General features: G+C 43.0%; 2 protein-coding genes across 15 annotated transcripts in view; one reads left to right on the top strand and one right to left on the bottom strand.

The window, feature by feature from the left end:
* The window catches only part of KANSL1 (KAT8 regulatory NSL complex subunit 1), a 67275-nt gene extending 8956 nt beyond the window's left edge, over positions 1-58319 (top strand). For 2 of the 4 annotated variants that reach the window (XM_075277097.1, XM_075277096.1), the window contains 14 exons: positions 8334-9312; positions 42799-42940; positions 43104-43226; positions 44317-44378; positions 44464-44626; positions 48030-48189; positions 48985-49146; positions 49255-49422; positions 49524-49675; positions 51896-52014; positions 52621-52675; positions 54448-54557; positions 54647-54866; positions 55037-58319. In XM_075277097.1, coding sequence (XP_075133198.1) covers positions 8429-9312; positions 42799-42940; positions 43104-43226; positions 44317-44378; positions 44464-44626; positions 48030-48189; positions 48985-49146; positions 49255-49422; positions 49524-49675; positions 51896-52014; positions 52621-52675; positions 54448-54557; positions 54647-54866; positions 55037-55240 — 2724 coding nt within the window. In that variant the 5' untranslated portion in view covers positions 8334-8428 and the 3' untranslated portion in view covers positions 55241-58319. Of the gene's footprint in view, positions 1-3315; positions 3675-8333; positions 9313-42798; positions 42941-43103; positions 43227-44316; positions 44379-44463; positions 44627-48029; positions 48190-48984; positions 49147-49254; positions 49423-49523; positions 49676-51895; positions 52015-52620; positions 52676-54447; positions 54558-54646; positions 54867-55036 lie in introns of those variants that run through there. The other 2 variants (XR_012716893.1, XM_075277095.1) reach the window with 2 other exon arrangements.
* A 4134-nt stretch (positions 58320-62453) lies between these two features.
* On the bottom strand, positions 62454-139714 carry LOC142208529 (microtubule-associated protein tau-like). Of its 11 annotated transcripts, XM_075277107.1 has the most exons (16): positions 139579-139680; positions 136379-136597; positions 102156-102326; positions 95907-95993; positions 92218-92283; positions 88775-89497; positions 82408-82457; positions 80963-81148; positions 77626-77737; positions 77313-77366; positions 75498-75769; positions 75086-75178; positions 68871-68952; positions 68003-68115; positions 65547-65679; positions 63848-63982 (listed from the first exon to the last, which is right to left on the bottom strand). In XM_075277107.1, the coding sequence occupies exons 3-16, from the start codon at positions 102307-102309 to the stop codon at positions 63978-63980; spliced, it is 2130 nt and encodes a 709-aa protein (XP_075133208.1). In that variant the 5' UTR covers positions 102310-102326; positions 136379-136597; positions 139579-139680; the 3' UTR covers positions 63848-63977. The 11 variants fall into 11 exon arrangements, with proteins under 11 accessions (XP_075133207.1, XP_075133206.1, XP_075133202.1 ...); XM_075277106.1 differs by lacking the exon at positions 65547-65679 and having other exon boundaries at positions 62454-63982; positions 77322-77366; positions 139579-139677; XM_075277105.1 differs by lacking the exon at positions 65547-65679 and having other exon boundaries at positions 62454-63982; positions 77626-77734; positions 139579-139675.
* Between the last annotated feature and the right edge of the window lie 4465 nt (positions 139715-144179).

Here is a 144179-nt window from a genome sequence, read left to right as displayed (position 1 = left end):
GAGCTCTGACACTGTCCATCCGGATCAAGTCTATTTAGCACGTCAGGTGCCGAAAAGAACGACGCTGATTCCAGAAAAATCTCCCAACTGTGCTGGAATGAGTAGAGGGGCACCTGTTAAAAGAGAAAAGGGGCTCAAGCTGGTGAAAGGCCCACTTTAATCGGGTACAAGTAGGAGATGGGATTTAATGACTTATTACAGCAGCATACTGTAACTTTTCCTTCTTAATCCTAAGGGTAACACAGAGTTTTTTTTGGACCAGAACCTGAGGCTGCCTCCGCTTCAGGATCAGGTCCAAAAAAACGGGTAGCCGCAACTGAATGCCAGTGCACTGCACTGGCATCCAGTCGCACACTCCGCTCCGTATTAGGCCCAATGAATGGGCCTAGTTGGGAGGAGGGAGCGTCTTCAGGCTGAATCACGAGGTGAAATGGCCATCTCACCACTTGACCGGCTCCCATTGATTTCAATGGGAGCCGTCTTTTTGGTCAGGATTTTGAAGTGAATACAGCCTCAAAATCCTGACCAAAAAACCCTGTGTAAACTTACCTTAAACTCAGTTTTTTATTTTATTATGACCATCACAGTATGGGTATGTTTGAAGGGAGGAATTTAGAGTGGTTTAGAGAGATTTTGAGCAGGCCTTTTGTTCTACAAAATGGCCACAAAAAGAGGCCACATGCCAGGGTTTCAGTGGTGATTCTCATGTAGAAACTGCAGATGATCCCTTCTGCGCACTGAAAAAAAAAGTCTCCATCTCTGCCGCCCGTTAAAAACCAACGATAATCTGCCTCATATATTTTTGAGGTGTAAAAAGCTCTCCAAATTCCTCTGTGAACATAAACTGTCGATTATCATCTAGCATGTGGCTTCTCCTTTGTACATAGTCATATATACAGTTAGGATGGTGACTGGAGAGAGCCCGTCCCTTGAGTGACATGAACTTTGTCCCATCCATAAAATCCAATCACTATTCCTCATGATGGTAAACACAGTAACTTAATGATAGATTACTATCGGGAGTGTCATGGGGTTATTCACACGCTGCAGATTCTCTTCATCTAAATGGGGTTGACATGTCGGAAATACAATTGCTTTCAATTGAACGGATTACAGTGGCAGAAATCTACCATGTGGAAAGGCATTCTAACCTTAGATTCACGTGACCGAAATTCACCTGTGAAACGAGGTCTATGTTAGCTGGATTTACCGGCCTAAATGTCTTGCCAGGAGCAGGACCCGGAGCAATACAGAGCTCTGATGCTAGAAGACCCTCCCGCACCTTAATTGGTACAAGACAGCATGTCTCTGGCATGAAGGTCAGGCTGGTAAATCCCTCGAAAACATGGAATGAGTTTCACAGGTGATCTAGGGTAAGACTGGATTCACATACAGGTAGTGGTCCCGTATAAGACTGTCAAACGGTCAGTATTATATTTCACTATCCAGTCATCTGTTTGAAGGGTCTGCCATATGCGAATTTCGTGACCTGTTCTTTAGATCTGTGACATCACGTGGCGTTTCTGTGTATAAGTCCTATTCAGATGAATGGGACTTGGGTGTAATACTAGACAGAGCCACTATACAATGGCTATGGCTATGAATAAGTGGCGTTTGTGGGTCGTCTGATGTTATTGACGTATCCTAAGGCTATGGCTCCACATTGTGGAAACGGTGATTTTTCTAGTTAACATGTCGGAATAGCCTTTAGAAAGGCTATTCGTCTCCTACCTTTTGAAGTGCTCTCCGCCGCGCCGTTCGTTCACAATACCGGTTTGTACCGGTATGCTAATTCGTTCTCTCGCAGCGATGGGGGCGTCCCCCATCGCAGGAGCAGCGATGGGGGCGTCCCCATTGCAGCTCGAAAACTGTCCGCAGCGCCGCCTCTATGGTCTTCGGTGTCCTCCCCTTCCTTCTTCAACGTCATGTCGGACGCCTGCGCAGTACACTCTGTTCGGCGAAGACTTCAAAGAACGTACTGCGCATGCCCGCAACCATAGTGTGGGCGCCGCAATTTTGCGCATGCGCAGTACGTTCTTTGAAGTCTTCGCCGAACAGAGCGTACTGCGCAGGCGTCCAACATGACATTGAAGAAGGAAGGGGAGGACACCGAAGACCATAGAGGCGGCGCTGCGGACGGTTTTCGAGCTGCAATGGGGACGCCCCCATCGCTGCGAGAGAACGAATTAGCATACCGGTACAAACCGGTATTGTGAACGAACGGCGCGGTGGAGAGCACTTCAAAAGGTAGGAGACGAATAGCCTTTCTAAAGGCTATTCCGACATGTTAACTAGAAAAAATTGTGTTTTAGTGGTAGAATCCCTTTAAGATCTTCCTTTTATATTTTCCATTCTGTTTCAAGCCACTCCTGACTTTGGCTCAAAAATGCAGCAAAATCTGCAACAAAAAAACACTGCATTTCTGGAATCTGGGGCCTTCACTTAAGGATGCCAAGTTTATTGTCAAGTTATGTGCTCCCCTCCAGAGCACTGACCTATATCCTCTGCTCCTCTGAAGTACTTTGGGGCCAATTCGTATTATATTATGCTTGTTATAATGATGCCCGCTAAAGTGGATGATTCACAAGATTCATGGCAAGGGCCCAGTGTAATGACGGAAATGTAGATTTGTCATTTATGCCATAAGTGTCATGTATTCAGTTTTGACTTATTTTTGCAAAACGGTGGCCTCATTGTAGCCCCATAGGGCTTCAGTAGTTTTGAAAGTCTTCCAATGAGTCTGTGATGCACATGTGAACCTGGACCAGTTTATACATGAGGCGCAGACAGGAGGCCGGTGCTCTGAAGGGGAGCACATAACCTCACAATGAAGCTGTAACATTACTGTACACTCCAGCTATTGTCAGGGAGTTGTAGTTTACTGTGGTGAGGTGGTCTCTTTATCAGATGAGCCCCCCATATGACCCCTGTGCCTTCCGGCTTTCCACCCCCATAGATACCTCACTGCATTACATACTAGAAGTGAATGCTGCTTTTCCCGCTAGACTACAAGCCGTTAGCGCCAGAAGTTTTTTAGCTTCTGGCTAATTTCTTGCTGTAAAACTTTTCCCGGGAAAAGCGGTGACAATAAATGGCGAGTCCATCCCCCATTGTGCGACAAATAGGCTGCGTTTTCCTGTGTACTCCGTGGGCTCATGTTAGCTTGTAGTGCGCGGCACGCGGTCATACCTGAGGCTGTCCACACGGGGGAGCCTGGGAGCAGCCGCCTTTAGTGTCAGTCCCCTCCTCTCCACGCTTCCTCCCCCCGATCTATCAGAGTCTCCACCTCCCCCTCCCTCGCAGTCTTCCTCTCCGTCCGTCTCTCTGACGGCGCCATTTTGCCCCTCTCCTCCCCAGGATCCGGCGATAGATCGGGGGGGTCACTGCAGCACCCCCGTACCCCGGTTTGGCGCTCGGGGAGCCTGTCGGACTGTTTTCTTCCCCCTGGGGCTCGGTGCATTCTCTTCTTGGAACTCTTGACTAGGAGCACATTACATTTTTTATTATTCACCCCCCGACCTTTCCTATTGCCCCCCTGTGGGGGGGGGGGAGAGAGAGAGAAGAATTTGTTGGCTAGCGAGGCTGCTGAGTAGAGGAGGGGCCCCTGAAGGCTGCTGAGGGCCCCTGACTGGACTGCTGGACACTCACACTTCCTTCTAGGAGCTGCATCCTGTGTAAGTCTCCTTTTTATTCTGCTCTCCCCACCTTTAACCCTTTTGTGTCCCGTGCAGACTTTCAATGCCCTTATTAAATAGCTCTTAAAGGGCCCCTGCACTCTGTAGTTCCCTCCAGTAACCCTTTGCATGCCACCGCCCTGACCCTGCCTGGAGGGGGGAGGCGCTGCTGCTGCTGCTTCTTCTTGGGTAATTTGTGTTTTGTTTGCCTGTAGTGATAGTATTGGATCACAGCTGCTGGTGTAGGGCGCCTAGTCAGGTAGCGTGGTACATATAGATCACAGCTGTGTTAGTATTTAGAATCTGTAGGGGCTGTCATGTGACAGATGGAAGTGTGGCTAGTATTGCCGCCTCCATAGTGAGGCCAGTATCCCCCCTTCTTGCTCCATCTTGCTGATTAATAAGGCTTTGCAGTCCTTGGCAGCCTTGCCCGCTCTCCTTATTATAATCTGGATCCCTGTATGTTGCTCTGTCATGCCCCCCAGTTTTATTTCCCATCTTCTGTCCAAGCTGCTCCCTTCTCAGACCCCCACCCTCCTTTGATTTTCTGTAACCCGCACCCCTGTAGTAGTTGGGAGTCCTCCTTCCATCCAGTGGCCACACGTTCCTTGTGTTGCTATCTCATCCGCATATCACTCAATGCAGCTTCCCACCCACCTCTTTCTCCTTTTGGGTCCTTTGTGTTCTGCATTGATCCTTCCTTGCCCTGTCTTCTTGCTGCTCTTCTTAAATCCTTCTTTCTTTCATTTTCTAGTCTGAGAGTCCCACCTTTTCTGACCCTCTGCGACTGTCACCTGCTCTCCTGCCCTCACTTCCACCTAGGTGTTTAGAAGTCTTGGCCATATGTTGTTTGCCTTCTGGTTTACTCGCATTAGTGAGCCCTCCTATGCTACTTCTCTCGTGTCCCCAGTTACCTGTATTTTCTGTGCTCGCTCCATGGTAGTTTCCAGCTATAATCTCTGTCTCAATAACCTCTATAACTGTCCTTTAATATCACTGATGCTTGACATTATCTGTCTTCTGCAGTATACTCCAACTTGTCTTTTCATTTCACAGCCCCCTGGCTTTGTGCACCCCCCATCCCTCATACATCTACCTCCAGGACTCTGCACACACGTCATGCTTAGATTGCAAGCCTTCGAGTCCTCTCACTTAGCCTTTGTCTCCGACTTAGTTCCTGCAGTGCTAGGAATTTCTTATTCCGCCCTAGAGTGCTGATGAACATGTTGGTATTTCTTTTAACCGTCTGGTATTGCTGACATTAGTTTCTTTACACCGGCTGACATCGACATTGTTCTGTAATGAGCAGACATCACTTTGTGGAGCAGTACAGATGAATCCCCTATTTTATCTAACATGAGTATAGTAGGCAATGGATTTTCACTTTCTCCGTTTGTATAGTAATATTGACTTAATCCAGATTTAAAGGGGTTGACAAGAATTACAAAAACAAGTCTGCTATCTTCTACACAAGATAGACCACAGCACCACTCCTGTCTGCAGGAGGTGTGTGGTATTGTAGCTCAACCCTATTCGACTCAATGGTCTGAGGGACTAGACAAAACCAATGGACAGTAGTAGTGCTGTTTTAAGATCTAAGTGGTTATATTTTCTAATCCTGGACAACACTTTAAGGCCCAGTTCACATCTGCTTTCGGGCCATTCCGTTCCCCTCTGTGCAGAGAGAAAAGTCCTGCAAGCAACACTTATCTTTCTGCATTTTCCGTGCGGAAACCACACAGACCCCATTATAGTCTATAGGGTCCATGAGTTTCCTTAGGTAATCCCTTTTTTATGCAGCTTAGGTTTCCATTCGGGGGGTCCCTAAGAACGGAAACCCATGCGCAGATATGAATCGGGCCTAACACTATTAATGTCAATATGTTTTGTTTCTCGTCTGTGGAGAACATTTTACAGATCAGGATAATAACCCCAAAATAATGCCTTATGTTTGGCCTTCAAGATCACCATGTATTTCCAAGGTGGCCGTTATGTGCAAAAATTTGCTACTGTTCTTTGAGGGTTTTTTTTGGAGGGGTGGGTCTGTTGATCGCTATGAAAATTCTTCTTGGGATTCTGGGAAACTTTAATTGGTTTAAAAAAATGTAAAAGTCTTCTATGTGGATGGCCAGCTTTAGGAAACCCAATAAGATGTATCTTGGCCAAACCAGGAGGATTCAATGGGAGCGGCCAGCCAACCATCTAATGGGCAAGAAGAGGGTCATGGAAGTTGGAAATCAACATGGCATTGGCTTTCTCCACTCTCTCTGTGTAGAACACATGCTTGTTGGGAAACGGCTTTAAGTTGTGCCACCAAAACAAGTTATGGGTCATTCACAGGTGGTAAAGCTCTTTTAATATAGGGGTTCTCTGGTTTCATTAAAAAGCAAATGGGGTACTTGCCTCCTGAATCCCCCATCACTCCAACATCTCTGCTGCTCCCCATTGGTGTTTGTGCTGAATCCAATAATTGGCCTTTACGTAGCTGTGCGGATGCAGCCACATCGGCAGGGAGTGAGTGGTGGGTGGTCCGGAGGTATCATTGCTGGATTTCACCAATCATGTCTTGCTTTCAGAAACTGATTTTGTAAATTTGAGGTCAGAAAAAGGATTAGAGCAGAAATTTTGGACCAGGCAGTTTATGGTTCAGGGGTAGGCATTGGCGAATGGCCGTCAATAGAAAACCGCTTAAGAGTTTAGTGCCTGTTGCAAATTTTGGGCATGTTGGCTACCAGGCTCAAGGGGATTGCCCAGTCCTCTGATAGTGTGGTCAGTTGCAGATGGTGGGCAATTATGATCAAAACCAATATCTCCATTAATTAACCATTTGATTAGAATTATTGAACAATTGTTTTAGAACATTTCCCTTTTTATATGCCACAGAATTTTGATGTTGTGTATTCATGTATCAGCAATGTTGGTTATAGTGTATAGTTATCAACATATCCTTTATCCAATGGCCTGGATGGATGTCTTGCCCAATCCAGAAGTATGCCGTGTGCTCTCCACGACCATGTGCTGTTGTAAAGTAAACTATTATGGCAAGAGTTTGTTTAAAGTATGGGCTGTCTAGATAAGACGCCAGCCAGACTTATGACGTCTAGGCTATGACTTCAAGATTACTGTGTTTTGGATACACTAGAAAATCTGCACACACTTGCATTTGTTATTGGGCAGGAATTCAGTATAACTTATTGATTGAAATCCCTGCTTTTTCTATGTTATGGAGTCCAGTAGGCGGTCCTAATAGACAGCCCTCCCTGTATGAATGCACATATAGAAGTGACGGATTAGTATATACTCTCATATATCATTCTGTGCTGTAACATGCTTAAACAACATAAGATGACAGGTTCTGTGTAGTAGCCCTATTATCGGGAACAACCTTCCCAAGGAGCCAGTGTTGCAGATACTTGGTCTATGTAAATCTGCAACCGACAAACAAGCAAAAACCTTTTTTTTTTTTTTTTTTGTGATATGAAAGCTGTTGTATTTTACATCGCCCTGTGTAAACTTCAAACTGTATGGGGACAATGTTGATTGTTGATCAATATAATGGCCTTGAGGAATAAAATTCTTGAGTGGCCAGACCACTTCTCTGTTTCTGCATCAGCCATGTTACAGAAGGGCTTCCTTCAAGCACATCTCTGACCCATAGAGTAGTGTATGGGGGCCATGACTGCTCAGCTTTCCGCCTCAGATTCCTCTTCAAATTCTGACCTCTGACAAGTCATCACAGAAAGCCAAAGGAGGTTTTTCGGGTTTTCCACCGTGTATTTGCTTGCTTATTAGCCTCAGACATAATGGGACTAATGAGGGAGAGCCTTGGCCCCCGGATCTGCAGCTGAATCAGCCACAGAATCCACAGGAAGGCAAGCAGGATCCTTTTTGTTTTGTTTTTTCAGCATCCTGAAAAAAAGAAGCGTCCCTCATTGAAAACAATGGAAGCAAATTCCAGCTGGAAAATGGAGCTGCTGATGATGAGTGGAATTTCTCTCAAAATCAGCTCCAAATTAGTCCATGAGAAGAGCCCTACCCACACCCCAATAGACAACTGTTTGTGACCATTTTATATTTCTACAATGTCAAAATATTGAGCGCTTTCTACTTTGTGTATATTTTGTTGTAGTTTCTACATTATATGATTTACCAAATTTTCATGGTTATGGCCATGCCATATGGTGCTAGGGTCTACACAAAAAAAAAGCGATTAAAGGGAGTAGTTTATAGGAGTGGTAATTTTGTCTGCTCACCCAGAGGTAAAGGAATATGGTGCACTCCTACCTCTGGTGCATTTGCCAAGTTTCGGCTGGGGTCACACATACGCTGAAGACTCCGTCCCAGAAGGCTTTTCTCTCCGCTGGCTTCAGTTTTGAAACATACACCTGACATGTTCATGTGTAACCAAAACTGAAACGGCGGTCCGGCTGTGTCATTCCCTTGCGGACCTGAACGTTATAGAGCACAACGCTAGTGTGTAGAAGCTAGCGTCAGAGATGTTTGAATGTGCGCCCCCCCTTTTATTTTTTTAGTTTTTTTTACATTATAATGTGTAATTACAAACTTGGAGTAAATTTGTGGTCATTTTCCTGTTAATAGATTTAAATTATGTATGTGCAGGTATTTATGTGTAACTTTTTTTTTTTCCCCCCTTTATAGGTACCCCTCATTGGAGTTGCCTGGGGGCAGTGTGGCCAACGTCAGCCCCCCCATTGGGGAAACATCCCCCTCCCCTGCCCTATTCCTTGTGCTGAATGGCTGCGATGGCACCTGCTCTCACTGACCCTGCCCCTGACGCCCACAACCTGCACTTCAAGCTGGCGCCCCCATCTTCCTCCCTCCCCCTTGGTGAGACCAACGGTGGCTGTCTTCCTCCACCTGCCCCACCAGACCTGGTAACAAATTACGGTGGAACATCTGGAAAATTGGCTGGAGTTTTTACTCCACGGTCTATCTTGTCTCAGTCACTGTGTCGGGGGCGTTCCTCCATTTTGGAACTCAACCTGGAGGAGCTGAGAGGAATTGCCAATTCTGGAAGAGGGGGCCAAGGAGGACCTCTAAACGGACTGGCCAAAAGACCTGCAAAGCCAGCCGTGGACAAGCCCCCAAGCCTTGCCATTCCTGCATTGGATCCTTGGGTCAAAGCCCCAGTTGTTCCTCCAGGATCCCCTGCTGAGGAACATGAACAGAAGGGATCTCGTGCCGAGCATGGTTCTGATACACGCTTGAAAGCTTTGTTACGTCGCCATGGGGAGATGGAAAAGAGGGCACGATCAATTCAGAAGAGGCTTCAGCTAGTCCAAGCAAAGCAGGTTGAACGTCATCTCCATCAACAGCTAGGCGGTCTGGTAGGGGCAGCCTTCGGTCGTGGTCCAGACACTCCTCGTAATCGTTTGACTGTCGTGACTCGTAAAGCTGATGCCCAACGTAGAGGAGAAGCTGGAAGTGGCAGTGTGGATGCTTTTTTGAAGGGAACAGCTACTGAACTAGAGAGGCTGAGCTGCTCAGGGGCTGCAACGCTACGAGCATGTGAGCAAGGATTTGACTCTGATGCCACAGAAAGTAGTTCAGGAGGGGACTCTGATGTGGAGGAGGATGAACTAAGACAAGTAGACATCCGGCAGAGCCACATCCCTCTGTGAGTAGTGACTTATTATAGTAGTAGTACTTAAGATGACCACAATTATCTGCATTTATAAATGGTAGAAACCTTTTCCTCCTTTCTGTTATCTTTCCTTATGCTGTTTAGGGATTTTACTAGATCCATGTAAAATATTATTTATATGTCTATTTATTACTGTTTTGATTTTCTTATAAATAAATAAATAAATAAAAAACTTTAATGGGGTTATCCACACCCAGGACCCCTGCAGATCAGCTAATCGATTGACTTCATTGAGGCAGTTCTGCAGTACCTAAAGCTCCTTCTACACTTTGTGTAGCGAGTTAGCAGCGCTGTCCTGGCTTCAATTGGCTGATCTGCAGGGGTCCCCAGTGTTGGACCGTTGCCTAAGGATAGGCCATTAAAATTGATAAAGTGGATAACCCCCTTTTAATTTATGACTTTTTATTGGATTATGTTGGTGCTAATCTGGGTCTCATCCACATATAATCACTTCTTGTTCCAAGGTTACAACTTGTAATGTGTTGTATTAAAAATATGATTTTCCTATGGTCTCAGTGAACTTGTGAGTCTCCGAAAGTGGCCAAAGTAGTGACAGACTTGCTGACTTCAATGGCCCTTCAAGTCTTTCTAAATCGATTGTAGATTAGTTAGTACAGGTAAATAAAGAACTATATCCATTAGGTTCAAAGAAGGAGTAAGGGAAGAGCGAAGGAAATAAGGATTCTATAAACTCGTATAGTGTTATTTTGCTGTTACATGGCATCTAAGCCTTTTTTGGAGCTGTTGAGGTTGACCCCATAAACCCTATTAAGCTTTTCTCTCCACCAATTTTAGGCAGAATCTGCAGTGGAGACTCCAACACAAATGTGAACCTATCCTAACTGTGTGATGCTAGATTTGGGAGAAAGGAGACAGGCTTTCCTTGCCTACCTATTGCTGAGTGACAACTTTTCTTTTGTGCACAGTAATAGTGAAAACGCGGCTGGCCAGCTTTTGGGGGAGCCTGGTTCTCATGATTATATTGTCTCTTGCTTTATAGTCCTGGCATCGCACTGCAACAAACAACCTGTAGGTTGTGTAAGTCAAACACAGTTACACGTCAGGCACATATGTCACTACATTTATTTTAAAAAAATATTATTATTATTATTATTATTATTATTATTATTATTATTATTATTATTATATTTATTTTTATCTGTTATTAAAATTTTATAATTTGTTAGAATTTTGGAGTACATAGCTTGATAAATGTAACCCTATTGTGTACAGACTTTTAACCATAAGTTCATGGTTCCTCTGTAACCCCATAGTATAAAGCAGCGAAAGCCCGGTTCACATCTGCGTTTGGGTTTCTGTTTGAGGAGTCCACATGGGGATCTCCCGAATGGAAATCTATATGCATAAAAAAGCGGTTACCTAAGGAAACCACATGGACCCATAGACTGTAATGGGTTCCATGTGGTTTCGGGTTGGTTTCCACACGAGTCATGTGGAAAGAAAAGTGCTGCTAGCAGGAAACAAAGCGGACTCCGTTATAGTCTATGGGGTCCATGGGTTTCCCAGGTAACTGCTTTTTAATCTGTATAGGTTTCCATTTGGGCAGTCCCCAAGCGGACAACCCGAACGCAGATGTGAATAGCGCCTCAGCTGAGAAGCTTTGGATTGAGTGTTGGATTCCTGAGGGGCTGTGGTTGAAGAGAATGTGGATTCCAAGTTGTCACATCTTATGTGAATTTGCTCTGGAATTTCATGAAGTTGTTGTAGAAGTCTCTTGCATTGACGCTTTTTGGAGCAGGACATGATGTGAGCATCCTTCTCTGTAAACCACTGAATTTCTATGGCTATGCAGGTTACAGATGTGAAATGTTATCTAAATGTCACATGGCCTCGGGGCCCAAAGTACATTTTGTCAAGCTTGCCTTATGAGCTCATTCTGGGGGCACGCCTTCCCATGTTGTAGTTGATACTGGACAATAAAAAAAATTACCTTTCCATGTGTGTGTCTAAATAATAATCCAGTGTCTTAGAAGAGTCCATTAACATTGAACATCTTATTAAAGAGAGCTTCCCATCAGGTACCAAATGCATGAAGTTAAAAACTTCTCAACCCCCACCAAAGACTTTGTTCATTTCAATATTGTATCCTGAGCATTAGGTTTCTATATAATGCTAACTGGCTGCTACTGTGTGGGAAATGGATAATTGTGTAAGAATTATGGGGACAGGGAGTGGCCTAAAAGATCTCTCGGTGACTACTACAGATGCCACACAATGTAGACACTGTTGTGTAACAGCAGATATAGAAAGCCACAACCTTGGAGAGCAGCAGCTATCTTGTCCTCTCCCAGATGCTAGATCAGCAGTCACATGTTACACCCCCCCCCTCCAATTGTGATAATATCAAGAATAGGTCCCTTTCTTATATTTCCCTTCAAAGATGGACTTCTGCTTGCCAGAAGCTACATCACTGTGACCACTTTTGCCTGGAGACATAGTCCCAGTACTCCTGTCCATGCCTGGTCGCACCTGGCCACCAAATACTAGAAGGGCTAGGAGCAAAGACTACACTGAGGAACACTTCCTACATCTAACAGTTATAGCAGGTAAGAAATGGATGCAACATGAATTTAACCCAAGCACACTATAGTAAGAAATTGCTGACCTTACCTAATTTTGGAGCAAGTCACTTTCAGCAAATATTTCCTAAGAGGGTAGAAATTGCTATTATACTCTGGGGTCATAAGAAATGACCAGTTTCAGTTCAGTCTGAACAAAACCGGCACGTGAACCTCGCGAGACAAATCTCACAAGGTTCACTGAACACGCGCTTGTACTGTAAAAGCCATTTTGATTTAGGCCGTAGGTCCTGGACTTTTAGGCTTTTGTTGTTTAATTCCCGTTGATTTCCCGTTTTTCACATTTATGGCACATCCCATGGACTTTTAGAGATGTCCAGGTTATACAGTAGGTGTATTTGTTGATGCCAGGCTCTTGGTATTGCATAAGGACACTTGGCATCCTGTTGGCATGTTTGCTTAGTGATGTATATGTAGACGTGTGGTAGTCGCCACACTAGGAAGTGGCTTTTCTCCGTATACTGTATGAGCGAATAAAAATGTATTCCTATGAAAACCCTTCTTAGATTTTCTCCTTGTTGACTCTTGAAAAGCTTGTGTGTCCTTCTTAGTTAATGTATATTTCATGTCTGGCTCTCCCTTTAATTGTGTATTCTCTGCGGGAGTGTAGGCCGCATGCATAAGTATTTCTTCAATGCAGTCTTTGGCACGGCTGTTGCCAGCTGAATTGGATTCTGGTCCTAGTGTATGGCACAAGGCACTGTGAGGCTCTTTGTATTCTGCTAGGTGGGGACTGACTGAGCTCTGTTCTTTTCTACAATACTCAGTAAGCGAGCGGAGCCTGCCCTTGCTGGAAACTCTTCCCTATGGTCAATAATTCTCTTGTATCAGTTACGAATAGAGAATGTCCGCCTGTGTCGTGGGCTTGTCTCCTGCATATAACTGGGTTTTGTGCTTCGACTACTAGATTTACTGCATTAGTGAAATTGATTTTCCTGTATTCTTCCTTTCAGTACGCTCTTTGCCCTTGCCATCTTAAATGGCAGGAGATGTGCCCATCTTTATTACATAGATCATGTTTGTGCTTTTTTTTTTTTTTCTTCTGCAGGGTTCTCTTGGATTCACGTACTTCTCAATGTAATATTCATGCCGCTGCCAGTCCTAGGGGTAGCAGTTCGTCCATTAAGCTATATTTCCATTCTTTGCATTGCTCCCCGTGCCCACTGTGTCTCCAGGAGGCGGGTGTTACTACCATGGTAACCTGCATCTTCCTTCCAGCCAGTAATATCCCTGAATTTGTTGGCATTCCTAGGATTCCTGTCTGTGGGGGTGTTAACTCTGCCAGTGCTGTGGTGGCGGACCAGAGCCCCCATGCAGGTGGCCTAAATGAATATGTTCTCCCTGCATTCAGCCCAGTGGCTTTTATTGTTCTGCAGTGCTATAACTTTCTACTATTGATGCACTAAGGAAAGAATTCCTTATTATCTATAGTCTGGATACGATTTCCTGCACCCTGTAGTGTCTTCTATAGCTTGCTGCCCCAGTCTAAATTTGTTCTTATACATCTCGAGATTTATGGGCTATCTTGTCACGGTTTCACGTAGCATCTTCAAACGCTCATTGGGTCAGATTTATCAAGTGTTGTGTTTTAGAAGTCCATAGCAGATTCGTGCAAAAATTTAAATGGTGTGTGTTTGTTAGTTGCTAAAACTTGGCACTTCTTTAGGCTTTCCTAAAGACAGAAAATAGAATCTGCATCCAATGATAGTAGATATGCACCTAAATTTACGCCATTTTCTTTTAGAATTGCTAAATTTGCTGAAATGTTACTGGACACCCCTCTGGTGCCGATATGGTGTGTGTCCAGCCCTGCCCCATTGTGTTTTAGGACAAAGGTTGCAGTAAAAGGACAGTAACTAGTTTTCATATGACAATTCTGAACCCTTATGCTATTCTGATCGCTGTAAAATTGTTCACACATATGAGATGGCTGCAGTTGGAATACCTTTTCGGCTGCCAAGTCTCTCTCACAGTTTTCCTGTATACATGCGCTGAATGTATACTGGCAGTGCACATTTAGTGTGGGAGAGGGTAAATAACCACTGCCAGTTAGGTTTCTTCCCCATGAAGAAGACATCTGTGTCAACATCTGTCATCAGGGAAGAGTTGGCAGGACCCCATACATATTAGATTGCTGGGCAAAACCCCCAAAATTCAAGGGTTTGATGAACAGACATCTAACTTTTAAAGGCTGCTTAAAGGGGTTGTCCAGTCAAAATTGAACAAGCCCCTTTAACTTTTAAATCAACCAGGGGCAGTAGAGAAAACATAAATGCATACGGTACTCTCCTGTCCCCCGATGCTCTGGTGTCCTCCCGATGCCTCGTGGGTTCTTTTGCTCCGGCGGCTTCTCCCAGGTCTTTTCCGGAGCTCCACTGATTGGCCTCAGCGGTCACCCGGCGTCAGGAAGAGTACCTGTGATATCAGGTAGTGACATTGCATGCCATTTGCTGATTCACCAATCAGCGGCTTCAGCAGAAGGACCAGAACGTGTTGGGAGGACACCTGGGACAGGTGAATGTTTTTTGTTTTTTTTCCCCAATGCCCTGACTGATTTAAAAGTTAAAAGGGTTGTCCATTTTTGACTGAACAACTTTGAGACTGGCTGGGTCTTCTACCTGCACTATAAGAGTGCGTTCACATGGAGTTCTTTTGCAGTTGGATTTTTGAGGTGGAATCTGCTTTAAAAAAAAAAAAAAAACTCCCAATGCTCCCATTCATTTCAGTGGGAGTCAGGTAGAAAACGTTAGGGCCCATCTTCAGGCAAATTCTGCCTTGTAAAACCCATTGAAATGAATGGGACGCAAAAACAAAAAACTATTGCCTGAAAAAAGAAGTGTGAACATCCTAATTTCTCAAGTCCATATCTATGATGGAGAGTGTTAAGCTATAAGGACGCCATCGTAGACTGTATGGAGCTGTTGGGTTATTTAACGTCTGCCTTATACCCATCTGCTTTCCAGTCTGTCAGCGACCTACTTCTTTCTTTCTCTGCTTTCTTTTCCTCACTGCCCACCCTCCCTTCTCACAAGACATTCCCACAACCTTGGATCATATCAGCTGGGGTTTGAAGACAAGGTTGGCAAGGGACAATCTGTTTCGTGATATGTGTTTCTCTTCTATTCTGCTGTGGTGGTTTTGCCTTATAACTCCTACAACTATAGTTTGTGGCTATAGAGCAACTTTTATGACGTTGCTGTTGCAGTGTTTCTCTTGGTCTCACAGGCGCCATTGTGTGACATAAGTATATGATGTGTATAAGTCACAGTACGTTTTATGAGTGTTGTATGGTGTGTCGTTGTAACCTTATTACAGTATCGCTTATGTGCGGCCTACTGTTTAATGTGTAGGTGTCAGATCTAATGGCAGACTGCATAGCGGGCACAAGGCCATTCATATTTTGGAAACCTTGTGCAGAAGGTTTTGAATAAGTTGCATGCTACCACATGGAAAAGCCAAGGCTTTACCACTTTGAATGGCAATTGGGCCAATCCTTATTTAATCTTCTACGCACACTTGGCACATCCTCAGCTAATACTTGTCTGTATCAGACTTGTATTTTGAAGAAATGTATTTTAATGCTAGTGTGTGAACATAGTCTAAGAATTACCAGGAGCATTCACACACAAGTATTTCCAAACGTTCTTTCTTATGGAGATATGGGTGATTATCCTGGTGGTAGGATGTTTTTTACATTTTTTAGAATGTACTCTTTAGCCAGGGTCAGGTTGTGGCTGTGCGTAACACTACTGGTTGGTTTACCTATTGATTTATAGCGGCGGACTGCAAAATCTCCTTTCACACAATAAGGTTATTATCAAAATTGTGTCCGGATTCTGGTATCATTAGTACCAAAAACTGTAAAACATGCAGTACCCCACATTTATCAAGTGGTTTAGACCCTTTTCCAGCATGTGTGAAATGAGACAGAACCTATTGGAAAAAGGGAGTGGGCTCACTGGAAAGGGGTGTGGCCTAAATTGCGACTCCATGCAGAAAAAACTTTTAAGCTGACTAATAAGTGGTGTAAGTTTTTTAATGTAATGGTCCTGTGTTAGGACAAAGCGACTCGGTACCGTAGAGTTTAGGCTCTCTACTGTGACTCTCCTTGAAGCCAATGGGATTTTACTAGTAGCCTGATAATAAGCAGATTCTTAGATATCCGTAGAAAGCAACCAAATAGTTTGTTGCCCCCAGCAAATTCCTAGATGTGTTACTGACCTGGCTCCTGGAATCTGATCAACTTTGTAGGAGATCCCAAGAATGAAAAAGTTTCCATCTTTTTTGCTGTTGGTAGACAATGTAAAGATTTTCCATTCTTTCGCCCATCACCACCCTCCAATACTTTGTGAGACTTTTTGCCACAACCACATCTTACTGGAGAATTGAAAAATCTTAAAGGGGTTATCCAGGATCTACAGTTTTCTGCAAGGAGGTCAGGAAGGTGAAAAACAAAAAGATGCATGTTGCTGGTGTTTCACGGCGCCCCAGTTCTTTGGTAGAAGACCTTGTCTCACATGACCGCTGAGGTCCATTAGCAGCCTAAGGAAAGGACACGGGATATCACTCACATATGTCAGCCATGCAGATTGCCCTCAGCAGTCATGTGTGGCGAAGATTTCCGTCTGAATAAACCCTTCAGAGAAGCAGGACTGGACCACAGTGGGAGACATCGGAGGGCAGGGACAGGTCAGTATAGTGTGTTGTGGTTTTTTGTTTTGGGTTTTTATTGTAATCTTCCCTGGCCTCCTTGTGGAAAACTGTATATTCTGGACAACTCCTTTAAGCACAGGTCACTAATAAATAATCTGTGGGTTTCTGCCACACCCATCGCTTAGCTGTTCTTAGCAGCAGGAAGCAGACAGTAATGTTCTGTATACAGTGGCCGATGAGTCAGATGACTGGCCACTACACAGAAAACAGCTGTCTGCTTCCTACTCCGTTCTCTATGTATTAGCCAATGGATGGGGGGGGGTCAGACATCTACGGATTGGATTTTAGTCACTTTTATATTAAAGATAGTTTGTCAATATAGTTAGCCCAAAAACCCCTTCAGGCCAATAGCTTCTTCTATTACATATATAAACCATTTTTATTCCATTTCTGATTGTTGGCTTGTTTACAGTGAGGTGATAAAAGGACCTAGCAGTTGTCTTCAGAGACCAGTGGCATAAAGCCCATGTAATATTGTTGGGTGCTGAGTGCTGTTCTTCACTCCTTTTGATCCTTTTCCTTTCACTCAGCGCTTTGAAAGCTTTTGTCCTAATGAAACATGAACTGCAGGATACGTAGATACGTACAGCAGTGTTCACACTTCATGTTGGTGACCCAGCCTAGCTTGGGTGTGATAGTAAATAAGTAAAGTACCATGGTAAATAGGTCAAGAACCGCCATCTGTGGTCAGGTATTGTATAGGCCCAAAATTGTGCATCACTATAAATGATTTACTTGTTCTCCATTTTTGTATAGGATGCATTGAACGAACATGTTATAACTTTTCGCCACCTCCCATCTACTGACGTATGTGACACTAGAATGAATATTTTGCCTTGATAAATTATGGTTAGTAAATACAAATATTATGTTTTATGAATGAGTTTGTATACCCAGAAAGTAACTACTTATGAGAGCGCCTCCTTGTGGATGGCAGATTAGGCAGGAGTGGGTACGAAGGGATCCTCCCGTGGATAAAAGCTGCAGATTTGGCCTTGTCTGAGCAGAGACTGGATTCACAGACAGACTGCTCTCCTCTCGCCGTGCATTCATGCATTGTACTCTGGGAAATCACTCACTGCGGTTTTGTAATTCCAAAGAAAATAATTGTCCTTTGTGAAGTCTAGGAGTGTTCGTAGCTCAAGAGAGCAGGCGACAGAGTTACTATCAGAAAGCTTTTATATTGTGGCTTTTACAGCGCATGTCTGAGGACTGGATGTGTGTGAATGTGAGGAGGGGTTAAACCCGTCCAACATCTGTGCAGATTAAGGGTGGAACAAGGCTCCTTGGCATTTTTCTTCTTGAGTATGAACTGAAGCTAGAGCAGAGGTGGTCAGTCGGTGGCCCATGATGTCATTCTATATGGCCCATACCATCTAAGTAAAAATGCCTCTGTGTACTTTTCATGTTGGCGAGAAGAGAACTGAGGCACCGCTCTAATGGGTCCACATGAGTCAGGATAATGAGGTCTCAGCAAAAACGTCCCAAGTTTTTTTTTCCATTCATTGCATCCCTCTGCAGTCTGTTGGTTTGTATATGTCTTCAGTTGTATCCAAGTCCATCTCTTTTTCAGAATGTAGTGACATGCAGCATTCAGTTCCTTTGCACCTCAGTGACCTAAGCTTTAATGGAGAGAGCTACATGCATGCTTGGCCTGCTCTTATATGGAGTGCTGATAGTAGTAGAAGGTCTCCTCATATTAGTCAGGACTAGAGATGAGCAAGTAATTTTCGATCGAAAACCTTGCTCCCATAGAAATGCTTGTAAGCGGCCGAACACCAAGGGGTTAAGCACATCAAATAGTCACTGCACTTAACCCCTTGGTGTTCGACCGATTACACGCATTCCTATGGGAGAGAGGTATTTGATCGAATACTACTCGCTTGTCTCCAGTCAGGACCTCTACCAACTCCAGCTCTTTCCATCCTTTCCTAGGCGCTGCTCCACGGAGTCTATCGCAGTTGGAGTTTCTCTTTATCCTCTACAATTGCTGTATCGCTGGTGCAGAGCCTGTCGGAGGTGGTGAAAGTTCCTCTTTAACAACAATGTGGATGGTGATTTGGATCCATACAGTATCTCTGATCCTCAGAGGACAGAATAGGCTGCAGCCATCTGGGCCAGTACTTTTTCGCTCTGTTCTGTTTGCCTTCTTAGATTATAAGGCAGTGTGTGGGATGATAATCACTAATGATAGAAGTGAATCCCCCTCCACCCCTCCTTCCCCTTTCTTTTCCTTCCTTCATTAAACAATCTCTAATAATGACTTCCTGCTTTGGCCTCACCTTATCTTAGACATCCACATACAATTAGACGTTTCTAGAGCGTAAAACAGATGACGGCTTTCTGAGGAAGTTAAACAACTCCTTCTGAGGTGGTCAAAAGCTGAAATACAATTTAATAATGGAAGACAAATGTGCCCACCGTGTAGTCAGCATGCAGGATTCTCTGCAGAAACCTTGCACTGAACGAAGATGTCGATTTCCTCTTGATTACTTCCATTTTAGTTGAGGATGTGTGGGTGGAGCCTGATTAAGGAGGCGTGTCCTATTTTTCTATTTGTTTCCTCTTTGTAGAGCAGTGGGGGGGAGCTCCTGATGCCCTAAAGTAAGACGAGGTGGTGTGAGGAAAGAGGCTGACCAAGCCCTTGCCACCAGGGTCAGTAAAAACGTAAGTTGGGCTCGATTAACTCTTTTTAATCCTATATTTTACGAAGGCAACAGACATCTAGTAGCCACATATGTCATCCTTAAGCTGAGCTGTGCTGTATATACTTGAGTATAAGCTGAATTTTTCAGCCCAGTTCTTGTGCTGAAAAAGCCCCCCTCGGCTTATACTCGAGTGAGTTTTTTTTTTTGTAGGAGGGAGGGGGGGGGGTCTATGACCAGCCACAATATTAATGTATAGAATCTCCCATAAAATAGTGCAAAGAAAAAAAAAAACTTTAAAAAATAAAAGTTCTAAATCACTCCTTACCCTAGAATACATATAAAAGCAGAAAATTACTATGAAACACATACACATTAGGTATCCCTGTGTCTGAAAATGCCTGGTCTACTGAATATAGGGTATCTGCAGTGCTCCTGTTCCATTGGGAAGGGGTTAATAGGAGAACTGCAGATACCCTATATTCAGCCAGGCTGAATTCCAAGTGGGGGAAGAAAAAACACAGTCCTCAAGCTCAGGGAAGGGGCAGACAGACAACCAAAACACCCCCTCCCCTTTCCCAGCACCCAGTAACTACTGCACCCAAAAACTCCGACCATTTTAATTTTTGAAATTTTTGCAGTAGCTGCTGCATTTCCCCCCTAGACTTATACTCCAGTCAAAAAGTTTTCCCAGTTTTTTTGTGGTAAAATTAGGGGCCTCGGCTTATATTCGGGTTGGCTTATACTCGAGTATATACAGTATTTATTGATGTCGAGGGACTGATGTCTAATACAGCTCCGTTTCTTACTGTACTAGATAACTCTACATCTCCTCATTGTAACGATTTATCAGGTCACTCTTTCATGTGATGAGCCATTGATGGTTGCTCTGGCTTTGAGTTATGGATATATTATACAGGGATCTCTTACAGCCGAAGTGCCGGTCAACATCTAGTATCCTGCAAAAAAAACCTGATCTAAACATTTTACCTTGGTAACTATTAATTTAAGGATATGCCACTTTTTACATACCATGCCCCTTCTATATATGCCACTGAATTTTGGTTTCAGTTATTAGTACATATCAGTACTCATGTTTGGATAGCGTGCAGTTAGTGACATATCCTATAGCCAATGGATAGCATGGATGAAAAATAATAGAAATAATAGATACAAGCAAGTTCAAGTTTAATAGTGTACACTTCTGGTTTCAGTTATTTTGCAGTGAATTGCCCGCTCTGCTAGGTGCCATAGTACAAGAACCTAGCCCTGCACACTGTAGCCAGCCTTAATTTTCTCGCTGCTTGGTGGAGCCTGCCCGTTCCCTGTAAGCCTGCCTCTGCTCACTTCTTCCCACCATTTCTGAATCTGGTTGCCTTCTGCTTTGCTGACCGCTACAAAGTGAGAATGGAGGTAGCTGGGGTTGTTGAAGATTACTGGGGCGGATCAGAGGCTGAGGCGCATATTAGACATGTGGCTTAGGGGCACCAGAAAGCAGCACAATTTAAGTTACTGATGCTCAGGTGGGGTGCTTATGAGGTACAGGACAGGTTTTGAAGTATTGAAGATTTTGGGGGAGGAGGTGTTGAGAGGTCAGAAGTATGTTATTAAAGATGGAGAGGCCCATAACTGGACAATGTAAGTTTTATTACCAATACTCGGGACTGATCAGGCGGTCAGACATTTTTGAGATGTGATGAGGGTTGTAGGGTATTAGAGAGGAGAGCAGATGGGAGGTGAGGAGGCCATAAGTGTGGGTGCAGTTATAAGTATTAAGGGCTTGGGGGCCACAGTGGCAACATAAACTTTATTAAAATGCTTTTTAATTTAATTGAATATACCATATGTCCCAGCAATGCAAAATGTGAAAGAATAACACAAAGGATGCGCAGCAGTTTCTCTTTGCAACTTTTGGTACAGTATGGCCCACGTGCTTGCTTTTGGGGGTATAGAATGACATCCCATATTCATAACGTCACTCTTGCAGGCAAGAAGATGGTTACATTGCTGCAGGTCCAAATCCAGAGCATTTAAGAATGCTTTACACTTATTCGGTTAAGTGGAGATTATTGAATATGTGGGGGAGGGGTTCACAAGCAGCAAGCACTATTCTACCTATTGATAATAGGGGTATAGTAGGACATTAGATGCTGGTTACATGAAGAGGAGCTTTATACTGTGGAGGAGGCTGGAGTGCTGACAGTCACAATTATAATGATTTGTATGCTGGCATTCTCCTACTACAAGTAGGTCACATTTAGACATGGCTCTGGTCTTGGTGGGGGAAATAATATATAAGGGGAGCTATTATGGGTTCTGGTTTTGGGTCTGTACTATAAACAGGATTGTAGTATTTAGAAGAGATAATGTGTATTCTGTATCCAGTTGGGGGTCTGCTGATGGGGGCCATATCTGCAATTTGTTTTTATGATTGAACGCCATAGCCAGTGTTTGATCCACACATTAGAAACCAAAGAATCCCAGCACAGACCCCATTAACCTTTAGACTGACCTAGACTACCATTCTCTAGTTTGCGCTTCCAGTTTGGTCTCTCTCACACATTCAGCTTTGTACTCATATAGTTAACAGCGCTGCCTGATCTAACCCTGAAGTAAGAGGAATGGCGGCCCATATTGAGTAAGGACGTTTGTTTTCTCCATGCCTTAGTTGCTTGTCTCAGTATGTTCCAAGATGTCTTTAAGTCCTTCTTGATATGGAATTACTGTTTTTGTTGGTCAGGTTGATCCCATTTTGCTCCGACTGCACACACTGTAGACAACGCATTTGCGTAGTTAGGAATAACGGAGATGAGACTTGGTGATGGCTGCTGCTTTATTTCAGTGGACAGAACTATTATACCAGGCAATTTAGTGCAAACAAAAATCTATAGGAGGTAACACAAGTGACCTACATAGCAGTTGCAGCAACAAAAGATTGCAGCCAGTTATGGTTACCAAGACATGACCGAGCAGGTAAAATCCTAAACTGCTGTCTTTTGTCATGGTTACAATTGATAGTTGTGATTTTAATATGTGGACATTGTGACCTTAGTGACACTGCCACCCATTGCCTATTAGCTGTGCTCATTGGGCTCACAATCCTTGGTTCCAAATTGTTTCCTTGTAGTCTGGAAGTCCTCCGATACAGCTGAGGGTTACATCTGAGAGTTTGTCTTTGTTCTATTGAGGCTGGACCCTTCCCAAAGCTGGAAGGCCTGGAGCGTTTCCTGAATAAGTATGGTTTAACTATATTATTCCCCTCTGTTATTATGCATCTGCCACAGACTACAGAAGAAAGATTACAAATGGCGGCGGCCATGGCACTTTTCTTAAAGAAGGTTTCCCATGAATATATCTATACTTAAGTTTTGTAGGCAATTTAAAAATGAAACATTTTTGTGAATATTATTAAAAATCTTGCTGCGCTATAAACCATTTGGCTAACCGTATTTGTGGTAACAGTCAATTGTCTTGTTGGGTTGGCAGTGGATACCACCATGAATGTGGGAACTTGTCAGACTCCCAGCCATGGTTTTCTTATTGTAGCTCAGTTATTTTCTCCTGCAGTTGGTGTCCCTGCCAATAACCTTTCCACAATCAGGAAATCATGGCATGGAAATTGTCATTTTATCCAGACATCCACCCATCTCCTCAAAGTAACACTGGTTATCCCCCAACCCCTCCACATGCCTCAAACAGACCCCAAGACTCCTCTGTAAGAACACCTTCTCCAACCACAGATTTACACTACCAATTGAGTGGTTGGAGAAGGAGTTCTTACTGAGGAGTATTGTGGCCTGCTTGGTGAATTTGGAGGGGTTGGGCAGGTCCGTTTTACCTCCCCTTTCCCGAGAGGAGTACAACCTCTGGATAACGTGACTGAATTAGTCCTTATGTATGAAGTGAAATCTCGCTGACTTTACTTTTACTTTTTCTGGAAGAAAGTAGTCATAAGACAAAATGTCATGCCATTAAGCAGCTGGGTTTTAGGGACCCAAACCTCTGTACCCTACCACCACTTGCTTTCGGTATCCATAAGAATCAAAGCTTGCAGATGCCCAGTGTCTACTGAGATGACTTTTCCATGACTCTGTTGCATTGCACACATTGCAGCTGAGGTCAATACACCATGCTTCATTGTGCAGACTATAGGCACATGCACCATGAAGCATCGCTCTGTGCAGTACACATGCGTCCAGGTTCCCTCTGTCAACACTGGAAACTATCAGCAAGCGATGGTATGATACGGAGGCTTGGGATCCTAAACCCCAATTGCCGAACAGCATGCTGGTGCTTTAGTGATGCTTGACAGGTTCACATTTAAGTGTCTTTGGTGCATATGCTTTGGCTTCTTCCGGGTTACCATTTTCTTCCTTACATTCACTAGTAGGTCAAATGATTTGTGCTAAATACAAAACAAAGGTAACAAAGAAATGCTGTGTGAACACCACCCATTCATGCCGAATGTATTATCGATACTCTGTGGCATTCTAATCTCATATTCCCCTTTATTTTCCTGGATTCCTCAATGACTAAAGTGTAACTCACAGTTTTTTATTTTATTTTTTGCCATCATGCTGGGAGGTGTTTGCTGACCTATCTAACTTCCTTTTGTAACAGAAAACAGGCTGTAACATTCTCCTTAGTAATGAGTCCATACATGTTTGTATTGTGCACAAGAGCAGATCTGAAGCATTTACCAAAGGGGGATGGTCACTTCAAATGGCTTTATCTCCGGTTTTATACCACCTAGAAAAATGGATCTGGTATCACAAGAAAGCTGAGAATTGCTGCTAAGAATGACATACTAGCTGTAATAGAACATGAGATCTCACTAGTTAAAACATATTCTCACAGTCTCAGCTTTTTTTCTAGGTGGTATAAAACTGGCGATAAAGCCATTTGAAGTGACCCTTTGGTAAATGCTTCCGTTCCATATGCTGCATGGAGTACGGACTTACAGACAACCGTCCTGGCAATGCTTAGAACATTGCTAATCAGAACTTTCCAACCTTTTTTTCTATTAAAAAGAAGTTTCATATGTTAATAAAATATATTACAAAAATGTTCAAGCCACAATAGCTAAAAATAAAATGGAGGTTGCTCTTTAAGTTCCTTGTAAATGCCATATCCTTCAGTGTCAGAGGCCTTTAGACCCGTTTTTAGGCCTCTCAATTCACTTGTGGCGAGTCCAACCATCCTGTTGCAGGATAATGCAGTCAGTATCTCCCCGCCAGGATTACAATGATGATATTAATGGTTTATTCAGTTCTGAAAATTACTCTGTGACCTCTTACATTAGTGCTTTCAGAACATGATTTTTATGTTTCTGCCACTTTTTGATCACACTTTTAATTGTGGTCCTTGACAGTAACGAAGAGCTGAGTGTTATGTGGAGGCAACCCAAATTGGGCCTTGTACACACAGGCAGGGTTTACTCTCACTGGTGGCTGCCGGGAACACCCTAGATGCCTGTGATGTCATCCTAGTTGTTTCCCTGCACAAAGGAGGACATTGTATATCTTCATTGCACAGTCTAGTACATGCGGCTGTAAGGAGTAAACATAGGTAGTTAGCCTCCGGGGATAGAAGGTAAACAGCTAAAAATAAATGCAATATACAGATATAGCAGAGTTATTCCAAACTTAAATGTGATATCTTATCATGAAAGACAACAATACCCAATAAAATTGGGATTTGTAGTCTTCTATGACCACAAAGCCAAGTGCAGAGATTTAGGGTAACTCTACTACATCTGTATGTCTAAAACCATAGACTTATACAGTCCAATTCATGCTACTCTGCTACATGCCGTGTTCAGATATTCTGCATTATTGGTTGACGCTGACTGTTTGGTAATTCAAGATTCTCATGTGTTTTTGGGATGTATTGGGATTTGTGGATGATCAGATGCTAGATTACAGGAATTGGTGTTACAGATGGAGGAGGGAGGTTATTGCTGGGACAACTGACTCAGCAGTAAATAATTGAAACCATGAGCATGCTGAGGGTTAAAGGTTCAGTAAGGCCGTGGGGGTGCTGCCGGAACGGACAAGGATGTTTAGAAGTTTTGTAAAAACAAACCGTTTTAACGTAATATTTGCTTTCACTGCATTGCATCTATGTCCTCTTTATGTTATTTTAAAGGGCATCGGGTGACCCTGAAGATCTGAAGCTGGCTGCAAAGTGTCCAATCCCTTATTATTAAGGGATGTTATCCAATTTTCCCCCATTGAATACACATGCAGGAATTAATAACCATGGAGCATCTTTTCTTTGAGTGTCAACTGGGCGTTACCATTCCTATAATAAGTTGGTTGTGTCCTTTAAATGATGTCAATTATTTTGCCATTTTTGGGACTGTAGCCAATGCTAGCTTCTTCCTATGAAATCTTCTATGCAGGCTTTCTATTCATGCCATAAGTGAAGATCCATCAGCGGCCTCTTCACTATAGTCGGGTGTAGGACCAGAACACCCGCACCAAGTCTGACTCCTGCTCACTAAACTTGTTTTAGTTTCTTTAAGCAAAGATAAGAATGTCAAGATTAAAATCAAGAATCGCCCAGAAGCATGAATTATATAATGATGATTTGAAGCCGTAGAGACCTTGCCTATTCACAAGCAGAATGGTGACATCCAGTAATTGTCTAGTCACCAGATAATAACTACTTTTTAAACAAAGTTATTTTTAATATATTCTTAAAGAATTTGTGAATTTTTTTTTTACCGTATATACTCGAGTATAAGCCGACCCCCCTAATTTTACCAAAAAAAACTGGGAAAACTTATTGACTCGAGTATAAGCCTAGGGGGGAAATGCAGCAGCTACTGGAAAATTTCAAAAATTAAAATGGTCGGAGTTTTTGGGTGCAGTAAGTGCTGGGAAAGGGGAGGGGGTGTTTTAGTTGTCTGTCTGCCCCTTCCCTGAGCTTGAGGACTGGGGTTTTTTCTTCCCCCACTTGGAATTCAGTCTGGCTGAATATAGGGTATCTGCAGTGCTCCTATTAACCCCTTCCCGATGGAACAGGAGCACTGCAGATCCCCTATATTCAGTAGACCGGGCACTTTCAGACACAGGGATACCTAATGTGTGTATGTGTCACAGTAATTTTCTACTTTTGTATGTACTCTAGGGAAAGGAGGGATTTACAACTTTTATGTTTTAAATTTTTTTTAAATCTTTTTTTTTTTCTTTTGCACTATTTTATGGGAGATTCTGTACATTAATATTGTGGCTGGTCATAGACCCCCCCCCCCCCCCCTCCTAAAAAAAAAAAAAAATTTTTTTTTTTTTTTTTTTTTTTTTTAACTGACTCGAGTATAAGCCGAGGGGGGCTTTTTCAGCACAAAAACTGGGCTGAAAAATTCGGCTTATACTCGAGTATATATGGTAATTTTTTTTTCCAGTTTCCCGTGCCTTTTGTTTTGAAAAAGAGCTATATCCTACAATTTTCGCTCTGGCCACAAAGCCTAATAAAAGACACTTAGCAATTTTGTAGGGCTTTTCTTGGCAGCAGCTCTATAGAGGACATCACGTAGCATCAGACTTTGTATCCAATACCGACAAAACATGGTGTCAGATTATCTTCTTACTGTCCCTGTACAAAGTATGCTAAACTCTCCTATAGATCTGAATGTGCTGGCCAGACCCTAAATGACAGCCCTGGCCATGCCATAGGTTTCATCATGACTCCAGTATGTCCAAGGATTTCTGAGCAGGCTCACACGTTCCCCACCATATTGCCCTTGTGTATTCGGTGTTCTCCATACATGCTGCCATGTTTGGCCTGTGTTGTGCTGTCATTCTGTTCTGCTTTAGGCAGTCATTAGAGATTATGGGGTGTGTGTGGTTTTTGGAAGCCTACGTTCTGCATTTGGAGAGTGAGATAGCACCTACCATATAGGGCTGTCTTCTGTGTTCAGATTACCTTTGAAGGATTATTCTAGTTTTACAATACACCATAACGTTATGATCGGTGGGGAGTTTTAAAGTACTGTAGTTGGTTGTATTAGAAAATGATCCCTTTTTAATGAAGTGTACACCGTATACCTGCATTCTGGGACGAGGAAAACATGTAAATGGTGTATGAGTATCCCAGCATAATCCAGGATATGACTTGGCAAGCACAATAAATCTCATGTACAATCGGCAGCTGAAAAAATGTCTGACTGTGGTGTAAGCATTTCAAGCCCAGGGTTTTGTCTTTTGATACCTAAAGAAGTGTTTAGGAGGTTGTTTCCCCACATCTAATATGACGGCTATGACTATAGCTATTATATCTGTATTATGCCGCTGAGATGTCTTCATTTGTCAGATATTGGCTGCTCTGTTTTACTGGACGCTGTTAGCAACACATAAGCCGACACTGTCAGCTGCTCTGATGTTGCTCAATGAAGCCTCCAACTTGGTATTGATGGTCTTTGTGTACAGATTAGTCACATGGCCAGCGGCCTCCTAATGTCTTTTACAGGGGCCATGCAATCCTCCACTATGAATTAATACAGCACCCTGTAGGCCTCAGATATCATGTTTGGTTGGTTGACGGGTGACTTACAAATCTAGTAGTGTCTTATTATTATAATGGCAGATCGCACTGTATCCACCGGAGTGACCTTAACCACTTGAAGAGTCTGTTCACACGGAGTTTTCTGCAGGCGGGTTTTGACATGGAATCCGCCTGGAAGAAAAAAAAAAAGCATCCTATTCATTTTAGTGGGAGTCACTAGTAGTTTTTGTTTTTCCTCTAGTGGTTTTTTGTTTTTGTTTTTTCAGCTAGCTGGGGAATAAAAATCAACATGACCCATCTTCAGGCAGATTCCGCTTGAAGTTAATGGGAGGCAGAAAAATGCAACATGGTTTTTGCAAAAAAAAAAAAAAGCTAGCATGGTCTTTTTTCTTTTAAAGAGACGTTTCCAGGTCCATATAGTATGCTGGAGCGATAAAAACAACAAAAAACGCCTCATGTAAAAAAGTTTCCTAATTCCTGAAGCAGATTTTCAGCTTGCAAAAATCTGCTTGTGAACATACCCGAAGGCTGCTGGAACATCTTATCTGTGCACAGTCTGTGTACGAATACAATATCGGTATGAAACCTACATTAGGGGGCTAGGAACCCCCATTAATAAGACAGAATGGAAATGTATGAGAGTCTAGAACTGGTGTAGATATCTGTGATATATAATAAGTATGTGGTGAGTACTTCACATTATCACTTATTTATCAACCTATGTGTCAGAAAATATGATGGAAATATGGTTGTGTACATGGGCGTATAGTGAATGCCTGAAACTACAATTCTACAGCACAATCACTGTTTTTTTCCTGGAATTGTATGAAAAAAATATTTGTTGTCCATGGTTGACTGTGCAGGGACACAACTGGTTAGATCTTTACCGCTTGTGGCCCAGGATTTGATCTTTTTGCGATCATGTCATAGCAATAGATGCCCCAGTTTTGTGTTTTTTCACCTACAGTTACCCATAAAGTTTTGTTTTTTACTCTTCTTCTGAATCCATTGGTCTGTGACCAGAAAGTGATCTCTTGTAGACCTTGGATACGGCACAGGCCCTGATCTACAGAGCTTATGAGCTGCATCCATAGGAAATATATATTGACAGCGTGCAGTTGAGGTAATGGCCAAATCCCACGGGTCGTGTGCCGACACTATTCTTGCTGGAGACTGGCTTTTCTCTGACAGCGTTTATATATACCAGATGCATGTTTCCCTTGGCTCTATAAAAGATGCTGACCGGCCCTGCATTTTCCTACCGTATTTTTTTGCTTTCCAGCTGCAGCATGTGTGACATGAATGCTTGATGGAGCAATATTGTAGTAAGGAGGCTTCAGTATGCCAGCAGTCACAAGGTGGATCATCTGGCTGAGGGTGGGGGAGGGGTTGGGGAGTTTGCTATTAATTACATATGGTCACATATATTTAGACGTACCATACACACACAGTTGTTGTTTTTTAATATATATTCTTTTTTTTTTTCTATACTGATGTCACCTATAGGTGACCATGAGATATTTTCATATATATTCATTGTAAGCCTGACAAAAATGGTGATGTCTCAGCAACAGAGAAAAACAGTTTGATTCATGTTGGTGATATGCAGGGTTGTGGTGGCGGACTTCCTTTAAGTGAACTTGATGTCTTGGTTATGATGCAATGGTTTTTAATGCGGCTTTGTTTAAAAAAAAAAAAACAAAGCAAAAAAACCTGTGTAAACTCATTAAAAACCACTGCAAAAAAAAAAAGTGTTGCATTTTTTCCGCCTCCCATTGATTTCAATGGGTTCTTCAAGGCAGAATCTACCTCATGATCGGTCATGTTGTCCGTCCGTCCGTCCGTCCCCCACCTGAAAAAAAAAAATCTGCTAGAGGGTTTAAAAAAACTGCTACTACTCCCATTGAAATGAGTGGGGGATGTCTTTTTAGGCAGATTCTGCCTCAGTCAGCCTGCAAAAAACTTCTGTGTGAGCATACTCCTAGACTAAGGCTGCATGTAGCAAAAAACACTTAGATTTTTCATTGCTTCTCCACAGTTTTTTCAATTTTTGCCCACCGCAAAAAAAACACAATTCTAAGATTAAATAAAATCTCATTCACTTTGCTGCATTGTGTATTTTTGACTATCATGTTTCCATAATGTGTGCCCTCATATCTATATTCAATAGGACGTGTGAGATCACCATACAACCCGGCAAGTTTTCAAGTTTTTGTCTTTTGGAAGTGAACCATAAAGGTTTTGTCTGAGTGACTCTTAAGCTGTGATCCAATACACAAACTATGTTGGCAATTTGTATAACATTATATGATATTATCCAATAATCTGTTACAGTAGTAAATCTCTTTGTCCTGTATATTGCAGGGTTAAGGTGTGTTGGGATCTGTGCGCACATAGCTGTTTATATGATGTATGTAGGATTGAGTGTAGGCGCACCACATGGATGGCACACGTACTCCCCTGTGAGCTCCAGACTGAGGTCATTCATTTCTTTTGCTTATTTCCTGCTCTCAGTGAGGCTCGGCCTTTTTTTCCCCCCTTCACTTTCATGTGTGCACTCGAGCGTTTTGTCTTGAAATTGGGTAAAATGTGGCATTCCTGGGCATCCTTAGATGTCTTCTTATTGTCATGGCTGGGTGACAAGTAGCTGCAGAACCTGCTGTTCCAAGAATAAAATTAATTTTACTGTAAGGCTTGCGATTCTGGTAGAAAAGAAATCGAGCAGGTGTGAGTCACAGTTATATCCTCCGCCTGCAACTTGGGCCTCCTGCTGTGGCAAAACGAAATCTCTCCCCATCATGGGAGTTGTAGTTTTGCAGTAGCTAGAGATTCTCCGAGTCTGGAATCATTCCTGTAATGTAGGACACAACTTCTCCCATCAGGCCTGGCTAGATTGTTGCATTTGACATTTCTCCTATATCATGATTTTTTGTTGCGTGTTGGTTGACATCTATGGTATGTTTATTGGCAGTGAAATTGTAGAAGTGATGTGGCGAGGCCTCTCATATTGCATCATTTTGTATGAAATCTTGTCACCTCTCCTGTCCCTTCTATGCCATGAGTTAATTGAGCTCCAGAAGATATGGCGGTGTTACTGTCCTATGACAATAGTGTGATTCTTCAGCCACCACCCCTGGCACATGTGAACCCAGCCTAATAAATGCCTACGGTACATGCCTATGGCAGTAGAGGTAGATACACGTCTTTTAACTTGTTTTAACCCCTTAAGGACCAGGCCATTTTTTGGTTTCGCATTTTCGTTTTTCCCTCCTCACATTTCAAGAGCCATAACTTTTTCATTTTTCAGTTCACAGAGTCACATGATAGCTTATTGTTTGCGGGACAAATTGTACTTTGTAATGGCACCATTCAATATGCTGTGCAATGTACTGGGAAGCTGGAAAAAAATTCAGAATGAGGTGCAATTGGAGAAAAAATGCATTTGCGCCATTTTCTTATGGGTTTAATTTTTACAGCATTCACTGTTTGGTACAAATGACATGTTACCTGTGTTCTACGTGTCAGTACAAACGCGGTGATACCAAATTTATATAGTATTTGAAATTTTTTGATACTTTTAAAAAAATGATAAACTTTGCAAAATAGAAAAAAAAATGTGTCATCATGTTCTAACACCTGTAACTTTTTCATATTTCCATGTATGGAGCTGGTTGTGGTGTCTTTTTATGCGGGACAAGATGACGTTTCTATTGATACCATTTGGGGAAAGATCTGATGGTTTGATCACTTTTTATTCAATTTTTTATAGGAGGCAAAGTGTTGAAAAAAACGCTTTTTGGCTGTTTTTATTTTTTTTGCCGCTACGCCGTTCGTAGTACGGGATAAATGTTTTAATATTCTAATAGTTCGGGCATTTTGGAGCGCAGGGATACCTAATATGTTTATGTTTAATGTTCTTTAATTACTTTTATAGCTAATCTAGGGAAAGGGGGGTGATTTGAACTTTTATATTTTTTTTATTTTTTTAATACTTTTAAAAACTTTTTTTTTTCTTCTGTTACATTTATGATCAGACCCCTTTGAAACCTAGGGAGTCTGATCGCTCATACTATTCACTGCAATACTACAGTATTGCAGTGAATAGGAAAATCGCAGCACTTGTATTAGACGATGCCTCTGGCATCGTCTAATAGATCTCGGGCAGAGACAAGCCTGGAAGCCTTCAATAGGCTTCCGGCTGTCATAGCAACCGATCACCGCCCTCTTGTGACGTTCAGGAGGGCGGCGATCAGCAAAACATGGCACCCATGCCGCCGGCGCTGTTTACACACTGCGGTCACGTTTGACCGCAGTGTGTAAAGGGTTAACAGCAGCGATCGGCTCGGGCACCGACCGCTGCTGTTAGTGGCAGGTCCTGGCTGTATTATACAGCCGGCATCTGCCGTGTATGGAGCGAGCTCAGCGTGTGAGCTCGCTCCATACATCCCCATGCGACCCATGACGTACAGTTACGTCAAGGGTCGCTAAGGGGTTAACAAAACGGTAATGGAGATTTTGTATTAACTTCACCACATTCCTCTGGATATTACAGATGACGTCTTGGAAAATGTGGTTGGAAGATGACCATCCTGCTAAGAAATCTAGGAGGAGGCTTCAGAATCCCTTCACTTAGCGTTTGCTCTTACACATCACAGCCTCACGCGGTGTTATTACAGCCCATACGGAAATAGAATTAACAGGAAATACATAAAAATAAATTGACTTAATGTAATAGCTCTTATGACTAGGCCAGATGTTGATGCTCATTTAAGGGAGAACTCTTTAATAATAATCTAAGCTAAAGCTGCCCATACACTTAAGATAGCTGTCAGACATCCCCAGACACATGCATGCTCTTGCACTGACGCCTGACGTCTCCCACACCTATCAGTCAGAATTTTTTTGCAGTGGATACCCAGAATTCAAGACCTCATCCATTTCTTCTTGGTATACTTGCAGGCAGTTTTTGAAGGAGTTTAGCAGGGAGGTTGTTCCAGACATCTTGGAGAACCAACACCGATCTTCTGTATATATAAGCTTGCTCCAATCCTTCTGTCTCTTTGTGTAATCCCAGACAGACTGGATGCTGATGAGATCAGGGCCCTGTGGGGTTCATATCGTCACTCCCAGGACTCAAATATTTCCATGATTTACATTTCTGGTTTGTTCATTTATTTAATCTTGTTTGACAAAAATAAACTAACATTTTTTATGTTTTTGAAGGCTTTCTTTCTTTTTCCCCTACCAGTCTAAACACTTGCACAGTATTGTGTATGGTGGTGTTTACATGGCGTTTTTTTTTGCGGAAGAATTGCTTGCATTTTATAATTGTGGTAATGCCTAGTACATGTTACTATAGATGCCACTTGTATGGTAATGGGCATAACTTGAAAATATAAGCATGTACATGGAATGCATAGTAGCACGTGCCTCTTATTACTGCCATTAAAAATGACATGCAGTTTTTAAGCCACAAAAAAGTGCCATGTAAACACGGCCTAAAAATCCATTCTTAGCTGTATAACAAATTTCCATGTACTAGAACGGATCAGTTTTTCCTTTTATTGCATTGCTATATTTTATTTAGGAATCCCTCTTTTAGGTGCGTTTGTATACAGAAATGAAAACTGCAATGGTGTAGATTTATTATATACCAGTCTTAATAAAGGCCTGAGTGCCAAGCAAGGCGCAGAACAGGCGGGTTTTTCCACAGTATCATCCTTCTATGCCAGGTGTAGAAGGATTGATAAATATCCCATTCATATAAATATATATATTTTTAAATACGTTTGCCATTTTTAATTGGTATGTTGTTTTTTTTTGTTTTTAAATCAGTTCTCATTGACTGAAAAGGCAAAGCCCATGTGCCTTTCACCACCTCCAGCAGTTCCTCTTCTTAGCATCTGTTAATAGGCGCCGCTCCACTGTTTCCAGCACATTTGGAATTCTTTTTCTAGCTCCCGCTGATCCCGAGCAATAAGTGCTGTTAGTTTTGGTGTCTGATGTGCTATTTAGTAGGGCTGGGCAATTAATTGATGAATACTGAAAACCGAACATCAAACTGGGTAACCGCCATAATTTTGTATGCAGTATAATAAGCAGAGGCCCAGGGGAGGTGACAAAAAAAAGTGTTCCTCACCTATCCTGGGATCCTGCGCTGTTCCCGGTTCTTACAGTCTTCGGCCTGTAAGTAAGTGAAGCACTGATTAACTCTAGGCTATTTCTCATTATGTTGTGTTCACCTGGTGCGGTTTACTTATTGTAAAGTGAATGAACAGCTAACCCAGGTGCTGTAACTATAGATTTATTCAGGTATCTACCCTAAAAACATGCATTTTTCAGATGTACTTTTTAGATGTGTTTTCAAACATGCCTGAAAAACCATATTGTGTAAGGGCAGTCTTACGTACACGTAAACTTTTATATAAATCTGTGCCTGCAGGTGATACTACATTAATGGAAGTGATTTACTTGATTCTTTACTTATTTCTCTCCTTCTGCCCCAGAATATACCTGTCCAGGTTTGAGCTGCAGGCAGTAGTATTGGGGGGATGGTGAAGAGGAGGACAGCTGCTGATGGCAGTGCCGCACCTCCCATGAGGCGACCTGAAGCGAGCGCTTCAGGCGGCACTATGCCAGGGCCTCAGGGAGGGCGGCATTTTTGCTAACCTAAGCCAGTCCAGGACAAGCTGTCCTGGACTGGCTTAGCACGGAGCGGTGGTTTGGGAAGGCCACTGGAGCAGCGCTGCTCCGGCAGCCTCCCCTCACGCTCAGGCAGAGCGCAGGCAGTCTCCAGGCCTACTCTCTGCCGGCAAACGGTGCTAAGCCCCACCCCCTTTCGAGGCGCCACGCCCCCGCTCCGCCCCCTCCTCCCGGCAAGGGGGGGGGGGCGGCTTTCTGTACTTCGCTCGGGCGGCGAAAGCAGCAGGTTCACCCCTGGCTGATGGTGTAGAGACAAGGGACCTCTCTGCACTATATAGTGACTGTGTAGGGAGAAATGACCTATTGTGTCTCCCTCCTCCTCCTCCTCGTCTCCCCTCTCCATAGACTTCTAGAGTATTAGTTTATGTTCTCTTTGTAACTTTTGAAATAACTTTTAAAATGTCATCTTTATTGTCATATTTGTTTTCTCTCTGCCTGAGTTACCCTTCAGCTTCTAGTATATTAAAGTGGCATATATATATATATATATATATATATATATATATATATATATATATATAGTACCTTTTATTGTGTGCGGTCTCTTGTCTGCACTGCGTCAAGAGACAGCACACAACTGTCAACAATGAGTAGTTCTCTCCTTTCTCCTATCCAATGATGTGCTACACCCTTCACACGTGTCTATCTGCGAGATCATAGATTTGTTGGACAGAGGAGTTATACTTGTTCCCTTTTGTTAGTATAACAACAACATATTCCATAGCGCTGTACACACAGTACATTCTCTTAGTCTTGTCTCTGTTGAGACTCATGATCTTGCCATATCATGCAAACCCTCTCCCTGGGATCCACCTCATAACAAGCCTAGTAACCTGAGGATGTGTTTAGAGTTGGCTGTGAGCCAGTCATTCTAGCACTCACTCCGGCCATGGTGCTCAGCCATGATCCCAGTTTTATGGTTGGACTGTAGAAGCGTTATTCACCTGGTCTGGTTTCTTCTTGTGTTTACCCAGTAAGCAGCCTTATATACATTCATATTGGTGAACTGTCAGAAGTCCGTAAGCGGAAGGAATGGAGTCCTACTAATTTAGGCTGGCCCCTTATGTAGTGCTCACAGGTTTCCTGGAAACTATAGGTAAAGGACATAAAATCTTTGTATTTCACTGTCTAGCATAAAAGGGATTTGGATCCTCTCTATAGAGGCCCAGGTTTATGAATCCACTGAGAGATGGGTCCATGACATGTCACATGATCACTTTTTACGTGAATTTACTGTTCGCCTAAATAGTGATCTCATATCAATTGCATGTGATCTTCGCACATTTCGGTGACAATAGTTTTATGCTTTCATACGTAGCTGCAGTAAATCTTCAGAAGACATCTAGTCAGGGGCCATGTTCTCCCTGCTGGAAGATGCCCCACCTAGAGGTTCCTCAAAGACATGCACCTAAATCTTCTACAAGAAGATGACATGCCTGAAGCCGAGGCATGAGATTTATTTACTACTGTGATGTGAACGGTTACAGTCCATGATGGATTTTCCATGACTTTGAAAGTTACCTTGTTATCTTCCGGCAAATGATTGTCCTCTGTTATCAGCTGCTTTATTTCTAGAAGGTTCCCTGCAGTGTTTTGATGTCTGCGGGCCTTTTTCACCAGACTTCTTATCAGTAGGCCTATTTAAAGCCTGCTCTCCAATAGCTTTCTAGTTTTTATTACACAGCTTATTAATATTCATCTAGGTATTACAGCTTTTACCCAAATTAATGAGTTTTTACTTGCACCAGTTTTTGGGGGAGTTTTTTTGCCAGGATTAATAAACTTGCCCTCTCTGTTAACTGGTTTTTGGGGCGTCATAAATACAGATTGCAATAGTAACTGCTGTAGCAGAGCAAAACTCATTATTTTAGCAAACTATGATGTGCTGACCACACCGCTTTACAGAGTTATATAATATCTGAGCTGCATTGTATCCTCTGCATATGTGCTGCAGCCTGAGCCTCAGCAGTGGTCACCTCTCAGCGTCACTACAAATGCAGGCTAAGTATTGCAAAAACTTTAAAAAAAAAACAACAAAAAAAACAGCATTTTGCCCTGACACACTCCCAAAGGGTCTTACTACATTATGCAAAGACATGGCCACTGGGTTGCCTTAAGAACGATTCTGTAGTCTTGAAAGAATACAGTATGGAAATCAAATATAACAATTTAAGGTTTATTATACAATTGTAACCCTCTCTGTTCATCCTGATCTTTCCGGTTCATGATTGGGGAGCCACTGTAAAGACTGACATGCAGAGTAATGATTCTACATGTACTAGGTGGCTTTGATATCCCTCTTCTCATTAGGAGTTCAGGAGGAAGCATTACTGAATGGTAGCTCACCTAGGTTATTGCATTGCTCTATTTCTCAATATGCCAAATCCAGGCGTAGTTGTTGTACTTGTAAAACATAATTTGCATGTAATCTGTGCCCTAAGGGACTTTTGTGGAACAGGAAGTTAAGACACAGCAATGTTCCTGATATACGTACTATTCCTATTTCCTGTATGGACTCTGCATAGTGTTCCTGTGGTACTATATCAGGAGTATTGCTGTGTACTATTCCTATTTCCTGTATGGACTCTGCATAGTGTTCCTGTGGTACTATATCAGGAGTATTGCTGTGTATTATTCCTATTTCCTCTATGGCCTCTGCATAGTATTCCTGTGGTACTATATCAGGAGCATTGCTGTGTATTATTCCTATTTCCTGTATGGACTCTGCATAGTGTTCCTGTGGTACTATATCAGGAGCATTGCTGTGTATTATTCCTATTTCCTGTATGAACTCTGCATAGTGGTCCTGTGGTACTATATCAGGAGCATTGCTGTGTATTATTCCTATTTCTCTATGGCCTCCTCTGCATAGTATTCCTGTGGTACTATATCAGGAGCATTGCTGTGTATTATTCCCATTTCCTCTATGGCCTCCTCTGCATAGTATTCCTGTGGTACTATATCAGGAGCATTGCTGTGTATTATTCCTATTTCCTGTATGGACTCTGCATAGTATTCCTGTGGTACTATATCAGGAGCATTGCTGTGTATTATTCCCATTTCCTCTCTGGCCTCTGCATAGTATTCCTGTGGTACTATATCAGGAGCATTGCTGTGTATTATTCCTATTTCCTGTATGGCCTCTGCATAGTATTCCTGTGGTACTATATCAGGAGCATTGCTGTGTATTATTCCTATTTCCTCTATGGCCTCTGCATAGTGTTCCTGTGGTAATATATCAGGAGCATTGCTGTGTATTATTCCCATTTCCTCTATGGCCTCCTCTGCATAGTATCCCTGTGGTACTATATCAGGAGCATTGCTGTGTATTATTCCTATTTCCTGTATGGACTCTGCATAGTATTCCTGTGGTACTATATCAGGAGCATTGCTGTGTATTATTCCTGTTTCCTGTATGGCCTCTGCATAGTATTCCTGTGGTACTATATCAGGAGCATTGCTGTGTATTATTCCTATTTCCTCTATGGCCTCTGCATAGTATTCCTGTGGTACTATATCAGGAGCATTGCTGTGTATTATTCCTATTTCCTGTATGGCCTCTGCATAGTATTCCTGTGGTACTATATCAGGAGCATTGCTGTGTATTATTCCTATTTCCTGTATGAACTCTGCATAGTGTTGCTGTGGTACTATATCAGGAGCATTGCTGTGTATTATTCCTACTTCCTCTATGGCCTCTGCATAGTATTCCTGTGGTACTATATCAGGAGCATTGCTGTGTATTATTCCTATTTCCTCTATGGCCTCTGCATAGTGTTCCTGTGGTACTATATCAGGAGCATTGCTGTGTATTATTCCTATTTCCTGTATGAACTCTGCATAGTGGTCCTGTGGTACTATATCAGGAGCATTGCTGTGTATTATTCCTATTTCCTGTATGGACTCTGCATAGTGTTCCTGTGGTACTATATCAGGAGCATTGCTGTGTATTATTTCTACTTCCTCTATGGCCTCTGCATAGTATTCCTGTGGTACTATATCAGGAGCATTGCTGTGTATTATTCCTATTTCCTCTATGGCCTCTGCATAGTGTTGCTGTGGTACTATATCAGGAGCATTGCTGTGTATTATTCCTATTTCCTCTATGGCCTCTGCATAGTGTTGCTGTGGTACTATATCAGGAGCATTGCTGTGTATTATTCCTATTTCCTGTATGAACTCTGCATAGTGGTCCTGTGGTACTATATCAGGAGCATTGCTGTGTATTATTCCTATTTCCTGTATGAACTCTGCATAGTGGTCCTGTGGTACTATATCAGGAGCATTGCTGTGTATTATTCCCATTTCCTCTCTGGCCTCTGCATAGTATTCCTGTGGTACTATATCAGGAGCATTGCTGTGTATTATTCCTATTTCCTCTATGGCCTCTGCATAGTGTTGCTGTGGTACTATATCAGGAGCATTGCTGTGTATTATTCCTATTTCCTCTATGGCCTCTGCATAGTGTTGCTGTGGTACTATATCAGGAGCATTGCTGTGTATTATTCCTATTTCCTGTATGAACTCTGCATAGTGGTCCTGTGGTACTATATCAGGAGCATTGCTGTATATTATTCCTATTTCCTGTATGAACTCTGCATAGTGGTCCTGTGGTACTATATCAGGAGCATTGCTGTGTATTATTCCCATTTCCTCTCTGGCCTCTGCATAGTATTCCTGTGGTACTATATCAGGAGCATTGCTGTGTATTATTCCTATTTCCTCTATGGCCTCTGCATAGTATTCCTGTGGTACTATATCAGGAGCATTGCTGTGTACTATTCCTATTTCCTCTATGGCCTCCTCTGCATAGTATTCCTGTGGTACTATATCAGGAGCATTGCTGTGTATTATTCCCATTTCCTCTCTGGCCTCTGCATAGTATTCCTGTGGTACTATATCAGGAGCATTGCTGTGTATTATTCCTATTTCTCTATGGCCTCCTCTGCATAGTATTCCTGTGGTACTATATCAGGAGCATTGCTGTATATTATTCCTATTTCCTGTATGAACTCTGCATAGTGGTCCTGTGGTACTATATCAGGAGCATTGCTGTGTATTATTCCCATTTCCTCTCTGGCCTCTGCATAGTATTCCTGTGGTACTATATCAGGAGCATTGCTGTGTATTATTCCTATTTCCTCTATGGCCTCTGCATAGTATTCCTGCGGTACTATATCAGGAGCATTGCTGTGTATTATTCCTATTTCCTCTATGGCCTCTGCATAGTATTCCTGTGGTACTATATCAGGAGCATTGCTGTGTACTATTCCTATTTCCTCTATGGCCTCCTCTGCATAGTATTCCTGTGGTACTATATCAGGAGCATTGCTGTGTATTATTCCCATTTCCTCTCTGGCCTCTGCATAGTATTCCTGTGGTACTATATCAGGAGCATTGCTGTGTATTATTCCTATTTCTCTATGGCCTCCTCTGCATAGTATTCCTGTGGTACTATATCAGGAGCATTGCTGTGTATTATTCCTATTTCCTGTATGGACTCTGCATAGTATTCCTGTGGTACTATATCAGGAGCATTGCTGTGTATTATTCCTATTTCCTCTATGGCCTCTGCATAGTGTTGCTGTGGTACTATATCAGGAGCATTGCTGTGTATTATTCCTATTTCCTCTATGGCCTCTGCATAGTGTTCCTGTGGTACTATATCAGGAGCATTGCTGTGTATTATTCCTATTTCTCTATGGCCTCCTCTGCATAGTATTCCTGTGGTACTATATCAGGAGCATTGCTGTGTATTATTCCTATTTCCTGTATGGCCTCTGCATAGTATTCCTGTGGTACTATATCAGGAGCATTGCTGTGTATTATTCCTATTTCTCTATGGCCTCCTCTGCATAGTATTCCTGTGGTACTATATCAGGAGCATTGCTGTGTATTATTCCTATTTCCTCTATGGCCTCTGCATAGTATTCCTGTGGTACTATATCAGGAGCATTGCTGTGTATTATTCCTATTTCCTCTATGGCCTCTGCATAGTATTCCTGTGGTACTATATCAGGAGCATTGCTGTGTACTATTCCTATTTCCTCTATGGCCTCCTCTGCATAGTATTCCTGTGGTACTATATCAGGAACATTGCTGTGTATTATTCCCATTTCCTCTGTGGCCTCCTCTGCATAGTGTTGCTGTGGTACTAGATCAGGAGCATTGCTGTGTATTATTCCCATTTCCTCTCTGGTCTCTGCATAGTATTCCTGTGGTACTATATCAGGAGCATTGCTGTGTATTATTCCTATTTCCTGTATGGACTCTGCATAGTATTCCTGTGGTACTATATCAGGAGCATTGCTGTGTATTATTCCTATTTCCTCTATGGCCTCCTCTGCATAGTGTTGCTGTGGTACTATATCAGGAGCGTTGCTGTGTATTATTCCCATTTCCTCTCTGGCCTCTGCATAGTATTCCTGTGGTACTATATCAGGAACATTGCTGTGTATTATTCCTATTTCTCTATGGCCTCCTCTGCATAGTATTCCTGTGGTACTATATCAGGAGCATTGCTGTGTATTATTCCTGTTTCCTGTATGGCCTCTGCATAGTATTCCTGTGGTACTATATCAGGAGCATTGCTGTGTATTATTCCTATTTCCTCTATGGCCTCTGCATAGTATTCCTGTGGTACTATATCAGGAGCATTGCTGTGTATTATTCCTATTTCTCTATGGCCTCCTCTGCATAGTATTCCTGTGGTACTATATCAGGAGCATTGCTGTGTATTATTCCTATTTCTCTATGGCCTCCTCTGCATAGTATTCCTGTGGTACTATATCAGGAGCATTGCTGTGTATTATTCCTATTTCCTGTATGGACTCTGCATAGTATTCCTGTGGTACTATATCAGGAGCATTGCTGTGTATTATTCCTATTTCCTGTATGGACTCTGCATAGTATTCCTGTGGTACTATATCAGGAGCATTGCTGTGTATTATTCCTATTTCCTGTATGGACTCTGCATAGTATTCCTGTGGTACTATATCAGGAGCATTGCTGTGTATTATTCCTATTTCCTCTATGGCCTCCTCTGCATAGTGTTCCTGTGGTACTATATCAGGAGCATTGCTGTGTATTATTCCTATTTCCTCTATGGCCTCCTCTGCATAGTATTCCTGTGGTACTATATCAGGAGCATTGCTGTGTATTATTCCTATTTCCTGTATGGGCTCTACATAGTGTGTTATAATGCTAATCGTATGGTAGTCTGATATTAAAAAAGTGTATCATTTGGATATAAAGTATGCATTAAATCTGCCATTGGCCCAGCTGTCCTCGCTCTGTGGCCACGTGACCTAATCACATGATGTCATGGTCCCTTGCTCAGTTGTCACTGCAGGTGTAGGATTCGTTTTATTGGCAGCCTTAACGTGTTAGTGATTTAGAGGATTTGCCCACCTACTTATGGAGTGAAGCACCTAGAATATGAAATAAAGTACCGTAGCTATGTGAATTATCCTCATTACAAACTTCCTAGTGTTTTATGTATACAGTGCATATGCAGCTCTATGTGTTTCTGAGGTAACAGGCAACAAACCTTGGAGAAAAACCACGAATTGTTGCTCTGACCTCTTTGTGTTCTTTCTGCTTCCTCCCTCTCTCCCTTCTTCCTCCCTCACTCCCTTCTTCCTCCCTCTCTCCCTTCTTCCTCCAGTCCGCCTCTGGACTAAACAAATGGCTGACAGTACAGTAAATCACATCTCTGGGATGGGGGTGGAATGATCTTATCTACAGAGAACCATCATCCAGCTTTTGTTGGTCTCAGCTCTCCCTGCAGACCTATGCACAAAGGCCTTTCTGGACAAAATTTCCAGTTAGTGCTGTTTCTGGGTGACAATTTAGTATCGCTCACCCGCTTTCCTGAATGGAATATCTACCTGTTTGTACAGATATGTATAAGAGGGGGGTTTGATAGAACTAGGCAGGTTCACCCTTTCAGTGCTGTCTGCATCCAGCCATAAATCAGCTATGGCATAGAGTTGCCCTTTACATTTCTTGGAGACTGAAGTGCTATATGGAAGAATTGCAGCCGGGTAGAGCTAATGAAATAGTCTCTTGTCACATATAAACTTCTCCATGCAGATAATTGTTGGTTTTCAACCCAAGAAGCCGATTCTGCAAAGCAGCATTTTCAGCGCTGTGATGGTGCTGCAGGATAAGCAGGTGCTATATGAATTAGTAATGGCTTGTAATCCCCTGTTCTTTTTATTTTTGGTTAAATATCCCATCTGTACATTGTGTTCAGTGCTAATAATGTTTTACTTCTTGTCTTGTTCCAGGAAGAGGCGCTGCGAGTGGGTTTGGGCTCAGGAGCGAGCTGATGTGGTGAGTCGGTGGAACTGGCTGCAGGCCCACGTGTCTGACCTGGAGTACCGGATCCGGCAGCATACTGACTTCTACAGACAGCTACGAGCAGGGAAGGTAAGCATGGATAGTCACCCGGGACAGCACTTCTCTCTTGTCTGGTGACAGCCAGCGCCACAGAGTGTCATGGGACTGTCTTGTGTACTGACTTTACTTACAGTGAACCTTTCTACTCTGCAGAAATATTAAACATTATGTACGTCTTGTTTTCTGTCCCCAGGGTCAGGTTGTCCTTGGTGATGCCAGTCCTGCAGAAAATAATGCAGGGGATACCCTACAACCACCTTCTACAGATGCCAGAACAGCAGCCACTGCGTCCTCTTCACCAGACTCTGAAAAAAAGGTTAAGATCCTGCCATACAACCATGTTTGCGTTTTCTATGTAAAGAGGAACAGCTGGCCTTACAATAGCTTAAAGCCCATGCTTTGCATCCCTAGCCCTCTCACTGCTGCACTAGTGCATTTAGGTTGTCCTACAGTTCATATTGGTAACCCAATGGTAGGATTACATTGTCTCCACAATGGCAGCTTGCGTCATGATAACCTTAATCCCACAAATGTTGTATCCGTGAATAACCTGCGACTGGCTGAACAAGGGCTCCAGATGTAGTGTTTGTTTCTCGCTAGGGGTTGGTAGAGTTTGTGCACATGATCCTGGGAAATAACTCCTTTATATAATATTATTATCAGTATCCTTCCTTTAGGCATGTACGGGCTAATATTATTCATCATGGGTTCCCTGCTATTTTGAGCGGTGTCATTACCATTAGTTACTGGGGACACCTACCCGTTTCCTTCCAATTCCTGCATAACTATAACTCCCAGCATGGCTTGCCCCGCAGAGAGCCACAGGTTGGACATTCGTAGTCCAGCTTTCTGGAGCACTAGATAATTTCACATTATCATTGCACTTCTGCTTTATATTTGCCATTAACTTGCATTAAGATAACCCCTTCCCTTCCAATAACACACACAGTATCTGGGGGTGGGTATACCTGCCTGGCTGTACTTCATCCTCGAACCTCTTCTGCATCTTGATGAATCCTAAGGCACTTTACAAGCTGCTGTCTTAACTTAAGTACTGAATGTTTTCTACCTGCGAGCGAGCATATGTTCCATCCCCATATAATGAGGGAAGCTTTTATTTTAGCTATTGTCATGCATCCTATAATCTGCTTTCTCACACCCCTCCCATCTGGTGTAATTACTGCAGCATATTTCCAGCAATCTTCTGGCAGTACAGTGGTCAATGTAAAGTCACTGCTGCCTGTGCTCTGGCTCCCTCTGTTGGGCATTTATGAAAGTGCAGCCACATGTTACTAATGCATGATTCAATTCCATGCAGCTGTGCTTGATTGTCCGGAGATTTCCTCATCCCTGTCTACTTTCGAGTGCATATCCTTAATGTTTTTTTTCTGATTTGCTTTCTCTAGGCTGATCCAGCAGCTACAGAGGCTAAAATCCTGCAGAAACCCCTAAATGGAGTTGTTGCTTTGTGAGTATTAGATTTGTCTTCCCTAACTACAGTTTGTACATGTGCCGATCACACAAACCTCCTATATATCACTTTCTTCAAACAGACTCCCATCTCGCTCTAGCTCCGAGCTGGAGGAGCAGACACCCAGTAAGCCCACAGCCTCCTTGGTGGATAACAGCTGCGTTTGTGCAAGAACAAGACCAGTCCTCCATTGTAAGCGAAGGAGGGTTGTGAGACCAGACAGACTTCTGCCCCTCCACAGGAAGGTAGGCATCTATGGAAATTCATGTGGTAAGCGTATCCCAGGGTCTAAAGGCCCTTTTAGGCTGGATTCACACATCACTTTTTTTGCTACAGAACTGTGCTTTTAATTGCAGTAATTCATAGCAATTTGCATTTCACCTGTATACTAACAACCATAAAATGGAAAACCTCTAATGCACTGGCTGTTAGCCTGCAGGTGAAATTTAGCATATTGTACTCATTACTTCAATTAAAAACCATGCACATTTCTTTAATAAAAATAAATAAATATATAAAAAACGCCTTCTGATCCCAGCCTTAGACTGGCTGATAGGACTGTCACCAGCAACTAGCACTCCTATTAATGCCAGTAATAGCCCATTCTAACAGGGCTTTCTTATCGCTGTCTGGTCGGCTGATCACATCTATATGCAGGATAAAGATATAGATTATCTGCTGTAAATCTACCTGTGTAACCAGTGCAAAGGTGAAGGAAACCTTGCAGTAGAGATCATTCCTGCCCCTTTCAGTTTGCATCAGCCTACCTAAGTACGCCAAAGCAAACCAGTGCCGATCAAAATATTTCTCATTGATCTGCCATTTTACATGCCGACATCTGGCGGTATAATACAGTCTTAAACTAGCTATGAAGTGATATGCAGGCACATGTCCTCTGATCATGAAGAGATTGTGATGAAGTGTTCTCTAATAACGAAAGGAAAGTTCATAGATGCAACACTGGGATTTCGTATTGACAGCTCCCCCTAGTGGTAGACTATATAGTCTACCAATAGACTTGAAAATCTCTATTGAGATCCGGGTTTATGATATAACATGCGATATGCCATTAAAAGGATTGTTGGATTCTGGTTTTTTCTCCCTCCCTTTCCCCAGTCTTGTCTGGTTTGTGTTTGTCTTCCCTGTCTCCCCTTTTCTTTTTGTTTCTACCTAGTTTACCATTTGTAATTTTGTCATTTTCTATTGTACTGTTCTTTGTGATCTCCTCTGGCTTGGTGGACATGTTGTGTTTCTTTATTGTTACAAATTTTCATAAATAAACAATTTAAAAAAAAAAAAAAAGGATTGTTGGAATGAAACTGTAAGACATGGTTTCTTTCTAGAAAAAACTTTCAAAAATTATATAGATTATATAGGAAATCTTAAAGACTTCTTTGAGGCACTTCCTCCAGGATCTTGCAGCCTGTTGTTTAGTTGTTGCAGACCAGTCAGTGCTATAACGGCAGCCTTGTGCTTATTTCTAAACTTCTGATGTTATGGGAACCTTTTTGACTGACATTAGTATTAAAATTGTTGTCCATTTGTTGTATAGGAATGATTTTCTGTTGCATTCTGTTAGTCAGAGTAGAGATAACTGGTAAGAGGGAAAGAGTCGATTATGCTCAGGGTCACCCATTCATTTCTATGGCAGCTCTGCTATACAACGTATAATATTGCAGCAGCTTTCCCTGGTGTTCAGGTCATCACATTTGGAAAGGTAGTACTCTTATTACACTACTTTGTAGATGTTAAAGAGGACCTTTCATGGGTTTGGGCACAGGCAGTTCTATATATTGCTGGAAAGCCGACCGTGTGCTGAATTCCCGATCTGTTTTCCTGACAGTCTGTCAGGAACGTCCTTCTCCACAGCAGCGCCTATAGCGCTGTACTGTGCGGGGGGGGGGGGGGGGGCGCCTCCTCCCTCTGCTCACAGTGCTCATCCATAGACGAGTATTATCAGGAGGGGAGGGGGCGTTCCTCCCCGCTTACACAGCACAGCGCCATAGGTGCTGCTGTGGAGAAGGACGTTCCAGGAACGCACTTCTGACTGTGAAGAGCTACGGTACCAGCACCGATAGCTCTTTACCCAGGGCACAGATCGGGAAAGCTGACAGTACGCTGAATTCAATGCACTGTCTGCTTTCTAGCGGTATATAGAACTGCCTGTGCCCAAACCCATGAAAGGTCCTCTTTAAATAAATGGGTTATAGAATTATCTAATAGACAGACAATCTAGTTTAACCTGTCTGATCATATAGTTTCCATATTGATGATTGTTCTAGGAGGTTTTCCTAGTACCCCCTTTGACTCTTTAGGGTCTGCTCAAGCTTCATTGTATGCACACTACATACTAAGCTGCTATTACAGAGGAGCAGAGAGGAAGGTTACCCTTGGCTGTTCCCCACCCGTCCTCATTGTGGAAATGTTGACTGTTTAAAAATGTGAAGGGAGTTCAGGGCCAAGGCTATCTGTAGCGTTACTTAATCTTAAATTCACTTGTGTTTTCTACACTGAGTTTGAAATCTGGGCTTACTCTATTATAATTGGACCTTTTATTGTTCTGTACAAGATTTGCCCCTGCGCGTGTGTGGTTTTTTTTTTTTTTAAAGGGAGTCTGTCAGCAGGGAAATAGTCCCTTGTACCTTGTATTTCTGCTTTTGCACTTCAAAGATGCCCTTCTTATTCTGCACTGTGGCTTCATTTTAATGAAAATCGGGAAGGGTTCAGCAAATTAGCAGAAAAGGGGTTTAGGGGTGCCTCTTAATGCAAACAAAGTGGGTGCTGTCACTCAAATAACGAAGGGTGGATCTGGGCAGCAGTTATAGGCGATTTTCTACAGCAGAGTGAAGCCCCGGCTGGAGAAGAAACTCCCTCGGAGCCCTTTTCAGCTAATTTGCATAGGTTGTAAAACGCCAATCTTCATAAAAATGGAGCTGCAATGTGGAATCAGGAAAGCATCTTCGGAAAGTGTAGAAGCTGCCCTACAAGATACTGTCATTACTTTGATACAGATTCCCTTAAGGCCCTGATCACACGGGGCGCGGATGGCGGATTTTGGTCCTGATTCTGAAGCAGGAAGCCGTGTCAGAATAGGGCCAAAATCCATCTGCCGTGATTTCCGACAGTCGCGGCACTCCGATCCGGCATAGGTCCAAATGAATGGGCCTAGTCCAGAGTGTGCTGCCGTGAGCCGGACGCCGCGGCTGAATCAGCTGCGGAATCCACCTGAAGAAAGGGCAGCTCGCTTTTTTTTTTTTTTCCATGTGCATGTTGCCGCTCACGGAAAAAAGACTGCTAGCGGTCTCCATAGACCACCATTGTGAAGGGGCGGATTATGACGTGGATTCCGCGCCAAAATCCGCCCCCTCATGTGAACAGGGCCTTAAGCATACTACGTTTTTGTTTCCAAATTTGACATTTCACACACTTGTATGTTAAATTTGAAGCCTGGAATTTCTGAAATCCATGAAACAAATGTGTAATTCTTGAGCAACTTCTCTTCCCAGTGACTCAATAGTATAAAGTAAGGGAAATGAATCATTGTTTTGTTGTGTAAAGAGAAAACTGATTCTTGATCGCCCTCTGCTGTTTCTCAAGTGTTAATGCTTTGTTGTTTGTTTTTTACACTTCTTCCTGCCATCTGCACAGGTTCAGCGTAGTGTTCCACGACCCTGTGAGATCTCCTCATCGTGTGTCATGTGTGCCACTTACCCAGGGGTTTCCAGCCAGTTTCCATACAGTGATCCACTATCCGAACGTCTGACCCTTATGGACCCAGCTATTCATCCTGTACTCTCCTTTCCAGCTGGTGTGTGAAAATACTTTTTTTTTTCTTAGTCTTCTTCTCTCTCTTCCATGAGCTAAACAAATTGAGTAAAGATAGTGAGGACAGAGAATGTGTATATGACTTTCTGTAGGAATTACTTATAGATTTGGCTAAAAACTGGATGACCAGGCAGAAATTACAATAATGCCTTTTGGTTGCTGCTTGAAGTTTATCAAGTCTGTGCTGACAAACCAAGTAGCCAAAAATGTATAACATGTAACTCTCTTACTACTGGGGTCTAACCTGCTAGAACATAGCGGAGACTCAGCATTGGTTGGATACCATTTTACAGATTTGTAAAAAGTCCTTGAATTTATCTATCTTGTCTCCTAAATGCAGTAGTTAGTAAAATGAGTAAGGGATGTTGCTACAGCAGAGACAAGCCTGTGCAGCATTGTAAGTAAGTGCGCCATCCTGGCTGTGCCTCACCATCTCTACTGTAAATACTTAAACCTACTGGAAACCCAGCATGGCATACGTCATTCAAGACAAAACCAGCCAAGAGCTGCTGGAGACAGAGAAAGTCCTAAATGCATCATGTGAATACACTTCAGGTACTTTCGAGATGCAGGTCATAAATTATGGGAAGAAGGCAAGCAACCATACAGGTGACAACTGGTGTCACTGTTCGGGTGTATAAGAGGTAAAAGGCTTAGGTTTAGGTGGACATGCTGGTATTCTTAGTTCCCTAAAAGCAGTAACATCACAGTACATAACTGTTCCATAGCTTTATATGACTGGCACAGAATTTGGCAACTATATGTTTTACTCCTGCAGATGTTCCAGTTGGTTTGCGACTTCACTCTTTACTTCGTTCACACAACAAGATGGAGAGGCTAAAATCAAGCAAAAAGTTAAAACAGCGCTCCCAAAATCAAAACCTCTCCACTCCTGAAGGTCCTCGTGCAGACAGAATGCCTGGTATTTTCCATCCTCATAGTAAGTGTGATGTGATCCTCCCCTGACAGCAGCTATAAAATCGCTATATCTATTCTTCCTGCCCCTTATGGCATGTAACTGTATCGTTCCTTTTCCTTCTTATTTCAGGGCTAACTGTCCATAGGCCATCTCCAGAGTCTCTCTTGAAACAGCACTTGGAACCCTTACCACGCACCTTAAAGTGTGAGCGCATGTCAACCCTAAAGCCTGAGCGCTCACTCTCCCTTTCCATACCCCACAACAAGAAGAGGCATTATAGTCCCCTGGAACGAGATGGTAAGATTGCGGGGCAAGTTCACAGCCTCTTTTTTTTTTTCTGTACTTTCACAGCCTCTGGTCACTGACTCCAGGGATTCTGTCTCTTTGGGGTTTTTTAGCAGGAAGACATGAGTTGGAGAGCGGTAGGTCCAGTCCTGCGTCTGAAAATCTTCCCGGCCTGTCTCATACTCCTTTGTCTCGGCAACAGTCAACTACATCTGAAGGGACAAGTTCTGCATCACTCAGCGCTGCTGCTGCCGCCGCCGCTGCGGTATGACGGAGCTTTTTATTTCTTCCTGTAACTACAATTGATTGATGATTAGTTACTGTCGAGGCCCCATTATTTGCGCATTCTTTTTAACATGAATCAGTTCCTTGCAGGCAATGTCCATGTTTTTGTGATGCTACTTTGCACAGGCTTCAAGAGGACCTTTCACTATTTCTAACAATTCCAGATGTATACATCATTCAGTTGGTGCTGCTGCACTGATTCTGGCACAGTTAGAATTTTTTCTCTAGCCCCCACTCTTCCCGGGCAGTCAATGCTGTTAGTTGTGGTGCCTGATGTACTATTTAGGCTCTGTACTGTCAAGAGGGCAGTGTCAGGCAGGAGCAGACAAGGGGTGTGATCCTGAGCTCTGACTGTCTCTGATTGGAGCTCTGACTCACGCCCCCTACCTTAAATAGCACTTCAGGCACCAAAACTACCTGCACTTGTTGCTCTAGAATGGTGGGGGCTAGAGAGGAAATTTTAACCTACTGGAATACAGTAGATGCTAAGCACTTAAAAGTGGTGAAAGGTCCTCTTTAAGATAAATCTTTTTACCCTATTAATGGGGTAATTTATTATCAAGTTGTTTGTACATTGAAGTGTGGCCCTTGTTTTGCAGGACCCCATGTATTAAATTCTTACCTTTTGACGTTATTGGGCAGTACTGTGTACTACTACATATTAGGATTATGGCTGTGCTGGCTTTTACTCCGCAGGCATTTACAACAGTTGACTCCTTAGCTCATTGCTGAAAGACATGTTAAAAAGGAAGGATTATTCTAATAAGTGAACACCCAATAAATGGGTCAGATGAGCGTATTTATGTACCTGGTGTCTCTTATAACACAGACACATTATCATTAAAGGAGCTCTATCAGCAAAATCATGCTGATTGATAGATCCCCACATATGCGTGAATAGCCTTTAAAAAGGCTATTCAGGCACCGCTAAAGTTATATTAAACTACCCCCCAGTTTTAAAATAATACCCTAAAAAAGAATGTGAGCTACTTACGCATCGTGCACGGTGGGCGGGCATTCAGGGTGCGCCGTCTTCTTCATCCACGCCACGCGGAGGGGGGGGGGGTAACTTTTTAAAGGCTATTCACGCATATGTGGGGCTCTATCAGCATGATTTTGCTGATAGAGTCTCTTTAAATCTCCCCTCCAAACTGCAGCATTGAACATATAAGAAGGGTTTCCCTACCCTGTTTCTCCTCCCTCCAGCACGGAGGACCATGTCTTGTGAAATACAGGATGCGGCCCCTCTGCCTTTCACTGGGAGCTTGTGCTGGCTCGCCAGAGAGAGGGGTTGTCAGATACTTCTAATGCTTTCCATTCATGTAAATCACATGTTCCCGTGTGTCCGAGATGTAAACACTATAGTAAATTACTGGAGTACCGCATGCTATTTATGTAGCAGACATTGCCCTCTGCTGGCAGAGCTGCACAACGGTGTTTCCTTTGCAGACATTGTTTTGTTATGTTTAGCTCTTACTGCTGGTGTCACCCATAGTTATGGCAGCCATTTTACAAGTTCCTTGATGGGATATTTCAGATTTGTGTGCCTGATTGAGTTGTCAAATTCAGTAGACACAAAGGTGAGGCAGCAGCCTAACATACATTCATACATACACACACATATATATATTGTACGCTCAGTACCAGTTTGGTTTTGTGATAGATTGGTTAGCAGAGACTCTCTCTCTGGCAGCAAGCTATAAAATGCTGTTCTTGCTGTGCAGCTGTATCCCTAGGAACCATTCCATGTCTCTAGAGCTTCTTTACCATATGTGGGTAGCACATGTAACAAAAATCTGTGCGCCTCCTATAGCTGCAGATGTTAGCTCTGTACCATCATTTATGTCGGCTGACGGCAATCTGCAGTATGTGGTCTTGGTGGGGGCTGTGCCAGGGACTGATGACCTTGCAAGCTTGCTCTATAAAACCCATTAATTTTGCCAAGATATAGCTGGACTTGAATTTCTGCCCTCATTTCAACAGCCTGAATTATTTGTGGATATAAAGAGTTTGTCACCAGAGTGGTCACTAGATGGGCTAATAGTAGTAAGCTAGTAGGTTCTTATCTGCAAATCACCACCATCATAATCCCCCCTCTCCCACTCCATTGCAGAAACAGCCTTTAATTTAAGATGTCACCTTTGATGCTTCTTTTTACTATCTCTGTACTTGTATTGAATCATCTCCTAATACCACACAGGCTGCCCGAAGGCGAAGGGTGGAGACTTCTTATGACATTGACAACATTGTAATACCCATGTCCGTGGCGGCCACCACCAGAGTAGAAAGACTTCAATACAAAGAGATCCTCACACCCAGGTATGTGATTATATATATATATATGAATAAACTATAGAACACAGACATTCACCCTAGGTACTATGTAAAGGGATTTCTCACGAAAAATGTCTGTCACCTTAATAAAAACAATATCAACTCCGTTTACGGGTTATGTGCAGTATTGTAGTCTGAACCCTAATTCATTTCAGTGGACCTGAACTGCAATACCAAATACAATCCATGGACATCTGTGGTGCAGCCAATGTTTTTCTAATCCTGTGACCCCCTTTAAGTATCAATATATGTAGCTGTATCAAATATATTTTTGACTATTAAGTAATGTATTAGATGTCCTTCTAACACTATATTACTATCACCGAGTCGCCCCTAGGAGACCTCCTCAGATGTGTCCCCGAAAACTGCTTTTACAAAAGCGAGCATGCCCCTTGTGGGGTTATCTAGGGTTACATTGTAAATTGATACTAAGGAATCTTGGAGATGTCCTGTTAGAGTTCTCTGTATCTCACAACATACTCTCCAAGCATTTTTCTAACTTAGGAATGTGGATTTTGTTTTACTTCTTCACTGTACTGGAAGCCATGATGCGTAAAGTGAGTCTAAACTGTTTTCACTTTGATCCCACAGCTGGCGAGTAGTGAAAATCACCCCGCTGACAAATGTAGATGATGATGTAGAAGGGGTAAGTTGACTCTGTAGAGGCCTGTACATGGAAGCTATATATAAGGCTTCAAATATACCAAGATTATCTTTTCAACAAATCCTTCCTTGTCCAGCTCACCTGAATTACAGGGCGAGTAAATGGTGTATCCTACTGTGCCTGATCCTTGGATGCCAATCTCAGGCTTGTATTTTTGATGCATCAGAAGATAAATGGAATCAAGTATCGGTGCCCTTTATCCAAAATCAGTGGAAACAATGGGGAGAATTCATTATTCTTACACCACTTTACTGGCGCAAAGTGGGGATTTGTTCCATGTCACTTGAGAATTAAATAGACTGAAGTGGTGGTTTTCTTCCAGTGTTGCCATTTTTGTTACATGAACTGAGTTACCATTTCACGGGTTATCGTAAAGCAAAGTTATGTTGCAAAATAATTCCTACCCGATTTGAATAAGTTGACAGACTTTACCCAACTTCACCTTACTGATCTTCTCATAAGAAACAGATAAGCGTATTACATTTATTGCTGCATTCAGATATCAGCCTTTGTAATTTCGCCTGACAGTTGGTATTGGTGCATGGACTGAGCAGTGCTTTTATATATGACTCCTATCAAGCACAGAGATGAATAAATCTGTCATTCTATGTAATGTACAGTATACCTTCTGGTCAATATACTACACTCACTGCATTGGTACACTTGTACATTGGGCTACACAGGTACTGTATGTCCACCTCTTTTACAATTAAATATGATCGATTTGGCAACAGTAGTTTGCTTTATGATTGCCCCTGGGGAACTCCGTCAATTTCCAGAGCTGAACGGGTTAAGTTTCGTATGTGGTTATATTTTGTCTTATTGCCCTCTTTGGTCTATGGGAAGAGACTGTGGGGCATATTTGATTAGGACTGTACCATGACTGTGTAGTCAGTAGGGAGCAATTTTCTGTGGGATCGGACAAAGACTCTGAATCCAGATTCAAAATAAAATGATTATTATATTCTGCAATTATCAATCTAAGTAATGAATTGGATGCTTAGTTTCTTGCATATTTACTTCCTTTAGGAATTCATTCACATATGTTTGTGACTGACCTAAAATAGAGTTGTGGTCTGGTGTGCTGATTCCAGAGCCCTTCATTCTATGGCACTTTGTTGTTTTTCTGTTCTACTTGTGACTTAAATCCTCATATGTGGCCTTTTTACGTTGCCTTCACCACTTTTCTCAAAGGCGATGGGTCCAGATTCATAAGTGCTGATGGACATCTACACCAGCATGGAGCAAGCCTAGGCTTTATAGCTACACGGACGCCCAGGGGATGTGCAGTTTCCTAAACCGAGCCCATCCTCCACCATCACAGGGATAGACCAGCAGATAATACACCCGTCTAGATGAATCCCCACCAGTGTCTCTCTCTTTACCGCTTGTTATCTTTCAAAGCAGACCATTATTTTAGCCTGTTCCTTTTAGATACAGGATGGCTATAATACCTCAAAAATCTTAGAGACAATGATGTGGCATCTTTATGTTTAGTTACAGTGGAATACACAATTTACCTCCCTTACATCCATGAAGTGGCCTGTATGTACTTGTATTTGGGAGGTTATTAAAGGGTTTGGAGTTTTTCCACATATGGGGTGGTCTACTAGTTTGTTGTGATATGTATTTTGATACATCAATGTGAACTGTCGTAGTGTTATCACGAAATTTCTCAGGGTGTCCTGGTGACAAGGCCTATTGTAATGTCAGAGGTTACCGGAGCTCTACAATATTTGCTTCTTTCCTTACAGTTGGAAGATCTCTCAGATGCTGCGTATGCCGCACAGCATGCAAAGTGTGAAGAAATGGAAAGGGCACGCTGGGTCAGCAGCAGTATCCCTCAGCAACGTCGAGGAAGCAGGTACGTCTTTATTCCACCGATTCCTTATTAGTGATGTCCTCCTGTAATCCTTCTGTCTCAATGGGGTAACACTTACTATTTTATCCCAGGACTCATAGAACATCTGAAAGCTCCATGACCCAATCATCCCAACCTCTCACACCACAGCCTCCCTCCCCCGATGCAAGCAGCTGGCAGGCCTTGCCAGACTTTTCACCTCTCAGCCCCGATGTCCTGTCAGCTCCTCCAACACCAACTTCAAGAGACACACCACGTCTTATCTCCGAGGAGACACAGAGTTCAGTGTCAGACTCTGGGTTTGAAGAGACGGTGAGTATATTGAGAGCTGCAGTATTTGGGTGAGGTTGGAATTTGTGGATTGTAGTGGTACGCAATATGGGGTGCTGTTTGTCAGTGGTGCAAGCATTATTGTGAAACTACTAGACTTGGCATTCCCTGAAAGCATTACACGTTCCTTACTCTTTCCTTCTTGGTTTCAGACTGTACAGCCGTGGGAGAGACGACATTTTCCCCTTCCTTATCAACCCAAACAGGATCTTGCGGGAACCAGTGAGCCAACAGACTGGGGAGGGCCTCGCCCTCCGCGGAGATCTTCCTGCAGCTCCAGAACTGCCAAAGATACAGAGGGACCCCCATCCTCCCCGCCCTGCCCTTCAACCAGACCCCGACCCCTCCACAGATAAAGAGGAGGTGGGGGCTGTAAGGAAAGCGTTAAATGGGTGGGAGGAAAAAAAAAAAAAAAAGAAGAAAATTATATATAAATATATGAACCCAACAAGACAATTTGGTTTAAGAGGAATCTGTTGTTTGATATTCAAACTTTATCCCAGGAGCAGAACGCCAATTTCACAGTTTTTAGTGAATTTAAGAACTTTAGATACCTGTTCATTCTCGTTTTCCATTGTGTTTTCTTTATTTTCCCCTCCCCCCATTTCTTTTAATCAAGCAATGTTCTAAGTGTGACACTGTGTATGTAACCTGCTGCTGTAACACTCTGTGCACAAGGCAAGTAACAGAGGTGTAGTCACTTCTCATCTCCCACTGCTCGGATAAAGGAAGCTTTTCAATTAGGGCGGTCCTGCTGATTTACTAAAGAGATCAGAGTTAGGGGGGTCGGGGACAGATGCAGGTTAAATGGGAAGATTTACTTACTAAAGATAATGATGGTATTCCATAATGTCTGATCGGTGGGGGTCCAACCACTAGAACAAAGTGGCTGCGCCATGCTGACGCCTTGCTGTGGCTTTCAGTCAGGCATTTCAGAGCCATTTTGTTTTAGCTACGAGCAGGGTCACAGCTCTCAATACCCAACCTATTAGACATTGCTTGTATATCCTAGTAACACGCCATAGGTGACTTGGAACATGACAGGTTAAAGGGGTTGTCTCCTATAAGATATTTCAATATGTTCCTGCTGTTGAAGGATGATCTGCTAGCCAGACATTTCAGATCTGTAATCCTCGGATCTCCTGGCCTCATTTCCGCATAGTTTTACTGGAAGAACACACAGATTTTTGTGACCTTTTTTTTTTTTATTATTATTTATTTTTCACATCAACCTGATTTGCTAATGTCTGATCCATGGAGGGCGCATTCTCAAAAGAAATGTCATCTTCACAAAAACCTAAATAAAGTAGACCTTTACCTGTGTATAGTACAACTGCCCCTTGTCCATAACATCACAGTCTCATCGTTCATGGAGGGGTCTTGAGGCTGTCACAAGAATGACATGTCATGTTGTGGTGAGCGTTTACACTAGACATCTTACTTGGACATTAACAAGCATAGGTAACATTGCTAATAGGCAATCTATAGGTGAATATATTCTATTCTTTTTATTTTTTTTTTATATGTTTTTATAAAGAGAGAATTCCTTGTCCAGAACTGTATCTTTCAATAGGATTAAAAAATTGTATGAGATTAAAAAGGGATCTGCTTCTTTTTTCGCAGCAGTGCCACTCTTGTCTTTAAGCTGTGACTGACATTGCATCTTTGTGTGTTACGCTGGGTTCACACCTGCGCCTCGGTCTCCGTTCTTAGGGTTCCGTCTTCTGCAGACAGAAGACGGAAACCTGTCAGACCGTGTCCGGCCGTGAGCGTTTTATCCTCTCCACGGCAAAACAGTTTTTTTGTTTTTTAAAAAAATCCAGGCACAAAGTCCTGCATGTCCGACTTTGTGTCCGGTTAAACAAAAACAAAAAAAAACTGTGTCGTCGCGGAGAGCACAAAACGCTCACCGGCGCTCACGGCTGGACACTTTCCAAACCCATTCATTTGAATGGGTTTGAAAAATGCCTGCAGGTTTCTGTTTCCTGCCCAGTTTTGGGCAGGAAATGGAAACCTGCATAACGGAGACCCTGGGCGCAGATGTGAACGAGCCCTTAGACTGAGTTGCAGTACCAGGCACAGCCTATGCTCTAGAGTGGAGCTCTCTGCAGAAAGGTAGCAGATTCATTTTCTGATCTCCTACATCTTATTTAAACCAGTCATGCTTTGTGTGAACCTTGTAGTATCTCGTTTTAAAGGATGAGTCCCTTATTCCTGGGCATCCTAAGACTATTTCATGTGATGATAAAGTTAATAAACCTACCTATTCACCAAGTCCACACGCACACAAGAACCCAAATTGAGGCATTACTAGAATCCATACCGTTGCGTTTCTTCTGGGACACTCCTTTGTTAGCGGTGTGTTTATTGGTGGTGTGATGCAGGAACCCTGTGTAACGCTAGAACGGGCTGTTGTATAAGTTATGTTACTTGTAGCAGACACATGAAGGGACTTTCAGGCTAGTAGGGGTTAATGGATAGTGGAGTTCTGTACATGCCATGATAGCTTTTTTCCCAGTCTACCATCTTTCCTCCAGAACATATCAGATACATACATGTAACCAGAACATGTTTTTGTTTTGTTTTTTGCATGTTTCTCTCTGTTCCTCCAAGTTTCATTGTTTTCCTGTGATTATTGGTTAAAAAAAATGTAAGAAAGAAAAAAAAAAAAAAAAAGTCTGATGTCTGTACTTGCTGGGCAAAATCCGCAGTAGACGTAACGTTTGTTCAGAGATCGCCATGGTTACAGAATGTCACCCCCCACCACCACCACAGTGTGGTCTCCCCCACTTCCCTTCACAACTGTTGCCTGATCCTTTTTGTACACAGTGGGTTATATCAGATCCTGTATCTCTCACCTGCTTCTTGTTCAGTTGTATATATAATTTCCTCTCCTTTCCTTTTTTTCTGTATTTTCTTTCTTTTTTATCTCTGTGCAGTCATGGGCAGTCCTTGGCACTGAATGGGTGATTGTTATCGATGTTGTTTTAAGCTGTTTGTCCACTTCTAAGCATTAATGGCTTTAGTTCTCCAGCAAGTTAAACTGTTTTGAGAAGTTTGAGAACTTTTAGCATTGTATAAAGAGAAATAATAATGAAACACAAGACTTGTAATTTGTAAATAACTTTTTATTAGCTTTTTTTTTTTTTTTTTTTTTTTTTTTTTTTTTTTTTCTTCTTCATCCATGTTCCCCGAGAACATAACGACGGGAGGATTTGCACCATCTTCTGGGGTGTATAGAGTGGTTTATTATTTTTTGGTTTAACATCTTATTCTGTTGGGGTAAAAGTTCAAAAAAAGAAGAAAAAAAAAGTGCTTGAAAAAAAAAATAAATAAAAATAAACCCATAAAATATGGCGTTGTATCACATGTAATTTCCAGTTAAAGGATGTCAGGGCTGAATCCACTGCCTGATAAGGTAATTATTGAAGCAGTCTGGATATATTCAATGCATAAGATTATATACAGTCATGGGCAAAAGTTTTGAGAATGATACAAATATTTTTACAAAGTCTACTGCTTCAGTTTTCCTCATGGCAATTTGCATATACTCCAGAATGTTATAAAGAGTGATCAGCTTAACAGCAATTACTTGCAAAGTCAATATTTGCCTAGAAAATGAACTTTATCCCCCAAAACACATTTCAACATCATTGCAGCCCTGCCTTAAAAGGACCAGCTAACATCGTTTCAGTGATTGCTCCATTAACACAGGTGTGGGTGTTGATGAGGACAGGGCTGGAGATCAATCTGTCATGATTAAGTAAGAATGACACCACTGGACACTTTAAAAGGAGGCTGGTGCTTGGCATCATTGTTTCTCTTCTGTTAACCATGGTTATCTCTAAAGAAACATGTGCAGTCATCATTGCACTGCACAAAAATGGCCTAACAGGGAAGAGTATTGCAGCTACAAAGATTGCACCTCAGTCAACAATCTATCGCATCATCAAGAACTTCAAGGAGAGAGGTTCCATTGTTGGCAAAAAAGGCTCCAGGGCACCCAAGAAAGACCAGCAAGCGCCAGGACCGTCTCTTAAAAGTGTTTCAGCTGCGGGATCGGGCTACCAGCAGTGCAGAGCTTGCTCAGGAATGGCAGCAGGCAGGTGTGAGTGCATCTGCACGCACTGTGAGGCGGAGACTCTTGGAGCAAGGCCTGGTCTCAAGGAGGGCAGCAAAGAAGCCACTTCTCTCCAGAAAAAACATCAGGGACAGACTGATATTCTGCAAAAGGTACAGGGAGTGGACTGCTGAGGACTGGGGTAAAGTCATTTTCTCTGATGAATTTTCGATTGTTTGGGACATCTGGAAAACAGCTTATTCGGAGAAGACGAGGTGAGCGCTACCACCAGTCTTGTCTCATGCCAACTGTAAAACATCCTGAAACCATTCATGTGTGGGGTTGCTTCTCAGCCAAGGGAATCGGCTCTCTCACAGTCTTGCCTAAAAACACAGCCATGAATAAAGAATGGTACCAGAATATCCTCCAAGATCAACTTCTCCCAACCGTCCAAGAGCAGTTTGGCAATCAACAATGCCTTTTCCAGCATGATGGAGCACCTTGCCATAAAGCAAAGGTGATAACTAAATGGCTCAGGGAAAAAAACATAGAGATTTTGGGTCCATGGCCTGGAAACTCCCCAGATCTTAATCCCTTTGAGAACTTGTGGTCAATCATCAAGAGACGGGTGGACAAACAAAAACCTACAAATTCTGACAAAATGCAAGCGTTGATTGTGCAAGAATGGACTGCTATCAGTCAGGATTTGGTCCAGAAGTTGATTGCGAGCATGCCAGGGAGAATTGCAGAGGTCCTGAAGAAGAAGGGTCAACACTGCAAATATTGACTTGCTGCATTAATTCATTCTGTCAATATAAGCTTTTGTTACTCATAATAAGATCGCAACTATATTTCTGTATGTGATAAAAACATCTGACAAACACACATAAAAACCAGAGGGCAGCAGATCATGTGAAAATATAAGATTTGTGTCATTCTCAAAACTTTTGGCCATGACTGTACTCTTAGCACTGTTATACAGTCCAGTCACATTAATGTGACCACTGCCTACTATTCGTCATTAAAGTTTTTACTGAAATTTTTCATTAACACATATATGGGGAAATGCCAATAAAGGAAAGGGGGGAGGAGGGATGGAGAAACCTGGAACAAGAAATAAGGTAGGGGCATCGGCATAAGGATATCGGGAACAAGGAGGGGGACGTTGGGAAGGGGGATAAAGTATTCTGACGCAGCAGAGTCGAGTCACAATCATATACAAAACAGGTGAGTATAAACCATATCCAATCAGGTAAATAGAACCACAGAAAGAGAAGACAACAAGAGGAGTAACAAGATTAGGGGGACACAGAAGGGAAGAAGGAGCGGAAATCGGCAGAATAATAGAAATGACCACCACTTACTTTTGACATCAACGTTAAATAACCAATTGCAGAAGGCACGTGTCATCAGCCATCTGGGTGCACTCCTCATTGTGGAAGGCATGATGGATTAACACAAGTATGCATCTATCCTTGCGGACCATGTTCACCGCTACATGTGAATTGTTTTTCCTCAGGATGATGGCATCTACCAGCAGGACAAAGTGACGTGTCATAAAGCTCGCAGTGTACATGCGTAGTTCGAGAAGCACCAGAATGAGTTTATCGTACTCTCTTGGCCAGCAAATTCCCTGGACTTGAACCCAATCGAGAATCTGTGGGACCACCTCGATCGGCTTGTTCGCGCCATGGATGCACAACCGCGTAACCTAGTGCAGCTACCCACGGCACTGGAGTCTGCATGGCTCAACATCCCAGTGAACACCATCACAACATCCCCTCTCTTCCTCCACGTCTCGCAGCGGTTCGCTCCGTGAAAGGTGGTCACATTAATGTGACCGGACTGAGTATTTTTCTATCAATGAGAATGTGTCACTGGTTTACCCCACAGATTGGTTATGACTCGATAGGTGGAAAGACGTCGATCCTGAATATATAATTTTTATTCTACAACGCCCTGGCATTCACTCAGTATAGTGTCTGTGCTCTGACGCACATAGATCCTAGAAAGTGGTTTTGATGGCAGCTTCACCGTTAAAGAAATGCTCAACGATAAATGTATATGGAGTCCTAGCGCAGAGCCTGAGCGTGACACAGGGAGCCTTTCCTACCTCTCACATGTTAGGGGGATTTACAACAATCACTAATTCACATACATCTGTAGTGCTTTTCACCCAATCATTTGCTCGTATTAAAGGACCTATACATTATGATCGCACCCAACAGATTTGTTGCAGAAACTTTTGTGACCCACTAATCTGAGCAAGTCTTGCAGAAATCCATGAATCTGCTGTAGAAACCACCTTATTCACATGTATGTCACAGAGGGATATGTATGTAATAGGATTATTACATTCCGAGCCCTGTTGGGTTGATAATGTAAGTGATTCATGACAATCTGTGTAGTGTGGTGACTGCTGGCACTGTACAAATTACAGGACCTAAATAAACCTACAGCAGGGATTGCTCAGACTGTCACAAGACGCTGACAAGTTTCCACTAATTCTAATGAGGGAAAGCAGCCACTGTTATCAGTATTTTATATTCTCTATATATCTTCTATCTATCTCCTATATATCTATCTATCGGGAACATGACCAGCTATGGATATGCCATAAATGTCTAAGATGAGAAGAAACCACCCTCTGCACAAACTGATCCACGGATTTAGGACTGCTTTACACTTGAGATTTTTCTTATGGCAGTGACATAATTTGGTCACTTTTCCATAAACTGATGAATGTGTTTTACTTAGTGCTGAATATAAATGGTAAGGGGTTTGTCAACCTCTAGTTGGTAATAAGTTACTGTTGCAGTCAGGGGCCTAGCGGGTTGTCCCTAGGTCTGCCCTCTTAGCCATCCCATTAGGCTCTGCCTTTGGCAAGACTCTTCTCACATGCAAAATACAGTGCAATGCATATGTATGATAGTGTAGTATACTAAAGATTGAGCCCCATAGTGGTTAGGAACCCTAAAGGGGAAAAAAAAATTACAAGAAAATAAAGTTTCATAAAAATGCTGCGTATATTTGCCCATTTTTCTTACATAATCTGTATTGTTTCATCTATGATGATGCAAACTATTAAATTATTACGTTATTTATCCCACACTGCGTAAGCCTAAGGAAACAAGCCAGATTTCTATTTTTTGCTGGTATCTCACACAACCCCCTCCCCCCCAAAAAAACCCACAAGTGTGTTTATAAGTGCAGTTCGATAGATAGAATCTCCATCTTAAAATAACTGCTCTGTTAGGAAAAATAATTGTCCTTAATTGTGGAATGAAGTTAATTTATCCCAAATATTTTATTTTTTTTAAATTCCCGTCTAAAAGAGGTAAAAGTATAACCAACAAGTTCTCTGGACCCCAAAGTGATGGAACTTCATAGTTTGTGGTGATGTGGCTGAAATACACCCTGAATGACGTGGCTCTGCATGTGGTCACAAGTCCCCAGTTGTGGGGGGAGAACATGATACCCCATATGAAATGATGCCGCTACGATCCATGTTGTATTAATAACTTTATTTCCAAATCCACTTATACAGCAACAGACCGTGTGAACCAGCTGGTCAGACACGACACAGAATATGGACAGCCACAGACACAACGCAGAGAAAAAGGGGTGTATACTGGAGGAGGGGGATCATTATCAATGATGTTAACAGAGGGGAGAAAAGCAATACTGAAATTAAGAGGAGGGGGATGATGGGGCTGCAGAGGAAGGACAGCATAGAAGAAAAGACAACTCAAAAACAGGATAGCAGCCACTGCAAATTCTTTAGTTCCATTATAAATCACACACCGAGTCATAGGTAACAAGCAGACTTCAGGTTAATGGAAATGTATTGAATATCTGAATAAAGGACACCCAAGGATCACCGGTTATAAAAGAGTGGGTTAACCTGTTGACGGCTGGTGGTGCCAAACACCTTCTTGTTCCGGTAGCATGCATGCTAGTGCTGGGGAGATATATCGTCATCAAGACATGAAACATGGGGACAGGGAATGGGCACCTTGAGATCATACTACAGATTTGGCAGTGCAGACTATAAAAAAAAAGCTTTTCATACAAGATTTTACTTGACCCTATATTGTAAATTCAGTAGGGCCAAGATTATAGGAAGGCAAATGCTTTTTATAGACAAAACAAAGGGACAGAATTTGTCTTGTTTGCAAACATGCTACAAAGTTCCCCATATAAGAAACATGATGAAATCGGAACTGCATTTCTTGTCCACAGGCTGTGTGGCATCTCAGTCTTAATTCTATGAATGGGCTGAGGTGCAATGCCAGTCACACATCATGGGTAAGGTTGGTGCTGTCTGAAGGTTAGGGGTCTGTTTTCCTAATCCTGCACCTCCTCTGATGTTTCTATGCAGTATTCTGATGAAGCACCTATTACAATTCTAGTGATGGATAAAAAAAAACTGATGCCCTTCTGAGCCTCTTTCTTGTTTGGTAAAACATGGTGGCTGCTGTGCCCCCGCCCATGCTTAAGACTCTGCTCTGTTCCAGTTACCCAATGTAAATGGGCCCTTCTATATGGCACTCGCCTTTATCACCCCATTGTGTCTTAGAATAAAAGCAAAATATACATAACATCAATGAATACACCTGCGATTTTCTCCCCTCTGCTACTAGTGGGTAGGTGGAGATGTTCTTCCAAGAATGGGACGTGTAATAAATAAGTATACAAGAGGCAGTTTAATTATTCAATTGGGTGTGGTCAATTTTATGTAACTTTCCCTTTTTTTTTTCTTTTTATTTGAAATCTTGGATACGTCTCTGAAACCTCCAGCTCCCGTACAGAGATCACCTCATCACAAGCCTTGCTTAGCAAGGGAAGCAGAGACTTGGTCGGCCAGTGTAGAGAGTTGCGGGGAGTCAGACATGTTAATGCTGCCGGAGGAGGAGACATTGCTGAGACGCCGGGGGGAAGTGTCTCCAGAAGGGTTGGGAGACTTGTAGACAATCTCTGCTCCATGGTCCGTCTTGGCTTTGGCATTCTCTCTGAAAGTCAGTTTATGGCTCTCAATCTGTATAGGAAATAAACAAGAGAGGTTAATATACATAACCCTAAATCTAAGGGGTTCCAAAGTTCTTACAACGTAGCTGTGAAGCCTCTTCTAGCTCAAAGGGTTGGGAGCCCCACTCCTTGTCACTCGTGTAGATAACCTGCAGGGTTTATTCATTCCTAACAAAGATATCTGCTCTGAATACAACATGGAAAGCTGTGGTACATGGCGCATTCAGAATAGGACCAACCACTGCACCTTGTATAGAACATGAAGCAATTTAACTAAAGTAAGGGTAAGGGTATGGTTACACTGGTCATAGTATGGCCGACAAATTGGCTGCTGTGCCTATTGCCACAGTATTCCATTCATTTATTCCACTGAATTGTCTATTGATGGCCTTGTGGTAACCTGCACAACCATACCACTAGTACAATCTGTTAGTAGTGAATACTATGGTAACTGGCATCACAGATATGTCATATGCACACCATATTATCGTACCAATTCTTCAGCTACCATACTAGGAGATCAATCTACTAAACTCCTCCTGCTCTATTACAACCTGCTTTCAGAATCCGCCGCCATGTTGGAGTTGACCGGTATCCTATAATGCAGTAGACTAAATCTGGTTACACATAAGATATTTATCTGCAAATCCAGATATACTTGGTGAACTCGGTCAAGAATCTGATGTCTGTTCTGTTCATACATAAGAGTAAACCCTTCAGGTCTAGGCCAATTTTCATTTTTGTGTTAGTTTTTTCCTGCTTGAATTCCAAGAGGTTTTTTACTTTTCTGTCTTCATGACTACTTATTTTTTTTGCAGGACTAAAGTATTTCATAATGTACTGGGAAGCGGAAAATAAATCAGAATGGGGAATTGTGCTTTGTATTTTACACACTAGATAGCGTTTGGCTGATGGCTAGCTTTCCTGGCCTCCAAACCATACCTACGTGATTCTGATGCAGCTGATTTTTACCCTCCAGTTCCCAACATTCCTAAGAAATAAGTGCTGTTCGTTTTGGTTCCTGATATGCTATTTAGGCTCTTTACTGTCATGTGGATGCCCTCAGAGAGGAGTAGGCAAGGGGACATGATTCTGAGGTTTGACACTGTCTTAGTGGCCTGGTGTTGGCTCAGAATCACGGCCCCTTGCTTGCTTCTCCCTAGCACCGCCCACTTGACAGTAGAGAGCCTAATTGGCATATCAGGCATCAAAACCAACAGCACTCACTGCATGAGAATGGTAAGGATTAAAAGAAAATTTCCAACTGTGGCAGAATAGGTGAAGCAGCTCCTGTAAAAGTGGACGTAGTGAAAAGTCCTCTTTAATAAAAGTTGTAATTACTTGGTAATTCCACAAGGTGGTGCAGTTTTAATATAATGTTCAATGATTTTATTTTAAATTCATCCAACCTTCAAACCTTGGACATCTTACATATAAGAGATTTATTCACACAGAGTGTGAAGTCCACCAATGTTTCACTTCAATGTCATCGATGTCCTATATTTCAGGCATGTATTGTGCGAGCTATTTTTGTACGGTTTTGGGTAAACCACACTCTGCTACACAGTACTTACCGCTTTTCAGCTCTTCACACAGTAAGTCGGGCACCTCTAGTTCTTCTGGCAGTGGGGGTGGTGGAAGGCCCAGGTAGAGCCTGTTTGTAGGGGAATTACTTTCCCCTGACTTTTCATTGTTCCCTTTCTCTCTCTGAAGGTGATAAGATGATTTGGGGAAGGATGAGGTGAGGTCTGGTTACACATACATGAATAGAGGAGGAAGGACTAGTATGCCATGAAAAGTGCAGTGAAAGCAGAGGGTTAAGTAGAAACCAGCAGCCATAGGGACCTTGCAGATATGATGGAATGTTGTATGCATCAGTGATCGCCTTCCCTGTCACTAATCCACATCCTGTTTATAATCCCAGACTCCAAATCTCCAGGGATGTGAATAAACAGCGCAGTAAACACACATGGTGGATGGACCAGATACAGCCCTGCCACTCGCACGTAATGCCTAGATGAATGCACCTAGGGTAGTACACAGGCCAGATCTGGAGCTGTAGATCAGCTAAGGGTCTCCTGTTCTCTATATAAAGCTATGTCTCAATATAGTGAATGCAGGCGGGAATTCAGAGCACTTTGGAGTGGTTGATTATAGGGCTAGTTCACACAGAGTAAAATGGTCAGGATTCTGGAATCTGCATCAAAATCCGGCTCAAAAAAACGCCGATCATTTCCTTTTTCCACGGGCGGTTTGTTCCCGCTTGCGGAAAAAAGAAGCGAGCTGCCCTTTCTTCAGGCGGATTTCGCGGTTGATTCAGCAATGTACGTCCGCCTCGCGACACTTCCCTCCTGAATAGGCCCATTCATTTGGGCCTAATCCGAAGCGGAAAGTTGCGACTGTCAGAAGCACATTTTGGTCCGGATTCTGACATGGCTTCCCGCGTCAAAATCCGGGCCATTTTACTCCGTGTTAACTAGCCCTAAAATTGCTGGTCTTTTAATCCCTTATTGTTATCAGGTTCAACACTCTATGCTGACTAATTTCATATTATGTATTTATAGGAGGTCAGAGATCCAAATTCTCAACATCCAAATTCTCCCCTTAATGGAGGCTCCATGTCACTACCATCTGTGTAAGATTTGCCATCTATGAGGCAGTAAACATAAAGAAGCAAATCCCCAAAATGATCATAAACTGGAAATGACCCATATTAAGTTGCTGTCTCAGAGTCAGGCTACAAACCTGCTGACCGATCCGCACTTATCTGCTGAATCTTATGTGATGGGACAATAGTCCACGTCCAATGGCAATGGCAGATACTTATTTGCCTATTTGGGTTGATGAGAATGCTCTGCAATGGATAACTGAGCACATGAACTTTATATTCTACTATATATTATATTTATATTAGTATTGCAAGGTTTGGCTGTTTGGAGCTCCTATATAAGTAACTGGAGCAGGCTGGTAGTGGCAGTTTCACAACAGCGATAGAGATTGTTGACCCCTGTTATAGCTATTAACAGTTCTGCAGTCCAATACACTTCAGCAGTTTGCAGGATGGAAAGATGTTTATGAGAGAGAAAGGCAACAAGTCAGTAAAGGTGACAATTGAGAGATCCAAGAGAAGTGCCGCAGAGGTGATAAGTCAAGGCAGCAGAAAGACAGAACTGTCTTGTAGAGTGTGGAAACCAAAAAGCTCAGAATAGTGTAAAAAGTGAGCAAGTGAAGCAGAGACCCGGGAAAATAAGTTCTGCAAGATCAAGTGCACGGTGCACATCTGGCAAATCAATATTAAGAATAGGTGGTGCAGCCCCAAAGTCTGGATCTATAGGGAAAGCAGAGTGATAGAGGAGTGTGGAGCAGAGCTCTAGGCCTATACTTACAATGGCAGAGCCTACTCCACAAATCTAGAAGTAAACGCTTGTAGGAAGCATCAGCACCTGAAGATGGGTTAGTCATAAGAGTGAGAAACCTGGGAAGTAGCAAGAAGTGTCCATAACTATCCTCAGAATCGGTGTAATTCAGTGACAGAGTACATTTATAGTTCTATAGGTGACTAGGGAAGAGGAAAGTATACAATGTGAAGCTATACCTGCAGCACTGACACATCAGGACTGTGGTCTGCTAAGGTATCAGGTTCACATTGGATGTAACTCTGTATGTGTAAGGTTTGTCGTGGACAGTGTTCCCTCTAAGCTGTGCACTGTAGAAAAGTAAGAGTAAGGACACACATCCTGAAGAATGGATTATAAAAGGTGAGAGACTATAAAGGAAAGATGGTACTCTTCCTCTAAATCCACTCCTGGTCTGGGCTTCAAGACTGCATAAAATACTGAATTTGTGTCCATACACTCAAAACAATGAAATAAGGTGGATGAGCCCAATAGCAGCCATACTGGTCGGACATGTTTAACTCTGGGACTTCCACAGCAGATGACTTAGAGGGCCTGTAGTCATAGAGGTGGTCATGGACATTCTTTTACTAGCCAGGTTTCTTGCTGAGCAGTTTGCAGGTGACACGCTATACCTTCTTGTTTCCTCCACCAGGTGTGTGGGTGACATTGTCCAGTGAGCCAATCTTAGACGAACCCCTTTCTTTAAAGTCCAGTTTCTCAGATTTCACTTCTACGTTTCCTCCACCTGTTATACAAGAAGGGTGAGGGTCATATATTAGGTAGTACCACATGGGAGAACTGTAATCCCCCCGAAAATTGTCACACAGGTTTCCCAGAGTCATTATATCTGCAACCCCAAAGCAAAATCCCACTACTGCAGATTATTATTATTATATATAGCAGATAAATACACTTGCTGTAAATGAAATCATCTTAATATGTACTAACATCTTTCTGAGCTTGTGCTTATACATGGTAGCCAATCTAAACATACAAAGCTGCAGGGTAAAGTATGAGGGAGGCACAGACAGACTGAACTTCACCCTTAGTTCACATCAGCGTTTGGTAATCTGCATGGGGACCCCCTGAATAGAATACTGAACGCATTGGCAAGCGGTGTGCAGTGAATGCACACAGACCCCATAGACTATAATGGGGTCCGTGTGCTTGCCGCAAGATCTCCGCATGTGTCATGCGGATAGGAAAGTAGATTGTGAAGTACTTTTCTCTCCACATGTTCCCTTGCGGAGATCTCGAGGCAAGCACACGGACCCCATTATAGTCTATGGGGATCTGTGTGCATTCACAGCACACTGCTTGCAAATGCGTTTCTGGAGTCCATTTGCAGGTCCCCATGCGAACTCCCCCGAATGGATTACCGACACAGATGTGAATGAGGCCTCAGCCACTGCTAAGAAGCGGTGTGCTTGAGCTATCATACAGGTATCACAAACTATCCCGATACCTTATCTCCTTAAGCTCTATTACAGGAGGACTTACCTGGCCTGTGGTGGATGTTAGACATGGATCCACACTTGGAGGTCACATGTTTGAGATCAACTGGCTTGTGTGTTATCTGCACCTGTAGGGAAGAGAATATGTAAGAATTGGCCGCACCCAGACTACTAGCGGGAGGTGAGAAATCAGTGGCACATTGAAATGGTTAAAAAGCGCAAAAGGGGCTGGAGGAAACCATTTTGAGAGAGAGACAAACAGAACATGACCTATGATATAACTATGTCTCTCTCTTTCAAAATGGCTGCCTCGTGATTTCTGTAGACTAAAGATAGTTTACAAGCATCTCTAGTCGGATGTTCAAAGACGGCAGAATGTTAGTCTACTGTCACAGTGGTAAGAATTAGTCAAGCCACTGATAAAGATAAGATTCTCATAGAATTACTTTGACAATATACGGTTTTCATTTTTTTCTATTTGTTTAATTTTAGCTGCATCTATTTTGGGGAAAACTGAGTGACGTCCAGTACAGTCACCATTACAACAGCACCCAGCTTTACTAGAGTCTTTCATGTCAAATCTGTGACATTATACAGCTACTCAGGAGTCTGGAAAAGCTGGACAAAAACCAATTCGGAAGCCATTATAACATCTATAGTTTCAGCTAAGCTATAGTGGCAGTAACACAGAATGAACCTAGTGTTCAGTGTATTTACACCCTCAATCCACCGTTTATTGCCCCTTTGCAGCTTTAAAGGGAGTCTGTCATTACACCCGCTATATCATCCCAGTCCTGCAGATAGATAGGTTAGGGACACATAAATCAAACTGTGTTCCCTTGTGAATCTGGGCCTCCATTGCTCCAAAGAGATCATTTAGATGTTGAAAGATTGCAATATCTTGGCAACAGAGGCACCGATTAGATTAGGCCCATGTTAGATTCCGGTGACCCTAGCCTATTTATCTGCAGGGCTAGGTTAATATGCTGGGTTATGGGGACAGACTCCCTTTAAGGCTGGGGCCCCACGGGCCGGAAAGGCCGTGATTTGCCCACAGCGGAAACTCAGCAGGAAAAAATTGTGGCGTTTTACCGTACAGGCAAAGTGGATGGGATTCAGGCAAATTTCATGCCCACTTTGTGGTAAAAACTGCCGTGCGTATACGCCATGGTTTTGGAAATCGCAGCATGACAATTATACAGAAACACCGGCGGTTCCCCGGGATGTCGCATGGCGCCTTAGCCTAAAGGAGTTTTCCAAACCCTTTTAGTTGATGACCTATGCTTTTGTCCATTGACACCCAGAACCTCAGGAGATCAGCTGTTTGAAGCTTCACAGGCCATCTGACATCACATTCATTGGTCACATGGCTTGATCGTAGCCTACTCTGCTATAATTGGATTGGCTGAACTACGATACCAAACACAGCCACTGTCCCCATATATATACGCCACTGTGCTTGGTAAATACTGAAGAAGCTAAACTGAATAAGTATAACCTGAATACTGCAGCCTTTTAAAACAGCTGATCGTTGGGGGCTCACGTGTCAGACCCCTGCCCATCTTTATTTGATGACCTATCCTAAGGATAGGCCATCAATTATTTAGCCTGGAAAATCCCTTTATTACATTAATGTAGTTGGTAAAAGTAGACAGAAGGCTTTTACAAAGTTAAAGTTGTCTGAAGGAAATAAAATAAAATATATAGTGTGTATTTATGTATGCAGAACTGAAATAAATTCAAACTTTGCAAATGATGAGAAAATTGATTTGCAGAAAGCAGCAGCGTTGTGTAAGACCAGTGCGGGGGCGAGTACGTCAAACTGCTATAACCTGACGGAAAATTCAGATTATTAGTTTAACATTTATCATTATTATTTTCTATGATGTTTAGTATTAATAACTATAAATTATATGTTGTTATATATTATTTTACTGTTAAATATTATGTGAACAATATTCATGGCCAAATATTGTATAGTTTACATGTAAATTAAGAATTGCAAATTTCTCTTTAAAAAAAAAGGCATCTTAAAGTAAAATATTACCATAATAAAATCATTATTCTTTTCTTTAAGATGTTACTATGTACACTGAATAAATTTGTGTGGTATAATAATTTTTTGCTAGGTTCTAAGTATCTCATCTACAAAATTCTAATTAATTTCTATTATATATTTCAGAATGTAATATTTTATATATTTATATTTTAACATATATAGTTTGCAGTTGTTTCTTTTCATATGTTACAATGATATTGCACACTACGTAATATATTAATAACAATACATTATTTTTTATAATGGAATTATATTGGAATTTAAGCAATTCAGTACAATAATATGATACAATAAATGCATGATATTAATACAACTTTATAACATAGATCTTTACTGTTCTTCTTTACCTTTGATCTTGACTCAACATATCTCAAGGTGAGTTTTGGGGGAGAAAAAAACTTCATCTTACCCCACTCACCTTGGAAAATCAACTCAAAAGTAAGGAAAGACAAATCTATAATAATAAAAATTAGAGATGAGCGAACAGTGTTCTATCGAACACATGTTCGATCGGATATCAGGGTGTTCGCCATGTTCGAATCGAATCGAACACCACGTGGTAAAGTGCGCCAAAATTCGATTCCCCTCCCACCTTCCCTGGCGCCTTTTTTGCACCAATAACAGCGCAGGGGAGGTGGGACAGGAACTACGACACCGGGGGCATTGAAAAAAATTGGAAAAAGTCATTGGCTGCCGAAATCAGGTGACCTCCATTTTAGACGAATAGTGGATTTCAAATCCGGGTCATATGAGAATGTGAACTTTGTGACTATGAGACAGGGATAGCTGTACAGGCAGGGATAGCTAGGGATAACCTTTATTTAGGGGGGAATGTTATTAAAAATAACTTTTTGGGGCTCTATCGGGTGTGTAATTGTGATTTTTGTGAGATAAACTTTTTCCCATAGGGATGCATTGGCCAGCGCTGATTGGCCGAATTCCGTACTCTGGCCAATCAGCGCTGGCCAATGCATTCTATTAGCTTGATGAAGCAGAGTGTGCACAAGGGTTCAAGCGCACCCTCGGCTCTGATGTAGCAGAGCCGAGGCTGCACAAGGGTTCAAGCGCACCCTCGGCTCTGATGTAGGAGAGCCGAGGGTGCACTTGAACCCTTGTGCACCCTCAGCTCTGCTACATCAGAGCCGAGGGTGCGCTTGAACCCTTGTGCACACTCTGCTTCATCAAGCTAATAGAATGCATTGGCCAGCGCTGATTGGCCAATGTATTCTATTAGCCTGATGAAGTAGAGCTGAATGTGTGTGCTAAGCACACACATTCAGCTCTACTTCATCGGGCTAATAGAATGCATTGGCCAGCGCTGATTGGCCAGAGTACGGAACTCGACCAATCAGCGCTGGCTCTGCTGGAGGAGGCGGAGTCTAAGATCGCTCCACACCAGTCTCCATTCAGGTCCGACCTTAGACTCCGCCTCCTTCGGCAGAGCCAGCGCTGATTGGCCGAAGGCTGGCCAATGCATTCCTATGCGAATGCAGAGACTTAGCAGTGCTGAGTCAGTTTTGCTCAACTACACATCTGATGCACACTCGGCACTGCTACATCAGATGTAGCAATCTGATGTAGCAGAGCCGAGGGTGCACTAGAACCCCTGTGCAAACTCAGTTCACGCTAATAGAATGCATTGGCCAGCGCTGATTGGCCAATGCATTCTATTAGCCCGATGAAGTAGAGCTGAATGTGTGTGCTAAGCACACACATTCAGCACTGCTTCATCAAGCCAATACAATGCATTAGCCAGTGCTGATTGGCCAGAGTACGGAATTCGGCCAATCAGCGCTGGCCAATGCATTCTATTAGCCCGATGAAGTAGAGCTGAATGTGTGTGCTAAGCACACACATTCAGCACTGCTTCATCAAGCCAATACAATGCATTAGCCAGTGCTGATTGGCCAGAGTACGGAATTCGGCCAATCAGCGCTGGCCAATGCATTCTATTAGCCCGATGAAGTAGAGCTGAATGTGTGTGCTAAGCACACACATTCAGCACTGCTTCATCAAGCCAATACAATGCATTAGCCAGTGCTGATTGGCCAGAGTACGGAATTCGGCCAATCAGCGCTGGCTCTGCTGGAGGAGGCGGAGTCTAAGATCGCTCCACACCAGTCTCCATTCAGGTCCGACCTTAGACTCCGCCTCCTCCAGCAGAGCCAGCGCTGATTGGCCGAATTCCGTACTCTGGCCAATCAGCACTGGCTAATGCATTGTATTGGCTTGATGAAGCGGTGCTGAATGTGTGTGCTTAGCACACACATTCAGCTCTACTTCATCGGGCTAATAGAATGCATTGGCCAATCAGCGCTGGCCAATGCATTCTATTAGCGTGAACTGAGTTTGCACAGGGGTTCTAGTGCACCCTCGGCTCTGCTACATCAGATTGCTACATCTGATGTAGCAGTGCCGAGTGTGCATCAGATGTGTAGTTGAGCAAAACTGACTCAGCACTGCTAAGTCTGCATTCGCATAGGAATGCATTGGCCAGCCTTCGGCCAATCAGCGCTGGCTCTGCCGGAGGAGGCGGAGTCTAAGGTCGGACCTGAATGGAGACTGGTGTGGAGCTATCTTAGACTCCGCCTCCTCCAGCAGAGCCAGCGCTGATTGGCCGAATTCCGTACTCTGGCCAATCAGCACTGGCTAATGCATTGTATTGGCTTGATGAAGCAGTGCTGAATGTGTGTGCTTAGCACACACATTCAGCTCTACTTCATCGGGCTAATAGAATGCATTGGCCAATCAGCGCTGGCCAATGCATTCTATTAGCGTGAACTGAGTTTGCACAGGGGTTCTAGTGCACCCTCGGCTCTGCTACATCAGATTGCTACATCTGATGTAGCAGTGCCGAGTGTGCATCAGATGTGTAGTTGAGCAAAACTGACTCAGCACTGCTAAGTCTGCATTCGCATAGGAATGCATTGGCCAGCCTTCGGCCAATCAGCGCTGGCTCTGCCGGAGGAGGCGGAGTCTAAGGTCGGACCTGAATGGAGACTGGTGTGGAGCGATCTTAGACTCCGCCTCCTCCAGCAGAGCCAGCGCTGATTGGCCGAATTCCGTACTCTGGCCAATCAGCACTGGCTAATGCATTGTATTGGCTTGATGAAGCAGTGCTGAATGTGTGTGCTTAGCACACACATTCAGCTCTACTTCATCGGGCTAATAGAATGCATTGGCCAATCAGCGCTGGCCAATGCATTCTATTAGCGTGAACTGAGTTTGCACAGGGGTTCTAGTGCACCCTCGGCTCTGCTACATCAGATTGCTACATCTGATGTAGCAGTGCCGAGTGTGCATCAGATGTGTAGTTGAGCAAAACTGACTCAGCACTGCTAAGTCTGCATTCGCATAGGAATGCATTGGCCAGCCTTCGGCCAATCAGCGCTGGCTCTGCCGGAGGAGGCGGAGTCTAAGGTCGGACCTGAATGGAGACTGGTGTGGAGTTATCTTAGACTCCGCCTCCTCCAGCAGAGCCAGCGCTGATTGGTCGAGTTCCGTACTCTGGCCAATCAGCACTGGCCAATGCATTTCTATGGGGAAAAGTTAGCTTGCGAAAATCGCAAACTGACAGGGATTTCCATGAAATAAAGTGACTTTTATGCCCCCAGACATGCTTCCCCTGCTGTCCCAGTGTCATTCCAGGGTGTTGGTATCATTTCCTGGGGTGTCATAGTGGACTTGGTGACCCTCCAGACACGAATTTGGGTTTCCCCCTTAACGAGTTTATGTTCCCCATAGACTATAATGGGGTTCGAAACCCATTCGAACACTCGAACAGTGAGCGGCTGTTCGAATCGAATTTCGAACCTCGAACATTTTAGTGTTCGCTCATCTCTAATAAAAATGTATATAAATTATACTTTCCAGTTAGTAAAAGGTAAGTACAGTTTATTTTTAGTAATAATATTAATATTGTAGAGTTGAATCTCCTTGTAGTAAAATGTTATTAAGGCCCTGTTCATAGGACAATAGTAGAAGACACCAAGAAATTCTTGCTAGTGCTAGTTTCTGGTATTTTAACAGAGGAGATTAGTGTGAACATAGCCTGTGCCATGTGGAGCAAGCAGCTTCAATGAGTAAATTAAAGGTCAACATGCAAGCAGTGCAAAGACGCAAGGTGAGCATATAGGTGCTTGTATCTGGGTGTATTGGTTATTGGGTGTTTAGTGTCTCTGCACACAGAGGATTTCACTCACTGCTCCTCCCCCAGGGACATGCTTCAAGTTGTCCTTGGATCCACACTTAGACTGGACATTAGTCAGATCCACTTTCTTGTGTACGATCTGCACCTATGGGAGGAACGAGGTTGGTGCGGGTGGTAAAAAAGAAAAAATGGGGCAGCAAATGCAACCAAGCAGGTAAATGGATGAATGCAATGAAGTGTGGAGGTATATGGTAATGTGATGCAATTAGAATGTGGCACCAGGAGAGGTGGAGAGACATGGAGTCAGTGACAATTATTGATACTTACCCCCCATACCCTTTAAAGAATTCTCTCCTCCTTTCCCTTTCCTATTCTAACTCCACCTTCATGCCCTTCCATATCTCCTCCCAACTAACTTCTATCTAAAACACTTCTTTGATCAGCATCTGATAACGCCCAGATACCTTGCCACCTCCTGGCTGGTGCCGAATGTTGTCAATTGAGCCAATCTTAGATCTGACATTTTTCAGATCCGGAACTGCAACCGGGCTGGGAAGCGGATGAAGGCGACTCTTGACAGAAGCAGGGGATTTGGGAGGAGTACGCACAACAGCGACCTTCTTGGGTTCCCGGTTAGGCGGCATATTCGATGAGGGTGTGCGGGAACGGTTTGTTGGTGTACTAGGTGATCCAGGACTGCTGTAACCACTTCTTTCACCAGATTTCGGAGACTCAGCTAGAAGTAAATTGTACAATTTATTATATGTTATATCATATCATTACACATTACTAGTGAATAATTTATGGAATTGTTGGATTCTTTGATTCAGAGAGTTCATGAATGCTAAATACTACTCTAAATTAAGCTGGTTTCAACGTTTTTCAAGAGCGGCTGATAGATCAGCTTTGCAGGATAAAGTCAAGTGTAACCAACTGACACTATTTGTAAATTGAGGGTGGGGGTGACTTCATACAGTTATATTTCAGGAATTATAAAACGTAGAACACTGCTTCTGGTGTCACATGAAAGAATAGATTCCCATCTTTCCCATATTACACCTGTACTATTTCCTGAGATACCACTATAACACTAGTTAAAAACACAGTCGAGATTGGGAAATTTATATGTACATGCATTGAAATGTCCCAATCTGGACTGTGTTTTCAACCAGCAAGTATTTCTGGAAATAATACTGGTAAAGCTGCAACTTTAGTGTCATATGTAAGAGGAGAAGCTCTGCTTTCATACAACACCAGAAACAATTTTCTATGTTCTATAACGCCTGCAGTCAAAATTTGTGTATTATATATTTATGGTATTTATTAATCAAAAATGTGTCTAAAAGTTACTTATGCTTTCATGCCAAACATTTGTACTGTTCATTGAACAAATTGAGTAAAAAGTCACCATATAGGGAGAAAATAAGCAAGTTAACCTTTGTATTTAATAACCTGCACTTCTATCAAACATTTCCAGGAGCTGCAAATCAGATTTGTACAATGTTGAGGAGGGTGCATTGCGAGCTTAGCCTTCTTAGGGTAATGCCTAAGCATCTCAATAGAGTTAACATCAGGAATTTGACTTGGCATTTTTACTTATAATACCGATCTGAACCAAATTCTATTGCCATGGTTATGAAAAATTCTGGACCTAGCATATAGGTTTTGTTCCTTCATATCTATCTGGTATTTCTACCCAGTACTAAATACCGTACATGGATTTGTATTCAGCCACTCACTGGGAAAGTAGGGGAAGGGTGTCACTGTAATTGTTGGAGAAATGGAGGGGCAGTTGTGATGACTAGGAAAGTGGGCGGGGGCTGCTTTGTCTACTTGGTATGCATTTATAGTATTTATATACAGCCTTGTGTGATAATGGTGCAGGTCTCTATTGCACTACTACCAACCCATATGAATGGATGCTTAGCACTGCAGTATCATGCTAAATTTTACTATCAGAAGGAGACACTACTGTAACTACCAAGGAAGCTCTACTTTGACTACTGAGGAATTAGAAAGTTACAGGTTTGAACAACACCGGAGCTTGCCCAGCCAATTTGGAATAGCTCTTGGACCTGGCAAAGGTTTGGCTAGGTCTGATGTAACATAACATGTATATATACCTCTTCACTTGCTTGAGTATCACCTTATTTGTATATTTTCTCTATAAAGTCCTAATAAGTATGGCAGCACAATATCATACAGGATCAACATAAGCCATACAATCACACAATATGGTTTACAGCATTATATCCGATCAGTCAGTATTCCACTCCCACCTCTGTCACCTTTGCTCATGCTGGATGGCGGCTTCTTCTGATCTCTTCTCAGGGCTGTGAAAAAAACATTTCTGTTAAGCTACGATTGATATATGTTTTCCACAGCCTTGTAACTCTTGTTAAGTGAATATAGTCCTAGCTCAATTATCAGATTAATCCATCTCATTGTAAAGGCTAGACATAAATATGTGTAACACAGAATATGACAGTTATCTGTTTATTCCATGGAGTCTATTCAGTTAATGACTCCATTTGTGCAGAATAAGAAAATGTAACTGTACATTGTTTTTATACACATAACTTTTTGCCTTACCACTAGGGGGAGTCTTGGGGGTTGTGGGAGTCTTCGATGGGATTCTGGTAGCGTTGGCAGGGCTCCTGATAGGTGGCTGCTTCACCCCTATGCCATCATGAACTCCATCCTGCTGTTATAAATAACACATTATATAATGAATAATGACAACAGTCTATTGTATTAGACAGTGTTACTGGACATGGCCCTTCTCCATTTTTACTTTACTTTAATGGCTTCTTTTGTGTCTACTCTTCTCCACACTACTGGATTAACAATTCTGTCGTCTGAGTTACCAAACTGCACTGGTCCAATTGCTCGGCAAACAGAGATGGTGCTGTTTAATTCTTAAATATACTTGCCTGCATCCAAACATATGTAAAACCTATCGACCTGAATGACCTGTTCACAAGCAGAATCTATTATCATAGGAAGCGTTGTGTTGACACCCATACTGTGGTTGCCTTCACTGAAAATGTTGCCCATACCTTCTTTATTGCTATGATAAGAGTTTCTTTAGCTACGTGTTTGTATAATTTCCAAGTTCCATTATGCTGCGTGATTTCTATATTGCCCCATTTATTTTTAAGACTTGTTTTCTCTGATATGTCTGTTTGCACACTTGCCAGTTTAGAGCTTACCAAGCCCTTGTTTCCTGTGAAGCCTGCTCTCTCTCCATACCAAGCCCTTGTTTCCTGTGAAGCCTGCTCTCTCTCCATACCAAGCCCTTGTTTCCTGTGAAGCCTGCTCTCTCTCCATACCAAGCCTTTGTTTCCTGTGAAGCCTGCTCTCTCTCCATACCAAGCCTTTGTTTCATGTGAAGCCTGCTCTCTCTCCATACCAAGCCTTTGTTTCCTGTGAAGCCTGCTCTCTCTCTCCATACCAAGCCCTTGTTTCCTGTGAAGCCTGCTCTCTCTCCATACCAAGCCTTTGTTTCCTGTGAAGCCTGCTCTCTCTCCATACCAAGCCCTTGTTTCCTGTGAAGCCTGCTCTCTCTCCATACCAAGCCCTTGTCTCCTGTGAAGCCTGCTCTCTCTCCATACCAAGCCCTTGTTTCCTGTGAAGCCTGCTCTCTCTCTCCATACCAAGCCCTTGTTTCCTGTGAAGCCTGCTCTCTCTCCATACCAAGCCTTTGTTTCATGTGAAGCCTGCTCTCTCTCCATACCAAGCACTTGTTTCCTGTGAAGCCTGCTCTCTCTCCATACCAAGCCCTTGTTTCCTGTGAAGCCTACTCTCTCTCCATACCAAGCCTTTGTTTCCTGTGAAGCCTGCTCTCTCTCTATACCAAGCCCTTGTTTCCTGTGAAGCCTGCTCTCTCTCTATACCAAGCCCTTGTTTCCTGTGAAGCCTGCTCTCTCTCCATACCAAGCCTTTGTTTCCTGTGAAGCCTGCTCTCTCTCCATACATAGCCCTTGTTTCCTGTGAAGCCTACTCTCTCTCCATACCAAGCCTTTGTTTCCTGTGAAGCCTGCTCTCTCTCCATACCAAGCCTTTGTTTCCTGTGAAGCCTGCTCTCTCTCTATACCAAGCCGTTGTTTCCTGTGAAGCCTGCTCTCTCTCCATACCAAGCCTTTGTTTCCTGTGAAGCCTGCTCTCTCTCCATACATAGCCCTTGTTTCCTGTGAAGCCTACTCTCTCTCCATACCAAGCCTTTGTTTCCTGTGAAGCCTGCTCTCTCTCCATACCAAGCCTTTGTTTCCTGTGAAGCCTGCTCTCTCTCTATACCAAGCCCTTGTTTCCTGTGAAGCCTGCTCTCTCTCCATACCAAGCCCTTGTTTCCTGTGAAGCCTACTCTCTCTCCATACCAAGCCTTTGTTTCCTGTGAAGCCTGCTCTCTCTCCATACCAAGCCTTTGTTTCCTGTGAAGCCTGCTCTCTCTCCATACATAGCCCTTGTTTCCTGTGAAGCCTACTCTCTCTCCATACCAAGCCTTTGTTTCCTGTGAAGCCTGCTCTCTCTCCATACCAAGCCTTTGTTTCCTGTGAAGCCTGCTCTCTCTCCATACCAAGCCTTTGTTTCCTTTGAAGCCTGCTCTCTCTCCATACCAAGCCCTTGTTTCCTGTGAAGCCTGCTCTCTCTCCATACCAAGCCCTTGTTTCCTGTGAAGCCTGCTCTCTCTCCATACCAAGCCCTTGTTTCCTGTGAAGCCTGCTCTCTCTCCATACCAAGTCCTTGTTTCCTGTGAAGCCTGCTCTCTCTCCATACATAGCCCTTGTTTCCTGTGAAGCCTACTCTCTGTCCATACCAAGCCCTTGTTTCCTGTGAAGCCTGCTCTCTCTCCATACCAAGCCTTTGTTTCCTGTGAAGCCTGCTCTCTCTCTATACCAAGCCCTTGTTTCCTGTGAAGCCTACTCTCTCTCCATACCAAGCCTTTGTTTCCTGTGAAGCCTGCTCTCTCTCCATACCAAGCCTTTGTTTCCTGTGAAGCCTGCTCTCTCTCCATACCAAGCCTTTGTTTCCTGTGAAGCCTGCTCTCTCTCCATACCAAGCCCTTGTTTCCTGTGAAGCCTGCTCTCTCTCCATACCAAGCCCTTGTTTCCTGTGAAGCCTGCTCTCTCTCCATACCAAGCCCTTGTTTCCTGTGAAGCCTGCTCTCTCTCCATACCAAGCCTTTGTTTCCTGTGAAGCCTGCTCTCTCTCTATACCAAGCCCTTGTTTCCTGTGAAGCCTGCTCTCTCTCCATACCAAGCCCTTGTTTCCTGTGAAGCCTGCTCTCTCTCCATACCAAGCCCTTGTTTCCTGTGAAGCCTGCTCTCTCTCCATACCAAGCCCTTGTTTCCTGTGAAGCCTGCTCTCTCTCCATACACAGCCCTTGTTTCCTGTGAAGCCTGCTCTCTCTCCATACCAAGCCCTTGTTTCCTGTGAAGCCTGCTCTCTCTCCATACCAAGCCCTTGTTTCCTGTGAAGCCTGCTCTCTCTCCATACATAGCCCTTGTTTCCTGTGAAGCCTGCTCTCTCTCCATACCAAGCCCTTGTTTCCTGTGAAGCCTGCTCTCTCTCCATACCAAGCCCTTGTTTCCTGTGAAGCCTGCTCTCTCTCCATACCAAGCCCTGTTTCCGGTGAAGCCTGCTCTCTCTCCATCTACTCTAGCCTGTTTTGCCCTTATTTTTCTCAGGCACAGCAGGTCAAACTGTGAAGAAAAGCAGCTTGAATTTCATGGTTATGGTCATAAAACATGTAGGCCCAATATAATTCACTATGATCTATCATGTCTAATATCATTTACTTAATAAATTTAGATATAATATACTTAATGGAACAATATACAGACTTTAAACTGCTTATGATACGTTTCATTTACATGGTAATACAGATGTCGGCTGAAACCTAGACCGCTCTTTCTGGTTCTCCCCTTACCTTAACCCGCGGTGAAGTGCCTAGTGGGCGATACAGTGCAGGGGAGGTCCGCTGTGTAAGGCTCCGTGCTGGAGGTACTGTTGGAGTGTAGGTTTTTTTCTGGGTGATTGTGCTAGCAGAAGGGGATCTTTTGGGGATTGTGGAAGTTCTGCTTGTGAGTTTGGTAATGGGTGGAGTAGAGGATGTCTTCCAAATGTAAAACAAAACATTACATGAACAGAAAAATAAATTGTGAAAATAAAAATGAAAATGCAATGACGGATGACACTGCTAGATCAGCAATTAAAAGTGCAAAACTTGAGGTTCACTGGTCTTGCCAAAAAGACTGATTGCAGTCAATGGAAATCTGTTCCACTTATTAAACATGTATGCCCCATTTATTCTCAGATGATGGCGAAGCAGATGCAGCAATGCAAACAAATTAGGCTGTAGCATTTAGGCCCCTTCATAAGAGGTGCCTAGAATGGCTCGCTACAATTCTGCTTTATTGTTACAATGTAAGGTCACTGCCATATAGTAGTATTTTCCCATCCTCGTAGTCGTCTGGCATTCATATACTGCTATATACTATAGTATATTTTAGTTGAAGTCTTCAGCACATACAGCGTGAAGCAGACAAGAACATGGTATATTCTATACTGGAAGAGAAAAATAAAATGCTATGTATCGCTCCCATGCTAGAAGGGATGGGCAGTATCATTCCTGGGTTGGCTGCCGCTTTGTCTGCTCATATTGTTGCGACTGTGAAGGTGGAGGCACCTTTAATGGTGGAAGGAATAGATACAGTTTGGGATGTATATTACCTCTCAAAAGATCCCAAAGTTGCTGCAGAAGGCATTATATATGGCATATATATGCCTGGGCCCAGCTACTCACTCTTCCCCTGGTCTTATATACCGTACCTTATGTGATTTGCACTTTCAATGTAAGCTCTAGCACAAATAAAATAAAGCAATGAAGAAAAAAACATAAAAGATGAAAAGTGAGCACACAAATAAAAGTGATGGCCTATGTAATCCTGCCTGTGTGATAATAGGGATAGGATATTCTGAATATTCTATTTATGTTAGTAGACTCTACCCAGTGGCTCTGTAGCTATAGCAGAACTACAACTCCCAGCATACTGCCACAGCTGCAGCTTGTAGATCAGTGGTCTACATCAGAGACTAAGTCGTTCTTGGGCTCTAGCTGCTAAGTTAATGCTTGGTAGATGTATGAATGTAGATATACTGCTCCATTTTTGATACGCACATGAGAATGTACAGGTATAGGTACATTTTTTCCATTTGACACTCTTGGTTCTACCTGTTTGGTCACTGTGGAAGCCTTCCAAACGGTTAGTAAAAGACTTGTGGGTAGTGTTATGGTCCAAGATGCACAGAAATAAGGCTTTATCTTTAAGAGAGCTCTCTGCCAACGACTAGTCTCAGGAACAACACACTCACCTCTACTCCTTTCTCTTGGGCATCCCTTTCATGTTTTTCTTGATCATGAGCTGCAACAAAATAAATGTACATAAATATATTTTACTTCAGGATTTCATGCAGTACCAGTCCTCAACCTTGAATGCGCACCCATCAACTCCTACAGGCAGTGATAGTACGGGTTCATAGAAAATCAGTCCATACGTGGTCAGCTAGTCTTGGTGCTCAAATGACAGGCTGCATTTAGTGTGAGCCATAGCCTTACATACGATAGACGCCCCTATTCACGTTTCATTGAGCAAACAGTATGTATTCTTTGACAGTGGTCCTAACTGCACCTGTTTAGTGGCCCTTTCTTTGTGCAAGGCTAAAGTATTCCAAACACATCCAGGTAATGTTAGGTGAACCAACCAATTACATAGCTATGTCCATGTTCAACCAAGGGATGGACATAACTAAAGAGAAGGGGTGAGGAAAACAAGACTTCTATACATTTACACAAGCATCAATGCTATTTGACTGTATGAATACACCTAAGCCTTTTTGGAAGCTGTTGCTACTGTGATCAGCTCCTGGGGTAGGCTATTCGATAGATATACAGTCTGTACAGTGAAGAAGCCTTTGCGCCTATTGAAAATAAACCCGTTTTTCTCCAAACGGAAGGAGTACCCATTGTCTTGGAGAGGATTTTACACTAGAACAGCTTTTCAATGGTTAATCCAGTTACCCCTTAAATGTCTCTTCTCAAGATTAAATAAACATCATTCCTTTAATCTTTCCTTACAAATAACGTCCTCCTTGTTTCTTTATCAGTTTTGTGGCTCTCCTTTGTACCTTTCCAGGGTATCCTTTGTATGGCACCTTTCTAATGTGTATGGCTAATGTAAGTGCTGATGCTTTATGTTATCATACATATAACATATCTTAGGTAGTGTTTACACTACCGTTGGTGTCAGCTCAGAAGGTGTCCATTTATCAGTTACTGTCCGTTATATGTCCGTTGCCCATAGACCTCAATGTTAAAAAAAATAACAGACACTTGATGTCCGTTTTTTCAAATGGACAGAAGAGTCCTGCATGTAGGATTTTTTTGTCAGTTTGAAAAATGGACATGGTTGTGAAAGGACACAAAGGGACACTAAAAGACACAAGATAAAACCCCATTTGAAATGAATGGAAATTGCAAATGGACCAGCTAGTGTCCGTTGCTAAAATCTTGTACGGACAATAGCCACGGACACTGCTGAGCGGACACCAACAGTAGTGTGAACGCCCACTTAACCAAACCCACAGATGTATTATTAAACAATGGAAAAATCTGGTTGTTGTCTGTATGTTGTACTAGGCTTCGATTTCACTGCATTAGTCATATACAAATTCAAGCCGATACAGTGTGAGAGATCTGTCACATGAGAGACAACATCAAGATCTGACAGACCCTAATGACCTGAGGTGTCTGTCATCTTGATAAAAAAAAAACAAAAAAAAAACAGTGCTCTGAACACAGATGGGGACATAGGCTTAGATACTTAAAGGGATTCTACCATTAAAAAACTTTTTTTTCTAGGTAACACGTCGGAATAGCCTTTAGAAAGGCTATTCGTCTCCTACCTTTGGAAGTGCTCTCCGCCGCGCTGTTCGTTCGAAATACCGGTTTGTACCGGTATGCTAAATAGTTCTCTCGCAGCGATGGGGGCGGGCCCCAGCGCAGGAGATGCGATGGGGGCGTCCCCATTGCTGCTCGAGAACCAACTGCGCAGTACGCCTGCGCAGGACGCCTGCGCAGTACGCTTTGTTCGGCGAACTTCGCCGAACATACTGCGTATGCCCGCAGCCATAGTTCCGACACCACAATTTCGCGTATGCGCAGTACGTTCGGCGAAGTTCGCCGAACAAAGCGTACTGCGCAGGCGTCCGACGTCAAGCCGAAGAAGGAGGGGGCGGATGCAGAAGAAGACAGAGGAGCCCCCATCACTGCAAGAGAACTAATTAGCATACCGGTACAAACCGGTATTTCGAATGAACGGCGCGGCAGAGAGCACTTCCAGAGGTAGGAGACGAATAGCCTTTCTAAAGGCTATTCCGACGTGTTACCTAGAAAAAAAAATTTTTTAATGGTAGAATGCCTTTAAGGTTTTAAAAAGCAATTTATCCTGCACAAATATATAATTTGATTATTTGTTTTTTTAATAACTGAGTATTGCTAAAGAACAGGATGACCATATATATACAGTGTATACCAATAAGTATTTGGACACCCATGCAAATGAAGATATCTGCGGGGTCACGCCTTCCGCCATTAAATATTAAGTACAGGTAGGAAACAGCATTGGCATTAGTCACATGCAAGATGCCACGAAGAGTTGTCTGATTTCGAGAAAGGGGTAATTGTGGGGTACCACAGAAATGGTCGATCCTTAAGGGACATAGCAAGCGAACTGAATTACCCAAAATCGACAGTGACCTATGTGATTATGAAGTGGAAGGTGAGAGGTGATTGTCGGAATGTGCTCTGAGTCGGCAGACCCCCGAAACTGGGAGATAGAGACTGACGAGTGCTGGCCAGAGAAATCGCACCCAACCGATGGCTCACATACATCAGGAGTTTCCACAGGCATCCGGGAGTATTGTGTTGATCAATACCATCCGTAAGGAAACAAATCTGCTGGGTTCTACCAACTATTGAATATGAATAAATGTTGTTTTTCTATATATATATATCATGTGGATGTGTTAGATAAGTACTGCGACTTAGCCCATTGATCCATCTTACCAGAGTCTAGACATAACATAATTAATACATGGCTGCTGACACTGAAGCTTGTTTACTGCGAAGTCAAAGCATTGAAGCCTCCGAATAGTCATCCACACAAAGAAGACAAAGCCGGAGGATTCACTGCCAAAACAGAAAAAAAAAAGGTGTAGACTGCTTTTTTAATAGAAGTGTCTCATTCTCATCTAACAGCAATACAGATGACTCATCTTAACCCATAGGATACTGGAAGATGTTGAAGATTACAGGTGCAACAACAATTCTCTGGAACATCTTTTCTTAGAATTTTTATTTGTGTTGTTCCTCTGTTTTGTTGCCCGAAATGTTTTAAAGCCCCCTCCAGTGATATGTTTGATTCTTTCACCTTTAGTGCAAGACATAATGATGTATATTGAACAGTGAGGACACTCATCCACCACATCTTTCTCTTTAGTGAGCTCCAGAATGGGTTCCCCTGACTGGTCATGTGATCAAAAGGATGACCTGCCAATTTACACAGCATCCATGTTGTGTTTCTATCCAAGTATTTCTGCATATAACATCCAGGCTCTCATACATTTATATAGAAAAGGTGACTCAGATGTGAATCTGATGGTCAGTCTGCCGATCACACGATCAGTCAGGTGACCCATTCTCACGCTCCATTCACTATATGTCAGTATGTCCTGTGTTACAAGGCTAAAGAATACAATATATCCTACGTATTGGGGCTTTGATAATGTGACAGATTATGTCTCTACACATGATGATACTGTGAGCATGGATCATACAGTTACAGTATCAGACTCATGGTCACTCAGAGATGCACAGTTGTTCATATATTCCAGGAGGAATAACATTACAAGCTATTTCCACCAACAGATTCTTTTGCACATTCAGTGGAGACAAACATGGGTGGTCCCTGCCATTTGTTATATCTATGAAATGAGTGAAGTGAAGAGTGTATGTTCTCTTTTTAAGCTCCATATTATAGTTTATACATGGGTATAAGCTACAGAAAAGCTGAATTACACCTGGCATGACCCTGGTTTACAGCAAGTCTAGCTTTCAGTTAGATGGTACTGGAACCACACTGTATAACTCAGCAATGAAAACTCTATATTGTCACATACAATTATAGCATACAGCTCTTAAAAGGGGTTGTGTAGGACTTCAAAAACATGGCGGCTTTCTTCTTCTCAGAAAGTGATATCATGTCCCAATGGTCAACGCCACTTTTCCATCCCATTAAAATGAGAGGGAATGAGCAGTAGAATGACCATGTGACCAATGGACATGATGTCACTTCCTGAGAAGAAGAAAGCCACCATGTTTTAAAAGTTCTGCACAGCTCCTTTAATGTTTAACCTCTGTCATCTATGACTAATCTATCTTTAAAAAGTACTTTAAGAAAAAAAACTATTGTTGATCCCGAGGGGGCCGTAAATTACATGAATAAGAAAGCCTTCTCCCTAGTACTACCTATTGGAGGTAGCTAACCTATAAGTCCGTGTCCAAATAGCCTTGCAACATGAACAAGGATATTAGCTAAACCAGAGTCTTCTCCAGAAAGAAAAAATGGCCCTTCTGTGGACAGTTTTTGGTGGTTTAGAGGAGGGTGGTAGTTCGCTAGATGAGAGGCTCTGACATAGGTTCAAGTAGGTATTATTTCTTACCGTGGTGCCCGCCGGCTGTCTACCTGCTCTGGACTGACAAGGGACAACAACCACAAAAAAATGGTCTACAGATCAGTGTCTCTTCTGGGGAACACTCTAGTTTTGCTAATGTCCTTAGTCATGTTACAAAATTTGTCAAAGTGTAAGAAAACTTTCAAACAACTTTTCATTTTCTGGTAATTTGGAACATTAATAATTCTGTATTTTTTGCTTTGTTGCTCTCAGCATCTTCTTAGCCTTGTAGGCTGGGACAACACAAACAGTTATACCCTGATCATTATAAAACATATACTGGTGTTATATGAAAGATAAGATTTCCAGACTGGTGTATTTATATGCAGCTGCAGCTACTCCCAATCCAAACTGTTTTTAACTGGAAATAATACAGATAAAACGAAATCTCATTAGTGTATTTTGCAAAAATACATGCGCGTTTACTCCGTGTGAAGGCTCCCTCAGGCTCTACACAATACATACTATAAAGGGGGGAATAAATGTCATTTATTGTTCTACACTGATTAGTGGGGCATAGGGGAGATTACAGTACACAAATACGATGCCCGCACAATGCTGGATCGTATTACTAGTGTCCGGTGAATATATCAGGTATAGAGACAGAAGTGGAAACATCAGTAAAAATACCGACATACTTGTCAGATGCCCTCAGCATTATTATGACTAAGCTATTCATGTATTCAGTCATCCTGTATTTCTGTTCCTAATACCTAATGGTATGGGCATGTCCCAGACAGCTAGGATGTACAATGCTCAAAATATAGTTTATAGGCTACACCCCCAAAAGGCAAAAATGTAAGTGGTGACATCATGGCTAATGTCGGCATTAACCTGCTCAGTACCCTACAGCTGCTACTACACAGTTAGTAAATATAAGAGTAAGAAACCCGAACATTTGTTGCATACATATGAAAAAAACAATATAAATAGCTTTATAGTCTTTTGTATAGGATTGAATTCATTAAACAGTTCAAAGCAATTCAAGAAAACCAAAAGTACACAGAAATGACTGCACACAGAACACATAAGAAGTATAATAGAGCACAACACACCAAGCACATGCATAGTAAAGCTTCCTATTCCTGACATGGAATATAATGTAATGTCTATAAGAAGTAACAGTCCAAATGTTCAAGAAAATGTTCACATCAAATTAGCTGTCTTGTTAAATGAATGGCCCAACTTATTGCTTGGTTTCCCACTTCTGAATCCCCCAGGTCACTGCAGGGAAAATATAGTATGAAAATTAAATAGCTTGGACATGGGTCAAGAAACCCCCCATCTATTAGGTTTGTATATACAAACAAGGTCTAAGGAAAGGGGTTGTCTCAAGATAATAGACCAGGCAGAATTTTTAACAATATTGTAATAAATATTAAATTTATATTCATTTATAAATTACATAGATTCATAGGTAGGGACCAAAATTTCCTCCTTGGGTGTCTGTGGTTGCTCACAAGGTCATAAATATATAGGTAAAGTGCTCTATTATAAACCTCGATCACCAAGGAAATCCTTATACATTTACCATTGTCAGATTTCATTTCATTTACTCATCAAATGTTGAGGGCACCAAATTGAAATAAATATTAGAAGCAAACTCTGAATTGTGTTTATTTCTCATTGAGAGTCCATCTTGTCGCTGTAAAGAAAAAAATGATCATACACAAAAATTTTCTAGGTGCCTCTCGCTGTTAGATGAGTATACATGGAAAGACATGCAGTGAGGTGAGTGGAGATCATGCAATGTGTGTCATGCACCAGGAAACAACCATAAACCAAAAAATGATAACCATACTTGAGAAGAGGAAGGATGGGACGGGTGGTAGGCAAGTGCTATTAATTCTGTAGCCTACTTCAAGCAAGTTAGGAAAGCAAAAGGCAGCCCAGGGAGATCGGAGACTTTAGTAGGCTTGTCACTAGGAGATAACAACTGGAAACACACCTTTAAGTACAGGAACCCTGCTGACAGGTATTCCAGATCCATGTGGAGATATTCGTTTTCTAGGGATCCCCACAACCTCACCAGGAGATGGTAAATGTTTGTCTGATGTGTCCTCACTTGGTGTACTGGCAGCTTCACATGGTGACATCTTGTTGCCATCTATTGGCTTGTTGGCATCAACCTCTACTTGGTAAACAGATACAGATGGCCGTGGGCGAGGTAGCACTAGCTGGTCCTCTATCAAAAAAGAATCCGCAGTTATGTCATCATGTGGCTTCTGTACATCATCCTCATGTTTGTTGTTGGATTCAGTGAAAACTGAGCCTTCAATGAGCTTGTTGGCTTCTGCTTCCACAGCGAGGCCATTTGTCTGGGGCTGTAGACAAAGTGATGTTTCCATAGATATGGTGTTGTCCTGCTCCACATCCTCAACTTCATATCTGTGTTCTTGTAACCCATCATCACGACTATGAGCATCAAGGCCATTTGATTCCTGAAGTAAGACATGTTTACCTTGTGCTTCAGACGGTTCTGTAAGTTCATTACTGAATGTCGTCCAGCCAGGACTGACATCTTCATATGTGTCTCCAGTAATGACACACATATCTTCCATATCCCGTTCTGTTACAGATCTGTCTCCTTCTGTACCCACTTCTGTTTCTGGTGTGCTACTTGACGAATCCTGAGTCTCCATCTCTCCTGCGGCTACCGGAATTTTTATCTCTAAGATTCAGGCAAAATTGCACAAGTTTGACATGAAAAGATGTAATGAATATGCATCATCATTTGTCACAGAATACACATACTATGTGAGGCAATACATGTAAATCTATCATGAAAAGAAGACAGATGACATTGATATGTACCGCAGGAGAAAGTGTAGCCAACAGTTATCTCCAGTCATACCTTCGTCATGAATGATCAATGGTCACACTTCTTTCAAGATTACTTGTAAATTTCTTATATTTATTGTTACCTTTGTGTCCTATTATTTTATGTATGAACAGATCTTTTAGCCCTGCACATTGAAATTCACAGATCTGTACTAATGGCATGTTTGAGCCTCAAGCAGCACAGCTACTTACAGTCCTATGAAAAAGTTTGGGCACCCCTATTAATCTTAATCATTTTTAGTTCTAAATATTTTGGTATTTGCAACAGCCATTTCAGTTTGATATATCTAATAACTGATGGACACAGTAATATTTCAGGATTGAAATGAGGTTTATTGTACTAACAGAAAATGTGCAATATGCATTAAACCAAAATTTGACCGGTGCAAAAGTATGGGCACCTCAACAGAAAAGTGACATTAATATTTAGTAGATCCTCCTTTTGCAAAGATAACAGCCTCTAGTCGCTTCCTGTAGCTTTTAATCAGTTTCTGGATCCTGGATAAAGGTATTTTGGACAAACAATTCAAGTTCAGTTAAGTTAGATGGTCGCCGAGCATGGACAGCCCGCTTCAAATCATCCCACAGATGTTCAATGATATTCAGGTCTGGGGACTGGGATGACCATTCCAGAACATTGTAATTGTTCCTCTGCATGAATGCCTGAGTTGATTTGGAGCAGTGTTTTGGATCATTGTCTTGCTGAAATATCCATCCCCGGCGTAACTTCAACTTCGTCACTGATTCTTGAACATTATTCTCAAGAATCTGCTGATACTGAGTGGAATCCATGCGACCCTCAACTTTAACAAGATTCCCGGTGCCGGCATTGGCCACACAGCCCCAAAGCATGATGGAACCTCCACCAAATTTTACAGTGGGTAGCAAGTGTTTTTCTTGGAATGCTGTTTCTTTTTGGACACCATGCATAACGCCTTTTTTATAACCAAACAACTCAATCTTTGTTTCCAAAATGAAGTTGGCTTCTCCAAATGTGCTTTTGCATACCTCAGGCAACTCTATTTGTGGCGTACGTGCAGAAACGGCTTCTTTCTCATCACTCTCCCATACAGCTTCTCCTTGTGCAAAGTGCGCTGTATTGTTGACCGATGCACAGTGACACCATCTGCAGCAAGATGATGCTGCAGCTCTTTGGAGGTGGTCTGTGGATTGTCCTTGACTGTTCTCACCATTCTTCTTCTCTGCCTTTCTGATATTTTTCTTGGCCTGCCACTTCTGGGCTTAACAAGAACTGTCCCTGTGGTCTTCCATTTCCTTACTATGTTCCTCACAGTGGAAACTGACAGGTTAAATCTCTGAGACAACGTTTTGTATCCTTCCCCTGAACAACTATGTTGAACAATCTTTGTTTTCAGATCATTTGAGAGCGGGCTGTCCATGTTCGGCGACCATTAAACTTAACTGAACTTGAATTGTTTTGTAGAAAGAAATGGTCCAAAATACCTTCATCCAGGATCCAGGAACTGATTAAAAGCTACAGGAAGCGACTAGAGGCTGTTATCTTTGCAAAAGGAGGATGTACTAAATATTAATCTCACTTTTCTGTTGAGGTGCCCATACTTTTGCACCGGTCAAATTTTGGTTTAATGCATATTGCGCATTTTCTGTTAGTACAATAAACCTCATTTCAATCCTGAAATATTACTGTGTCCATCAGTTATTAGATATATCAAACTGAAATGGCTGCTGCAAACACCAAAATATTTAGAACTAAAAATGATTAAGATTAATAGGGGTGCCCAAACTTTTTCATAGGACTGTATATGAAATCTGACTGCCTGATCCTTATCTCCTCCATCAGGGAAGAGTAGGGAGTCTCCTATACGCTCTAGATGGTTGTCCGAATCGCAAGTTCGGCCAATAGAAGTCTAACATGTACGGATTGATTCACTGAACAGCCAGGCTGAATGACTAACAGTTCGCATGAACTAAAACGTGTACTGCAGTGTCTATAAAACTATTGTTCCCCAAATAATTGTTCTTTCAATGGTTGTTTAGGTACCAACCTTCTTCTGTCTAATGTGTAGGGCCAGCTTTACCAAAGTAAAGAACAGATGGCATTTGAGCCTGCCATGCTTAATGGAAACAAGTATAAACATTACAGTTTACCAACTCAAACAGTCTTAGAGAGTCTTTCAAGAGACGTCAAAAAGACAAGGGCTTGCCCGTGCAAGACAATACCCATGAATGAGAAAGAACTGAATTCATGTAAAAGGGAACATTTCTAGATGGGGCTTGCATTGTTTTCTTAGAATTTTTTTTACTAAAACTGCAAAGAAAAAGAATAGCTAACAACATAAAACAAAATACGCAGTTGAATATAATAAAATAAACAAGCCACCTTTGTCTCCACAGCTCACTGTTTTAGAAGTACTGTATTGTTGGTGAGAAATATATTGATGAAGAACCTAGAGACATTACATGCCAAATCTACCATCAACTCTGCACATTAAAATTGACAAAATGCTCAGGAATGGATTAGTATTCACGTATAGATCTTCTTTCAATGTGTGTGGGGCTATAAAGTACCTTTCACTGCACTCTCTGCAGCCTGGTCCTCTTGACTGGGGGTATTGCCAACACCAGCTTCCTCGGCTAAAGGATATAAAGTTAAGATCGGTAAGCAGTCCTCAATGACTATCACTGACTGATCTCAGATGTCCAGAAGCTAGCCACAGCAAAGCGAAAGCATGCCAAGTGTCTAACTCATTTGCCCTATAGTCTAGGAATCCAGAATGTGATAGTTTCACTAGGCCAGCAATTTCATTACATTAGTCTGAAGAATGTAAACTAAAAGACTGTCACTAATAAAATGTGCTATAACCTGGTCCTAGGGGCTTCTGCTAGATGATCTAGCTGATATAGTTGGTCTTGGCACCCACTACATTTTCAGATAAACTATGACTAGGACCATCATCTGTAGACAGTTTAGTACAGGCAGTGTGATGAAAGATTGATGATCCTTCTTGAATCTAGAACAAACCTTGCTGCTTTTAGGTGGTCTCCTGACTCTCCCAAGGTGGCAGATGTAGGAGGTATAAAGGGATCAGGCAGTTGAGTTTAACATGCTTGCTCCTTTTACTCTGGTGGAAATAGGCTACTGCCTGAGGTTGAAGGTAGAAGAGTTACTCCAGCATGCCACTTTAAAAAATAACTTTTAATTCAAAAGGTTAAAAATACACGAACATGGGTCCCACATATGTACAAAATGCTGTGACTAAGGGACATATTGTATAGTCACAAAACGCGTAAGCTCCTTTTTTATACATGTGTGGGACCCATGTTCTTGTATTTTTAACCTTTTGAATTAAAAGTTATTTTTTAAAGTAACATGCTGGAGTAACTCTTCTACCTTCAGTCTCCTACATCCCGTAGCATAGTCTGGGATTCTCCGTGCAGACTCCCATTGCTGTTGAAGTTTACATCGGCTCTACATTGGCTTTATATCGTTCCAGGTGGTAAGAGCTCCATTATGTTATTTTGTATACTGCCTGAGGTGTCTGAGAGCTGCTCTGCTCCCTCTCCCCATTTACAAGTTATACACTCTCAGCTGAGCCAATGGTGCATATGTATGGAAGAGACAGAAGAGCTAGCTGAAGACCAAACATTGCTCAATCAGCAACTATCTAATGTGAATAGCTAGTCTTAGCCTAAAGGAGCTCCAGATTGTGGCTTTCCTTCAATGTTGTATTCTGACAATCACACCACGTGAACTATAGATGTTCCTACCCATTACATAAAAGTCAGCTGAACCCAACAACTTCACAATCTAACACAGATGTTAGGGTAAAAATCAGGTATGTTGAATTTTAATGCACCTGATCCTATATTCCCAAGAAGTTGAATCATTGGTAAAGGTGTTGGCTTAAGAGACATTCACACTGCCATTATACATCCGTCATAAGATGAGAACAATGGACAACAACAGCAATAGTGTTATAGATGGAGACTGAACAAAAGGTCCTGCAGGCATAACTTTGTCTTCCATCACAAAAGTAAACACCTCTGATGAAAGAGTCCGTCAAGTTTTTACATTAGAGTAAATGCAGACGGACCGTTCTTGTCTGTATCAGTCACTCTCCTACCGTTATTATCCATTGTTCTCAATGTATGACGGATCAGAACAACAGACATGTATAATGGTAGCGTTAACTTACACTTCTTTCTTTCTTATAAGGAACAGCTGCTGACTTGTTCATCTGACAGTTACCTTAAGTATATGGCACTTCATAGCAGCTTTGCTTATGTAGTAATAGTAGCTTATGTGGTAATAAGTTGGTAAAGCTGCTCTGCCATAAATAAATGCACCCGTGAGAATGTATTTTATTCATTATTGCTTGTTATAATAAGAGATTGTTGTGTAAACTGTATATCAATAAGCAGGAATCAAGCTCCTTGTTGCTGTCTGTCTTAGCTGCTGCTATTCTAGTGTAACAGCATGGTCTTATGATCCGATCTGAACAGGACAGAAATAAAACAGCAGCAGGCGAGAAAATCCAGAATAATCGCTGCAGAAGGCAGAAAGGGGAGACTATTTTCTAATAGCAATAATGCTAGCAAAGCCAAGAAAACCATACCGCAGATAAAGAGAAGAGATAGGGTCCTCGTCCTGTGCTAGATTTAAAGGATTTGTTCACATTTCATGCAAATAAAGCTTAACATTTTAGATATAAAACTTATGTTCTAAAATCCATTGTTTCAGTTCCTCGCACCTTTGTAAGTTCCCTGCTAGTGGTCAGTGAATGAAAGCATTTAGTGATGAGGAGCTGAAACCAGGTTACATTATACAATGTTAAGCTTTACATAAAACTTGAACTCCCCTTTAAGAAACTGTTAGATCTAGAAAAAGAGTATAAGCAAAGTTAGAAGAAGCAGCGAGGCAACTAAAGTGTGTGATAAAAAAAGGCAATGGAACAAAATGGAATTGTATCTGTATGAAAGAAGGGGCATTACATTAATAGCTACAGCGGAATAATCCATCTAATCGCTATCTCTTGGCCTCTGCTAGTGAAGTGAACTGGGCTACTCTAAAGCCTGAGGGCGTAGTGAATGGGTATTAACAGGGACATATATTGTACTTTACAAAGTAGAATTCTACTTAGAGGTGCCTATACAGCTATGAATAAAGTCATCCATATCCATAGGTGACAATCATTCATGGTGGATTTCGACATGTCTGGCAGTACTTTCTTCGACTGTCCTCATTGTGACCACACGGACATTTCACCTAACCGAGATTGCATGTGTATGAAGAATTCAGGAGAAATAGCTGTCAACTGAACACATGCATGGCCAACAGCTATTGAAGGTGTACAGGCACCTTAAAGGAGTTTTCAAAGCTATAGTACTGATGACCTATCCTTAGGTCATCAATATCACAGTCTCAGGGAGCCTTCACCCGGAGTTTACGCTCCGCTCATTCAGACACGTAAACACGCGTCAAAGTGACCGCTGTAAAACACAATCCCATAGATTTCAATGTGTGCCGGTTTTACGTGCACTACAGATTGAAATCAATGGGTTTAAAAGCCTCCCATTGATTTCAATGTGTAGTACACGTAAAACCGGCACACATTGAAGTCTATGGGATTGTGTTTTACAGCGGTCACTTTGACACGTGTTTACACGTCTGAATGAGCGGAGCGTAAACTCCGTGTGAAGGCTCCCTTAGGAGGAGTGGTCTGGAACCTGTGGTTTTCATTTTCCAGAAACAGTGCCACCCTTATCCACAATTTCATTAATACAGCTCTGCCCCATTAATATGAATGGAGATGAGCAGTAATACCAGACATGGCCCTAGTGACACAAGTTTTTGGGGAAAAAAGACCTCTCCAATATCTATCTCTTTAACTCAATTACTAACTCAGCTACTAATGGTACAAATGGAATAGTGCACCAGTCATACAGCCCACAGTAAATGCTGTTAATATGGCTGCCAACAAAATGGTGGTACAATTAGCTTAGAAGGGTTCCCTTGTTACTGTCCTACTGGAAATGCTGGCACTCTACCTTTTGGCTGTTGGGAATCAATGTTCTTTGAAAGTTTTTGATCCAAACCTTGCTTTTACCACACACGAGGCATGCATGCTCAGCATCGAGAGATTTTGAGCAGAAATGCAAATTCAAGCATAGGCAAAAGAATGGCAGAGCCAAAGGCAAAGCCGTACCAAGAGGGGCAACGGCATGTAAGTGGCTATCCCGGCCATGTCCTGCCTTACCAGTGGTTGCCTCAGGGATCTCTGTATGACCCTGTTCTTTTACTGCTTCACCATTAGCTAGATCCTCCTCTAGCACAGTGGTTCCATCTGCAATGGGATGATAAAACAGTATGCGTTAAACGTGTGTATAGCCAGCACAATAAATATAACCCAGGGTACACTTGTCTATGCAATTCCTCACTGCTAATATTGTCTCCTTTCCAAATGTAGTGTTAGTCAGGGTTAATTTGCTCCAGGTTCTTTACTAACAAGGTGCCAATGTGTGGCTGCCTAGTGCCCAGAGCACGTAATAAGACATTTAATTCTACTTCCAGCATTGCATGAGATTACCTACGGCCTCCCGCTGTGTGTCTGGTGTGGATTACTGCAGCTTTTATTAACCCCCATATGTCCATGTTATTTTTGTGTTATTCAATTGAGCAGATTTATCAATGTGCCATGAATAAAAAGCTGAAAGGGCTCCAGAAACCACTGAGGGTGACTGACGCCACATTTTGAGACTGCTATCAATGCCTAAAGGGGTCATACAGTGGAATGAATAAGCAATGGCTTATGGCAGATCTGCGTTTTATACGTATCACTGTCTTACATATAACAGAATGGGGGGTATACAGCAGATTTAGATACTTACCAATGTTTGTATTTTCAATTTTGAGACATGTTAAGCCCCACCCCAACTCTTTAATGTAGAAAATACATTTAATTTGCATAAACCCGCCTCTCCCTTTGCAGCCTATACATGAGACACATGCAAGAGAAATTGGACTACTTACAAGATTGATTTTATCATGAGCCATGCAACATTTTTAATAAAAAAAATTGCATAGAATTAGAAGTATATGGCGCCATAACAGCTCACAGGTTGTGAGTAGTATTACATTCAGTACAGCTGCAGTGCAATACCGGAGAGAACGTGGGCACGTGTTTTTAGAAGCCGTGTTTTTGTAAACCTGGGAAACCTTTAAAGGGGTGGTATGAAATAAAAAAAAAAAAAGTGCTACTCTTGTGCAGGGGTGGTCTCACCTTAAAGGGATTGACAAGTTTCAGACAAATGTTATTGTTTGTATAATAAAAAGTAACAGAATCCAGATCTCTTCACAGTTTTCTAGATCTCTGTTAGCTGTCATTCATTCTGCTTAATTCCAAAGGATAAAAGTCAGTCCATGGTCATTTGATGGACACAAAGATGCATCACCTGTTACCAGGCAGATTGCTGTGCTGTGCCACTGTGTGATCCACATGATCGTGGACTGCATATCATTAGAGATGAGCGAGTAGTATTCGATCAAATACCTCCCCTGCATAGTTATAGGTGTAATTGGTCGATTACCGAGGGGTTAAACACAGTAAAAATTCAATGTGTTTAACCCCTTGGTAATCGACGGATTACACCTATAACTATGCAGGGGAGGTATTCGATTGAATACTACTCGCTCATCTCTACAAATCACATGAAGTTGGTCCCATTTTTATCTACTCGGAGCAAGGAGAATGAATGACAGCAGATCTAGAAAACCAGGAGGTATTGATATAAGTTTATTGGATAATAATATAACGATTCATTATACAAACAACAAGAATCTGCTCAATATTTGTCTAAAAACGGAAAACACCTTTAACATCTGAACTCATGTTGGCTTTGACATGCAGCTTCTCTTCAATGAGAAGAAACTATAACTTATTTCCTGGTTTGGGCATAGATCTGCTCCTAGTAACAGAGAGGGCGACAAGAACGTGGAATGTTAGTGCATCCGGTCAGATGTTGAAATGTGAACCTGATCTCCAGGGTAATGTGCTAGACCTGTGCCTGGGGTATTTGGATTGGCATGGTGACTGACAAGGCATGATAGACATAGCAAGTGAGGTTTACCACTCTGAACAAGCTAGTATCGAACAAAGAGCTTTATCATTTTGAGATAAATTAGATAGGACATGGTATCTGTCTTTAGATTGATATTTGCCATGATCTAGATATCACTTATTATCCACTTGTAAAGGTGACAGTACAAGGTATGCTGCACTGTGGGGATAGTACCCATCTATGCCATACATATTTTCTCAGGAGTGGGTCCCAACCATGAAAACAAACCAATCAGCTGTGACATAAATGGAACAACACCAACCTCTTTAATGTTTATTCAATGTGCAATGGTTCATCTGTACATGTGGCCAAACCTGGTATTGCATCTCAGGCTGCAGAGACCACCAAGGTAAACTCTGTACACCCCCATAAAAACCCTTCAATCATTAAATCATGAAAAAGCTCATTTCCTTACAACTAGACTTTCACTTGCAGTCAGCGAATAGCAAATAAAAACCATCTTTATCTAAAGTGGTAGAATTCCCACCTTCCACAAATACGGCCTTAGGTGTGAAACTTAGACTGTGTCCTCACTCACAATGGGCCAAGTCTGTATATTGTGTATATGTTGTTTATGTGCATATGTGCTGTTGATACATTGCAACTGTGCAGTAAATCACTGTGTGCACTGTGCATTTGTATATGTTGCGATAACTATGATGACTATTGACTAGCTTATTGTGTGCCAATGTCACTTTAAGTATTTTGTAGCTGAGTCATCATGTCTTTTATGATCTAGCATTTTCTGGGAAAGAGGACAGGATGATGATTCTTCCAAATGGGCAGAACCAGATCACACCCATTGATAGTGCAGCGAGCGGTGTCTTTTCCACACAGCATAAAGTACAGCCCTCGTACACAACGTTATGCATTTCCAACTCCCTTCAAGTCTTCTGTCCAGTGTTCGTTTCTGACTTCTGTGGCCACACGTCAATGCGGGAAATTCAAGTCAGTCCGGGGCTGGGGCCCACACTATCACATCTATCATAAGCTATAGAAGTAGAACCCTTGTTAGTTGAGCGTGACACTGGCGACACCAGGGAGATTGCTGTGTGCTGCCATAGGACTACTGCTCTCATGTTTTATTACCATTATACTAAAAACCTACTGAAATTTACTGTAATTGAACGAACTGTTAACTCCTGTGGTATTCTGCAAGTAAAGATGGTAGTCAGACCTGAGTGAGCATGTGTGTTCTGCAGGTAACTTATTAAGCAGTAAGCAGGGAATCGGCTGCCTTGTCCTTGCGTAGGCAAGTGTATGGAAAAGTCACATCCACTCGACCACATGGCGGAGCCATGATGATAAAAGGGCAAGTTCCTATCTCTATTACTTGTCCATCTAATATGGCTGCAAGGCTTGTTGAGGAGTATTCACATGTTAGATACAGTCTAATACCAGTGTAACACATTGAAATAAGTGCCTACATTTACCAAGGCCCTTTCATCGCAGGTCTGGAATAAGTTGTACCTTATTTTTGGTGTAAATCAGTTTAGGTAAATTTGTAATTATTTTTATGCCAAAATAGCAAAAGGCTCCTGAAAAATTTATAAGCCAAAACAATTTTTAGACCCAAACAGTATAATGCTCCCCAGTGCCCTCCTCTGTATATTGATCTGCACCCCCGACACACACACACACACACACACACACACACACACACACACACACACACACACACACACACACACACACACAGTGTAGTGCTTTCTGGTGCCCCACACACAAAGTATAATGTTTACCAGTGGACTCCCACAATACAGTGCTCCCCAGTGCCCTCTCACACACTGTACAATCCCCCCCCAGTGACCCCCAGAGAGTTTAATGCTCTTCTGTGACACCTTCACCCAGCCTTATACTTCCCAGTATAATTATCCACAAGGCTCCCCACAAAGTATAATACTTTCCAGTGACCTCCACGAAACATAACGCTCCTCAATGACTTCACACACAATAATGCTCCTATGTGGCCACCCACATAGACTAATGCTCTCTAGTGGCCCCACAAAGCTCTTCCATACAAATAACGAAAGTAATGCTTAAAAAACCTCATTCCCGTAGAGCTCTGTGCACAATGCAGACTTTCCACTCGATGCAACAGATGTGCATTCAATCGCAGCAATATTAATGGCAGCTTGAATGGTGGAGCAGGAAGCTAAAAGCTTCCTGCTTCACATATGTATTCAACTCTATTCAGTGTCCTGAGGTCAGAGATAGAATTTAATCAAGACATGTGACCAGCTTATTGTGTGACTGTGTGTTTCACACCTATCAGCTATCTTCCTAAAGAGGCAATGTGGTGAAGGGGCTAGCTGTAAATGGCACCAAGTCTAAAAAGTCTTGGCATCATTTACAAATTCTTAGTCTCATTAGCACCCATTTTGATAGCCCATCAGGAGCCCTGTTAATCCTAAAATGTACCATATTTATGAACTGAATGAATTCTAAAGTAAGCCAACTATGAGATGGCTTATATAAGTGGATAGTGTCTAATTTCTATTAAGATGAGCTAAATCTGTCACACTGTGATGATAAATTTGACTCATCATGTGATTGCCGGGTCTAAGTTTAGGCTGTCTTACTAATGGATTAAGTAATAGATTTTTGGAGATGAGAAGTTGATCCAGAAATTGATGAGGATTGTTGGATTTGGTGTGAAAAATCATTTTTCCTCCCGACATGGGGCAATTGGTTTCAGCCTCATGGGGGTTTTTGCCTTTCTCTGGACCAACACTGTAGGTTACAGGATGGACATGGTGGACTTGTGTCTTCATCCAGCCTCATCTCTATGTTACTATGACACGTCATTAAATGTGGGCTAATGTATTTCAACTTTACAAGCTGCTTGGTCAAAAACCACAATGTAATATTATGTCAGGCTGATATAAAACATTAAGTGGTTTTGCTGAGTGTTTCCTGATCACTCCACAAACTACATGTGAACACAACCTTACAAAAAACACTTCTGTACATTACCTAAACCCATTTAGTACAAGTCCACGTATTAAGTGCACAGACTGCAGCCAGCTAGCATATATAACATTGTCACTTACAGCTTTCTCCTATAAAGGTTGTTCTGTCAGCAGTCCATTGCTGCAGCTACAATTGCAATGACATATTAACTGCTGACAGAGGCTTTAGTGCTATATGTGCCACACCATCAATATACTATGCGGCATGACTAAGGATTATTAGCAGTGAAGGCTCTAGACTGAATATACATTATAGTAATTGGATAACAATGAGTAAGTACATTTGCTTACAGTACTATACAATAATAGATTACGTTACAAGCATGTCAACAATTGCAGACCTCATAAAATATGCTCGCTACATTCTAGACAGACATAGCTAAGCAAACACAGGATCTAAATCACTACTACCTTCTATATATAGACTAGAGGCCTTACCTGCAGAGCTAGAGATATACTGCTCTCCAGCCTCAAGGGGGTCATACAGCTCTTCAATGCCAGCAAGAGGAGCCATTGAGATGCGGTTTAGTAAAATGGGAGGCTGTGTATTAGTAGGCAGTTCTGCCATGGTAACAGCAGGGGGTCAAGATAAAAGGAGACATTTTTAGGTTTTGGGGATATTGAAATATGTTGGAAAATCAGATCAGAATCTGCAGAATAACCCAAGTACAAAAAATGTTTGTCTGGAGAGAACTTAAAAGTCTACAAAACAGTGTAGATGTGCTCTCCTACTAGAAGAATTCAACCAAAACTGCCTCCATTATGCTTCCATTATTCCCATATTCCATATGGAATCCAAATTCCATACATTGGGGAGATTTATTAAGCAAAATGCACCAAAATTCTGGCGTAATTTGCATTAAAAAACTAACATGCTGTGTGCCACATTTATCATGTGTGCTAGACACTTTCCCAATTTGTGTGAAGGAGTTCGCCTATTGGAAAAGGGATAAAAGATAAAAAAAAAAATCCAGCGATCCACTTCTTCTTAAAACTTAACTTTTAATAAATTATAACTTGTAGCATAAAAAACAAGGTTGCCAAAAACAAGCATTGCCTCTGCTATACGAACAACATCTATTGGAAAAGGGGTATGCCCTCGTGGGAAAGGGTCATGGCCTAAACTGTAACTCTGTGTGCTAAGAACTGCTAAGCCAAACAGTAGGAAGTGTAAAGTTAAACTAAACGTAGACAGTATTAGTAAATCTGCCTCATTGAGAACTATTTACTCAGTATACACCCAGCAGATTTCACCTGATGATCAAGGGGTGTAAACCGATGTTTTTAGTGTTTGTGCCCAACAAGTTTTGTGGCAGACATGCTATAAATCATAATAAAAGTGATCTATACAATCTAACTGGTTGCCAGTAACAACACCATTGCTTCTTGCTCCAGTTGTGTAAGGTCCCCACTCACCATCTCCATGTTGTGATGCAGTTGGCAGCCTGATGACACCCTCTTCTGCGTGACCACCATCATTTCCACCGGCCACTTCTGAATAGGCCCCCTGAGTGGACACATCACCGGCGTGGTCCCCCACTGCATCATAATCCTGATACTGATCAGTCATCCTGGAGTATGATGAACCTAGATAGCAGAATAAAGTACAGGTTAATCGAGCTTCATGCCAATGACGTGGTGCAGTACCAACACAGGTGGCAAGATGGCAATAAAGTGCTAAAACTAGATCCTGTATTTCACAGACAATGGCATCGGGAAAATCTCAGACATTAATGTGCTCTTACAAGCTGGGCTCTATACCCCGCGGGGTAACGTCAATTATGTGCGGCTGCCAGGGACCAGAAGGAGCACAATGACTGTGCAGGGAGGAAGTGCAGAGACAGGATGCATTCCCAGAGTCTGTATAACTAATAGTGACATTAGGGTTATTAATGCCGACATTCCAGCTATGAAGGCTTTGCAGATTCAAGTTAATGTACTCTCTGAGGTAAGGTAAGAGCTGCATCTTTGTAATAAAAACCCATGCAAAATTGCAGGCTATTCTCTAGAGAGTAATATGGCAATGAACTACTACTATACTTACCGTAGTTCAATATACATGACATCAGCCTGGCATCTAATATGTAAGCATAAAGCACTGCTTTACCCCTATTTCAGCTTATTAATATAAGATGCAGGAAATCAAAGTGACCCTCCACTCTCGGGAGGACCAGCATAACCTACTTGTCAGACAACTCTATGCACACAGTGCTTTAGTAGTCTGAGACACTCCTCCCTACTCTTGGCAGGTCAATCAAAGAGCAGGGGGACTATCCTAGACTACCGAGTGCACTATCCATAGGGCAGCTCGAGACACCCCCACTGTTTCTGAATGGCGCATCCACAAGCAGGGAAAAATATCTCAGTCTACAAAAGCGCAGACTGAGAAAGTGGTGTCCATTCTACAGACATGATGAAGAAACTGGGAATCTGAGAAACCACAACAGAAAGTTTATAAAATAGGGCATTATGCATTTATTGCAAAATTGTTATTGTGAATTCAACGGTTCCTTTAAATTGTTGTGCAATTCTTGTACAAGAACCTCCTAAGATATGGGTATGTACTGGCCATTCATATTTCCTTTATACCAAGCCTTCTATTTGCTATTATATGAGATATCACTACATAACGGTAAATGTATTAGTGTGTCCCTTGTAAATGGTAGAATAAGGCTAGCTTACTTTAGGAAATAGCTTAGTGTGCATGAATACCCTTTAAGCATTTACTATTAGGTCCCACTGGCTGTTGCACACATTGAATATCTTATAAGTATCTTATTCTGCAGTATGGTTGCCCAAAGAAGAGAAAGCATGACCCTTGTCCATCCACACACAGCACAGATCTGCAGTCTGCCCATTGTTCCCTTCAGATGCAGCAAAGTCCTGCAGTGACTGCCAACATGAATCACTGACTCAGGTGAAAACCCGCATAAGAAACAATCACACGTTAATACTAAAGTCAAGACAATACAATAAGATTTGTGTGTAATTTACCAATTGGATACCCAATGCCATAACAAACTACTGTAAGAATGTGCTCATACAAGACTGTGTGTATTTCGGAGCAGACGGAGGCAGCTCCCAGTATATCTGTGTAGTATTTATAGACCCCAGTAAATAAAATCCATGAGTCATGTGTTCCCAGCATTTATGTGTTACAGGGCTGGGAACAATATGTCTGCTTGCTCCCAGTTACTGTGCCACATAAAATCCTGTATTGTGATCTGTACAGATGCAGCTACATAAAAGCTTTTCCCTCCAGCGGGCACAACATGGAAGGAGGAGGGCATGGAGTAAAAACTGAGGTAGCAATACATCACAGAGACGTGTTAAAATCATGAAGCTACTGAGAAATCGGCTCAGCGGGGGAATGAGGTGTCTGCTGAGGCGAAAACACGGCGACCATGTTTGGACTGGATCCATTTTAGTACCTTATTTCATGGGGTATGAGAACATCTACACCCGGCAATGAGATTTATTGAGTCTCTCATCACCAGGGGAGACACATACAGAAGATCAAGAAATGTCTGCTGCTTTCCTTTGAAGTGGTAAAAAATGCTTTAAGGGAAACTTTAGCTTGAGTTTATGACCCAGATAGGGTGAACAAGTGTTTTGGGAGTCAGGTGGAAGTATGAGGTAGCTTATGCTGCAATAAACTGTTTGTGGCACAGTTACATGGCGCCTGGGGCTGTCACTTCACTTACTGAACGCATAGTGAAGATCCCAAGGCAAGGGTTAAATGGGAAAAAATACTGTACATGTTCTTGCTTTAAAATCAGCGCCAAATTCCTCCAACAGAACATAATTGCAAGGTGACAACTGTAATAAAGAATATACCGTACATCACATGCTTGCACACACGAAATAAATAAAGCGGATTTTGCAGGACTACCAAGTAAGAGTAGAGTAAATAGGAATTCCTGTTAGGAATAGGTCTTCCTTGTGTTTTTCTATTCAAGAGAAAAATAAAAGCTCCATACATTTCTAAAATTCCCCACCACACACCGTGACAGTAACCCTATTCAGAAGATCCTGTACGTTTAACACTTGAAGAGTGAAGGGAGTAGTGGTCTTTAATAAGAGCAAAAACATATCTTTGTGACCACTAGAGATAAGCACACTGGTGAGATTAAACTAGATTTGCCTGAATTTTCCAAAAGTTTCAGGTTCACCATCCATGAAACACTATTATACTCTGGATTATAAGTGGAGGCCCAGGGAAGGTGCAGCTACAAAACAATTATACTCACGTTGTCTTTCCTCTCCTGGGTCATAGCATCATCACAACCCCATCTGACCAATGATGTCCAATCACAGGCCTCAGTGGTAACCTCAGGGCGAATGATGTCAGCCAGAGGCCAGAAGAGGATGACACAACCAAAGCTCAGGTAAGGTGAGTATAACTGTTTGTTACACGGCTGCAGCTCCCCTAGACCTCTAATTATACAATCACCCCTGAGTATAGTAATAGCACTTCTGGTTTGTGCTGAACAACTTTGGGCCCAAACAAACCAAAGGGCTCATCCTCTCTAATACTCTTCACAACGAATCTCCAGAGGTTCGCCCATCTCTTGTGGCCACAAGTAGGTATCTTTTACTGGATATACAAATTCTATGTTTGCCTACAGAATGTGGAAGAGCTTCAGTTTTCCTTTGGAGTCACTGCCCTGGTGCACTTGACGCACCCTGCCGCAGGCTAACTTGCAGCAAGTGTGCCAATAAGAATTTCCATAGTCATGAATAGATAGAAACCAGAACAGTCAGGATCCTGCAGAGAATCTCAAGTCGTACTGACTGCCTGGCTCCTGAGATTTGGCCAACCCTCAAGCTAACACTCCATAGCCTTGCATTTCAGAGCATGTGGTCAACCAGTTCTATTACGATGAATGAAATGTGATAGCTCATTATCAATTAGGTTGATGAATGCAAGGAGTGATTACTGCTGTGGGTCTGTGTATACAGTCATCTGTTATGCCACATCTGGTGAAAGCAGGGTCAGCCGTGCCAAATTCAGGTATGACTTCATCCTTGACAACCCATTAACAAGACCACTGGCAAACCATTGATTTTGCTGGGAAATGTTAATGTAGTATTACATGAGGCCATCCAAATAAATACCTTTCTCTGCAATAAATGGACAGACATTGTCTAACAGTGTGTAATAGAAGGAGAGCTGTGGCCTGCCCGGGCTCATAAGGGGGGACCCATGCAGGGGCCACTATTATGGCATCCATAAGCCTAGCATTGAGATGAAACAACCCTTTAACTCCAATAGCCCTACATGTCCCCTACATGATACTCTCAGGGTTCAAAGAAGCTGAGATATAAGGAACTGCTTAGGAGAGTTCTCTTAATAAAGAGTAGTTATTAGGTTAGTATTAATGTGTTATAATGACTAATCATAAAAGCTTCTCATACAACGCCCCATATCTCAGCATACTAGACCTACCGGTATATTGTGTCATCTCATTAACTATTCATTTTGTCATTAGATTTATGTTTAACCCATGAAATGCTTATGTTTTATGAACCCTGATGGATGGACACTAGATACACCACTCAGTACAACACTAGGCAATGACTTTGCACATGTTTAATTTTACCATGCAAAGTAAATGTCAGAGAACAGAAATAAAAGCACCCCGTGGAAATTGTACCATACGTGCCAGTTCTAATATTATATTTTTGCAGTTTTATATTGTCACATCAAAGTATATAACACTACTTTGTATCTCATACAGCGTCCAAGTCCCAACTGGGCACATCAATGGTTAAAAACATCTCAGAAACCCTCACACTTGTTACAATAGGGACAACTGTCCCTTTCTATGTTAAACAACAGAACCTTTAACATATTTACCAGTTATAGGGACACATGGCAATGCACCGTGTTTTTGGTTACCTGCTAATCCTAACCCAAGTAATTGAAAGCCCCCAATGAAAAGCTAAACTTAGAAGTTGCATGGGAAAAACTGCTTTAGCATGATCATGCAATGCGAAGGTGCACATACACTGCTAATAGCCCTTATAGGTAACTTGTAATAATCAACCTCAAAGGCCAAACATAAAGACCTACCTTTTATAAAAAGTGCCCCAGTGCAATAATGCACTTGTGGTTCAATGGGCAATGTCTCCCCGTCTGTGAAGGCGGTATAAGAGACAGATAAATGCAAAGGGAGGACTCTGCCGTTTATCTGAACCAGCAGGGAATCCTCATGACATGGCGAATGCTTTATCTTGAGGCTGCAGGCTCCCCCCCTTCACTGAAACACTTGAGAGAGTCAGCAGTTTATCTAGAGACGCTGGCAGAATAGGGACAATATATAAAAGCTCTACGAGTGCTGCTCTTGGGAATTTAATTCAGTCAAAGGCTGTATTTGAGAAATGGGAAATGTCATCTATGAAGTTAAAGGGGTTATCCACCTTTGCAAAACAGCCTATGCTTAAGATAGGATCTCAATTTTAGATTAGAGGGGGTCCAACTGCACAGCTCCCAGCATTGTTTATAGGACAGGTACTGTGCTGCTCACTGGACATGCTATTAGTAGCAGGGGTAACCCTACTACAGCAGTGTCCCATTCAAGTCTATGGTGCACAAGTGCAATACCAATAACCACCACTACTAAAAGTAACACTCCAGAGTTATAACAGTAGGATTTCAGCCGCTCTAAAATTGATCACCTAGAGTAGGCCAAAAGGCAAATAATAAAGGTTGCCTATGTCTACAATATTGGTGGGGTGGGACCCAATGTATATAGCCTGTGCCTCTGGACACGAATGCCATAAAAAGTAAAATAAATAGGAAATACAGGGACTTGATACAAGACAATATTTTAACATTGTAATGGATGGTTCACTAAGTACCTATTAGTAACATTTTGGGTTTTTTTCTGTACAGCTTCTATGCATATTGATGTGGCTCCATGGTTACAGACCACAAACAAACCTTGTGAAGTCTGATCCTATAGTCATATTTCCATCATCTGTCTTTGACTTCTTGGCAACCTATGATAATGTACGTTAGCAATAAGCAGGGGCAGATGGAAGGGAGTATGAGTGCAGAATCAGACTACACCGCGCTCGCTTATAGTCTGTAACCATGGAGATACTTAGATGTCTAAACCTAATGGCAGCTGTTGCTTCATATTTGATTTAGAAGATTTCATTTATAGAAAATAATACAAAATAACCAATTTTAGTTTTTTCACAAAATATTAGTGAATTGAAACTGGTCCGAATTTTTGGATTGATTCTGTAAGGACACAGGGGGCTTATTCTGTTTCACAACTCTCCATAAGTGATGTAGTTGTAGTGGAAAGGCAAGAAAAACAGCAGACACGTAATGAACTAATTAACTGTTTAGTAACCTCCTTTTTATTTAATAACACAGGCGCACATTATGTCTCATATGCAAATTAACCAATAATGTCTGTTTAAGACACAGCAACTCTCTTCTCTGATCTTGGCTTAAAATGATCTCTTTTCTTGACGCAGGCTCACAATGTTTGAGGTCTGCAAGACCAGGCACAGCCACTTTTTCTCTGTCCTAGGAGAGGAGCCATTTTCCAACTTTCCCCTCAGGCTTGTACCATCTTACTGCTTGTCAGTCTTACGAGGCCTACTCTGCTTCATAGATGCTTCTCCATCAATTGTATTGACACCAGGCCTCCCAGTTTAAAAAATTAGGCCTTGACCAAATTATATGGCGTCAAGACGAAAAACAGTAAACCTTACCAAGGGTCACTTGCTACACTGTGTGTGTCACCTAAACTGACAATCTTGAGTCTCACTGGTCAAGGTTCGAGATAACCCCTCCAGGTACCCTAGCTACCCAGGCCACAAGATTAAAGCATCAATGTGTCAAACAACAACTATAGTGAAGCTGTCATTACTAGAGATGAGCGAACAGTGTTCTATCGAACTCATGTTCGATCGGATATTAGGCTGTTCGGCATGTTCGAATCGAATCGAACACCGCGTGGTAAAGTGCGCCATTACTCGATTCCCCTCCCACCTTCCCTGGCGCCTTTTTTGCTCCAATAACAGCGCAGGGTAGGTGGGACAGGAACTACGACACCGGTGACGTTGAGAAAAGTAGGCAAAACCCATTGGCTGCCGAAAACATGTGACCTCTAATTTAAAAGAACAGCGCCGCCCAGGTTCGCGTCATTCTGAGCTTGCAATTCACCGAGGACGGAGGTTTCCGTCCAGCTAGCTAGGGCTTAGATTCTGGGTAGGCAGGGACAGGCTAGGATAGGAAGAAGAAGACAACCACAACAGCTCTTGTAAGAGCTAAATTCCAGGGAGAAGCTTGTCAGTGTAACGTGGCACTGACGGGCTCAATCGCCGCAACCCAGCTTTCCCAGGATCCTGAATGGAATACACTGTCAGTGTATTCCCGTATACCCGATATATACCCCCGATACCCGTTCCAACGGTGTGCCCCCCCACCTTCACCCCAGAAATACCCTGCAAGTCCCCTAGCGATAGAATTGGGGCTATATACACCCACTATTTTTGCTACTGCCATATAGTGCCATTGTCTGACTGGGAATTCAAAGAATATATTGGGGTTACGTGCACCCACAATTTTTACTACTGGTATACAGTGCCAGTTTCTGACTGGGAATTCAAAGAATATATTGGGGTTATAAATACCCTCATTTCTTGCTACTGCCATATAGTGCCAGTTTCTGACTGGTAATTCAAAGAATATATTGGGGTTATAAATACCCTCATTTCTTGCTACTGGTATATAGTGCCATTGTCTGACTGGGAATTCAAAGAATATATTGGGGTTACGTGCACCCACAATTTTTACTACTGGTATACAGTGCCAGTTTCTGACTGGGAATTCAAAGAATATATTGGGGTTACAAATACCCTCATTTCTTGCTACTGCCATATAGTGCCAGTTTCTGACTGGTAATTCAAAGAATATATTGGGGTTACGTGCACCCACAATTTTTACTACTGGTATACAGTGCCATTGTCTGACTGGGAATTCAAAGAATATATTGGGGTTATAAATACCCTCATTTCTTGCTACTGGTATATAGTGCCATTGTCTGACTGGGAATTCAAAGAATATATTGGGGTTACGTGCACCCACAATTTTTGCTACTGGTATATAGTGCCAATTTCTAACTGGGAATTCAAAATGCGCAAGGCTCCCGGAAAGGGACGTGGACGAGGCCGTGGGCGAGGTCAGGGGAATGGTTCTGGGGAGCAAGGTAGCAGTGAAGCCACAGGGCGTCCCGTGCCTACTCCTGTGGGGCAGCAAGCATTGCGCCACTCCACAGTGCCAGGGTTGCTTGCCACATTAACTAAACTGCAGGGTACAAACCTTAGTAGGCCCGAGAACCAGGAACAGGTCTTGCAATGGCTGTCAGAGAACGCTTACAGCACATTGTCCAGCAGCCAGTCAGACTCTGCCTCCTCTCCTCCTATTACCCAACAGTCTTGTCCTCCTTCCTCCCAAAATTCCCAAGCTTCACAGAACAATAACCCCAACTGTCCCTGCTCCCCAGAGCTGTTCTCCGCTCCTTTCATTGTCCCTCAACCTGCCTCTCCACGTCACGATTCCACGAACCTAACAGAGGAGCATCTGTGTCCAGATGCTCAAACACTAGAGTCTCCTCCATCTCCGTTCGATTTGGTGGTGGATGACCAGCAACCCACCCTCATCGACGATGATGTGACGCAGTTGCCGTCAGGGCATCCAGTTGACCGGCGCATTGTGCGGGAGGAGGAGATGAGACAGGAGTTGGAAGAGGAAGTGGTGGATGATGAGGACACTGACCCGACCTGGACAGGGGGGATGTCAAGCGGGGAAAGTAGTGTGGATGTTGAGGCAAGTGCAGCACCAAAAAGGGTAGCTAGAGGCAGAGGCAGAGGTCAGCAGCTTAGGCGAAGCCAGGCCACACCCGGAATCTCCCAAGATGTTCCAGTTCGTACCCAGCCCCGAAAAACTCCCACCTCGAGGGCACGTTTCTCGAAGGTGTGGAGTTTTTTCAAGGAATGCGCCGAGGAAAGATATAGTGTTGTCTGCACAATTTGCCTCTCGAAATTGATTAGGGGCTCTGAGAAGAGCAACCTGTCCACCACTTCAATGCGCCGTCATTTGGAATCCAAGCACTGGAATCAGTGGCAGGCAGCAACGGCAGGACAAAGGCCGCCTGCCGTTCACGCCACTGCCACTGCCTCTGCCACTGCCTCTGCCTCTGCCACTGCCACTGCTGACTGTGCTGGCGATGCACTCCAGAGGACGAGCCAGGACACCACTTCATCTGCCTCCGCCACTTTGTTGACTTCTCCCTCATCCTCCCCTGTTCCTGTCTTATCTCCTTCTCCTGCACCATCAAAGGCACCATCAGGCGCTTCTTTACAACAACCCACCATCTCTCAGACATTGGAGCGGCGGCAGAAATACACTGCTAACCACCCACACGCGCAAGCCTTGAACGCCAACATCGCTAAACTGCTGGCCCAGGAGATGTTGGCGTTCCGGCTTGTTGAAACTCCCGCCTTCCTGGACCTGATGGCAACTGCGGCACCTCGCTATGCCGTCCCTAGCCGTCACTACTTCTCCCGGTGTGCCGTCCCCGCCTTGCACCAGCACGTGTCACTCAACATCAGGCGGGCCCTTAGTTCCGCGCTTTGCACAAAGGTCCACTTGACCACCGACGCGTGGACAAGTGCATGCGGACAGGGACGCTACATTTCACTGACGGCACACTGGGTGAATGTAGTTGAGGCTGGGACTGCTTCCCAAACTGGCCCGGTGTACCTCGTCTCCCCGCCTAACATTCCTGGCAGGGACACGAGAAGAACACCCCCCTCCTCCTCCTCCTCTACCGCCTCCTCCTCCGCCACCGCCTCCTCCTCCGCCACCGCCTCCTCCTCCGCTGTTAGATTGACCCCAGCTACGAGTTGGAAACGTTGCAGCACTGGCGTTGGTAGACGTCAGCAGGCTGTGCTGAAGCTGATCAGCTTGGGGGACAGACAGCACACTGCCTCCGAGGTGAGGGATGCCCTCCTCGATGAGACGGCAATATGGTTTGAGCCGCTGCACCTGGGCCCAGGCATGGTCGTTTGTGATAACGGCCGGAACCTGGTAGCAGCTCTGGAGCTTGCCGGACTCCAACATGTTCCATGCCTGGCCCACGTCTTCAACCTAGTGGTGCAACGTTTCCTAAAGAGCTACCCCAATGTTCCAGAGCTACTGGTGAAAGTGCGGCGCATGTGCGCCCACTTTCGCAAGTCGACAGTAGCCGCTGCTAGCTTAAAATCTCTCCAGCAACGCCTGCATGTGCCACAACACCGGCTTTTGTGCGACGTCCCCACACGCTGGAACTCAACGTTTCAGATGTTGAATAGAGTGGTTGAGCAGCAGAGACCTTTGATGGAATACCAGCTACAAAACCCTAGGGTGCCACAAAGTCAGCTGCCTCAGTTTCTCATCCATGAGTGGCCATGGATGAGAGACCTTTGTGACATCCTACGGGTGTTTGAGGAGTCCACAAGGAGGGTGAGCTCTGAGGATGCGATGGTGAGCCTTACAATCCCGCTCTTGTGTGTTCTGAGAGAATCCCTGATTGACATCAGGGATAACTCAGATCACACAGAGGAGTCAGGGATAGCATCCGATCCGTCACAGCTGGAGAGTAGGTCCACACATCTGTCCGCTTCATCGCGTTTAATGGAGGAGGAGGAGGAGGAGAAGGAGGAAGAAGAGTTGTCCGATGATGTGATGGTGATACAGGAGGCTTCCGGGCAACTTCGAATCGTCCCATTGTTGCAGCGCGGATGGGTAGACATGGAGGATGAGGAGGAAATGGAGATTGAACTTTCCGGTGGGGCCAGAGGAGTCATGCCAACTAACACTGTGGCAGACATGGCTGAGTTCATGTTGGGGTGCTTTACAACCGACAAGCGTATTGTCAAAATCATGGAGGACAACCAGTACTGGATCTTTGCTATCCTTGACCCCCGGTATAAAAACAACATCTCGTCTTTTATTCCGGTAGAGGGGAGGGCCAATCGCATCAATGCTTGCCACAGGCAATTGGTGCAGAATATGATGGAGATGTTTCCAGCATGTGACGTTGGCGGCAGGGAGGGCAGTTCCTCCAGTAGGCAACCAAGTTCTCACCGGTCCACACAAACGAGGGGCACACTGTCTAAGGTCTGGGACACCTTGATGGCACCCCCTCGCCAAAGTGCCGCCACGGAGGGTCCTAGTGTCACCAGGCGTGAGAAGTATAGGCGCATGTTGCGGGAATACCTTTCCGACCACAGCCCTGTCCTCTCCGACCCCTCTGCGCCCTACACGTATTGGGTGTCGAAGTTGGACCTGTGGCTTGAACTTGCCCTATATGCCTTGGAGGTGCTGTCCTGTCCTGCCGCCAGCGTCCTATCTGAGAGGGTGTTCAGTGCAGCCGGTGGCATCATCACTGACAAGCGCACCCGTCTGTCAGCTGAGAGTGCCGACCGGCTCACTTTGATAAAAATGAACCACCACTGGATAGAGCCTTCATTTTTGTGCCCACCTGTGTAAAGCACCCCAACATGAAACTCCATGTCTGTACTCAACCTCTCCAATTCCTCCGCATCCTCATACTCATCCACCATAAGCGTTGCACAATTCTGCTAATACTAGGCTCCCTCCAACATGATTTCCCCCAACTCTGCTGGTTAGAGGCTCCCTCCACCCTGATTTCCACCAACTCTGCTGGTTAGAGGCTCCCTCCACCCTGCTTTCCCACAACTCTGCTAGTTAGAGGCTCCCTCCACCATGAATTTGCCCAAACTGGGCTGGTTAGAGGCTCCCTCCACCATGAATTGGTCCAAACTGGGGTTTTTAGAGGCTCCCTCCACCATGAATTTGCCAAAACTGGGCTGTTTAGAGGCTCCCTCCACCATGAATTGGTCCAAATTGGGGTTTTTAGAGGCTCCCTCCACCATGAATTGGTCCAAACTGGGGTTTTTAGAGGCTCCCTCCACCATGAATTGGTCCAAACTGGGGTTTTTAGAGGCTCCCTCCACCATGAATTGGTCCAAACTGGGGTTTTTAGAGGCTCCCTCCACCATGAATTTGCCCAAACTGGGCTGTTTAGAGGCTCCCTCCACCATGAATTGGTCCAAATTGGGGTTTTTAGAGGCTCCCTCCACCATGAATTTGCCCAAACTGGGCTGGTTAGAGGCTCCCTCCACCATGAATTGGTCCAAACTGGGCTGGTTAGAGGCTCCCTCCACCATGAATTGGTCCAAACTGGGCTGGTTAGAGGCTCCCTCCACCATGAATTGGTCCAAATTGGGGTTTTTAGAGGCTCCCTCCACCATGAATTGGTCCAAACTGGGCTGTTTAGAGGCTCCCTCCACCATGAATTGGTCCAAACTGGGGTTTTTAGAGGCTCCCTCCACCATGAATTGGTCCAAACTGGGCTGGTTAGAGGCTCCCTCCACCATGAATTGGTCCAAACTGGGCTGTTTAGAGGCTCCCTCCACCATGAATTGGTCCAAACTGGGGTTTTTAGAGGCTCCCTCCACCATGAATTGGTCCAAACTGGGGTTTTTAGAGGCTCCCTCCACCATGAATTGGTCCAAACTGGGGTTTTTAGAGGCTCCCTCCACCATGAATTGGTCCAAACTGGGGTTTTTAGAGGCTCCCTCCACCATGAATTTGCCCAAACTGGGCTGTTTAGAGGCTCCCTCCACCATGAATTGGTCCAAATTGGGGTTTTTAGAGGCTCCCTCCACCATGAATTTGCCCAAACTGGGCTGGTTAGAGGCTGCCTCCACCATGAATTGGTCCAAACTGGGCTGGTTAGAGGCTCCCTCCACCATGAATTGGTCCAAATTGGGGTTTTTAGAGGCTCCCTCCACCATGAATTGGTCCAAACTGGTCTGTTTAGAGGCTCCCTCCACCATGAATTGGTCCAAACTGGGGTTTTTAGAGGCTCCCTCCACCATGAATTGGTCCAAACTGGGCTGGTTAGAGGCTCCCTCCACCATGAATTGGTCCAAACTGGGTTTTTAAGAGGCTCCCTCCACCATGAATTGGTCCAAACTGGGGTTTTTAGAGGCTCCCTCCACCATGAATTTGCCCAAACTGGGCTGTTTAGAGGCTCCCTCCACCATGAATTGGTCCAAATTGGGGTTTTTAGAGGCTCCCTCCACCATGAATTTGCCCAAACTGGGCTGGTTAGAGGCTCCCTCCACCATGAATTGGTCCAAACTGGGCTGGTTAGAGGCTCCCTCCACCATGAATTGGTCCAAATTGGGGTTTTTAGAGGCTCCCTCCACCATGAATTGGTCCAAACTGGGCTGTTTAGAGGCTCCCTCCACCATGAATTGGTCCAAACTGGGGTTTTTAGAGGCTCCCTCCACCATGAATTGGTCCAAACTGGGCTGGTTAGAGGCTCCCTCCACCATGAATTGGTCCAAACTGGGTTTTTTAGAGGCTCCCTCCACCATGAATTGGTCCAAACTGGGGTTTTTAGAGGCTCCCTCCACCATGAATTGGTCCAAACTGGGCTGGTTAAAGGCTCCCTCCACCATGAATTTGCCCAAACTGGGCTGTTTAGAGGCTCCCTCCACCATGAATTGGTCCAAACGGGGGTTTTTAGAGGCTCCCTCCACCATGAATTGGTCCAAACTGGGTTTTTTAGAGGCTCCCTCCACCATGAATTGGTCCAAACTGGGGTTTTTAGAGGCTCCCTCCACCATGTATTGGTCCAAACTGGGGTTTTTAGAGGCTCCCTCCACCATGAATTTGCCCAAACTGGGCTGTTTAGAGGCTCCCTCCACCATGAATTGGTCCAAATTGGGGTTTTTAGAGGCTCCCTCCACCATGAATTTGCCCAAACTGGGCTGGTTAGAGGCTCCCTCCACCATGAATTGGTCCAAACTGGGCTGGTTAGAGGCTCCCTCCACCATGAATTGGTCCAAATTGGGGTTTTTAGAGGCTCCCTCCACCATGAATTGGTCCAAACTGGGCTGTTTAGAGGCTCCCTCCACCATGAATTGGTCCAAACTGGGGTTTTTAGAGGCTCCCTCCACCATGAATTGGTCCAAACTGGGCTGGTTAGAGGCTCCCTCCACCATGAATTGGTCCAAACTGGGTTTTTTAGAGGCTCCCTCCACCATGAATTGGTCCAAACTGGGGTTTTTAGAGGCTCCCTCCACCATGAATTTGCCCAAACTGGGCTGTTTAGAGGCTCCCTCCACCATGAATTGGTCCAAATTGGGGTTTTTAGAGGCTCCCTCCACCATGCATTTGCCCAAACTGGGCTGGTTAGAGGCTCCCTCCACCATGAATTGGTCCAAACTGGGCTGGTTAGAGGCTCCCTCCACCATGAATTGGTCCAAATTGGGGTTTTTAGAGGCTCCCTCCACCATGAATTGGTCCAAACTGGGCTGTTTAGAGGCTCCCTCCACCATGAATTGGTCCAAACTGGGGTTTTTAGAGGCTCCCTCCACCATGAATTGGTCCAAACTGGGCTGGTTAGAGGCTCCCTCCACCATGAATTGGTCCAAACTGGGTTTTTTAGAGGCTCCCTCCACCATGAATTGGTCCAAACTGGGGTTTTTAGAGGCTCCCTCCACCATGAATTGGTCCAAACTGGGGTTTTTAGAGGCTCCCTCCACCATGAATTGGTCCAAACTGGGGTTTTTAGAGGCTCCCTCCACCATGAATTTGCCCAAACTGGGCTGTTTAGAGGCTCCCTCCACCATGAATTGGTCCAAACTGGGTTTTTTAGAGGCTCCCTCCACCATGAATTGGTCCAAACTGGGGGTTTTAGAGGCTCCCTCCACCATGAATTGGTCCAAACTGGGGTTTTTAGAGGCTCCCTCCACCATGAATTTGCCCAAACTGGGCTGGTTAGAGGCTCCCTCCACCATGAATTGGTCCAAATTGGGGTTTTTAGAGGCTCCCTCCACCATGAATTGGTCCAAACTGGGGTTTTTAGAGGCTCCCTCCACCATGAATTTGCCCAAACTGGGCTGTTTAGAGGCTCCCTCCAGCATGAATTGGTCCAAACTGGGGTTTTTAGAGGCTCCCTCCACCATGAATTGGTCCAAACTGGGGTTTTTAGAGGCTCCCTCCACCATGAATTGGTCCAAACTGGGGTTTTTAGAGGCTCCCTCCACCATGAATTGGTCCAAACTGGGCTGGTTAAAGGCTCCCTCCACCATGAATTTGCCCAAACTGGGCTGTTTAGAGGCTCCCTCCACCATGAATTGGTCCAAACGGGGGTTTTTAGAGGCTCCCTCCACCATGAATTTGCCCAAACTGGGCTGGTTAGAGGCTCCCTCCACCATGAATTTGCCCAAACTGGGCTGTTTAGAGGCTCCCTCCACCATGAATTGGTCCAAACTGGGCTGTTAAAAGGCTCCCTCCACCATGAATTGGTCCAAACTGGGTTTTTTAGAGGCTCCCTCCACCATGAATTGGTCCAAACTGGGGTTTTTAGAGGCTCCCTCCACCATGAATTGGTCCAAACTGGGGTTTTTAGAGGCTCCCTCCACCATGAATTTGCCCAAACTCTGCTGGTTAGAGGCTCAATCCACCCTGATTTTCAAAACAAATGTTGGTGCCAACCTCAACTTACTACAAGGGCCAAATTCACTGCTGGTGACAAGCTCTCCTCACTGCAAGTGCCAAATACACATGTTTCAAGGTGTTTTCCTACTGTCAGAGAGGTGGTATTGAGTGTGTAAAGTGTGTAGTTGTTAGGCTGTGATGTTGGGGTAATAGAGGGTCTTTGGTGTGTTAGATGCCCCCAGACATGCTTCCCCTGCTGTCCCAGTGTCATTCCAGAGGTGTTGGCATCATTTCCTGTGGTGTCATAGTGGACTTGGTGACCCTCCAGACACGGATTTGGGTTTCCCCCTTAACAAGTATATGTTCCCCATAGACTATAATGGGGTTCGAAACCCGTTCGAACACACGAACAGTGAGCGGCTGTTCGATTCGAATTTCGAACCTCGAACATTTTAGTGTTCGCTCATCTCTAGTCATTACCAAGGTTTTGGGGATAACCGGCCCTGAACACCACAGCCTCACTTACTACAAGCCTCTCTCCATTCTGCATCTCCTCACTCACCTCTGTCTCCTGGCACACCCGCTCTATAGGAAAAGAACAAAGATTAGCATGTATAAATGTGTGCCAACAACAGTATCAAAGAATATTACAATTATATATCAGCATGATGCTAAACTCCTTGGGCCAGACTCTTCGAATTCCATTCTCCCAGATACATAATGCATATTTTTACATTACTTTTGCGCTTCACATCTCTAAGAAACTACAAATACTAAGAATGCCATATTAACAAATCTCTCCTCTAAGACTCCTCATCTACGTTCACTGCACAGGATCACCCACTGCCATAGCTGATGGGTGAGACACGATCCATTATCTGCCCTCATTTGGTGGAGTTGTTTAGCTGTTGTCTCAGCAACAGGATTTCATTTCATGCTAAGCACATAGCCAGCTCCTTTATAAAATGCAGCTACGGCCCAGACACAGTGGATGTCGCCAATTAGCCGGGGGGCGCCACAATCTGTGAGGGAGTAGGCTAGGAACTCACTGAAAGTGGAAAAAGAATGTAAAGAGGACCTTTCACCACCTCCGCCAAGTCCAGCTCTTTCCATCATTTAATAGGTGCTGCTCCCCTGATCCCGGGACAGGTAGAATTTTCTCTAGCCCCCACCATTCCCAAGCAATACGTCATGTTATTATGCAAGATTTTTAAATAGAAATTTGGAAAATGAAAAACAAAAATTCTTAAAACATATGTTTAAAGGGAGTCTGTCAATAAGAAAATCAGCATTGGACTATTGACAGACTATTGACAGTACAATGTATTTTTTATTCTGCATTGCAGCGCCATGAAAATCAATGTTTTATTCTTCTGAAAATGAGCCGAAAATGGTTTGAGAGCATTTCTTCTTCTGCTCGGACTTCACTTTCTGCTCTAGATAATCGCCCTAACTTCTGCTCAGCTCCGCCCCGCACTGGTCGAGTGACTCCCACTTTGTCACAATTTGGCTGCACTTAGGAGCCATTGTCTACTGCATAGAGCGAAGCCCCAGAAGGAGAAGACTTGTCCCTAAAGCCCTTTTCAGCTAATTTGCATGGAACTGCAATGCAGAACAAAAGATTTTATGCTCCATATTTTATCAATATGCAAATCACCCAGCAAGTGCAGCAGTGGGGCATGAATTGTCAGATTTGACTACAGACAGCCACAAGTGCCTCAGTTCTGCTTTGGAATCGCTCCCCATTGCCACCTTATCTGTAAATGACATTTCAGTCTCTGTCTGTGTCATGGCCATCTGTAGGCAAATCTGACAAATCAAGTTCCTCCCCTGGCGTAGGCTGAATTGTATAACTATACAAAGATTATAATCTCTACATTGCTTCAATTTGTTACCATAAAGGTGTGTTTCTGCTCTTACAATAGGCACTATTATTGGTTTGGGAGCCATGTGTGACATGTCCGTTTTGGTAAAAACCAATACAAATTTAGGTGAAACTTTTAAAGAACTCCACATTGTGCAGTCCCTGTGTTATTCCTACAAAACATGTATGAATAAATTGACAACTAGGTGTTACCCACAGCCAGACACTGTTCTGTCCTATGACAAGGGGAATGTAACACTAAATTGTCACTTCATTCATAAATATTCAATAACTGAGAAATGGCACAATGCAGAGCAACAAGAAAGATGCTTCACTCATGGAGAATGCAAGTATTTACCAAAAAGGCATGTCGGGAATGCTGACAGCTCCTCAATAATTCTAGGGGTATGCTCACACAGAGTATTTGCAGGAGGATTATGAGTCGGAATATGCAGTTTTTGATGCATTTTTTTGCAGAGAACGCATGAAAATATGCCAGTGTTTTTTCAAAGTGAAAGTGAACACTAAACACTTACATACAATAGGTCTCTGTATGGGATTTGTATCCTAAAAACGGAGTATCAACCACTATAAATATATGTCCTGTGGTTCAGCATTATTACGGTATATACTGTACTATAACATGTCCTAATCTAAACTCCTTGGTGACTAGTTTCCTTTAAAATCTCTGACTCACTGCTATGCTAATACAGGCCCCTGAGGTTTAGGAAGTCTGTACACATGCAACATATTGACAAATACAGATCTCCCGCCAATGAAAATTGCCCTTAAATCCATCATAGAAAACAAATAAAATGTTCTAGGATTAGAAGCAGCAAATGTGCGTAATGTGGATAAGAATATTATTAAGGAGTAGTCTGAGGTATAAGGATCCTTTACAGTAAACATAGGAGATGGGAATGTCGTACACATTTAATGTGTTGTTTTTATATGGTATCAATCTGTATATGAGTTTGCACTTTTCAATGCCCATATAGAAAGCTACAAACAGCCCAGGATGCCCTTACCTGTCAGATGCCAGTCTCTCTATAGTTGGCTCTGCTCTGGGTGAGTCAATACTAAACAGTTCCCCACTTGCACAGAAAACCACACACAGGGATCCCCGTGTTTTCTGTCATATGTGGAGTTACATGAGCCGGCGGAATGGCAGCTTGGGTTTCATCAATCCTTCCTGTGTCGCATCTATTAATAACTCTCAGCATGGTGGAGGGGGGGGGGGGGGACGACAAGCTTTATAGACATGCCTACCAAACTGTCACTTCCACAGGAGGAATACATGGCCTGCCAATAAGACGCCAGGCGAGACCGGGGGCACAGAAGTGACAGCACTGTGACAGCACTGTGACTGATGTCACCCAAAACTCCAGTATATATATATATATATATATATACACCCTACATGAAGGGAAAGGAGATATGAAATACTGAAAAACTCTGCCCCCAACAAATAAGGAATATGGAAAAAAAGAACATTTAAAATCCCTCAAACAAAAAAAATTGATGCAATATTTCTATTATCACAGTAGATGAGAGGAGATGTAGTGCTGACCCTGAGAGCTAGTTATTGATAGTCACTTGGGCTACTGATGTGTTATACATTATTCTGCACCTTGTTATACAGATGAACCTATATCATATCTTCTCTATATCAATTAAATATGATGAGGAACAGGGAAGACAATAGGGCTACCTCTATATCATGCTTTATTTACCCATTCATGGAGTTTGGAATTCTGGCCACCTACAACCACCACTAGAGGGCGTTTAGGAGCATACATAATGTTTACTATTGAGGTCAGTATGTAAAGCGTAAGCTTCTGAACTTCTCCTTGTGGTGGCTACATGCCTTCCAAGGCCAGACGGGTGGCAGATCCTCTTGGTTGTCTTGACAAAACAAACAGATTATAAAATAAGATGTTTTTGATATTTCTGGGAGAATCATCCTGCTGCATCCATCCTCTGTATATATGAAGTCTGATTCCATTCTCAGGTCAGCTATGACATAATCTCATTCACCTTGTCCGTCCTAGGAAGTCAATCAGCCTCTGCAGCTACTGAAGCCGCGCTGGCATCTATTTCAGGTTGTGTATCATCAGAAATGCATATTTACCGCAAAAGAGTATTTTAATGCGGCCCCTGCAGATGCTCACACCATCATTAGATCAGCAAAAGCAGCTGCCCTGCAGAGGTTTCTAGCAGATCCTTGAGAGGATATTGTCAATAATAATACAGCAATGACTACACAATGTCACATGAAGTCATCTAAAATCAGAAGCTCCTTAATAGAAGTCAACCAGGGGCGTAACTACTGGGGTAGCCACGGTAGCGGCTGCCACAGGGCCCAAGACATTAGGGGGCCCGGCGGACCCCGATGTTCTTTTTTTTAATAGGCCGTTAGACTTTATCATGTGGATTAAAATATTGGTGGTTTTTTACCATAAAACAATTCTGATACTCGCTGCCCAAAGCAGATCAAATACTTAAAGTGCAATTCCACACACAATACCGTTTTACCTACAAATACATTTAGAAATTTCCTTACTTTTATACACAATGGCAGGTACACTATCAGGTGAAGGTCCGAGCTGAATGGCAGATGAACATGTCCGTTTACCGTATTTTTCGGATGATAAGATATGTCTGATCAATAGGGGTCAATGTACCTAACTAGTGAGGAGCTACCAAGGGGCACTATACTGTGTGTGGGGACACTTATGTAGCATTATACTATGTGGGGAACATGAACTTGGCATTATACTATGGGGATCCTGACATGAATCATACTGAGTGGGCAATAAGGAGAATTATACTGTTTGTGAGGCATTTAAGTGGCATTATACTGTGGGGTCAGTAGTGTAGTATTAAACTGAGGGGCCAATGACATGCATTATACTGAGGGGCAATAAGAAGCATTATACTCTGGGGGGCACTAGTTTGGCATTATACTGGGGGGGGGGGGCATTAATGAGCATCACAACATGTGGAGGCCACTAACTTGGCATTATACTGTTGGGTGGTGCCAACCAACAGTATAATGCCCAAACAGTATCCTCCATGAGATATAATATAGTCTCTCCCCCCCACACAATATAATTCCCTATTACTACCCCCACACATGCAAACACACAGTATAATTGCTGAGTGCCCCCACAAACTAACATCGGCCAACCACTGTCGTAATGAAAGGGCATGGAGGCCGGAGTCCATACAGCTTGCGGCTGTGCTTTAGGTTTGGTTCATCAGTTGAGTATCCGTGCTCTAGGCTATGGACAGGGGATTAATACTTTTCATAGCATAACCCCTTTAACAAAATATTTATCTGCAATACTTTGAATCCAAAAAAAGCAGACAACACACAGATGGCATCCATGTGGTCCTTGTGATATCCATGGACCTATTTAATAATCTGCAGCATGGCCTTATTTCCATGCAGGTTTGTACAGTAAACACGCACAGATCTGCCATGCAGAACCTGCACTGCAAATATGTAATGTCTGTGATCCTAGCAGACAGCACGTTCTTCTACCCATTATTTGGTAGTGTGCAGTCTGTGAAAAATATTTTTATTCTTTTTTCTTTATAGGTCTCTGGGTCTGTGAAAAACCAACAGCACGTGAATGGCAACCGCGTGCCGTCCCCATGATATTCAGGATGCACAAAATAGAATGGTACTTCTGGTGTCATATGAAAGATGATATTCTCGTATATTCTGTATTATTTCCAGAGATATTATCATTTAAAAACACAGTCTGAATTGGGAGCAGCTGTATATAATATAAATATGCCAATCCTGACTGGTCTATATTTTATAATGGGTGAGATATAACATTATTAGATCCCATATGGCCATAGTCCAGTGAGAAGCCAATGAGAGAGATAAGGTGAAGAATGCAGAGGGAAGAGAAGTTTATTTCAGGGCAAAATTTCACAGAGAGTAGCCAAAATCCATTATAAATGCTGCCAAAAAATCAAAAGTTTTTCAAAGGTTTATGTGCGCTTTAGGATATATTCACACAGAGTTTTTTGCAGGCTGAAAAATTTTGCTTCAGGAATTAGGTCTTTTTTTTTTTTTTTAAATTATGCGTTTTTGTCTCCTTTGTCGTTGCGGTTTTTGCCACACTTTTTTGCTCCAGCACACAGAATGGACCTGGAAGCTTGCCTTAAAAAACACTTGTGGTTTTGATGCACTTTTTGTAAAAAATGTGTCAAAAATCCATCAATAAAAAAATCAGCTACAAAGAAAAAAACTATTACTAACTCCCATTGATATGAATGCGAATCCCATCCCCACTTTGCGGAAAAGATTGCAGCGCGGACACGCTGCAATTTGCAAAGCCATTGCGGCTTTGCAAATCACAGCATGTCAATTATATCTACAGAAAAGCCAGCAGCTTTCCCGTAGATATACAGTCCTATGAAAAAGTTTGGGCACCCCTATTAATCTTAATGATTTTTAGTTCTAAATATTTTGGTGTTTGCAACAGCCATTTCAGTTTGATATATCTAATAACTGATGGACACAGTAATATTTCAGGATTGAAATGAGGTTTATTGTACTAACAGAAAATGCGCAATATGCATTAAACCAAAATTTGACCGGTGCAAAAATATGGGCACCTCAACAGAAAAGTGACATTAATATTTAGTACATCCTCCTTTTGCAAAGATAACAGCCTCTAGTCGCTTCCTGTAGCTTTTAATCAGTTCCTGGATCCTGGATGAAGGTATTTTGGACCATTTCTTTCTACAAAACAATTCAAGTTCAGTTAAGTTTGATGGTCGCCGAACATGGACAGCCCGCTCTCAAATGATCTGAAAACAAAGATTGTTCAACATAGTTGTTCAGGGGAAGGATACAAAACGTTGTCTCAGAGATTTAACCTGTCAGTTTCCACTGTGAGGAACATAGTAAGGAAATGGAAGACCACAGGGACAGTTCTTGTTAAGCCCAGAAGTGGCAGGCCAAGAAAAATATCAGAAAGGCAGAGAAGAAGAATGGTGAGAACAGTCAAGGACAATCCACAGACCACCTCCAAAGAGCTGCAGCATCATCTTGCTGCAGATGGTGTCACTGTGCATCGGTCAACTATACACTTTGCACAAATAGAAGCTGTATGGGAGAGTGATGAGAAAGAAGCCGTTTCTGCACGTACGCCACAAATAGAGTTGCCTGAGGTATGAAAAAGCACATTTGGACAAGGCAGCTTCATTTTGGAAACAAAAATTGAGTTGTTTGGTTATAAAAAAAGAAGTTATGCATGGCGTCCAAAAAGAAACAGCATTCCAAGAAAAACACATGCTACCCACTGTAAAATTTGGTGGAGGTTCCATCATGCTTTGGGGCTGTGTGGCCAATGCCGGCATCGGGAATCTTGTTAAAGTTGAGAGTCGCATGGATTCCACTCAGTATCAGCAGATTCTTGAGAATAATGTTCAAGAATCAGTGACGAAGTTGAAGTTACGCCGGGGATGGATATTTCAGCAAGACAATGATCCAAAACACCGCTCCAAATCCTCAGGCATTCATGCAGAGGAACAATTACAATGTTCTGGAATGGCCATCCCAGTCCCCAGACCTGAATATCATTGAACATCTGTGGGATGATTTGAAGCGGGCTGTCCATGCTCGGCGACCATCTAACTTAACTGAACTTGAATTGTTTGTCCAAAATACCTTTATCCAGGATCCAGGAACTGATTAAAAGCTACAGGAAGCGACTAGAGGCTGTTATCTTTGCAAAAGGAGGATCTACTAAATATTAATGTCACTTTTCTGTTGAGGTGCCCATACTTTTGCACCGGTCAAATTTTGGTTTAATGCATATTGCACATTTTCTGTTAGTACAATAAACCTCATTTCAATCCTGAAATATTACTGTGTCCATCAGTTATTAGATATATCAAACTGAAATGGCTGTTGCAAATACCAAAATATTTAGAACTAAAAATGATTAAGATTAATAGGGGTGCCCAAACTTTTTCATAGGACTGTAATGTTAAGAGAAAGTCCGCAGAGGAAAACTATGTGAACTTTCTCTTAAAAGCGCTGTGGAAAGAACTGCAATGCGTTCACGCAGTGGTTCTTCCCGCAGCGCTTCAGTGCTGCGGATTCCGCCCGTGGGGCCTTAGCCTTAGGCCCCACATTGTGGAAACGCAACTTTTTTAGTTGCAGATTATGTTGCAGTTTTTTGAGCCAAAGCCAAGAATGGCTTCAAAAGGAATTAGCAATATATAGGAAGTTCTTATACTTCTATCTTCTGCTCAATCCACTCCTGACTTTAGCTCAAAAAAACGGAACAATCTGCAACAAAAAAAGCTGCGTTTCCGCAATGTGGGGCCTTAGCCTTAAGGTGGATTTTAAGGCGGATTCCGTCTCAAAGTCAATCTACAAAAAGCTCTGACTGAACATACCCTTAAGGTAAGTTCACACAGAGTTTTTTGGTCAGGGTTTTGAGGCCGTATCCGCCTCAAAATCCTGACCAAAGACACGGCTCCCATTGAAATCAATGGGAGCCGCTCAGATTTTTTCTTTCAGGAACCGTTTATTCTGGCTCCCGGAAAAAAGAAGCGAGATGCTCATTCTTCAGGCCGAGTCACCTCGCGATTCGGCCTTAAGAAACTCCCTCCTCCGGACTAGGCCCATTCATTGTAGTGCATCGGCTTTCAGTCGTGGCTACCGAGTTTTTGTCAGATTTGTCAGTTTTTGTCTGTCAGTCTGCCAGTTTAAAGCTAGCAAGACAGGTAAGTCACACTTACCTGAGTGTATCACCTTTTTACGCCATGAAAATTTGCGCCTCTGTTGCTGAAATATTTATTTATTTCACAATATACAAATGAGTAATCTGGAGCACTTAGGGTAAGTTCACACGGGGTTTTTGGTCCAGAACCTGAGGCAGCCTCCGGTACCAAGTCGCTTTGTGCTAACACAGGACCATTACATTTGCACACATTACATTTGCAGCCAGTTCAGTAAATAAAGCAGTTAAAAACTTTATACTACTTATTAGTCGGCTTGAGGGTAAGTTCAGACTGAGTTTTTTGGTCCGGATCCTGAGGCTTGCATTCAGCCGCACAGTCCGTTCCGGATTAGGCCCAATGAATAGGCCTAGTCGGGAGGAGGGAGTTTCTTCAGGCTGAATCGCGAGACGAAACGGCCTGAAGAATGAGCATCTCGCTTCTTTTTCCAGGAGCCGGAGCAAACCGGCTTTCGGAATAAAGACCTGAGCCGTCTTTTTGGTCAGGATTTTGAGACGGATATGGCCTCAAAATCCTGACCAAAAAACTCTGCCTGAACTTACCCTAAAGGTGGCTCTAACTGTTATGCCCCACACGGCAAATTAAAGCATTGTGGAGTATATTACTTTGGAGCAACAGAGCCGCCCTCAGTCTTTCAGACTACTCAGTTGCATATTGTAAAACAAAAACGGAGGCCTGAATTTTCATGGGGAATAAAATGTACATATGAGCCTGACCTATATAACTGTATTGCTGGTTTAATCTGCTTCACCCTGGCGACAGATTCCCTTTAAGTATAAGAAGAAAATATCATGTTGGGGATTACCCAGCCGATGGAAATTGGCCATGGCAAAATGAGTTCTTAGCACAGTGTTCCAGGACCTGCACTGATCAGCTGATCATTGTCACAGCTCACAAATTAAATGGGTTCTTTGTGTTGACTACCATTTTAAGGGGATTGTCCATCCAGGGGACAACCCCTTTAACATTCATGAAGATACTCAGCCCTGTTAAACCTGAGCACCATAACTATCTGTCTGATAAAACATGAGACTAAGTAATACAAAGGCATTAGTACCAGAGAAGCACTCTACCTATAACCCTGGTTCATACATTTTTGATGAGTCTTTGCTCATCCGTTCATTATGGCAATTCTTCTGGAATGATAAAGCATTAAGTGAGCCCACCACCTCTAAAATTGCTTCGAAAACCAGTTAAACGCAGTTGCAGGGGCTGTTAGTGAGCATGCCTTCATGTGTCAACCTGCAATCTTGTTGTTGAGAATTCAATTTTAATCTGTATGCAAATTAGCCATTTGGTGCACCTGAGACGTGGCCACGCCTGCCAGAGAACCCGATTGCTCCCAGTACCGCCCTTTATTAGATTGATAGGTTTCAATAGGTAGCAACTACAAGTGGTCCCAGCAGATACCGAACAGCTTATTTGCATGAAGATGTTCCCAAGGTTTATTCAGTATGTCACTGAGCGTCTATAGCAGCATATGAGTGGTATAGAAGAGTATGGTAGTCGTGGTAGACTCTCATTAATAAAGAAATAAGTCAAGAGCAGGCTCCTATTGGATGATGTACTGCAGAAATCCGACAAGTGCATTGTAACTTTGCATGTCTCTGTGACTACTTTACCTTCCCATAGCTGATCAATATGGCTGCTGCAGTTTAGACTGCTGAGACTTAATCTACTACATAAATGCAAATATTTTAGGTAAGATACATTTCTGTAGACCACTGGTCCCGATTATTATCTCCTATCAGAACATGGATTTCTGGAGGACTCATGGACCACATAGCCCAATTTAGTTCAACCCAGCCATATGAGTAGGTATTTGACCTCCACATAGATTAATATATTCACAGTTTTGGTAGAAATCAATTTTCTAAGCTTTGTTGTATTGCACTGAGAAGGGTAAGGGTTAACTGAAAGTCCTTTGTTCTTAATGTGTGGGGATGTTTAGGTCATTGGTAAGACATCAGTAAAAGTTTACTAATGGATCTTCATTTCCATAATGTGTTCTCTGTGAATGAGCCGGATGTATAAATCACACAACAAGCTTTGCTATTATACAAATGAGCACATGTATACAGTCAATGCAAAGATGTGAGAAATATATGACCCTACACTTGGGGAATAGATGTCGGCATCCTTCCAGTATCTGAGTAAGCTCCATAATACCACTACATTTAAGCATCTGTTTAAATGGTAGAAGAGCTTGACCCAACGCAGTTCTACTAGACTAAACATAGATTGTATAGAGTTATAGAGTTCTATGGGTAGCCTCTTATGGTTACAGGGAAATAGGTCCAAAATGCCTCACAAATCAATACCGTGTTTCTCCGAAAATAATACCAACCCCAAAAATAAGCCACAGCATGATTTTTCACGATTTTTGGAGTATGCTTGAAATATAAGCCCTACCATGAAAATAAGCCCTAGCTTATAAAAACAAAAAAAAAAGAAAAAAGAATCCAGACAGCTATACATGTATGGGCGGGTTCACATCTGTGCCCGGTCTCCGGTTTAGCCAATCTTCCGTTTCCGTCTTCTGCCCTGTGATACTGGACGGGGGGACGGAAACCCGGCGGTCAGTTTTCAAACGGTTTCTGCCTGTCCGCGGGGAAACCGTTTTTTTTAGCCGGACACAAAGTCGGACATGCAGGACTTTGTGAAACGCACACACCCCATAGACTATAATTGGGTCCGTATGGTTTTCGCTTGGTTTCCACATGAAAAATGCGGTTTGAAAAGTGCTTCTTGCTGAGAGGGAAACAGAAATCCCGGAATGCAGATGTGAACTGGGCCTAACTCATGATGAAAATCACTATCAAACCAAACACTGTAGCCAATATATGGATGACAAAATACCCTACATTTCTGGACTGTGGGGAACTGGTTATCCAGCAAGAAAAAATGACACTGGGTATCCATTATACAGACTCCATGACAAGTCTACCTGGGTCAGCAGAATGGCTTACATTCAGAGATACACGTCTTAAGGGCACACATCAATTTTCTTTTAGGACTGCTATTTTTTAGAAATGTAAAAAAAAAAAGCTGACAGGTCCTCTTTATTTGCTATTTATCATATTCCGATGATTTTTCTAAGTGATATTACATGGATTTATGACACTGTTTCACAAACCCTCTCGTTCCTCTTTCAACCATCCATGTTTGAATTTTTCATGTAAAATCCTCTTCTTTTCGAGCATCTCCACATTAATATTTAATATCATAGGACAAGCCTCAGAGGAATGTGCTCACTTCCCGGAGGTGTGTAGACATTCACAGCCTCCAGCTAATAGCACAATTTATTGCGTAATTTTCCCGAGTGCGGCAAAGTGTGCTGATGAAGCATTACAGTATATGCATGCAGAACTCTCCTGTGTATAGGGAACAATACGGTAAGGTCTCGTTCACACAAAGACCATCAAGGATGAAGTAGACGAGATGAAAACTGCAGCAAATGTAAATTATATTTATATTAAATTATACAAAATTATAATACATATATCTGTCCATGGGTATTGCAGCTCAGTCCCATTTACATGCAAGGGCATGAGCTTCTATAAATTTGTGATTTTACCACACCAGAAAAATTAATAAGCATCTATGGCCCACCAAATGGACAAAATATAGCATGTCTCTATAGTTTTCCCATAGACTTTAAAATCAAAGGAGTAGTATGCAGCCTGTGAATAAAACAGACATCACATGTCCATATAAAACTGATATATGAATAAGCCCTAATATACTTGTGTGTATGAGCCCTTGCCATTATTGGGGATGTCTTCATTTTAGGTGGTCTTCTTCAGTACATAAATCCTGCCGCTGGGATTGTGATCTAACCTCTATTATAGACTCTTATATCATGCACTGGATCAAGCCCTAATCTTCAGCCCTGAATATTGTAGAGAATAAAGCGACAGAACTATAAAGCACAAGCTGTGCTGCTAAGGTCAGAGACGTCCATCAGTCAGCGACAGCAGTTTTAGGTCTCTGATTAGTCTAATTATCATATAATAAAGCAATTAATCCTTCCACACAAATGGCCAAACACATGAATCACACTGTGCTCCTTTCTCCTACAGCTCTGTCATCTCTTCTCTATCAAGGCACTTTACACATTTACTATAGAACGTCATACAGACATAGCATAACAAAAACTAGACCTACCCTAGCAGCTTTTGAGATCTGGTGAAAAGTTTGATGGATAAAAAAAAAATAACATTTTATAACTTAATATTTGACAAAATAAAAATTAAATATGCCAACAGCCATTCCTTCTGACCTTACTATACACAAAGCGTGTATACTTGGGTATACACAACTGAGCGTGCATGTGTTTACACTGCTGCCAGACGTCTCTTTAGAACAAGCGATCAGGCATGTTGAAATTCGTTATGCCTAATCCTTTCTATCCTTGACATCTGACAAATGAACATCAGGTACACATCAACAGACTTGACTACAACTTTAGTCTATATGGCCACCTTCACAGTTTGATGGTCCATCAAACACTAATAATAAAGCCCAACCTCAGGGGAATGAGTTACAGTTACCCTCTCATAATATGATAGCTGGGTAGTTTCAATAAGCAGGCACTTTTGTAGCCCCAAGCATTGTGAATTACCAGAATTTAACAGACAGACCAATTGTTATGTTGTTTTTTTTTGCCTATTCTATTTACGGAGGTTCCAGAAGGAGAAGACTAATTTTAAAGAGAATCTTTCACCAACTCTACCAACTACAACTCTTTGTAGCCCTCCAAAAGGCTCCACTCCACTGATTCTGGCACAGTTGGTTTTATTTCTCTCGCCCCTTCCATCCCAGAGCAATCATTTCTGTTAGTTTCAGGTGGGTGGTCTCTGTCTGTCTGTCTCAACCAAGGACTATCCACCTGACAGTAGAGAGTATGACCATGCTGAATGAAATAAAAGTGATTAGTCAGGAAAGGTAAGGGCTAGAGAATACATTCTACTGGATTCAGTGCAGCGGCACCTATTGAAATATACCATTAGTTGGAGTTTATGAAGGTGATAAAAGGGCCTCTTTAAAGGGGTTGTCTCAAGAAGACAACATCTTTTCTAACTGGAAGTTGTGCAGCATTTGGCTGACCAAGGAAGTCACTTCTGGACAAAATTTACAGATTCCTCTATGACTTCATATGCCCTAATACATAAACCATAACATGAGGCATCATATAAGCATCTTGGATAGTCACATCTAAGTTTTCTTCACCCAGTGTAAAGGTTTAGTTCCCTACAATATTACAGCCATGTATGCAAATTCTCTGGCAGAGGAGAATTACGGTACTTGTGGCACATGCACTCCAGATCCTGCCAGCAATGCCCCCGCAATGTCCCCATTTTTTTGTCATCCTCTTGCTTTGAGAACAAATTATAGCAAACCTGAATGGTTAAGCAGAAGATTATGGCAGCATTTCTAATCCAGTGTGACCCTAGGGTACCTCATTGGGAGAACTGAGCCAATATCCAAAATGTATGGAACAGCAGTATCACTACATATGCCTCCAGAGCAGAGCTCGGATTTTGTTTTCTGTATCCCTTTCCATCTTAATTTATGGACTAGCCTGGCAATATAAGAAATAACATACATTAAACCTATTATTATTATTGATGTACAAGATATTAAATCAATTAGATGATCTCCAAACATCCATTCTGCAGATGGGAGCTGCCTTGTGTGGCTAAAGTGGAGCTGAGCTCGCCATGTTGGCCACTAACTCAGTACTTGATATTGAAGTATCTGCTTGAACCTTCTTTCACCCATATGTACTCAGGCTGGCTGCATACGTTGGCTACAACAGGAATATGAGAACTTAGTTGTCAGACATCACTATGCTCCCATCCTAAACCATAAAGAAGCCCAGAGTAAGCTTCGAAACGTCATATTCTGTCATCATTATGAGTTAGCCATTAAAAAAGGTATCACCCACTGAAGACTTGCAAGTTTTTTGTTTTTTTATATATCCTAAACCATCTCATATGCAAAATCTCAAACATTTCAGTCACATTCTATATCACCAGGCGTTGAAAAAGGTCATGTGACCCAAACATCCGACTTCTTTTCTACAAATTCAAGCCATCTAATCTGCATATCTAGTGATATAGAATGTGACATTTCAGATTTTGTAACATACGTGACTACAAGATATCCTTCACTATTATCTCTACACCCAAGAGGCGTGCCGAAGATATCACTCCCATCCTAAGCAATGACAGGCCCGACATCCACATTACTGTAACATCTTAATTATTTGTTGCCTGACAACTCCATTCCCATGCCCTTTCTGTAAGTCAATGATCTTGACAGCTATAGTCTCCAGGTAAGTAACTTTGTTAGGGGTTATCACATAAAAGATTATGGGAGCAAAAGAGTCTCAGGCTCCCACAGGGATCTCTAATAGACATAATGGAAATGATGTATTCCTAACTGTACAACTGAAAGACAGTAACAGAGTAATATAAAACAGAAGGCTTGGTCCAATGCCAGGTTGCAATTTGCCTGCAAATTTTCAACGGATAGAAAGCATTCAAGAAAAAAGGCTTCCTGTCCTCATTTACCATGGCCACGTGCTACTCCTCAAACCTAAACCAGTAGGATGGCTATAAGGGGTGTAGATGGGGTCAAAAAGCCCCTCTGCCATATAAGAGGGCAGAAATACTATAAATAGCATGTGATGGTGCGAGTTGGTCCCAATTTTTTTAGTGAAGCTCATAGATTCAAGCTATTCAGTGGTGTACATAGGGAAGAGAAGGCTAAATAGAGAAAAATCTAAAGGGGATATTCCGAAAAGCTCATTTATCACCTATCTTAGACCTAGCAGTCACTAGAATGTAAATAGCTGAATAAAGTAGTCAGCTGCTTCCATCAGCCCCACTGCTCCATTGAAGGTCCATCTAACCCTTGTTCCAGTGTTAGGCAGCCCAGGGATCAGACATGTATGACCTATTCTGTGAAGTAATGAAAAACGTGCCCTTTAAATATTGCTACCGTGTATATATTCACAATGTGACTGCCGGGTATTTTCTGGCATGTAATGGATTAAGTGGAGTCCTCCTGCCTTTATGGACAAGGCCCCATCTCCATGGAAACAGGGCCTAGTCCATCCACTATTAGCAGTAGAAAGTCGATATATTGTATTCCTAACCTGCACTGACATTTACTACAGTCACAATGGCATGCTTAGGTGACAAATCCTATACCAAGGCAACTGACTCACATGCACAGAGAAAAAGTTGTGGAGTTGTCCACAGCGACCAGTCAGATTACATTTTACATTATCTACTGGCAGAATAATAGCTAGAATATCATTGACTGCTATGGCCAACCCTTCCCACATAAGACCCAGTGAATACTTGGCTCAGCCACTTCTGGCAGCAAGTCATCTGCTATGAGAACAAATAAACCGACATGGTGAATCCTTCCTAAAATCTGTTGTTGAGGAGTGAGCACTCCCCCCATACATTTCAGATGGTCATTTCTGCTTATTCTAATGACAATATGTTCATACGGCTCACTAATGTCAGGTGGGCGGTCCCAGACGATCTGCTCCAGCCCAGGACTGCCCAACTGACAGTAGAGCATAATTATCATATTGGGTGACGATAGCTCAGGAATGGTGTGAGCTAGAGACAAAATTCCAGCTGCATCAGAATCAGCTACATGGAGTTGGAGTTGATGCCAGCTTTCTGCCTATATTTTAGAAATGCCATACGCTGATGTGTAGTGACATAAGAAACCGCTTTGTTGCCTCGGGGCAAGCTGTGGCATTCCTAGCTTCCAAACATTGGGAAGATGTAGGTGCATTCAGAACAAATCCACATATAAGGCATCCACAACTCCCCTATATCTCTTGTATCTGTACCAGTGCTGATACAGCTGTCATTCAGGGACGTTACAGCTCTTCCATCTGTACCCCTTATGTCAGTACATATCAGTGTATAGCATGTTTAAAATTCATGCAGAAAGCGGACAACCCTTTTAGTGCTGACTAATTCTAGGAAAATGCTTCTGAAGCAGTTCATACAGACAACACATGTAAAAAATATATTGTCATGCTATTATCCACTGATGAAACCGATGCAAAATCATGGCAACACATCCTGAAAAACATCCTATTTTCAAAGGGATTTCATAAAACAATTATTTTGTTTTATCAGAAATACAGAAACAGAAGAAAGAACTCCATCTATATATTATAAATATGTATAATACGACGCTGCACTGTTCATTTATAACACTGCTGCACATCTTCTTGGCGCGCTTAGTTACTAGGGGCCCATACATGTCAGCAACCCCTAAGGAGCTTTGCAGCCCTTACTGATACACTAACATGCATTAAACATTATAAAAATGATTATACTATCCTCCAGGAAGCATAAATAGAAATAGCGGTATAAAACATTGCTTGAATCAGCTAAAAGCACCACGTGTAAAAGAAGACAAATGGCTGCTCGAAGCATGGGCAGAACAATAGACTGCTAGAAATGACACAATGTACAGGTGAGTTATGGGAAAATCTCTTCAGACACATGAAAATCTGCTAAAATTTTAATATAAGCTAGTAGGCCTTTGATACTATAATAGAAATATCTAACGAATGGTATAATTCCATTTTTGCCGTTTCAAGCCATTCCAATGACAATTTTACAGATTTTCTCCATCTCAGCTACAGATTACTAGATTGGATTTCATTGCTTTTCCTGCAGCAAATCGGATGCTTTGATAACATAGATATAAAACCTACTATTAAATGCGCTGTACTACACAAAGAGAGGAAAGAAATAAGCATTGCCAAAGCCAGGGACAAGCGAGGAGACACAGACTGTCCCCTTGTGTATTCTGGAAGAGGGGGAGGGGGGAACAAAACACTAAATGGTTAGGGAGAGTAAACTACCAACAGATGTGGCGGAGGGGGCTCTGTGTACCGAGCATTTTGGGGCTGGGAGAGAAACAAAAGCCGGGATTGATAGAGCCAGGGAGGGCGCAGCCAGGGTTGGTGTGTGAGAGGGATGGAGGAACATCTGCAAAGTGTGGAGGACTGCGCTGCAAGGGGTGTGTCCAAGCACAATATAATGAGAAAATACCAAAAGGAAAACCACACCACAATACGCGCCAGCCACAGCCAAACCACCATTGTTTGCACATTATGTCAGTAGTCATGTTTCAGTAACCGTAGGATTAAAAACAGCTTGCCAATAGCTAACTGGCACAACCAGGGGGCATAACCAGTTTGCACGCAAATGTGGAAGAAATTGCAGGGAGGTGGCAAAATGTCCCCAAGTGTAGCAATGGTATAAGGTTAGCATGTTAACCAATGCACAGATCCATGACAAATTCCTGTACCCTACCTTCTGCACAGTGAGGGCATGCAATGCCAACGCCCCACAGGATCCTCGATAGCTGCTGATGCCAGATCTGAACAGAAGTGACCTGTCCATATTGAGTGCTGGCTGTACTACATTTATTAGGATTATGCCACCCCGCTGTGTGAGCACGGGCTCCAGCTTCTAAGCATTTCCCCCTGCATCTCCATGAGCCAAGGAATGAAGGGACATAGCCAGACATAAATGGCAGGACAGAAAGAAACCCCCATCATAAGGAAACACATAGATTTTTGTATGCATGCATTGTATATTGATGACACGCTAGATACCAAACATACTGACAATTTAAGATATTTCTTGTGAGTTTATTTTTCTATTGAGACCCTGGTCACTCCCATAACAGCAAATGTGCAGACAATGCACTGAATATAAGAGTATGTGCAGGATAGAACCCCCCTCCTGTCAATAGGATGCAACAGAAGGATGGATCTGCCACACCTCACCCCAGCATGTGCCAGCAGCTCTATACCCGCTGTCCCCTTTACCCTTTATCCATTGCAATTAACCTGTTCATTGCCACATTAAGTCTGTGGCAGCAGAGAGGTTAAGGTATCTGTCAGATATACATCTTCCTTCAAGAAGCTGCTCCACAGATCAAGCCTCTTTGTTCTGGTCCCCACCTGTCTATCAATTTGTGAAATCCAAAATGGAAAGTCTCGAAATATATTTCTAACTATATAATATCAATAACATATGTAGATAAATAATAGAGAGATACATATATCATGTATATATAATGTAGTATATATAAATACATAATATACACACTATATATATATATAGCTATAGATACATACATATATACATATAATGTGTCTGTATATATAACAGAAGAATCATCATTTCTAATGGTTTGCATAGGTGACATCACACACAGCAGGTACTGGCCATAAAGGACCCCCAGACACATGTAGTCATATGCATAGTGATGCAGTACTACCAGCCCGTGCACAAGATCGCAGTGATCACTGCATGTCACTACAATAATAAGGGTATCCTGCACACAACCCTGCACCCACGGTGCTATATGTGAGGAGCTCGGTACCTGGCCGGTGCTATCCTGGCGCTGCTGGCCGGGGCTGCTGTCTCCTTGGTCCGCAGAGCTGGAGGAGCGGGGACGAGCGGCGGCGGGGACGAGCAGGGGAGCTGTCAGGAGAGCTGGGTCACGTGAGAGGAGGTGGGGGGAGCGGCTGTCACTAGTGACCGGGGGAGACTCAGCGGAGGAGACGGAGCTAGTGCAAGGGATTACAGGACAGCTGGGTACCTGCCAGGAGGGGGAGAGGGCTGTCACTGTCTGCACACTGCGGCTGTACAACTCCCCGCATAACCAGGATAGTACACTTGTATCTTACATGGCTGAGGAGCCAAAACCTTGTATCTATGTACATATCTAATATCTGCCTCTTATATCTATCTAATAACTTTCTATGTGATATCTAATATCTGTCCTTCTCCCATCTACCTATATAATATCTGTCTATCTCTTATATCTAGCTATATAATATTTATCTATGCACATGGTATCTAATATCTGTATCTTATATCTATCTAATAACTTTCTATGTAATATCTAATATCTTTCCTTCTCCCATCTACCTATATAATATCTGTCTATCTCTTATATCTAGCTATATAATATTTATCTATGCACATATCTAATATCTGTATCTTATATCTATCTAATAACTTTCTATGTAATATCTAATATCTGTCCTTCTCCCATCTATCTACTATATATAATATCTGTCTATATGTTATATCTAGCTATATAATATTTATCTATGCACATATCTAATATCTGTCTCATAGCTATCTAATATCTTTCCTTCATACATCCATCTAATATCTGCCAATCTCTTATATCTAATATAATATGTATCTTTCTCATATCTATTTATAAATTTCCATCTATTTAATATTTATCTCATATAGTTCTATCATTTTGTCTGTTTCATATCTATTGCTCTTTATTTATTTCATACCCATCCATCCTTTGGTAGAATTATTGGCGTAAACACCAGTGATCGGTAACCGGTGGTTTTCCAGCTTCTGTTGTACTACAAATCCCAGCAATATGAAAATACTGTGATGGCTAAGATATATTAACATCTGCACATAAAAACTAAAGAAAAAAAGCAGCACAGAATATACATGACAGATGCCATCAGCTCCTGACCCCACTTGGGCCTTCAGGTTTTCCTCTATGTTGTCAGTCATTTTGGAGAACCAGAAGACTGGAATAAAGGAATACTAATATTGTACTGCACCACTGCCATGGCTACCACATGAAAGGCGCTCATATATTGTCTGATCTCTGAGGGTTCAGGGTATTTTCACAAGGAGGAATTGGATTCTGCCTCAAAATCATCTCCAAATTCTGCCTGAAACCTGCCTCACATTGTCTTCAATGGAAGGTAGTGACAGCCGTGTCTTTTGTCAGAACCCTGAAAAAAAAGTGGCCCAGTGTATATGAGCAGACAACTGACAAACAGATTAGGCACCCCATTCCTAGGACTGGTGGGACCCCCTATATCATGGGATAGCCATAACATAACATTGGAAAACCCCTCTTTAGGGCATATTCATACTGTCAGAAAAACCTGCACATGTTGACAGAAAGCTTGCAGTTCTTTACAGTATTCAGTCAGTAGCAAGTGACCATGGTTTCTGCGCTATTTAAAGGGATTCTACCACTAAACCAACATTTTTTCTAATTACCACGTCGGAATAGCCTTAAGAAAGGCTATTCGTCTCTTACCTTTAGACGTGGTCTCCGCAGAGCCATTCCTTAGGTTTTAACTGGTATGCAAATGAGTTCTCCGCAGCAATGAGGGCGGGCCCCAGCGCTCAAACGGCGATGGGGGCTTCCCCACTGCTGCCCGAGAGTTCACTCCAGCAACGCCTCCATCTTCAGCTGCAACCCTGCCTCTTCTGTATTCCGTCTTGGTCCAACTTCCGACGCCTGCGCAGTACACTCCTGTATTGAACTACAAGAGCAAGAGCGGCCTCCCAAAAATGACCGCTGACCAGCAGCCATTTTTGGGAGGCCGCTCTTGCTCTTGTAGTTCAATACAGGAGCGTACTGCGCAGGCGTCGGAAGTTGTGGAGAACTCATTTGCATACCGGTTAAAACCGGTATTTCTAAGGAACGGCGTGGCGGAGACCACGTCTAAAGGTAAGAGACGAATTGCCTTTCTTAAGACTATTCCAATGTGGTAATTAGAAAAAATGTTGGTTTAGTGGTAGAATCCCTTTAAGCATCAAAAATTGTCATGTCATTGTCCATCTATTTTTGAACAGGGATTTTGGGCACAGAATACTCACTGAAATCCAAACAGAAAATCAACAGTGTGAACATGCCCCTAAAGGGCAAGTCCTACAGACCGCCTTTTTACTCAAGTCATCGCCATTTCTGCTCAGCCATGTCCTAGTTATTTCTGGGTCATAACCAATATAGCCACCAGTCTCATTCCTATAGGGAACCTAAGGCGGCCCTCCCCCCACAACAGAACTTCCAGATTATATAGCAGCATGGGAACAGAGGATGCAGTGTTTTGTTAGTAGGCATATTTGCTGTTCAGGAATCTGGGAAAGCTGGATGACAACCTCTGTGACAGATATAACTGCAGGTACAGTGCCATCCAGCTTTTACTTGCGTCCTGAATGACAGATATGCCTGATTATTATTATATTTGGCTTATTTTATCTATAATGACACCCTCACCCTTTTGATTTCTGCACTGTGGCCAATAGGAATTGTAGCATTGCAGTGATATTGTTGCTTAGGAAGAATGGCAGCATCACATTTGCTTTTCAGGAAACTGAGAAAGCTGGGTGACAGGAGTTGTTGATAAAGCAGCGGTCTGCACCTGTTATAGGACTACAACTCGCAGCATAGCCCATCTGGACTTGAAACCCCCACAAGCATGGTGAGCAGAGCTTCGATGCAGCCTGGACAGTGACCTTAGATGATGCGACCATTGCATTTAACCCCTTGCAGTCACTAGCTGACACTAGTACATTCCCCTACAGCTGACATATGTTAATGTAAGTGCTGTACAAGACAAGTGCTCGTCAGGTACCCTGAAACTACAACTCCCAGCATGCCCACACAGCCTCAGGCCGTCAAGGCATGTTGGGTGTTGTAGTTTGACAACAGCTGGGGAGTCACAGGTTACAGAACAGCGCAGGATAACTACCCCAGGACACCCCGACCGACCGCAGAGCTGTGGAATAACAACTCACCGTCCTGTACCGTAACACAGGCGGGGAACAATCGTGCCCGCGCTTCCCTGAGCTATAAAAACAACCTTGTGATAGACAGGTCGTACTTTGCTCCGCTCCCGAGAAAGCGCGTCCCCGTAGTGGGCCGGGTTATGTGTGGACGCCGGTGTGGCCACTCCCCCTATCGGGGACGCGCTTCCCTGGTCCTGCTGCTGCTGGTGGTTACCATAGAGACAGGATCAGCAGCCGCGGCAGCAGCCGAAGCCTCCATCCCTCCCCCTACATACAGATCCTTTGTGTGAGGGATCTGTCTGAGGCGCCCACCCTGATGGGAGAGATTTTTCCCAGGGTGTGATTATGTCAGCTCCTAAAGCATAAAACCCCGAGGAATAAGAAACAATTCATCAATTATAATTGTCTTAATTGTAATTAGGGGAGAAGAGAATTATTAGGTATTATTTATGATATGCCTAAATTACAAAATGTCTGAATTTCATATCAGTTTATACAGGAGAAATTTCCCTGCTTACTCCTGGCTTCTGCCACTATGACAATATGTGACTGTAACAGGCAGCACTACAGACCAGACAGTCTTCTGGGCATCCCATAATATGCGACATTGCTACAGACCAGACAGTCTTCTGGGCATCCCATAATATGCAGCATTACTATAGACCAGACCTGTCTTCTGGAAATCCCGTAATATGCAGCATTACTATAGACCAGACCTGTCTTCTGGGCATCCCATAATATGCAGCATTACTATAGACCAGACCTGTCTTCTGGAAATCCCGTAATATGCAACATTGATGCAGATCAGCGCAATGTTCTTGGCATCCCATAATATGCAATATTGCTACACACCATATTCATTTTCTGGTCTTCCCATAATATGCAAAATTGCTACAGACCAGATCCCATAATAGACAAAATTGTTACCAACCAGATCTGTCTTCAGGGCATTTCATAATATGCAAAATTGCTACAGACCAGAATAATCTTCAGGGCATCCCATAGTATGCAACATTGCTATGGTCAAACTCTGTCTTCTGGGCATCCCATAATATACAATATACCACCATGGTTTAATGCCCCCCTCCAGTTGCCCCAGTTTAATGTCCCCTTCCAGTTGCCCCCAGTTTAATGTCCCTCTTCATCTGACTTCCCAGTTTAATGTCCACCTCCATCTGCCCCCCAAGTTTAATATCTCCTCCATCTGCCCTCCAAATTTAATGTCCCTCTTCATCTGCCCCCCCCCCAAGTTTAATATAAAAAAATAAATAAATAATACCTCTCCTTGCTCCGCTGCTACTCTGTCAGGACTCTGTGGTCCGGAGTCTTCAAGGAACTGCAGGCATGATGTGAGTGACGTCATTACATTGTGCCAACAGTTCCTGGAGCCGGAGTACCCAGGGGCACTATGGTAAAGCAGGGAGCAGACAGCTCCTGTTTCACCACTGTACCACTGTATTCAACTCATCTGCATCCTCCAGACACAGATGAGTTGAAGCCGAGACATACTTCCTGCTGACTGGGACAACGGGACAGGTCCTGGAATCCGAGACTGTCCCTCTGAATCTGGGATGGTTGGAAGGTATGCTATATCATCAATGTATAGGATTATTTGATTACTTCCACTTCTGCTGGACGTTTATCTTCTGAACAACAAGTATATTTTTGTGACTCTTACTTTGACATCATTGCCTCATTGGATCCCGCAGTATTTGTCTTTTTATTTTTTAGTAATTGAACAAGTATTTTTTTTAACTGTAAATTTTATTAAAGTTTTCAAAAGTTTCAAAACAACGGAATAAAAAACAAAGTTGAAATAAAAGAGAAAATGAGGTATACATGAGAAACCGTCTAATGGCAATTCAAAAAACATATAGTGTGGGGGGGAGGAGACAGCGAGGGCAAGAGGGGAGGGGGGGGGGAGAGGAAAAGGGATAGGAGGGAAGGAGTCAGAGACCATGTAGGATGCAATATGCATCCCACAGGGGCGTAACTACCGCAGTAGCAGCAGCCACAGGGCCATTAGGGGCCCAGCGATAGCCACTACTGCTACGTTTTTTTTTTCTTTTTCTTAATTGGCCGTTAACGACCAGTTACTCCAAATGGTAACAGGCTCTATTTACTTACCAATCCTAGCAGCAGCCGGGATCAGTAAGTGACCCCACAAACACTATACATTATACCCTCGAGTATAATGATTGGAGGCCCAGGAGAGGTAAGGGAACAGGAGTAGGCTTCGGGCCTACTTGTGTGATGTCCCTGACATCACATGACCGGGGCCTGCGTCTCAGGTTATGTGACGTCCTGGACATCACTGAAGATGGCTGACACAATCGAGTAGAGCAGCGGAGCCAGGGATAGGTAAGTAACAGTGTTTTTTATGTTGGTATCCCCCTTCGGTATCTGACTTTTATACTCTGGGGTCTGAAAAGCGTTAAAAGACTCCACCGTGTGATTAAGAGATGCCGTCAAATACACCATGCTACGAACATCCTTCATACTAACAATATGCTCCGGACCAGTGAGAGGAGGGATCTTCCTCCAGTGAAGGGCAATGAGAGTTTAGGCAGCAGTACAGAGGTATAGAAACAACCTGGAGGTCTGCTTACCTAGGTGTCCAGGGGAAGGGGGGTTAAGCAAATAGGCAAAGGGATCCAAGGGGACAACCTGAATAAAAAGGGTACCTGGCTACCTGGTACCTGTCCAGAAGGGGGGATCCGTGAGCATATAGTAATATAGTGCACCTACCCCCCCACCTGGCAGTGCCAGCAAATGGAGGGAATGTTAGGGTTAAGGGAATGGAGCAAGGCGGGGGTGTGCTACTAATGCATAAGTAACTTATATTGGGTCTCCTGGAAAGTAATACACGTGGAGGACTTGGCCGCATGGGACCAAATTATCTTCCATTGCCCAGGGGAGATCTGCCAATTCAGATCCCCAGACCACCTTACCATGTACTTATGAGAAAGGGGGTGCCCGTCCCTCCGGAGAAGAGAGGAGCCTGTAGATGCCCGATATCAGGCCAGCCATGGAGGTACCCACTCAGCAAACTTTCTCAAAGGCAGTAGGGATTGAAACCTTCAGAAAACCAAACTGAGAAGCCACAAAATGGTCAATTTGTTGGTAGTGGAAACACTCCAAAGTAGGCAAGCGTAACACAGAGTTAAAATACTCAAAAGGCTTGAGCTCCAAAGTTAACGGGTCCACCAGGTCTGCAATGTGAAAAAGGTCAAGCTCTGATCGAGGGATCGTAATTGGGAGCGTTTCGGGAGCAAGGTCATTTTGACAGCAGTAATGCGACCTATGAAGAGATGTGGAAAGGACGCCACTTATCTAGAAGAGAACGTAATTTACTAAACAAGCGGGGGTAGTTGACCAAGTAGAAGGTGGAATAACAAGGAGACACCTGAATTCCCAGATAACGGAGGGAATACTCCCTCCACTGGAAATCAAAGTTAGACTGGAGAAGCTGTAGGGAAGAATCAGGGATGTTAAGAGGTAATGCCTCGGTCTTTGTGAGGTTGACTTTATAACCAGATAGATCACAATACACCTTTAACACTTGAAGGAGGTTAGGGAGGGATGTGTGAGGGTTAGTAAGGGTCAGAAGAACATCATCTGCAAACAAACTAACCTTGAAATCCCTATCTCATCACCCCAGTGATATCAGGATTAGACCGAATCTGGGAGGCCAGGGGCTTGATACACAAGGCAAGTATGAACAGGGAAAGAGGACAACCCTGGCTTGTCCCATTATGGATGGGGAATGGAGGTGAGAGAGAGTCAGGGAGTTTTACCACAGCCGAGGGCCGAGAATAGAGTGCCACAATCGCCTTGAGAAAGGCTCTAGAGAACCCAAATTTTTCGAGGGTGTTGGTCATAAATGACCAGTCAAGGCAGTCAAAGGCCTTCTTGGCGTCAAGGCTCAAAAGAAGGGTAGGGGTGGCAGAGCGGTTGGCTACGTCTGTTAAGCCCACAGTCCTTCTAGTGTTGTCTTCCCCTTGGCGACAAGGGAAAAAACTCTCCTGGTCCTTATGCTGCAACCCAGTGGAGGAGACCCGAGAGTGAGAGTAAAGATGACACTGGCTGTGCCACCTCATAGGCCAGGGACACTGATCACACACTCCAATCCCTCACCAGCGCTGGACACAGTCAAAGGTGATGCTGTTGGTGATGCAGGCACGAACTTGGAAGCTCAGATTTGCAGTGGACCAAGAAACTGTTTATTGTCAACTGTATCCAATCGATAGAATCAGCGACTTTACAAATCAGGGTATCAATTACAGTTCAGGCCCACTGCCTTGTTCATAGGAAGCTGCCCAGGGGTGTTACAGGCTCTAACACAAAAGTCCTCCACTATTCCTCCTCTCATGCTATTCCCTCTTTAGTGAGATGGGGATTCTAGAAGGGTAAGGAGTCACTGACAGGGTTCTGGTTACCTGGAAGTTAGGACCGACTGCGTACCTCCTGTCAGTTCCTCCGTTGCTCCTCCTGGCATGGCTAGCAAACGTCTCTCAGAGATGCTTGAGTATATTCTCTGTTCCAGGGCTGTCTCTGGATGAGTCTGGACTTGAAGTAATTCTACAGGGGTTGTAAGAGCTGATACCTCT

Source organism: Leptodactylus fuscus, chromosome 6, assembly GCF_031893055.1.
Source record: "Leptodactylus fuscus isolate aLepFus1 chromosome 6, aLepFus1.hap2, whole genome shotgun sequence".
Taxonomy (NCBI): Eukaryota; Metazoa; Chordata; class Amphibia; order Anura; family Leptodactylidae; genus Leptodactylus; species Leptodactylus fuscus.
Note: the sequence above shows the minus strand (reverse complement) of the source record. Positions and strands in the feature narration are given on the sequence as shown.

Coding starts and splice junctions, on each gene's coding strand:
- LOC142208529 (XM_075277103.1), bottom strand. CDS start 102,309: ATGACTGATCAGTATCAGGATTATGATGCAGTGGGGGACCACGCCGGT. Junction 95,994..102,155: donor TGCATCACAACATGGAGATG/GTGAGTGGGGAC, acceptor ATCCCATTGCAG/ATGGAACCACTGTGCTAGAG. Junction 75,770..77,312: donor CATGAGCAAAGGTGACAGAG/GTGGGAGTGGAA, acceptor ATTTACTTCTAG/CTGAGTCTCCGAAATCTGGT.